Below are 128,628 nucleotides of genomic sequence, written 5' to 3'. Positions count from 1 at the left end.
TTGCAACTCAGGAGCGGGGTCTGGGTGGGTTCTGTCTGGGGGTATCTCTCTGGGGGTTCTATCAGGAGAACAGCATTTGGAGCCAGAACAGGGACAAGTTTGCAAATGCCCTTGGCATCTCAGCAAGGGCTGCCCCGTGGAGAGCTGCCAGCCACAACGGCTGGTGGCAGGCTCTAGAATGTGCAGATGGAGGGTGATGCTTGACCAGATATCAAGGCTTAAACTCACCTCTGGAAAAGTCAACTCTTGGGAAATTCCAGGAGCTCCTAACAGCATGGCTTACCCACCCTGAGGCCAAGAGATGTGGTGGGGATCCCTATCTCTGCTCCATCCACCATGCCTCTGTCTATCCATATGGGCACAAATGACTTAATTTAAAGCCAGGAGCAACATGAGCTAGCTGCTTGGTGTGAAATCCAAGATCCCAGGCAGCCACAACTGTGCACCAAATCTCCTCCCGACTGTTGTTACTTAGGTCCATTACTAAACCCTCTTGCTACCATCTCTAAAATCTTGCCAAGCTGGTTTGGAGCTATTCAAAATTCCCTTTGTCTTTTCAACTCCATTTCCCTGTAGCTGGGGCACACTTATTCAAAGCACGGCAACTTGCGCTAGGCTGCACATATGCCTGTCTAACTTTATTACACCTACTTTAAAATCTCTGCATTAGTTCCCTGTCAAAGTGAGGATTTAATTTCAAAGTGCTTTGACTTATATTCCAGCTCCTGACAGGCGGCAGCCCACCCTCACCTAGTCATTCATCTGGCTTTCACATCCTTGCTGATTACCCTGGGTGAAAGCGGGATGCTGGCTGCTTTGCTGGTGAATTGGAAGTTGTTGCTGTGAGCCCTGTCTGGGTAATTCAGTGCAACTGGAGCTGATTAATCTGGCTCATCATTTGAGACAAAGCTGAGGCCTTCTGGCTTCTAATTGCTCAGGGTGTTGAGTGAATTTGTCAGGAAGGCAAGAACTAATTGAGAGGCTAAGGGGTATGAGAGGGTAGAGGACTGTGGCTGGCTGGCTGGAGCCATGTGGGTCCATGGGAATATCATACTTTTGGGCCTCTCATGTTATTCCCGTCCAAGGAGAAACACCAGAGAGTTCAGCAGAAGCCAGAAGGGTGAGCATGGAACCTGGGGTCCTGTCTGGCACGGACATCTGCAGCCCAAGGAGCACTCCTGGCTGAAATGCTCCTGGTGCCAGGGCTGGCGGTGCTGCGGAGAGGCTCAGGGCACCCTGCGGCTTTTTGGGGTAGCTGTGGTGGCAGGATGGTGCAGTGGGTGCTTGACATGAGCTGGAAGACCTCTTGAGACTTCTCTTGGCCTGGGCGAGGAGTTGTAGATCCTGCCCATCTGCTTCTGCAGCAGCTTCAAGCCCTGTCTCTATTGTAGCAGGTAGAACAGAGGGGACCATCCTGACTTACTCAGCAGGAGGACATGAATGCCAGGCCATTGCAGCAGTCACAGCATGGGATCATTGGGACTAGAGTGTCCATGGAGTGATGAGTGGTATCCCCATGCCAGAGGGGAGGCAGATGCAGACACATCTGGAGTAAGTCACCCTGAAAGGAAGTGCAGTGTGAGCTGCCTGTGGAGATGATAAAAGTGCAGCAGGGCAGGAGGGGTGTTTATTTTACAGTCTCTGGGGTGGAGGAGGTGATGAGTGTAAACAGAGGACAGAATATGGAAATAGGCACTCACTGCAAGGGTGTGGGTCCCTTGGTCTTTTCAAAGATGCCCATGAAACACTGCTTGGTCATTACCTGCAGCTTTCTGGAAGCTGGGTTCTTTTGGCCTCTGATTCAGAAGGTGCCAGGGTGCTTTGAAAACCTAAAGCCCAGCTGATTTGGAAGAGAGGAAGGTCCAGATCCAGGGGAATGTTTAAGGGACACACCAGGCCTGTGCATTGCTGCAGAGCCTCCTGGCCAGCAGGGCCCCTCCTGTGTACCCCTCTCAGGACAGCAGCTGGTGATGAAGGCCCCTTGTGACCCCCAGTGTGGGTTGGAGCTCAGTGCCTGCTGACCACCCCAGGCCGCAACATCAAACTCTCATTAGATAAGGCGACTCCCTTTGATGTGTAAATATTTCAGTAGATGGGAAGAGGAATGAAATACACCCCAGGAGTGTTTCATAGGCTTGCCCAGGTGTGACTTTATTCAAAGAGAAATTACCATCACCATATCACAGGCAAGGTAAAGGGCCAGCAGTGGTAGCAGGAAGGGGTTTTCAGCTCTGAGACCAGTGTGAAAGCAACAAAGCATGCAAAGGTCCAGGCAAAGGTGTAGCCAGGCTCTGGACATAAGTGATGTAAATACAAATTGCACTCAAGAGTTTTCAGCTCTGAGACCAGTGTGAAAGCAACAAAGCATGTTGCCAGGCTCTGGACATAAGTGATGTAAATACAAATTGCACTCAAGAGTTAAGTGCAGGCAGGTAGCACTCCTGCTCAGTTTCTGGATCTGACCGGTGCTATCAGTCATGGAGTTTGTGAGAGATATTTTACAGGTATTCTTTTGTATTACAGATATTCTTTTCAGCTTTCTGATGCCCCATGGGCTTACCAAATGGGATTGAAAGTGGGGTACTCTATAATCTGGAGGATAGTCTCCACCATGTGATGGGGAGAAGAGCTACAAGAAAAAGGAAGGGAGAACTCATGGGTGAATCTGAGTCTGTGAGAGTTGGCTCTGAGTAGAAATAAATTCTATTTTGGATTTAATGGAAGATAAATATCGGACACTTTAGCAACAGTACATGTATTAATCCTGTCCTGGAGAAAGGAGAAGCTATTCTGGGAGCCTCCATGCCAGAAAATACAGGGCAATTGCACTCCTTTACAGAAACCTGTGTTTTTTCTGATGAAATTTATTTCAAACTACCCAAACATTTCCAAGCAGCACTGATGACTGGTCAGAGCAGGGACTGTATAGGACTGCAGTTCACAAACAGAAGCAGCTTTGCAAACATGAAAATTGCTCTGACAAAAGAACCATGTCCAGTCCATTACAATCGGGGAGTGAGCAGTTGCTGCAATCCATACTCACCTGGGCAGCTCAACACATCACAGTAGCCACTGGAACATTGTCAAACCACAACAAACATCAAGACTACCCTTTTTTTGGCTGCAGCAGGATACCTTTAGCCCCATATGTATTTCAGAGCTTGCTTGGGAATGTGCATTTATTTGTATGAGTCTTCAGAAGTAGGCATTCAGTTCTAACAAATCTTCAGTGGCGTCACCTGAAATCTGGCACTGAGGCTGGTAAGATTCACTCCTCCAATTTTATTGTCAGATAGGGCACTAAAAAAATACCGAGTGGCTTGGGATTTAGGGACTTTTCTTTTGGGTGTTGTCTCTGAACACACCATCAAAGTTTCTCTGGGAAAAATGAGTGTCTGTGGTGAACTTCTGGGTGCGGTCCATGAGGGAAGTTAAGAGCATTCCCAAATATTGTGAATGCCTTCAAACCATACCATTGCAGAAAGAACCAACTTTTCCACTGCTCAGATAGATCCTTTTTCACAGGTTGTGAGTGAATTGTCCCCTGGCTTGTACTATCTTCAGAGGAGACTGTTACTGCAGTTCCAGATTCTGGCGTTTAAAATATATCCCAACTGACTTCCCCACTCACCTGGGTGCCATCCACACCAAGCAGTCTGTAGCACTGCTGAAACAAGTCTTGATCCAGGTGCTGGACAAGTGGCCATACCCAGCAGTGCACGTGCAGACAGCCGGCACTGGAGTGACAGCTCATGACTGCAACCTTTGCCCTACTCATTCTGCCCAGGGAGAAAATGAGATTGCAGGCTGGTTGGATACATAACACCCTGATCTACTCCTTGCAGTGCTTATTATACCTCCAGGCATTTAGGAGCACTGAGACTTCATCCCCCACTGTGGGAGCTGGAAGAGCCACGCTCAGCTGAGCAGGATGGAAGGAGGGATGAGGCCACCAGGATTGCAGAGGGTCTTCTGGGCTGGTGATGGTCAGGAGAGGACTGGGCAGGGGTGAACTCAAACTATTCATGACTTTTGGTGGAGTTGTCTTCAGCTTATCTTCACATACAGCAGATGTTACAGATGATGGAATCCCAGACTGGTTTGGGTTGGAAAAGACATTAAAGACCATCTCATTCCACCCTGTGCCATGGGCAGGGACCTTCCACTAGACCAGGTTGCTCCAAGCCCCATCCAACCTGGCCTTGAACATTTCCAGGTATGATGCAGCCACAGCTTCTGTGGACAACCAATTCCAGGGCCTCACCACCCTCTTAGTAAAGAATTTCTTCCTAATATCTAATCTAGTCTCTTCTCTTTTAGTTTAAAACTGTTCCCCTTGTCATGTCACTATCTGCTTGTGTTAAAAAGTTGCTCTTCCTCTTTTTTTATAAGCCCGTGTAAGTACTGGAAGGTTGCAATGACGTTTCCCCAGAGAGATGAGACCTACAACCACCCCAGGTGGTGTTACCATTGCCAAGGTGTTCAGCCTAAGTGATGTCCACATCTCTCTTCCTGTGTGTGACCATTTTCCAAGGAGGTCATGGGGCTGTGTCTTGTTCTGCCTCTCTCCTTGCACCACTCAACCTGTTGGTGCTCTTGCTGGTATGGTTTTGGCCCAGCTAACATGTACCTTGCAGACAGTGGCTAGGCAAAGAGCAAGGGAGGTCTTATCCCAAGGCATAGGATAGATAAGGCCGGTTTGTTTTAGGCTTTGCTGTATGTTCCCTGACAACTCCATACCATTTCACCCTCAGTGCCACCATTCTCTGGCCTGCTTTGTTTTGTCATGCAGACATGGCCTTTTGGGGATACAAACCAGAGGTGTGAAGGAACAGAAGAAAATCAAGGAAAAGAGAGGTGCTGATTGGGATTGTTGGGTCTACTGGTAGTGAATAAAATACTGATGGAGAAAACCTTCTAAATCTCTGGAAGCAAGAAAAACTGTGCCTGGAAAGAACTGCCAAGCTTTGTCCCATGACAAGGGCTGACAGAGACAAATGAGCTTGTCCGGGCCAGTGGAGAAGTCCAGGACCAAAGTCTTCTACTGCTTCTCACCCAAGGTTTCTGCTTCTCTGTGTGTAAATTCATCCTCTTTCATTTGGCAAAGAGGATGCAGAGTTGCATTGGCCAAGCCCTTTGAAAGCCATGTGGAGTATCAATAAGGACAGTTTTTCCTGTCTTTGGCTATCAGGTAAATGACAAGACACTGGCCTTACAGCAGAAAATGTTCGGAGGACATTAAGCTGCATTTCCCTGCCCTGACTGGGGAATGTTTTAAACGGGGACAGCATTCTCCCTCCACACCCATCTTCAAGAGGTCCCAGTGTTTCTTTTGAACCATCTCTTCCATTGGCTCAGTCTGCATCCACCTGAGATATGAGCAGCATCTTCGGGAGATCTGTTCCTTTCCTGAAGATGCATGTGGAGCAAAGTGTTGGCTGTACAACTTTTTCATGCTGGTGTCAGATGAAGGTGTGTGGATAGGGAATTTTTTCCTGGCTTGGAGGAAGAAGCAGAGCTGGGCTTTGGGAGATACCCAAGGGACAGGTTGCTGCACTCATACCAAGTTTGATCCTGCTGCTTTGCTGAAATGCAATTGATAATTGAACCTGATTCCCGAACCAAGTCCTTATTTCTCCTGAAACACATCAGGAATGAAGTTCCTGCAGCAGCATTGGGCTGTCTGGGGCTCATCTATTTTATTTTCTCTTGTAGCAGGAAATCTCTTATTTTAAGTAATGCTCTTTTCAGAAGTGACTAATTAAACAACAGAACAGGAAATGTAAGAGACAGTGAAATCCCCTCAGCTGTCCAGTGCATTTCTACGTAAATATGGTGGCAAAATGATGAAAACAAAATCTTTTGGAGACAAAGGCAAATGAGAGACCTGGTGAGGCAGCATTGGAAAATCTATAGTTTGTTATAATAAAGTGAAACCACTGTGTTTATCCTGTGTCTTGGAGGATTTGGCATAATTATTCTTAGGAAGGGAGGGAAGCCACATGGAAATCAGAATAGCCCAGATTTTTGCTAAAATATTTGTACAAATATGGTTATTCAACTACAGAAAAGGACTTCTTTGGGGCTGTTGCTTCTGAAATTATCCTGCAAAACTGGAAGGACTGTAAATGTTTGGCTTTAATAGCTACATACAATGCAAACCTAATCAGTGAAGCTTGAAATGTCCATGGCAGGGAAGAAAGGCAGAGTTTTATGGCTCTATGGAGGTGTGCAGAAGACCAGACACAAAAGCTGCCTAACTCCCATGTAGGAAGGCAGCCTTTAGAAGTTGCTCTTTTGTCAGAGACAGTGGGGTGAATTTTCCATGCCAACATGATCTGCTTGTTTGCCTGGTTTGGTTGTGAAGGGTGGGAGAAGGTGTAGCACAGACTCCCCTTGCAACCAGCCTCCCGCAGGGTGTTCAGGCAGCCTCATTACCCCAACTCCCACCCAGGCTGCGTGGCTGTGGGGCAAGGACCTGGCAGAAACCATCCCAGCAATCTGGGGAGGAATTAGGGTTGTGCTGTCTAACTTTCAGTTTTTGCCTCCAGCAGAGGCTAAAAATGTTCCACATCGCTTAGAGGTGTCAGGTTCTGTAGCCGTAGGCTGGGAACAGCCCTCAGAACCTCTCAGTTACTTATTACCCTGAATATCTCAGCAAATTACTCACAGCTAATTGAAATAAAGGAAACGCAGTGGCTCAGTTTACCTGGCGGACTGTATATAGCAACGCAACCACTGCATTTTGCATTGATCATAAACCCAAGATTTATTATCCCACCTGGCAAATATTGACTTTTTTTTCCCCTCGGTCTGTGCTTCCTTCTCATGTCAATATAGCAGTGTTCATCCCAACTAAAGTCAATAGTTTCTTATTAACATTTCAGCTCTAGAAGTGCAAAGTTTCCAAATCATCTTAGAACATTCCCTAGAATCGCAAAACCTCTGGTCAGTGGTTTTCAACCTGCTTTGGTTAGCTGAGTCTGAAAAATTTTCCTGTGGCAATGCAGACCCTTCTAAAGCAACTTAACTGTACTGATAACAGACTCCAGGTTGATGAGTTACTTTCTGTGGACCCCGCAGAAGGGATTTGCAGATCAGAAGTTCAAAAGTGCAGATGGAAGAGATACGTGGGAGACAGGTAATCAGTCAGATGTGTGTCATTTCGCATGTTGAATTTAGCGGGGTTCTTAAGTTCCTAAGGCAGGTGTGCTCCAGAAAAACTCTTAACAGAAATCACCAGGAATGGGACTGTTGAAGCGAACGATGGTTGTGGGTAGTTGTATATGTTTTACTTATGATGATGCATATATATCTCAATAAACCTCTGTCTATATCTCAGTGTATGTATGTATGTATGTATGTAATGATCTGTGAATCCAGCTTGAACTTTAGGAAAACGCTGCATGGGAAATTAGTCCTGCATTGGCAGTGCTGAATCCATCACCTGTCCCCTGCTAATGGGAATGCTCCTGGAGACAACAGGGTTGCTGCAGCACAGGGACCTTTGCCGGCTGAGTTCTGCAGCATGGGGATTTCTCCAGAGCAGAACAAAGAGACAGGTCATAAATACCAGAGAGCCAGGGAACAAAATGGAGAGGGGCTCAGACACAGGGAATCTGGGGAGGAGATGGGATCAGAAAGGCACATGTTCACAGTCTCAGGTTAGTGAGAAAGAATGAAATTGCTGGAGGAAAGAGCAGGGAAGCTCCACATGTTTGGGGGACAAGCCATGGGCAGGTGGAAGTGGAGATTGAAAGTGACAGATTGTGTTGTCCATGTACCTGTGTTTCTTGCACTCAGTGACCAGATGATGGATGGTGATGGATGGTGATGGATGGTGATGGATGGTGATGGTGATGGATGGTGATGGATGGATGGACCTTGTCTCCTTGATGAGGGGAGCTGCACCTCCAGAGTAACTCCTCAGGTGCTTCTGGGCAAATGCCAGTGGAGGGCTGGCTGTTGAGGAGGAACTAGGCACTCTTTAGGCCTGCTAGACCCAATGTCCTCTCCCATGCAAGGGTAGTAGCACTTGGAATTTGTGCCCTGGACACATGATGAGCATTGTGGGTTACCAAGATGGCAAAATGTCCAAACCACAGGGTGGACCACTGAGTACTGAAATGCAGGAGCCCCGCCAGGATGGGATTGGCAAGCCGGAACACACTAGCAGAGATTTTCTGGAGTCACAGCTGATGAGGAAGAGATGCCAGGAGCACAAAGGCACAGCACAGAAATCCAGCAGTGGAGATGGAGGATGTGAGCTTCCCATCACCCCTGGATGTCTGGGTAAGCAGTGCCTCAGAGGGATGTTATGGACATAGGATCTCCCTAACACAGATATTTTCTGAGGCAGATGCTCAGCATCAAGGGAAATGTGCTGTGTCCTGACCCTCCAGGCAGTAAACAACCTAGAGACTGAAGTTGAGAGGTGGCCATGTTCCTTCTCCCAAGGTTTCTTCAGTGTCCTTTAACTTTGGATCCCAGTGGGTTCCTTCCCCAAATGGGTCCCTATTCCTTCTCCTGGAGAGGGAGAAATAGCAGAACACACAGAAGGAAGGCCTTGGGAATACTGAGTTCTCAGGTGGGAATGCCATGCTGAGATGTGCAACATGCCACAGTGGTCTCTGAAACACCTGATAGCCTGGAGGACATTGTTGGCCTGCTGGACCCTTTAGAGATGCTCAGATGGGTCCTTTGTTGTGATTTGAGGATGCATCATCCTGCAGAAGACAGATCCCCAGCACACTGTGGGAAGCTCATGCAGGGCAGCCCACCACAAAGGGTTTGACACATCTTCCTTAAGTGTAATTACCTGAAAAATGGATGTGAACTATAAGATAATCAGCCAGGGTCCCTTCTTAACCCATGGTGAAATGCTGGCCCCTTCATCTCCTCTTCCCCATGTGGTACTCTTGCAGAGGCTGTGGCAAGACTTGGCAAAGCTGTAGGGAAGCCTATGTAAGTTCCAAAGACTGCTTTTTTTCTTTTTTTAATGAGTGAGTTGAACCCGCCCCTGGCAGCCGTTATGAGGAGGACTCAAAACCAAGATTTGTGAACCACTTGCTGATCTGAGGCATTTTCCCCAGTTGTCTCTGAAGGGGAAGTTAGAGCAGCAAGACCTAGGCCCACAGAGCTGTTGTCACTGATGCCAGAATTTGTAAATGAAGTCGTGGGTGACTCGGAAGTCTCAAAGGACTCACAGTTGTAGATGTTGACATTGATGTATGGGTCATCTCCCATCCTAGAACAAAGTTACAGGCTTCATACAGCCCACAAATGTTGCATGACTCAGGAAATACCTTGGGGCGCATCTGGCATCGAGGGAAAACCATAGGGACGATGTTTAACCATCTCTCTGGCTTTCTACCAAGCTGAGATGAGCAGTACAGAGTGACCAGTGTGCATGGACCCAGGCTTGCAGAAATGAGTAGAAAAATGCTCAAAAGTTTTAATTTTTTTTTTTTTTCCTTTCACAAACTGCATTTTTTGGTAATTTCTTCATTTTTCAGATTACTGATTTCTGCCACTTGGGGAATTTCTATTTTTTAAAAAATTGAGAAATATTTGAATCACTGTTATCCAAGCAGTTCCTATCCAGAGGTGTGGGAGATGATAGCAAGAGCCTTATGGTGATTGTGAATAGGGCCTGCAGCACTCACAGCATCCTTTTCAGTGGACCCTCTGATGCTAAGTGTTTGAGGGTGCTTAGTTTGGGGCCCCCAATTTAGAAAGAAATTGAAACACATTTTTGTGAGTTTTTAAGAATCTGGCTATATTCTGGCATGCTCAGCAGACTCCCAGGGTGTCCCACCTTCTCTTGGGGCTGTGTTCACTTGCTTTAGCACCATTTCAAGACCAAGAGTGGGTCTGTCCTCCCACCAAAGGAAACACCATACTTATTCCACACAGTTCAGCTCTCTTGGGCAAACCAGGGCAGTTTTCATTTCTTACTCTGTGAGGATATATGGAAGCATGAAGCTGTGAAAAAATTAGAGTTGCTTAAGAGAATCAGCCAGCAAAACAATTACTAAATGTGTAGGAAAGCAGGGACAGTGATGTCCCACAGCACACACAACTAACAGGGAGCCAGACCTGCTGTGTTTTTCAGGACTAAATACAGTTGTCAGCCATAAATGCAGCAAGGAAACAAGTTTTGATCCTGCCCCTGTTGTGATACTGTGGATAGGGGAACATGAAACCAGAACTGCTGAGTACATCTATCCAAATTAACAGTGATAAAGAGTGCTACATCCTCGTTGTGGTGAGGAGGCATCTTGCTAGCTTTGCAGCCTGGAGAACCAGAACTCATCCCTCCATCTGCAGGCAGCACCTGCCAGAAGGGAATTCCATTTAATTGTCCCAGTCCTCCCAGAAAAAAAGGCCTTCAGAGAGTCAGGAGAGTGCTACAGACTGGGCTACCTATGGCTGGTATCTGTAACATTGTCCTGTTTTGTCAAGCCATCTTCCTAGTCCAGCTCTGGAGAGGTTTGGGGGACTGGGAACATCCTGCTCTCTTTCATGGACCAGTGTCTCCCAACAGGAACACCTTGCCCTGCCATAGCTGATGGAGGATGGCACTCGATACAGAGCAGCAGCAGCACGCCCTCTTGGAGGTCCTCTTTGTGCATGCTGCCACCAGCAAGGACTGGAGTCACGGTGGCACGAATTCATGGTGACCATGCCACAGGGAGCACGTCTGGCTTGCCACGCTGGCCGGGGCCGTGCTGGCTGGGACACGCCACTAGAGGGGGACACAGCCACATGTAACGGGACTTCGTCACGGCCACGAGCGTGGACCTGTGGGGCAGACTCGGTGGCCCAGTGACTGGGTGGGTCAGCATGTGCCATGACCAGCTCAGATCTTGTGGACCTCCATTGCCGGTGATGCTTCCAGCCAGCTCACACCCAACCACAGCAAGGAAACATGCACATCAAACTCTCTGACCCTTCTGATGGTGAAGCCAATGGCTGTGGTGTGGGATGTGTGGACCTTGCTAGTTGCTCTTCCCACTCATCATTGGCCTGACTCTGGAGGTTGGTTGGTATTTTCCAGATCTGAAAATCCTGGAAACTCTGCATTGGGCCTGCTCAGTGTGTGGAGTGGGTATAAGGCATGGTGGGATATGAGCTGTGAGGAAGGCCCAAATATTGCTCAAATGAGAGGAAGAGTTTCTAGAGTTTTGTCTTTATCTTTCCCTTTACTGTGTCATCTCTTTAAAAAGATGTCCCTAATTTGGGATAACCGGGCTGTATGCATGTCCAGTTTCATGACCTGCGGCCTCCTGCTTCTTTTTGTTTACAGACCTTTTCCCGAGGGCTCTCAGCTGCAGTATCTTCTAATGGTACAGCTGGTTTGATCCTGGGTGTACTCCTCTGTTGAGGCCTGAAGGTGGGGCAGGGTCTCAGAGGAATCTAAAGGAGGATGGAACAGGATTCCTACTAAATTGTAATGGGATCAGTGCTTAATTCTTCAGCCGACTTTGAAAGCTACAATGTTGAGGACCAAATTCCTCAAAAAAGGGAATCAAAATGATAATGAATTATGCTGATGATCATCTGTTTGTCTGGAAATGAGGGAACTTTTTGCATGTCTGCAAGGTCCATCAGCTGAGTGAAGGCAGAGGCGTGATCCCAGCTATAGACATGCAGTGGGGAGAAGACTAGGATGTTCAGAGAGGAATGTAGGCTGCAACCATGGAATTTGATGCACGGGGTGTCTTGCAGATGCTTGTTCAGCACAGATAAAGGTCTGAGGATGGGGAAAGAAATGTTCCTTTTGGCTGCTTGTGAGTGTCAGTGGGGCATCTGTGGCTTTGGTGCCTTCCTGTCAAACACACACAGCATGGACAAGGCAGGTGTGGGTGGGTGTGGGACTTGAAGAGCACGTGTTTGTGTGTGTGTTTGGATGGGATCCACTGACTCCATGGCATGTCTCTGGTGGAGGAATTTCACGTGGCATTTCTAGTCCTGTGCACCATTTATCTCATCCTCAGCAAACTACACAAAAGGCCTGATAAGGGTGACTGATATCAAGTTGAATTATTCTCTCGCATGTGAGGGGCAATGGTAGGGGATCCTGGCATCTGCAGGTGCATGCAAACATGCAGAAATGCAGCAAAGATGTCTAGGGAAGGCCAAAGTCTTTGGCATCAATATCTCCCCTGGTAATGTTTTCCTCTGGCCAAACCCAAGGCTGTTGCAAGAAGCAGTGGTCTGTGAAGTTTGACAAATCATGAAGATCATGATTTTGTCAAGAAACATGGGAACACCTGTATATTCCTTAGAAGTTTTTCAATCAGCCACACAAATTTTGTTTTGCATTTGAAAGGAAAAACAACTTAAAATTCAAACAAGAGTAAGCAAATTTAAATGGGTGGCTTGAATTCCCAGCAGAAAGTAAGGAATGAAATTACTTTGCATTGTTTTAGCAAATTTGCTGAACCTTACAGTAATTTCTCCTACTCAAATGGTAAGTATTTTATTTAGTATATTTATTGTTAGCTGAAACTGTCCATAGCAGTGAAATTACTTAGGATTTCTTTAGTAGAAATTACTATGAATTTCAGCAATTGATTGCACAATGAATACTCTTTTTATCGCTCCAGAGAAATGCAGGGCTGGGATTTCATGCCATTAATTTTTATGGGAGTTCAATGTCAGGGCTCCTTGGGGAGCTTTGAAAATCACAGCCCTTAATTTTTAATTTTCAGTCCTTATAAACAATGCTATTTATTTGGGTGTGCCTGTGAACTGTGGGCCAGTCAAACATTGGTTCTTCATAGTCCCTGCCAAAGGCTGGATCCTTCTGAGTTTATTGTTTTAATCTGTAGTTACAGGGGAAGAGCTGAGCCCTGATGCACAACCCGATCCTGTGCAACCCTCCCCCAGTCCCTCACCCGCTTGTCTCTGATGCATTGTTGCATTGGACCTATGTAAGGCCTTAGAGATGTGACCTGTAAGAGGCAGAAGGTGTTATTTAGAGGGGTTGGTGGGGTGGACTTTACTCCTGGTGGGCTGAGTCTGGACACCTATAGCAACTGCAGGGGCTTGGAGGAGTCAAACTGGGTTTTGGAGGAGTCTGTGGCCATGGTGGGCCCTGGGAGATTTCAAGCTCAGAAGTATACACTGCACTAGGATGAACCCCAGGACCTGGAAAAAAGTTAAAAAAATCAGTGTGGAATCATCTGTCTGGATGTGCCAGAGAGGGGTTAGGACGCAGGAGAAGTTTGGAAAAGCCTCTCCACAGCGTTTGGTCCTGTGGGTATCACGTGAGTTTAGCTTTGTTCTCTGTGACCAAGATTGGAGCTGGCACCCCATGCCTGAAAAGTACCTGAAGCTTTGGAAATGGCTGTCCATACTGTGATCTTCACCTTTCTCAAGAGAAATGGGATTAAATCCCATGTTTTGCCTCAGGGCACAGGCATCTGCCCAGAGTCTTGACTGGCTCCCACTGCAATGACCTTCTTGCCCTGACTCACATCTTCCTGGCCTGGCTTCTCCTCTCCCTCCCCTCTGTGGGCAGGGTAGTGGGGGCCCAATGGCTGCCAGTACCTTTCTCTGCAGTCTTGGGTGACAGGACCCATGACACAGCCTGGCACCACATTTGCTGTGCTGCTGTTCATCCTCTGAGGAGCAAATCTTCCCCATGCTGTCACTTGTGGCCAATTCAGCAGCTTTTGTCCTCTGCAGCAGCTCTGTGGCTCTGGGCTAACCCAGAGGTGTTTGTACCCCACTGAGTAGTGGATGTGGGTTAAATCCAATTTAAAAGATTGGGAAGGTCACAAATAAACAATGCTAGGTAAAAACCAGCATCGTCCCATGTCCATCAAAGGCAAAGCCCAGGGATGTGAGCTGTCTCCTCTCCCTCACCTGCAGTCTGTGGTTCCCTGCTCCATTTGCTGTGCCAGGAGTACAATTCACAGTGCCACTGGTTTGGGTGGGGAAGGGTTTAACGAAGTTCCTCATTCCACTCAGAGCCAGCCCTGGGTGATGGGTCAGGGGGAACTGGAGACTTGCAAGGAAGGGCTGGAATCTCCCAGCATCTGAAGCTGAGAAGCAGCGGGATGTGGGGACCCAGTCCTTGGGTTATCCTTCTGCCCTCTGGCTAGCGGCATGTTACTCTGGAATTTTGGATGGTGATGAAGAACGGCAACAACAGAGGACTCAGTGACTTTCTTGCAACAATGAGGAATTGGGTAGAGCTTGCAAATGAGTGGAGGCATTTGCCCTTGGAAAGGAAGCTCAGGACTTGGAGGCAGAATCTTCCTTGGTCCTGGTGGCCCATCAGTCAATGGTGGTCCATTAGCTCATACCTGGCTCTGGTGTGCAACACTGAGGTCTCTGAGGCTGGGCTGATGAGGTCCAGGACCCAGGGGAGGCTTTAAGGACAAGCGCTGAGCATCTCCCCTCACCACACACCCGTTCATGCACAGTGGTTTCATGTGGGAGACTTCTTGGTGACCTCTTACTGCCAGGTGAGCCCTTGTTTGTGCAGTTGCCCAGTGGATGAGATGTATTTATAGCTGTTGTTAAATCATAGTCGTGCAGCTGAGGGACTGGGCTGCTTCCAAGAACTGCTCACGACGATGTGGAGGGGAATGGAGGCAGGTTACATATTTACACATTAGTTTAAAATGTGTATTCTTTCCCCCTGGGGGCCCAGAATAGCTCATAGGCAGCTGCTCCAGCCATCAGCTCAGCTCATATTTATTTGTGTTTTTCAAACATTTAGTCAGTATTTACACAATAGACGCAATATTAGTAATATCTGCAATAATTTATATGATACCAAATGGGATTTCTCACGGCCAGTGGACTGCCTGGGGACTTGGCCCCTGATCCTTGTTAAAAACTTGAAAAAGTACAAATTAACAAGCTGTAAAATAATGTCTTCATAAAAGAAAAAGGGAAAAAAGGCCAGATCCTGGGAGGCGCTGAGTGACCGTGACAGGCCTGAAGGCTGCTGGGGATGGACGGTGCTCAACACCTGTGCAAATCAGGGCTCTGCTGTTTTGCAACGAGGAGGAAGGGTCCTATGTAGCTCTCCTGGCCTGGAGGTTGGCATTTCTCTGTGCCATTGTGGGAGCTGGAGAAGACCTACCACTGGATGCTAGTGGCAACTGCTGGAATCCCTTTGTCCCCCAAACAGTGGCTGGGGAGAACACACCATTGGGTTGGAAGCTTCTGGCTTCCCCATTTCCTTCTTCTGTAGGTGCTCACAGTGAGAGGAGTTGAGAGGAGGCAGCCAAGCTTTGGGGGAGGGGCAGACCAGGGGCCACATCCCAGAAGCAGTGCTTGGGAGGGAAACCCAAAGTGCACGTCCATCATCTCCGTGGCTGGACCCTGCTTCCACCCTGGTTGTCTGGGCACAGTGCTGCTACAGCGACCAGCAAAGTGACCACTGCATCTTGGGGACATGTTTTCCTGAGAGATGGACTACAGTGAGAATGTGTGTGGGACACCTAAATACAAACCAATGCTTTCCCATCTTTCTCCCAAAAAGCCAAGAAAGAGAAGCATTGCATTCCCACTGCCAGGATGCCCTTTCATCAAACATCCTTCCTCCCATTCACCAAGCATCCTTTCTTGCACATCCAGCAGCTGCCTGGCACCATGAGCCAAAGGGTTCTGTATAAGCAACTCTTGCAAACTCCCATGTCTTCCTGTAGCCTTGCAGAACCCTGGTGGGTCTCTTGCTTCACTAGAGCCCCTACAAGGTCCCTAACCTGTGCTAACTGCAGAGCAGCATGAGAATACAGGAGGAATAAGGGGATCTTCTGTTCATTGGTGCTGCCCCAGAGCCTTCCCTCAGCAACGTGCACCCATTGACATCAGACCAAAGGTGACTTTCCTCTGCTAAAATTCTCCTGGCATTGGCTCCACCTCCCCTTAAGCCAGCCTCAGCACCCTGGGAACAGATTGGCCCCAGTGCTTTCGGGCAGCCCCTGCAGTGATTACATGCCAGTGCTCATGGGCTGACAGGGGGCTCTGGGGAGGGTTAGAGAAATAAAACTTTTGGCATCCACTCTGCTTTCTTTTCCCTTTGTATCTCCCCTCCCACCCTTTCCCAATTCCAGGGAAGGTCGCCATTTCATCTGTGTTATCCACAGCCATCCTAGCCATAACAGCCCAACCGAGGGATGTTACTCCATACTGCTCTGAGGGGTTGTCCTCCTCCTCTCCATCTCCTGCTCCTGGTTTTTGGCCAGGGTTATGAACCTCTCAGCAGTGTCAGGGACATGGGTCAGGTTGGCAGTGGCCTGAGATGATGGCATGTGAAGATGGTGGAGAAAGTTTGGGGATGCAGGGTGGGGTCTTTCAGCATGATGTAACTGCAGGGCACATGGTTCAGGGGGGCTGGGAGCGTGAGGAGGCATGTGTTGTATTTCAAGCAGCTCCACACTGTCTCTGCCTCTGCAGCCGCTTGCCATATTCAAACCAGATGCAATATCCGCTTGTCAGCAGTGTAGCGTGCATGGGGGGATTTCATTCATATGTTTTGGACCTATCCCAAGCTAAATAAATGATGGAAAGGTGCAATTAACCCAATTTCAAATCGAATCCACTCTGAGTGCCTCTCAGTCCTGGGCCCTGCCTGTTCCACATGGTGGTGACTTGCCTCCAGATATGTGTGAGGAGGCATTGGATGCTTGGCCAACAAAGTAGAGTTGGTGATTAAGGACTGGTGCTGGTGTTGCTGCTGTGGTAGGGTGAGCCTGAAGAGAAGGTCACACACTTGTAAGGCCTTGCACCAGTGTGTGGATGGGGAGGTATGACACAAGGCTGAGATCATGAGTGGAAAGGGACCAGGTCACACACCCCACCATCTCCATGGCCACAGTAATGGCTGTGGAATACAAGAGTAGGGATGGTCTCATGTGGACTCCCCAGCCCTGTTCACCAGGTGTGTTTCCATGGCCAGTGCAAAGGAGGCCTGTTTCCATTCTGCTTTGTTCAGGGCTGGCTCCAGAGCCATCAGATGTCCCCGAGACTGAACTTTCCCTCTGAACACCTTCTTCCTGGTCACACCAGTTCCTCTTTTCATTTGCCTCTTGTTGAGAGCCATTTGGGTCTTCTTCCTCTGCCAAAACACTGCACGAGGACCCTTCTGAAAATGTCTTTTGGCAGATCTGTTGTCATTGCTTTCTCTTCAGCGTGCTGAGGGAAGAGGCTCTTGTGCACCTCTTCATGTGCAGGAGAGAGGAAAGGACATTGTGTAGCTTGTCCATGAGCCTACTGACAAGGGATATCTTCTAAAAGCAAACTCCCCTCCCAGTTTTCCAGCTTTCTATCTTTTTGTTTAGGATTATCTGAGAGGGCCTTGAGCTCTGAGTCTGAGTCCATCTGACTCTCACGAATAATCCTGGGGGATGCTCAGGGCTCTCTCAGGGCATCATTGTGAAGAGATGTTGCATGAAGAAGCTGGCTGTGGTTCTGGATGTGGGAAGCCCAGTGGAAAAATCCCTGGGGGGCACCACTAACTTTCACCCAGCCTCAGAGGTTCTTTCTCTATCTGGGGTGGACTTCAGCCCCTGGGGAGATGCTGTCTCTGCTCAGACTCCAGGAAAGTTGTCTGGATTTGGGAGTTGTAGGTGGCGAGAGGGGTTTGGCTCCTGTTGGGTTGCACTTGCTGTCTCAGAAATTGCTCAAATCTTGCAGCACAGAGCTTCCAAGCTGTTGCCAGCTCAGGGAACTTCCTGTCCTGGTGCATGCCTGACAGAGATCCTCCAGTCCCCTGGGTCATGGGATTTGCCCTTCTTATCCAGCCCTACTCATGACCAGAAACTACATTATGGTGGACATGAGATAGGAGGGATAATAGGGAAGCATCTCACTGGGAAATAGATCCAGGAAGATCACTGATCCATCACCCATCCTGACTCCATCTTCACCTACTGCTTTCTTCCTGCAGGGCCAGGTGTGCACCCATCCCACCTGCCTTGCCTACACCTGCAATGACAAATCTCCATTTTTTCCCACAGTCCATATTCAGCTGGCTCCATTCCACATGTCCATGTTCTCCTGCCTCCCTTGTCCAGCACAGGTTGCTCTTGCTCTTACTCCACCACTCAGGCTGCCATTGCCCTTCCTTGCACTCTGCCCAACTGCATGGGGCAATCCTGCTCTGTAGCCATGAGCTCCTCTCCTGTCCCAGCTTCTGGAATTCCAAAAGCTCCAAGGAAGACCAGGACAGACCCTTCAGCTGCTGTCAGCCTTGCTTTCTGCCAGGGCCTGCTGGTCAGCTCAGCAAGCCATTTGGGCTGGATTTATCTGTTTGGGTCTCTTTATAGCTCATTTCATCTGTCTGGATGCCTGGCAGACGAACACGTATCATGGACCAACTGTGTCAGCCAGCAACCTTCATGGAATCTCCAGCAGGTACTGGGTGATGAACTGAACTGTAGCCACGTAGCATCTTCTTGCCCAGGCCCTTAACACTTAGAGCTGCTCTCCAAGACCCTCTGTGGGTCCTGAAACCCCTGAGGTGAAGCCTCCACAGGAGTTTGTTCAGGTACATGTTGCCCAAACCTTCTCCTGGATCTGATATCCACCGTGAGGACCACTGCCAGAGCACCTTGCTGGGCTGACTGTGGATAGTTATGACAGAGTCACAGAGTGCTGGGGCGGGGAGATTATCCAGACCAGGCTCATTGGTGTGGGTCATAACTGGTATTTCATCCAAACTGGATAAGTCTTTCTGATTCTCCTGCTGATGCTGTGGGCCATAGGAGCAGGAGGATAGATGTAGGCAGACAGACAGACAGACAAATATGGCAGAGGAGAGTGGGGATGGAAAACAGCCCACACCTGGGAGTAGAAAGAGAAGTTGAGTGTTTTCAGAAAGTATTATCTCTGATATCAAAAGGCTACTCTGCATGACAGTGTGATCTCTCCTGATGTGGCTCCTCCTGGCATCTCCAGATATATGAATAGAAACCTGATTTCTGAATGTGTGAAGGGACTATTCCACCCTCACAAAAAGAAAAAAAAAATCCCATTGTGGCCTTTGCAGCCATGTACACTTTGGATAAAATCATACTTGTCCCCATCTGTGTTGCCCTATTTAAAGATGAATGTGCACTTCTGCCTGGCCACACCTAGCATGCAAAGAGTGCCAAAGTACTTAAATGCCAAAGTGGAGGAAATCACCAGCTCTCAGTAACCAGGTGAGCCCGGAGGAGGACTATCCTTGCTGCTCCATTCACATCCCAGCAGACAAGCCTGTGGATGCAGTATCTAGCTAGCACTGTGTTCCCCGTCTCCCTATTCTCCTTCCTCCTCATCTTCTCACCTAACCTCTGCTAGTCTGTTCCTGTAGCCTGCCTTCACAAGCTTGCGTGGAGAATGCCAGATGAGGTACATCCCAAATAAGACAGAATTCAGGATTCCTTGTGGACTTGCCTCCCTGCCACTTGCACTTCATTACACCTGTTCCTGGCCCTGTAGAGCAGCTCTTCAGGCTGTGCCCGGTGCCCACATGTGCCAGAACCCATAGGCAACTTAGACAGCGGACAGACACTTCCCTGTCCTGAGGCTGTCTTGCTGTGTGCTGAACAGCTTTGGAAGAGCATTTTGTAGCAGTGATCTGCTTATGAGCAAGGTAATCACCCATCATTTCTTCCCAGCCTCCAAATCCATGTGGAGCTCTACAAAGCTCTGCAGAGGGAATGCCATGGCATGGCAGCACACAGAGATCTGGGGGTCTGCTCGCTCAGGTGAGTGGTGCTCTGGCAAGGGAGAACCACGGCACATCTTCTCTCTGCTGAGGCCTATGTGGGGAGGGAGCCAAAGGCAGCAGTGAGTAAAGTGGTTCTAGCATGTGATTGCAATCTGTTCGTGGGTCAGGACCTGGCAAGTCTGGCTCTAAAAATTAGATGAAAGCAAAGAAACACTACATGCTCCGTAGATGCCATCTGCCAGGGGCATTCTGTAAAAAAGTCTCTGTGGATTTGATGCAGGGGAATAATTCAGTCTTCCTTTGGTAATCCCCTGATTCCAGGAGCTGGGTCTTGAAGGAAACAGCAAGTCTTCCAAAATGAGCACTGAGAGTTGGCCAGACTGCAGTGTCCTTGAATGCCTGGTTTCTTCCTGCACTGTTGGGCATTGCTTGGTCAATCCCAGCTGGGGGTTCTGGGTATGGTCGTGGCTGTTGGGTCCCTTCATGTACACAGGGCAGTAGTTGATGTAGGTACTTGCTTTTGTGTGTGAGCTGGTGGGAAGGTACTGGGTAGGATTTCCATGCTAGGAAATGTGTTGGGCACTGCAGGATCTGTCTGCCAAGAGCACATTGTGTGACAATTGCATATGTACATGAAGATGGGATGGCTTCCACTGTGGTGGGACTTGAAGTCCTTTGCCAGTGCTGGACCTCAGAAATGCCCTTCTGCCATTACAATCAGAGAACAACTCCAGTGGAGACCATCCCAGCAGCTGGACAGGGATGTGGGGCTGTCTCGCTGTCAAACTCCATCTAGTGGCATGTGTGGATCTCAGCATGGCTGGACCACCTCCATTCTGGCTGCTCCACAGCCTGGACGCTTGGAACAGCCAGCTGGCCACAGGAACTGAAACACCAGCAGATTGCTCCCTGCTCCTCTTCCCTGTCCTGAGGCTGTCTTGCTGTGTGCTGAACAGCTTTGGAAGAGCATTTTGTAGCAGTGATCTGCTTATGAGCAAGGTAAACAGCTGATGCAGCAGGGGTATTTGCAGGGAAGGCTTTGCTTCATCATCCAGTCAGGAGAGCCAACGAAAAAGCAAGTTGGGATTTGGCCATTTCGATGGAACAGTCCAGCTGGCAAGTTGTGCACATTTGTCCCTTCCAGAGGTTACAGATGTGTGCTGGACACTGTGGGAATGGGATTTTATAACAGTAATTAGTTTATTCCTGAGGTAAGCAGTATAAATAGGAGAAAAATTTGTTTCCTGTTCCAATGCAAATAACCAACTGGCAGCCAGTTGGAAAAGGGCCATTGAATATCAAAAGCCGAACAGGGGACTGTGTCAGCTCTATATCCCCTTCTGGCTTATTTGCATGCTGGTTGGTAGTGGAATGTTTCTCTTTAGGTTACTAAATTTACTAGCTTACTGTATTTTTTTAGCTTGGGGCTGGTTATTTGAGTGGCCACTGGCCAACTGGCTGCCTACTGTTTATTTGAATGGCTGGTAGCCAGCATTTGTCACTGGTCCTCTGAGCATCCCAAACCCAGTCGTGGTTATTGACCCAGGAGAATGGGCTTCTCTGCTTGGCTGACCTCGAGACAGCAGCAGAGTTCTGCATCATGTCCCGACAGGCTTCTTCTGCAGCAAGGGACTCTTGCTTCTCTGGCTCTTGGAACCACCATGTGTTTTCTTTCTGCCTTTCTTGCTAGCTTTTAGTTTTCCCCACACTGGCATAAGCCACAGCTCAAAAGAGTTCCTGCTGTTCTCTGCTGGGTGATGCTTTCTATTAACACTCTGGCCTGTCTCTGCACCTGGGCTGTGAGGTCCTTTCCTGCTCCAATAAATATTGCATCTGTGTTTTTCCCAAACTTTCTTCATGCCCAGTCCCAGACTTATACAGGATCTCCACCCTCTGTCCACTGTGCCTGTTTGGCTTTGATTGCCATCTCTCTTATCATGATGTTCAGATGGGACAAAACTTCACTCCCCCAGAGGAGGAGGAACAGCTGATTGTTGTCCCATCAACATCCAACCAGACCAGAGATCCCTTGTCTGGTTATTGGTGCTGGATTAGTAGAATGATGCTCCACTCCCTCCTAGTCATACCTGCAACAAAGACATTATTTTCCATCCTCTACTAGAACCCTGTGGCCTTTTCTGTGTGACTTTCTGGCCATCTTACAAGCCACTGCATTTTCCTCCTCCCACTGGTGTTTTCACATGAGAGGATGCAGCAAGATTTGGGGAGTTTGAACAATTCCTCGGACCCTCAGAATCTTCCTTCTTGTCTGCTGACCTACTTCCACCTACTATCTGGACAGCTTTCTTGATCAGCTTTGCAGGGACAGCAACTTTTTGTAGTGGGGTCAAACCAGCCTACCTTCATCTTCCTCCATCATCACAGTCGTGTTTTTGGGGTCTCAATCTTCTTCATTCCTCTATCTCTCTGCTAAATGTGTCTACCTAGAACTTATTTAATGGTAGCAACTCGGTGAACGTCCCTGGTTTTTCATCTCATTCGTGTGGCATCATCCTGCAGGACCAGCCCCCTTCTTCATGCAGACCCTTGGCCTCTGAGGTTAGTGCCATAGGTCATGTCCTTTCTGTGGCTAGTGACAAAGACATTTCATAGGAGCTTTCCCCTGGTCTGTGGCCAGGTCCATAAATCCCTCCTGTTTGCCTGGAGAAACTCCACCCATCACACAAAGGTCACTCAGTGTTTCCCACGATGAAAGACTCACCATTGAATGCTTTGCAACCCTGCCAACTCTCATAACTGAGGCTGGAGTTATCCCCAGGCTGGTGTTTGGGGTTTGTTTTCCTAGAGAAAGTGGGATATTGGGTGAAAATAATCTCTCAAAATAAGGCCAGGAGAAATGTACTGTGTGACCCAGGTTAAGAACAGGCTTGGTGCCTGTGACTGTGGAAAATTCGAAGAAGGAACATTCTGGTGTTGGGAAGCTCTTCTGCACCCTCCTCTTGAATATTTTCCATGCCTGGTATCTGTCTTGTCTTGGAGATGGATATAGTGTGTGAGACGTGACCTCAGCCCCCAGTCTGGACAGTGCTCCCTCAGGGACCTGCCAGGGGACAGGGCCACTGCGGTTCAGTGCTGTGGTTCTTCATTGCCCAGGGGCATGGAGGTTGATTGAGGACACTGCACAGACACCAACACTCCTTATTTACCAGGCTGAGTACCCTGGGATCTTGCGAGGACTTAATACCAATCCTCTTGCATGGGGACTTTCTTAAAATGTTCTTCAAACACCTGTGGAACAAGTGTGTATTCCTGAATATAACCTCCCTTTTCCTGCCTTGAAAGTGCACTGTGAATGGCAGATGCTTCCATGAGGGCTGATGGCACCAAAGATTCATGGGATGATCCTTGTGTCCCCAGAGTCCCTACAGACACAGCAGGGAATTGCTGTAGTGACACAAGATGCCAAAACCCAGACTCACGAGGGTATTTGGACATGCTGCAACATCTAAGCCCCTTATGAGGCTGAGCCCACACCTCCAGCTGCTCTGGAGTGAAGTGATATGTTCATGCTAAAATACTTCAGGAGAGGGTGTTTCAGTTGGACTTAGAGGGGTCTTTCCTTGCAAAATGGTAAATCCCAGACCTTTTGGGGCTATAGTATGAAGAGGGAGTAACTGTTGGGTCAAGCCCCATTCATGGCTCTGGCCAGTGCGGCTGCAGATCCCTGTCAGCACAGCCCATAGTATTGCACTTTGCTGTCTTGTTTCTACACACACCTCTGGTGCTGGGTGGCTCCACATGGATTTCAGCTCCAGCATCTGCCAACACATGCTGGGACTTGGCAGGGCTCTGGCTGCCAAGGAGGGGATCAGGGCAGGGCCCCTGTGCTCATCCCTTCCCCACCATCACCATGCAACTCCCATAACAGATGAGTCCCCTGTTCCTGCCCTCCCAACCCTCTCAGACACAGGCTGGCATAGCTCCTTTTTTCTGAGCTCAGTCTGGCTGGGTGCTGCTGGAGAGTCCCCATGGGACTGGGAGGAGATTTTGTAACTGCCCATCTGGGGTGGGAGGTGGAAACCCAGCCATGCGGTGCCTGCAGGGGCTGACAGCATGTCTGTCATTGTAGGCTGAGTGGCAGGAAGAGCCCAAGGCCTAGTTTGACTTCCCTAGGACACTCAGTCCATGCCAGGTCAGAGTAAGGATGGCTGAGGCAGGCTTACACCTGGACCTGCTATCAGGAGACAGGAGATGGTCATGGTCCCTGGGCCAATGCACAGATGTCCCTGCTGGGGATGGGTTTTGGAGTCCCTTGTTTCCAGTGCCAGAGGTGGTCTGGGCGCAGCATGGGCTGGTGGCTTCTCTTTGTGTCCGGTTGCTGCCACTAGCATGAACTCAATGAGACAACTCCTCACCATCCTCCCACTGAGGAGAGCCCCACTGGGCTGCCCTCTGAATGGGGACCTGCCATCCCAGTGGCTGCAAGACATGAGATTTCATCTCCTGGCCTCCATCTGCTCTGCCAAATCCAGCCCCCATCCCGCCTGCTGCTGGCTGGCTCTCCAGCGCATTCACAGCCTGCCACACAAGCCCGCTTGGGATTGTTTTAAATTTAAAATCCTATTAGTCTTAAATTAATTGCCTTTTCTTGTGGAGCAGTGGGTTGGAACTGGCGGGCCTGGCTTGTAATTATTAACTGGGGAAAGGCTTGCCCAGAGAAAAGCTGCTTCTCTCCTGCTGGGTTTTGCTCTATAGGCACGGCCCTTCAGTCCTGCTTTCTTCTTTGGCTTTTATTAACCAGCTCATCCCCTTTCACTGATCACCCTTTTATCTGGGAAGGGATGAAGAAGCTTTGAACCTTGGAATTAAATTCTCCTCAGAGCCATGACGAAGGGGCAAGTTTTGGTTCATTTCACACTTGGGGAAAGTGGGAAAAGACCTAATGGGAACTGAAATGTGTTGGCAGGAATGTCAAGGGGTTAATGCAGGGGGGACCACTGCAGCACCTGGGGAGATGATCCCACCTGTAATGCAGCCAGGGCTGGTATGCATCAGATTTGGCATCCCTACTTGCTTCGTGAGAGAGAGCTTCCCCAGGAGGAGGATCCTCTGCCTTTTTCTGGCATAAGGAACCTTGGATCAGGCACAAGCCAGAGGGAGCCTCAAGCTGTTGCTGCAAACAGCTCAGGCACAAATGGCAAGTAAAATTTACAGGGTTTTTTAAAGATGAAATTAGATTCAGGAAAATTCTGACACTATGGCCTGGCATCCATGCACCCATTGAATCCAGATAAAGAGGGTTTGCAGATCTGGGTCAGGGCTATGTGAAGGTGCAGGTCTCCAGACTTCCTGTGCTATGCTGGTGGGATGGTGGCCAGCCCCAGGACACAGGTCAGGATGATGGAGGCACATCTGCTGTGTTCCTGCTTGTGGTCTCAGATGTGTGAGGAGCAGGGGCTGGTCCAAAAGTGCCCAAGGGGGACAGGGACTGTGCTGGCTTCAGCAGGATCCTGGGTATGGAACAGCCTGTGCCAGGGGAGGACACCTGGAGTGGTGCTGGTCACATTAGCCAACTGCTCTGGCTTTTTTACCTCTTGAGTGGAGCTGAGGGCTGGCTGCTTCAGATCCCATCCTGGTGGTACTGCCTGCATGGAACTGGCTCCTGCCAGTCCCTCTCTGCCCAGAAACACTGGTGATGGCCAGTGCTGCTCTGCTGGTAATGGGGCTCCATGGATCCTCTTGTACTGGAGCCATCCCAGGTCATTCCCACCTCTGGTCCAGGAGAAAGCAGGGACTCCAGAGGGATTTTTCCATTTCTCCAAGGATGCCAGGGATATCTCAGGAAACTTCGTCAAACTTTAAGCCTCAGTGACCAGCTGGATTAGCATCGGTCAGCAGGGACCACAGCAACTGCTGCCCTCAGGCCCATCCCCAGGCAGACAGCATGATGGGGGGAGAGCAGTCCACTGAACATGGCAGTAGTGGTCCAGGCTTTTCCACAATTTTTTGATTCCCAATGACAAATCTCTCTTCAAGTCTGTGCATGACTGAAATTCATCTTGGCTTGTGGGAGCTCAGTGAGCCCAGCCAGGGAGGAAGGGTGGGGAGGCTGGGCAGCAAGCAGCCGCTCAGCTTGCCCAGCCTGCTTGCCGGATTAGGCAGAAAACAGCTCTCATGACGATGGCTCATGGGCAGGGTGAAACAGGAACTCCAGCTTCACAGACAAAATTATTTTGGTAGCTGTGCGCAAAGCCCCCACTGGAAAATGTGACATGCTTCTTTATCCCCTTGAATTTGCTCACAAAACACTAATTAAGGCATGTAATGAAGACAGCAGCATCCATTAATAAAGAATCATTATAGGGATGGATTAGTGAGCTTATCAGAAACAGGTGGAAGTGAGCTGGGAGTCTACTCCAGGCAGCATGTGTGAGCCAAGGCTTTCCCAGCCCTCCAGGACAGTGTGCTGAGAGCCTCTGTGGGATGCACTAGATGGATGGGATGGGCTGGGGGGTGTGCATTTAGGAAGCTCCCCTGCCTCACAGTTTGTTTTGGGAGCAAGCTCCTCAGCCTTCCTCAAACTGTTCCACTTCCTGGGATGCTGCCAGTGGCCTTGGGTCCCTCCCTGTGAGAAGACGCATCCATCTGGTGCAGCAGATAGGAGTTGCTGGGGAGAGCAAGACCCCCTCAGGAAGGAAGGAGGTAGGGAATGCTGGAGCATGGGAAATATTAACTCCTTGGAGCAATAATAACTTCTCAGGCCAGGGGAGCATGGTGTCTGTCGTGCCCTTGTTAGACCCTGACACCTGCCTGATTTCTGACTTGCTATTAATACAGAGCTGACTCATGGTCTCTACAGCCCCTCTGCTCAGGATTTAGGCTGTGAAGACACTCAGCCTGGTTATTTGAAAGTGTACTTCATCTATTTGTGGTCAGCTTGGCTAAGGCAGGTGATGCATACAAGAAGCTGGGCTCTCCCTGGCCTCGCGACCCTTGTTCAGGAGATATTTCCATGCAATCCTGTACTGCTGTCTGTGTGATTGGGAGCTGCCTGCCCTCCTGTGAACTGGGGACATGGCAGCCCTTCTTCCAGCCACAGACCCTGGTAGGACCCCCTCCCATCTCTCTCTGCTAACAGCTCCCATTGTGTTTGCACAGGCCACCAGCAAGCTCCATCCAGGGCCTCCCATGCTCCCTCTGACTGTCTCCTTTCAGCTCTCAGGTCCCGGTCCACCCACACAACTCTCCCTCTATCCCCAGTTTTCTGATCAGGTGCACCCACCCACCCCAGTATCTGACATCCTTCCACATTCTCTTTCCTTATGAATTTCCCATTTCCCACAGGGTTCAGGCCTACCTGGGGTGATTATGGCTGCATGATCTGATCTCCTGTCCCATGGATGGCTACACATGGGCTGGAGGTCAAGGAAGCCTTCAGGAAAAGGGCAAAAAGTCTGCATTTATGGACATGTTAGGGAAACCCCAACACGTCCATAAGTGAGCTTTGGGAAAGCCCGAAGCCCTGTCTTTCCACAGACAGGCAAAAAGTAACTGCTTCTGCCTTCACAAGTGTCCTCCCCATCCTGCTGCTCACAGTATCCTTGAGCGTGGATGCTGGAGCTTCCTAAGCACTGCCCAGGCTGCAGGGGCACATGAGGGGGTTGGGGCTGTGGTCCCTGGGGTTGTTTTGTGAAGGAAGCAAAGCAGCAGGTGTTTTTTTTTTCGCTCAGGGCATGATGCCCTGTGAAGAGCAGAAGAAGGTATGAGCCAGCAGTTTGGCCTCATGGAAATGGAAACCGGAGAGGGGAGATTTATCCACGGGCATTATGTGTGGTCTCTGCAGAAAGCTGGTAATGCAGAGAGGTCATGCATTTAACAGGAGGGATGTTTGGCTGGTAGCTCAGGAATACTTTGTATATTCTGGTGGTTGTTTTGTATACCTGTTTGCACAGCAGAGGAACTGAGTCTGAGCAGCCTTTCTGCAGACCTGGAGCTGGGTCCCAGAAGAGAATGACTTACTCGCATGCAAGCCACTCATTTTCCTGAGACGGTAAATGTTCTGGCTTCCTCTGGAGCACCTGGGACAGCATTTGGACAGAAGGGCAGTCCAGAGTCCAGCCTGCCAGAGCTCAAGGAACATTCGGACATTGCTGTCAGGCGCATGGTGGGATTCTTGGGGTTGTCCTGTGCAGGGCCTCAATGATTGGACTCAATGATTCTTACGTTCCCCTTCAAAGTCAGGGTATTCTATCATTCTATGATTCAAGGATCCCATAGTGGCATGTAGAGGGATAGGACTATGCATCCAATGGTAGGACCAGGCCCTGCCTGGCTTTCCAGGGTGAGAGGATGTTTTATTGTCAGTATTGAGCCCCCTGCTCTGGTGTCTGGGCTACAGCTGAATGCGTTACACCTGGACAGATACTTGGCCCTCAAGTGACAAAAGAGTCAGCAACTTCTCATGTTTTAACTTATCACCTTTTGTCTCAGGTGGGTCCCTAAAAAGCTAAGCCTAACTCTCCAGCGTGTCTGTGTTTTGGTAACATTGCCAGGTATTGGAGAAGGCAGAACTGTGACAGGCCTCACTGAGGTGTTGCTGTTGGGATAATGAAATGTTCTGGCAGTCTGAAGACCTCTGCACCATGGAAAGAGCTACAGGAACCCAAAGAGAAGTGGGGTGTTTAATGCCAGAGACTCCTTTCTTTTGGGAAGGACTTCTCCAAGAAGCAACCCCCAACATCCATCCTACAAGGACCTGCTGAAGCACACCCAGGTCATGGAGGGCTGGGGCAGAAGCACAATGTGTGAAGATATTACTTGTACTGCATTTACTTCCATGTCTCCAAAAGAAAAGCAAAATCTTCTTTTGTTTTGGTGGATGTTTACCCCTGACGGGAAAGCTGCGGCTGGTTGGCAGAACGTTCCCAGGAACTGATTTCATGGCAGATCTCATAGCAGTGGCTATCTCCCAGCTCAGCCTCTCCAGCTATGCATTCCCACTGGCCATGCAGTGGCTGGAATCTTCAAAGAAGTTTCTACTCCCACTGCATTCCTGTGCCTGCACTCATCTGTGAATTGGCTCCTGCAGACCAGCGCAGGGCTGGGCAGGAGGTGCTGGCAGGAAAGGAGGAAATGCCTGCAGTTTTTTTACTCCAGACCATCTGCACATCTTCAGTCCAATGCGCTCTGAAAAGTTTTCCCTGGATGACAATGGTGGTCTCCACTCAGTCTGGCTCATGGTATCCCTTTAGCTCCTTACTGTGTGAACTTGTGATTTGCAGGGGGAAATGATCCTTTCCACCAGTATGGCTATTTCCACAGTATTTCCAAGACCCTTGTTTTTTTGGAACTGGAGTGAGCTGCAGAGCCTATTGTGGGAGTGCAGAGCTTGGCCACCATCTCTGTTACCCTGGGTGCCCAACAGTAAATCTCCATGCACTTCTCCATCCACCTCAGCAGAGATGTCTGTCAGAGGCAGATTCTCGGTGGAGCTCCTGCCTGAGCTTCGTACTACCAGTTTCTGAGCTCCTCCTTGCAAAATTTGCAAGGTTGAAGTTTCTCAGGCAGAGAAGACAAGGAGAGGGTCAGGAGAAGAGCAGCAGCCCTTGTGATTTACTGACTTGCTTTTGTCTCTCCTGGTGGATTTTCCTTTCTCTGTTTTGCTTGTTGTTCCTCTCTTCTGTCTGCTTGTGGTCGGTGGTTTCCCCCCAGTGTAACTTGAGTAGACTATGTGTTTATCTGTGATTACACTACACATTTTGGCTGCCTCCTTGGTTTCTGAGGTTATTTGTGGAGCCTTAGCTCTGGCCAGCCTCAGGCTCTTTGGGGTTCCCCCCCCCCCCGCACAACAACAGTCTGGTATGGCATGAAAGAGTATCAGTGCCTCATGTTGTCCTGTCCTGAACATGTGTGGGAAGTGTCCTGTGGTTGCCAGACTGGTGGGGAAGAGCCCAGATTCCCCCTGCATTGTAATACATCCTCTGCTGCACGACGCCCGTTCTTCTTCCTTGCAAACCCCCCTCTTCCTCCAGCAGGCTCTGTCGTTCTCTGCTCAGCCACTCTCTTCCCAAAGATCCTTCCTGCTCAGTGCAAAACAGACTATTGTCCTCCTCCCACCCTCCACCCTTGATGTCCCTGCCAGAGGGCTGGCCAGCCCACCCCAGCAGGCAGCTGCCTGACAGCTCTCAGCTGTGGGCTGCCCGGCTGTGGGCCCCTGCCACCGGCTCGCTGCTGCCTGCACCCTGCTCACCCTGCTGCCCCCACCCCACTGCCTGTGCTCACATGCAGGGGCTGGGGCCTGCTGCTCCTGCCTGGGGATACTGGCATCTGGGCAGGAGTGGCGGGAACATTCTGAAGGCAATGACACGTTTTGGTAACATTGCCAGGTACCAGAGAAGGCAGAACTGTGACAGGTCTCACTGAGGTGTTGCTGTTGGGATAATGCAACATGTTGGCGGCCTGAAGACCTCTGCACCATGGAAGGAGCTAAGGAAACCCAAAGAGAAGTGGGGTTTTTAGTCTTTGCACCTTCTTTGCACCTTGTAGCTGTGTTCTTCTCCTGGCTGTGACTGTCTCTGGTTCCCAGGTCCTGTTGCCCTTGAAGACCCCCTTTATTTTTCCTCCATGAGGAGAGGACAGAAAAGGCTGTGCTGCACATCTTGAACTGTTTTTTTCCTATAGACACCAAAGGAGCTGCAGCCCAGCCTCTGCACAACCTCAGTTCCTCAGAGGTGAAGCCAAGCTGTAACCTGTCAAGAATAAAAATCATGGAATATCCTGTGCTGGAAGGCACCTACGAGGGTCAATCAGTCTGACTCCTGGCCCTGCACAGCACATCCCAAAAATACCACCCTGTGCCTGAGAGCATTGTCCAAATGCTCCTGGAGCTCTGGCAGCCTTGGACCATGACCATTCCCTGGGGAGTCTGTTCAGTGCCTGGCCACCATATGGGGCAAGAAGTGCATGAACCAGGTCTCTTGCTGAGGTCACCATAGTCTGAAGGATCTGCTTCTGCTCTCCTGATAAATGCTTCCCCTCAGCATCCTACCCTCCAACCTATGCCCCATGCGGTGGATGTTTATTTGCTTTGCAGCCTTTTAAGGACTTGTGGACTTCCCAGTTGGTGGGAAGTTTCATCCTGTGATTTGTGCTTATGGAGGGCAGGCTGGTCCCACTGCTCACTGAAACCATCCCATCCCTGTTCACCAAAGGCATGGCTGGGCAATGCACTGACCAGTGCTGTGCTTGCTCAAAATCACAGGCCTTTTTTATTTGGAAAAGTCTAGTTTTTGTTTTTTAGGAGGATAAAATGAAGATACGCTGTGTTGCTGTGATCTAAATGAGCGGAGAGAATGCAACCATAGAAAGTCTGAGGGTGACACCAAATTGAGGGAAGTGGTAAATACACTGAAGGTCAGAGCTGCTGTTCAGAGGAACATTGACATGCTCAGGAGGCTGGCAGAAAATTCATGAGGTTTGGGGCAAATGCAGATCCTGGGATGGAGTATCCTCATGCGACAGGAAGCTGGGAAGAACAAAGAGGATCCTGTTCCCCATTTTGGCTCTTCTACAGAAGAAAGGAGTCTGTAAACTGAGGTGGGTCCAGCTGAGGGCCACAGAGGTGGTTGGTGGTTGGAGGATGTGACGTCTGAGCGGAAGTGGAAGGACGCAGGTTTGCTGCATGTGGAGAAGAGGAGCTCGGTGGGGATTTAACTGCCTGTGCCACTACGAAAGACACCTGTACAGAAGAAAAAAGTGCCAGCTCAGATGCACAGAGAAACATGGGAACATGTTGCACTGAGAGAAAGTCTGATGGGACATAAGGGAAAATTTCTTCATCCTGGAAATGTCAAGCACTGGAAAGAGACCCTGAGAGGCTGTGACCAAAACCCCTCTCCATCCTGGGAGAGTTTCAGCACTCTAAACAAAGCCTAGTTCTGAGCAATCAGGTCTAAATTCAAGTTTAGTCATGTGTTGAGAAGGGGCTTGGACGAGAGACCTCCAGAGGGCCCATCTGACCTACATTTTTATATTCACTTCTATAATTAATCATGTAAAATAATTTGCACATTGCTTCTTCCTGGGTATCTTTACTTGTACACATGCTGCTTTGCAAATCACAAACTGCATCTAGAGGCATAACTTGCAGTTTGCCTAGAACATCTGTAATTACTCAGGTGTGCATTAACTGAGAGACAGGAGGAGAGGGAAAGTGGGCCAGAGCTAAGGTGTGCCCTATAGCTTAATTCAGCTCCTGAGTTTGCGCTCTGAGGGACTCTGCAGAAGTTTCTAGGTAATGATAGTTTTTACTCTACAGTTACTCTAAGTGCATTTCCACCACTTCACAAAAAGAGATCGGGATTTTTTTTTTTTTTTTTTTTTCACAGTAGGGATTGAAAAAAGTACTGTGGGAGCATCAGGAGGCAAAAATCTTCCTAGTCTGTCCAATACTGAAAGAAGGTTGTGCCTATGCAGTACTCTGCTCTCATGGGTGAGATTTCCCAGCAGCTGGGAACATGCACGGGAGGACAGGGAGTGGACCTATGCCATGTCTTTAAATAAAATGGAGATTTTATAGATTCTATAACCTTCCTGTGACAAATGCAGCAATGATGAATCTGGCCTGTTAACTGCCTTTGAGTTTATACCGTGACAGACTGCTCAAGTCATATTTGGCTTTTCAGGTGCATCAGCCATACTTCCACCCCTACAAATGTTGCTTTGTCATGTGGGAAAGTGTCTGGCTGATGATCCTGCCCTCCATAATTACTATTTTTTGCCTTCAGTCTCCAGCCAAACCCACCACCAAACCTGGCCAAGGTGCTGGGAGGAGTAGGTGGCAGGATGGATGTTGGATTGTTTATCTCAGCCTTAGAGGAAATGTGGAGACAATGTTTTGGAAGGATGAGAGTGAAATCCCTTGAAATCTGCCATGTCTTCTCCATCTCCTTCAACATCTGCCTGCTCTTGGCTCTCACTTACCTAGACAAATGGAAGGACTGGGTTGGGGGGTCTTCTCCAGCCTTAGGTACAAATGACCCATGTGCTCCCTGTGCTCCCTGTCATAACATGTGTATGATCACACTTGCAAATGCTTCCAAATCCTATTAGAGCCACTCACCTTTCGGCACTGTCCCCTCTGGGACATGGGGACAAGGGTCCAGGGTGCGGGACCACACAGTGGAGCCTGAGCAGAGACGAAAGAGGTTTACAACAAACAGCTCTAGGCTGGGGTAAAGAAAGTGATGTTTTCAGCCTGTTAAAGGGATGATTATTTGCACAGTTCTGTCTACCTGTTCCTTGCTCTCCTCTTGTTAAAAATTTCCTTGGTGCTTCCATGTAACCATCTCATGGGATGAGTGCAAACAGCACTGGGGGTGAAATCCCTACGTGAAGATGAGATTGCTTCTTGTGAGATATTTGGAGCATTTTCCTTTGCCCCTGCAGGGCTCCTGACCTCTCGGAGCTGACCTGAGAAGGGAGATGGACATGGAGTGGCTCCGTGGGCATTCCTAGATAGTGGGAGAACTCCCATCCTCGACCAAATTCGAGCAGAGATTGGGATCTGAGCAGAGCGAGGCTGCCCACTTGCACGGGGTGAGCACCCTTTGTCCGTCACAGGTAGTGGTGCATTCATTACTAAATGCTGCCAAGCAAGGAACATGGGAAACAGGGAGGAGGAGGAGGCAGTGTAAGGCTGGTTTGATACCATTTTCCCAAAGACCTGGCAGCAGTTGGTGCCTGCATCTCTACAGGGGTGGAGGAGCTACCACTGGAGTGGAGAAGGATGGAGGAGGATATGGAGAGAGCAGCACCTTCCCGGCCCTCAAGGGGCTCCATTACCCACTGGGCTTGCCTGGCTGATCCATGTCTCTGGAGCTTGAGGGGGTGCCAGGGTGTCCAAAGTTGTCTCCAAGCAGCCTGTAAGTGATGTTCAGTGTTGCGAACACAAAGCGTCAGGTCCTCAGAGTTGCAGAGGCTGGAGCCTCTGAGTTGTCCATTTGGGATTCCTGTCTTCAATCTCTGTCTTCTCACAAAATATGGGTGTGTTTTTTATGAAACCTGTCATTCCAAGTTGCTACAGGGGCTGGGTTTCTAAGAGCACCTACTGTACTTTAGATGTAACAGGCACCCAGGATAAATTTCTCTGTGTTAAACCACTCCTTGTGGTTGCTGTCAAACCTGTCCCAGGGCTGTAAAAAGCAATCACTGTATTGAAACCATCTTAAATTTTTCCCAGTGAAAGGTGCTGAGCTAATGCAATTAAAGACCTAGTGCAGATGGATTTAGGAGCTGGGGTGGAGAATGAAAGAAAGCAGAGAAACAGAGAGAGATCCCTGTGGAGGCAGGGAGTGGTGCTCCCTGTGCTCTAAGTCCATCACCTAATTGCTCTCTGCTTTGAATCAAAGGGACAAAGGCTGCCCCTTGCCTTCTGCCCCCAGCATGGCCTTTTCCAGGGTGGAGGTTTGGGGGTCCCCCCTCTGTGTGTGCAAGGAGAGAGCTGCTTAACTCCCCTTTGGTCTCAAAGGATTTCCCCTAATCCTGACCTCTCCCTGTGCTGCTCAGATGCCGCTGCGGAGAGCAGGGCGTTAGTGCCAGCTCTAATCCTATCCCACTGCTCTCCCCTCCTCAGGGGGCACTCACCCCCTTCTCAGTCCCTGTGTTTGGGATTGAAAGGCTTGCAAAAGCCTTTGGAGTTCAGTTCAAGAGCCACATTCCTCAGGACACAGACCACTCCCTGAGAACCAGATTGCAGTGGTGAGGATGGTGCTCTCCTAGAAACCCTGCTCAGACGCTGAGGTGACCAGGATCTACAACAAGCACCAGGGCTCACTGGTAGTGGATCTGGACCCCCTGTTTTCTTCTTGGAAAACTCTGATAAAGTGTTTCCAGCTCCTTCTGTGGATTTTGTCCCAGGAGCAGCAGACAGAGATCTTGCAGGATGGTTTCATCTGGCTAAGGATGCTCTGCCATCAGATTTATGTCTCATGCTGCTGAGGCTGCTATTGCCACACAGCTTCTCACACACAAAAGTGTTTTCTCCCCTGCAAAGCCTGGCAAAGAACATGCTTTGCTGAGGAGCAGGAAGCACAGACCAAAGTGACTGTCTGTCCATGGACTTTTCTGTCATTTTTCATGTGGTTAATTGCTGTCTATTAATGTGTGAAGCCCTGAGCAGAATTTGCCATGAGAGGACAGGCTGCCTGTGCTGTCAGGCAACTACTTAGGCTGATCCAAGGATACACAGAGGAAAAACTAGGGATGTATGTCACCATGTATATGATGGCTGGAAAGGCTGGAGAAATGTAGCATCAGGGCTGCAGGATGGTGGAAAACGGGATAAAGAGGATGTTTTCTCCATGGTTCCCTGGCAGTTCTTCCTGCCTACAATGTCTCAGGATGGAAAGCAGAGAGGCAAATTCATGGGCAAGCAGAGTCTTTAGCAGGGAAGCAACTGCAAGACTATGAATGGCCAGGTATGAGCTGGGCAGGGAATAGAGTAGCACTGTGGTCCTTATGGAGGTGACTGATGGCAGAAAGGACACATAGCATATTTGCAGGTTGGGATCAGAGGTGCAGTGCTACTGGTGTTAGTGACTGCAATGGGGAGCAGGGATGAAGTTACCCCATAAACCACAGCTACTCAGCTCCATCCTCCTGCCTGTGAGCTGCTGTTCTGGTCAGGCCCAAGACTGGACACAGGTGCTGCGTTAAGCATTTTTCATGCATATGCAATGGTGTCATTCACCTGGCAGAACTGCATCTGCTGGTCCCTAACAGGCACAGCTGGGTGACAGACAGCACCTCTGCTCATCTCTGCTGCTGTAACATGGGTGGCCGTGGAAGAGGGAGGTACTCAGAGGCTTGGAAGCTGCCTTTTGGGCAGCAGGGGAGCCTGTGGACAGGGTGTATATGCCAGCCTGAATACTCCCTAAGTCCTGCAGTGATGCCTGCAAACCCTAAGACTTTTTTCAGGAAACCAGCATTAGTAGCAAAGAGGAAAAAACACTGTACTCTGCACTGCAGTGGAGACTGCAGTGTCTTCTGCAATGGGTGTGGAGAGATATTCATTGTCTGGATTCACTTGGCTTGAGCTGTTTGCTCACTGCAGTCCCCTTTGCCTTCATCAAAGGACAAGCTTCCACCATCAGCCCACCCTGGAGGGCCTCATGACGTCCCAAGGCATCATCAGACCTACTAGGAAAAAGCAGGCGGCGATGTGAGGATTCCTCTTGATCTGAGAGACTCCTCCAGGGACAGGACAACTCAGGGACGTTTCAGGTGTGCTGCAATCTCTCAGTGATGCTGCAGAGCTGAGTCAACCCTAAATGAATCCATGCGGTCAGTGTCAGGTTGTGGCTGGATATAAGTTAGGGAGTCACACTTGGCACATCTGGTGGCTGAGAGTTCTTTGTCTCTTCTCATCTGGGCCATGGAAGGCTGCGGATATCAGATTTCTGAGGTGCTCTGGGCTGTTCAGTTGGGAGACCCATGTGTGAAGCTGCGGGGTAGTTTTTCTGCTGCCACCCGTGCTTCACTCAAAGACCTCAGATCGGGCTCTGAGGAGATGGGAGCATTTTGGACGTGGGCCATACCAGCACATTCAGCTGCAGATGGTTACAGGAACAGATAACTGGTCCTGCAGAAATTCCAGGAAGTCTGATCACCCTGGAACATAGATCCTATTCACATCGTCTGTAACCTGAGAGCAGCTCTTCGGAGCTGGGATTAGTAAAAGTATTTGGCTTCACCTGCCCTGCTTCTAGGGAGCTGGTGGGCCAGTGCTAAACCTCTGTCCATAGGGAAGGAGAAGAACGATATTTCTGCAGGCTAATGTTGGTTCTGGCATGGAAGAAACTCACTTTGCTCTGGTTATAGCCACGGAGAGGTGCGAGCAGGGGCTGCACCTGGATAATTCCCTGCCTGGATCACTGAGGGCTATCAAATCCATAGGTGATGGGTCACATGCACACCTTGCACACCCCGACTTGTCCGCAGGGTCAGCCATGTGCATAGGTGTGCTCTTGCCCTACCACCCTGAAATACCACAGGCAGCAGAGATGTGAAAAGCCGGGGGTTGCGTGGTGGGATGGGGTAAATGGTATATGAACAGACTGGCCTCTGGAGCAGGGGAAATGCTGAAATCTGCACCTCGAAATTGTCCTTTTCTTTGCTGAGGTGTATCTTGCTCCCCTAGATTAGGTAGAGACCTGTTCCTGCCCGGGGGATGGCACCTGGTCCCACAGCCAATCCAAGGAGATGATGGGGCTTGTTTCTTAACGGAGGGGTTTTAGGCATCCCAGCAGTGACGCTGCCTGGGCAGGGAGATGCCCTATGACCACCACTGGAAGAAGTGATCACAATTGTGTGGGAAACCCCTGCCTGTCTCTGGAGTTTGCAGCACTGCCTCCCAGGAGAACAGAGATGAGAAATTGCCTGGTGCCAAGGAGTTGAGTGGGAAAGTTTCAAAACAAGCTGATAAACTGTACAGAAGGTCACCAGGGAACACGGAACTCAGAATGGCTGGAACCAAATTAGGTGTTCAGTGGGCCCTGCTGTCTAAATTTCTGTCCCAGAAGGCAGGTAAATATGATACCAGGTTTTTGAAATAAAGACCTAGGAAACTAAAGGTCACTGAGCAAATTATCAATATTAAAATAGAAACTTGTATTAATAGACATGTGCATGTTCACCTGGAAGAAGGTTGTGATGACTACTTGCTGCAGAGGTGGTGCATCTCCAGGGCAGCAAGCTGAAGGAAGAAACATACGTAAATCAGGGAGAGTCACTTAGAAAAGTGTCCTTGGTTTTCCAAAAGCCCCTGACAAGCTCCATCACTAAAAGGTCTTATTTTGTCACAGCCTGAGCAAGAATGTAATTTTGTAAGTTAGAACAGGTGAAGAAGCTGATTTGCCAAGGGGAGATGTCAGCAGGTGCAAATCCAGCTAAAGGAAGGGTCTTTCTACTGTGTGTAACTGAACAGTAGTACTCACTGCCACGCAGGGTTGGTGAAAGCCAGGTGCAGTAAGGGCTCTGAAAAGCAAGCAGATGGGGGGACAAATTCATCCTACATCCACAGTCTGTCAGCTGGGAGGTATTCAGAACAAAGCTGGGACATGCATTTCAGTTTCTGTGATTTGTGCTGACACGTCATGTCCTGCTGGTTGTGAGGAGGACATGGGATGAGCGACCTCAATATTTCTTTGTGCCCCATAACTCCACCAGTCGTATTCTGAGGTTACTTGGGCTTTTCTTGGCATTAGTTTCTCAAAGACCCATTTTGCTTATGGCTGATCTTGAGGCTGGATGCAGAGGCATCCCGGTACAGACTGTGGGGCAGGGCAGGGCATGCACATGAGGAAGTGAAGGGAACTGGCTGCTGTGATACTCAGGGAGCCTCTGGAAGAGCTCAGGAATGACAGTCCAGTGGCTCAGGCCCTGAGGAGGTGGGGATCCCATGGGGGTGAGGAAGGATTCCCAGGAAGATGGATGCCCCTTGAGCACCCGCAGTGCTGCTGCCCCGGCAGTTTCTTCCCTAGCAAACCCTGATGGACAGCACTGGCCTCTGCAAAACCTGAGGCCACATCAGGTTGATAACAGCATTGGGGAGATGGCTGTAAGGTCAGAACACCAGCCCCAGACCCTGCCATACCAGGAGGGCTTCCAGACACTCAAAACCAGCCACCAGAGACACGCTCAGCTGAACGGCAGGCTCTGGCAAAGACATGCATTCAGGCCAGGCCAGGGGGCCACGTATTTGGGGAGGGACAAGCCTTTAGATCAGTTGCTAGACAAAGGTGGGCAGGTTTGAGTGCTTTGCTCCAGCAGACAAGCCTGTAGTGCAGTTGGTCTGGGGGCAGCAGCTGCATTAATCCTGACCCTCTTCTTTATCTAAGGCTCTGTCTGGGAAAAAAAAAATGCGTGCCTTGTACACCCTCCTGAGTTACTTGTTCCCTGCTCTGTGCAAGGTGGAGACTCTGGAACAGAGGGACAGCTCTGATGCATTGGTCTGTCCTGCTGCCAGGAACTTGCTGTAGGACTGTGGTGGTACATCCCCTGCCCCAAGCTCAGATCTATGGCCAAACCCAGGACAGGGCTTTGAAATTGGGATAGTCAGCTTTGAGCCCAGAGAAGCAGTGCGCCACCAGGTCCTCAAGTCACCTGTTCCCATATTTTATTGCTTTCCCTGCTGCAAAGCATGTGTATCTGCTGCATCTGTTCTCTGCAGAACCGAAACTCACTTGCTCTCAAACACCTCCTTGCAGGTGTGCAGCCGGGCCACAACTTGAGCATCTCTCTGGTAACCTAAAGCTGCTGCTGCCTCTTGCTTGGAGGCAGCTTTTCTAGACTTTGACTTGTGCTTGCGCCCCCTCCTTCGTTTCCTCCATGTTGTCAACAAATTCTTTGAAGTGCCAGCAATGGACCTGTGTCCATATGGCAGCGATGGACTTCCTCCTGCCATGCTCAGGGATAGGCTGCTTCCCCTCTATTCACTGTCCCTCTGCTAAAGCCTGTAACACTGTTTGCCAGCTAAGCTCTCTTTTGTCCTGGAAGCTTATGCTCAGCTCAAGTTGTTTCCACAATTGCCTGAGGCCCTTTCAGTGCTGCTGCTTTCCAAGAGAAAAGACCCGGTCTTGTACACATGACCCCCAGTCATGCTTCCTTGAGTTATTTGGCCATGTTCAATGCACAGCCCTTGTAAACCCAGCTTTCCATCGAGTCCAGAGCAGTGGGGAACATACCTGCTGGTGATACAGTTTGTAACTCCCTCACCTTTTGATACTGCACAGGACCCTTCATATAACATACCCTTACCATCTGGCCTGGCAAGCTCAGGAGGGATGAATTTGGGTTTGAATGACCAGGCTGATAACAATATGCAACAAACAGTGCAGTAAAGGGGATGTGTTCCAGCCCTGCAGAAAATCCACTGTTGTTGTGTGTGGTGTGGATTGTTCAACGTCAGAAAGGATGGAGGAGAACTAGGCTGGGAGAAAGGTACTGAGTATGATCAGAAATGTGCAGCATGAGGCTATGCTGGTCCAAGATCGGGATCCTGCTACCTTGGAGAACCGAGTATTTTGTTACTTCAGACCTTTATGTTTCTTCGTCACCACAAAGCAGTCACTAGGATGGAGTTACTCACAAGCACTCTGGGTCTGAGCCCCTGTCCATTTCACATGAGGAGTTTGCACCAATGATTAATTATGTTACCCTTCACATATGTGGAGAGTGTCATGTACACATGCTGATACTGAGCTAAGGACTGAATTAGCGGCTCAATGAGTTCTGGGTTTTGGCAGGTTGGGAGCTGCTGCTTGTCCATCTGCATTTGGGGAAGCCTCTGCCTCCAGGCAGGCTGTTCCCATGAGAACTGCCCATGCCAAGGAGAAGGCAAAGATTTTTATATATCACCCACTCTACCCAAGTGTGGGGAACACTTGTTTTGTGGCCTCAGTGTTCTCAGTTTGGACACCACCTCAGCCAGACTACAGGAAAGACAAATCTCTGTGACTGCTGGAAAGCAGGATCTTTGGTTTTAAGAGGGGAGATTTCATCAAAGCAGGCAGAGTCAGCTAGTGGGAAGGCTGATCTGTCTCTGTCCCCCTAGGTTATCACTCTGGATGGACTCTATGGACAGTGGCAGTCTGCACCAAGCCTTGGCTAACTTTTCCAGTCCCACTGTGCAGCACCATTTCATTTTGGGATAACCTGGGAAGCTGCCAAGGGATTGAAGGTCAGGGACCAGGGTCTCATCAATTGGGCACTCTGTCATTGTTTCATGAGGGCTTTCCCTGGCTACCAGAGCCGTCTCTGACTATAAACTCCTTGGAACTAGGCAGGGAGCTGCCATCCTCTCCACACAGCCGGTCTCAGGCTGTCCATACTGGGCTGATAATGAGTTTTCAGCTGCTTGATTGAGGCTTGGAGCAGAGATGGAACAGAAAGAAGCACAGACCTAGGAGCCAGGGGAATGGGTGATTGCAAGGCTGAATATCTTGGTTTGGAGGGATAAGGTCCAGCTTTGTTCAGAGTTCTTCATTCTAGCAGCACCAGCTGGTGACTGAGGCAGCCTATTTCCTTTAAGATCTTGAAAGCCTGCTCCTGGAGCAGGCTGGCAAGTGGGCGCCTGGGATGTTGCACTTTGATTTGGACAGTTTCAAAGTGCCTGTACTTAAGGGATTAAGGTTTTACTGTGGCAAGGAGCAATTCACCAGAGGATGAGGACCAGGTCTGGATCCTGGACCCTCTCCATTATACTCTTTCTTGCTCTTCATTTGGGTGTTAAGAGCTAATGGGCTGAATTAATGACTCCTCCAACCCTGGCACTAAAGGAAGGTTCCAGGTTTCCCAGCCCTCTTTGCCAGGTGCTAGGAATCATCCTGGTTTCCTTCCTTCCTGGTCTCTTCATGGCCCTGGGCTCAGTGCCATGAAGCTCTGCACCTTCCTGCTACCAAGGAGCTGCAAAGCATCCACATCTAAGCAAAATCCTCAGCACAGCTGGGACAGATGCTGGTCCGGTATCCCAAATTGCCTTTGGGTGAAAATGAATGAACTCTCCTTGTGAATGCTGGGCAGGTACTGCCCAGACAATTGACTGCAAATATTCAATTACACTTTGAAATGCATCTTAAGAGAGCCAACCTGCTCTCTTAAGAATGCACTTTCCTAGGCAAACACATGGAAAACCACATTGTAAGGAACTTGATCATTCTTAGGAGGGTTCCCATTATCTCTCACTGGTTTCTCCCCTTCTCTCCTGGAGAAGAGGATATTGTGTTTGCACATGACAGATGCTGTTGGTTAATAGCAACAGGCACAATAGTGAGATCTTCTATGGGTCTATTCTGAGTTAGCAGCAGGTCATTCCTCCTTGCCCATTCAGGGGCCACCTCTCACACCCCTGTGATTCATGTTTTAACAATATCCCATCACTTTTGTCTACTCCATACTTTTCTGCTTCCCTTATCCTAAGGGTAACTGTGCTCAGGACCCTCTGGGTCTTCACATCTTCCTGTCTGGATGATGAAGCACTGGATACAAAGCATGAATGGTGGTCAGGGGGCACTCAATCCAGCCATCCTCAACTCTCTGTTATCTGGGACCTCAGCAGCCATGGCCAGGCACTGGAGCCAGTAACTCAGTTGAGTGACCCAAAGTGTTCCCAGAGATGCCCAAGCCTTCTGGTTCACAGGGATGCCCTCTGCTCCCAGCTACCCCAAGGGTTCTAAAAGTTGTGACAAACTGCAACAGCACTCGTAGATCTGTTGGCAGGAGCAGATGGTTGCAGCTCACCCATTTCCATCAAAGGCTGCTTTGCACTGAGATGATACCAAGGCCAAATGGGTCCTTGCATTTGGTACCTGCTCAAGCTGTAACAAAACTCCTTTTCATTAAGGATTTGAACATCATATGTTGACTCTGGAGCACCACACTCATGGTGCAGTTGTCCCTGCGGACCAGCATGCCCAACACTCTCCACAAGGAGTCATGGAAGAATGGCCTAAGAGAAATGGCATGAGCCCACAGACTACAGCATGAGCAGGCTGGTCATGCAGAGCTGAGATAGAATTTGGTGCAGAGCATGTGAGGAGGCAAACTGTGAGCCCATGTGAGTTTATATGAGTGAGATGTGCATGCATGGGGAACAGATGCAGATATGCTCAAGCATCACAGGGTATTCATGTGCATGTGAGAGTGCATCAATGAGTTGTACATGAAGTGTGTTGGGCTATAGGGACAGATATGCAAGAAGTGTATGGCCCCATAGTAATTTGGGTGGGCTCTGTGTGGGGCATTGCATATGCCATAGGATACAGGGGGATGGGATGTGCACAGAGGGGCATGTGTCAAGGAGGAACAAGGATGGTGCAAGTTCATCAGGCAGGACATGAACACACACTAGTGAGTTGAGCATGGAAGCATACTTGAGAGGGCAAGGGTGAGAGGAAGAGGATGCCACACACAGATAACGCTCAGAGACAGTGTGGATTACTGCTGTTAATACCTCTGGTAAGAACAGAAGTCTGCTGGCTGGGAGCGGGAGCTGAAAGCTGAGCCCCTTGTTATATTTCCCTGTTCCCGCCTGCACTAATCCCTTTGAGCCCCAGGAAAAAACTGCAGAGAAATCAAACAGGTTGTTCATGCTGCCCCAGTGTCCCCAGGATTAATTAATTTGGGATTTGTGGGAGTCACAAGGTCACACTCCCCCCACTGGCAGAGCTGGCTCTGCAAGGCAAAGGCAGAGCTGGGCTCTGACTCCCCATCCAGGGAAATGCCCCATCAGCCATGACCTGGAGTAGGTCCCTCAGGCAGCCACCCTGGGAAGGTTTTGAGCACTGGGTGACGCAGGCTGACCGAGGGTGCCAGGGCATGGAAAGGCACCGGGCTGGGGGGACTGACAAGCAAGAAGTATGTCCATATCTCATAGATCAGCCTCCAGCTAGAGGCAGCCACTTGGATGGATCCTGCCTACATCTGGCCCTGTGCTCCTTGTCTCATCATCAGTACACATGGTCGCCTGTTAGGGCAAGAACAGAAGCAGAAACACATCAAAAAAGAACAGAGACTCCAAAGAAATGGTTTGTGTGTGACCCTTGCCATCCTATGGGACAAGAGGATGACGAGCAAGGGTTGAAGACCAGGTAAGATGAGCTGTTTGACCCACTTATCCATTCCAAGAAAGGAACTCTGCCTTTTGACGATTTTGTCTTAGGTGCCAGATCCCCAGTTCCCACCACTAGTGCTTACTTAAATGATTCAGAAATTCATTTTCAGTGAGCAGTTGAGCTTACAATGTGGTTTTCCATGTGTTTGCCTAGGAAAGTGCATTCTTAAGAGAGCAGGTTGGCTCTCTTAAGATGCATTTCAAAGTGTAATTGAATATTTGCAGTCAATTGTCTGGGCAGTACCTGCCCAGCATTCACAAGGAGAGTTCATTCATTTTCACCCAAAGGCAATTTGGGATACCGGACCAGCATCTGTCCCAGCTGTGCTGAGGATTTTGCTTAGATGTGGATGCTTTGCAGCTCCTTGGTAGCAGGAAGGTGCAGAGCTTCATGGCACTGAGCCCAGGGCCATGAAGAGACCAGGAAGGAAGGAAACCAGGATGATTCCTAGCACCTGGCAAAGAGGGCTGGGAAACCTGGAACCTTCCTTTAGTGCCAGGGTTGGAGGAGTCATTAATTCAGCCCATTAGCTCTTAACACCCAAATGAAGAGCAAGAAAGAGTATAATGGAGAGGGTCCAGGATCCAGACCTGGTCCTTATCTCCTAGTGAACACGCACTGTCTATCTAGAGATTCTGGGTGCTGGGCTGGAGTCCATGCCTGGACTGAAAGCATTGCACTGCCCACTTTAGTGCTGGTCATGAACATCATGTTGTGGTCCTTGTGCTGCAAACACATGAAATAACTAAAATTTCCCCCAGAAAGCTCCTGAACTGACCTTAAAGAATTTTTTTTCAGTGGATGAGCAGAGGGTTGCTCAGCTGCTTTCCTTTGGGCATTTCCAGAGGAGGGAGTTGGAGGGAAGGCTTGTTGTGACCAAGCATTGTTGAGGCCAGGGTGGGGAGTGACTGGGAGGTGATGGACACAGTGCAGATTGGAGAGAGTAAAAACTGCATCCTGAGAAGCAAATGTGGCATGTGGGGCCTACCCAGTGAGCTTGAGACTGATGAGAAGCTGCTGCAGAGGTGACACCACCAACTTCCTAAAGGAAAAAATCCCCCAACTAGAAAGTTTTATTTTAATGCTTTCCTTTCCAGGAAAAAAAAAAAAAAAAGGTAATTTTTCATGTCTCCAATACTCTGTGGAATTTACAGGATAAGGTGGAAAGTCCAGTTTCAAATTCAGCTTTTCGGGTTGCATTTCAAAGCCTGTCTTTTGAAACTGGAAACAGGAAGTTTTCTCTCTTTCATCTCAGTTTGCTGCTGAGGGCAGTGAGATGACTCATGTCCTGGAGTCTGGCTTTTCTGCCTTTCCTCCATTTTATTTCCCCTTTGTTTTCTCCAACTGTAGGAAAGTTATCAAGTAGGAATAGGAGCATTAAAACCATGACACCATGTCACCTGGTGACTTGTCCAGCACTGATGAAATTTTGAGGCATTTCAACTGGAAAAGAACCAAGAAAGAGGAGGGAGGAATGAAACGTGATTTATTAGAAATAAACTTCTCAGAGGCCAGCATTTGCATTTTCATTCATCTTGAACCAAAATAACTTTTCTGATTTGCTTCACATCGAAACTTGCTTCTTCACAGGGAACATTTTCTAATAGGAAATGATCTCACTTTAATATTTTGGCAGGATTTTCCTGTGCGTTTTTTTCTCCTTGGAACTGCACTAATGCAGCGCAGTAAAAGATGACAGACTGGTGAGTTGTGTGGGTGCTGAAAGGGCTGAAACTGCTGCTCTGTAGCTGCAAAACTCACTTGGACATGGAACCAGTGGAGCCTCCTCCAAGGTTTTGCCAGGCCAGGGCTATGAGAAAGTTGGGAGCACCTGGTGCTGCCTGCACTGCCTGATGCAAAACCTTCCCAAGGAGCTCTGTGGTGAGGCATTTTAAAACAGGACCCATTTCCCTAGCCAAGAGGGAGCCTAGGAGCAATAGCTCATGGAAAATGAGTGTACCCGTCACCCCCCAACCAGCGGAGACTGGAACAGCTGCAGTTTTCCTAGGAATTTTCATGGGTACTTAGTGCCGCAGGGCTGCAAGAAAGGGTTAAAGTGTTTTCAGTTACGCAGTGCACAACAAACAAAGGGGATGTGGTAATCCCTCCTGCCACAGAGTGAAAAGTTCACTTGATATGCTACTTTACACTGATTCTCACAGACTCTGGGATTAAACCGGACCCACTCTGACGTCCAGGTTTTCTAGCAAAGGGCTCCAGCTCAGCCTGCCACATTCACTTCATATTTGGGAACATATTCTCTGAAAATCCTGCTGACAGATGAAGAGCAGGAAGACAGCCAGTTTCCCATGGAACAATAGCTCCATGCAAACCACATCTCCTGGCGCCCAACCTGGCCTTGCTGTGGTGGCGGCTGGGGATGTCGGCTGTAGCAGCATCTCTGGGTCCCTGCCAGGTGCAGTCTGCCAGGACTGTCCTTCTGGTCCATGTCACAGAGTCTTTCTTTTATGCCCTGTCTCCCTGCCAGGCTTTGGGGCTGTGCCACACTAATGACTTAGCTGGCAGTTACTGAGCTTTGGCTGAGCTCAGGGGCAGAGGATGTAGGAGCCCAGCACTGGGATGGAAGGGGCAAGGCAAGATGCCTTATGCCATGGTTAGGCTGGGATGCTGAGTGAACTGTTCTCCCTGGATGCCCCTGGCCTTGCTTATTTTCATGCTTCTATGTCTTAAAAGGTTCTTGCAGAGTTGTCTCATGTATAGGGACAACTAACAGAACTCCCCTGGTTGCGAATCTCTGTCACTGCTGCCTGGTCCACAACAATTCAACAGCCAGTGGCACATCAGGAGATTTGTTTCTCGGGGATGTTTGAGCTATTTGGCAAAAATTGACAATCTGACTGTTGGGGAGGGCAGACTTCTTTCAGCTACACACAGACCTTGGCCCTTCAGGTGTTCTGGGTTTCACTCTTCATCTGCATGGCAGGGTCAACCCAGCTTTCCCTTTGCTGGGAGATGTGGCAGTGGTGTTTTTGAATTCATTGCTTTTTCTTTCTTTCAGATGAAACACTGAAAATTTTCTCTGAAAGCAAATGTTTTAATGAAAAGAACTCATTAGGTGAAAATCTGATTGTGTCTTCAAAACCTCCCTTTGGTGAATGATTTCTGACCAATTTTTCCATAGAAGCTATTCAAGGAACAAGGTACAAAACTTCCCTCTTGTTCAGTCCTTCAGCTATTTCCCTGCTTTGGGGCACCAGCATTAGCTCCTCTGCCAGATTCTGTCCCAGTAGGTGCGAGAGTAGGAGAGAAGCATGGTACACATGCCGAGGGGATGCCACACAAGGTCCCAACATAACCCTGCCCACTCTGCTGTTCCCAGCTGCTCCTTGGAGCAAATACTTTGGGTTTGAAAACAAGAACAACAAAGAGAAAGGTTTCATGGAGACATGTTTACCAAAGTCTGCAGTCTGAAGGGTTGTTGTGACCAGAACTGGTGGGAGGCTCTGCTTTGGCCCCAAACTGTGCTGTGGTCACGCAGAGGATGAGCCAGGGCAGCCATGTTTGCAAAATAAAAACAAACAAACAAACAAATAAAATAGTCACCTTTCCCCTTCAGAGATGTCCAGAAGGATTTTGCTCCAACATCTCTGGGGCTAAGATGAAGCTCAAAATTCAGTTCAAGTCACAGCAGTGGTCCCAATGTAACCCTGTGCCCTTTTACATTCACCTCTGGGTGTCAGGGGGAAGAGCACATCCTGTTCTGAACCCTCCAGCTCTGAATGGAGAGATCTTTAATCTGATCTCTCCTCTCTTTCTAGACCATTACAGTGTACAGCAGTTGGGGATGACTCCTGGGGGTACCCAGAATGTCACTCTGAACCAGGAAAGGACCTTGTCCTGGATGAGACACCAGAGTGCTGTGGGTATGTCCAGAAGGGTGGGACTGGATGGGGAGAAGCTCTCAGCCTGCAAGAACCACAGACCAGGGATCTCCTGGCCATGCACAAGACAGTCACCGTGATCTGCTGCTGGTATATGCACCCTCGCTTCCCACCCCCTCACCCCATGGCTTGGGTGATGCTGCAACCCAGCCTATCCAAAACAGTAGGACCTTGATCCAGCAGAGCCAAGGGAAAGCAGGGCTTGGGCCTGATCCTGCTCCATGCTCTGAGTTCCTGACCCACACTAGTGAAAAACTGAGTTGAGAGGGCTGGAGGCTTACAGACCTTGCCCCAGAACAAATGTGACAGGGGCACAGCCACACATGGGATGCTCCCAGGATTGATGGGGTGGGAGCAGTGCGGGGCAGTTGGGACTTCAGACAGCCAGGGCCCCCCAGCTGCCTCCCTACTGCTGTTCCCTGTCTGGGGGAGGAGGAAGCATTTGCTAACCTCCAGCTGTCTGTCCTGTCCAGGCCAGGGTGACTCTATTTAGGGGGTTAGTGGAACAGTGAATTATAAAATGCATCCTTCCCCTGCCCCTTACTCCTCCTCTCCTGCTCTGTCCATCCCCTGTGCCCTCCATCCCTTGCCTCTTCCCAGTGTAGCCCACCACACTCTACCTTCTCTCATGAAGCCTTTTCCCTCACCCTCACAGTGTCCTTGCTCCCCACCCCTCGCCATCACCACAGGGATGTGACATGAGGGAAGAAAGAGAGAAATAGGTTGATCTGGTGGGGAAGAAAAAATGACAGAGACCTGCAGCTCCTGTCTCTTCAGAAGCTGCAGGGGAACATCTGGCTACCAGGAATAATGAGAGATTTGGAAGGAATTGCCCACTAAAGGTATTTCCTTCCAGCTGAAAAACCTCCTGGAAGGACAGCACCCCATCCTAAAGATGGCCTGTGGAGACTCCCTCCACCAAGTCATTCCCAGCCCCGTGTCAGATGAGCTACGTGCGGGTACACACACGGCACTGTGAGAGCCGGCTGAGGGCTCTGAGCCCTCGGGTCATCATCCTGCAGCAGCACTGCGCCAGCCGGGCTTTCGGAGAGCGCCCTTCAGTGTCGGGAGAGGCAGCTGCAGCCGGTGTCAGGGGACGGGGTGGAGGGAGGAAGGGGAGCTGCGCAGTTCCCAGCTGGGGAAGGAGGCTTTAGGTTTTGGATGGACCTCAACAGCAGTTCTGCTGGCAGCACTGGTCTGGGAAATGCAGTGTGCCTCCTCCTCCAGCCAGATCCAGCCTGATCCAGGCCCCCCGCGCAGCTACTTTTGCTACTGTGCTGCCAACCCCGCACCAAGCGGCTGCAGCAGTAGGCTGATGCCACACACGCAGATGGGTCCCAGTGACCCATCTCCCTTTCCCTCCAAGTGGGAGGGGATGCCGAGCATGGACACTGTTCTTGCATCCTCACCCGGGGGGTCTGGAATGCTTTTGAGGTCATGATGGGGAACCGACTGGGCTGAGGGGCTGGTGGCTGTCCACCCCAGGACCTGAACAGGGCAGCAGTGTGGGAACAGCACGTGGGACAGGTTTCTACCATGTCCCCTGTTGCACTGCTGGGAGGCACTAAGATGCTTCAGGTGAAAGACTGGGAACAGACCTGACGAGGAAGCACATCTCCAGCTCTGAGTCCCAGTGTTTACTTGACAGAGCCCCACAATCTCCATGGCTGAGTGGCCTCATAATGCTCCAATGTTGCTGCTGAGCGAGTGCTGGCGGATGTGGTAACAGCTGCTGGACAATACTGGGCAGCTGTGCACTTTCACGCTGGGTAATACACCAGAACCACACTGCAGAGGGCTGCTGGCCTGCCTGTTCCTATGGAAACTCCTTTCAAAAGAGAAAGGCAGACAAACACCCACCCAGTGATGCTGGGTGCTGGCAGGAACCGGATGCTCTTGCAAGCCTGGGGCTGGCTGGGCTGGTTGCAGCAGCTGCTGTGACCCCAGCATGAGGCTGTGGGGAGCACAGCCAGCCAAGGGGGTGATTCCTATGGTGCTTGAGCTGCCTGGAAGGGTCTATCCCCACAATCTTGGGCAGCAATGAAAGTACTTAAATAAGGAAATGAGCTATTGAAGGAGAGGGGTCAGATCACAGCCCTCTCCCAGGACTAAGGATTAGAGCACTGTGGCAGTAGGAGGGATAATGTCTGGCCATCTACAGTTGTGCAGGCAGTCACAGGATACCAGAGAGAGCAAGCAAAGATTTGGAAGCAGGGTCTGATATGTCTCTTCCGAGTGCATGGCACTTTCCATCCCTGGAGGTGAAAGGATGCTCTGTGCCAGGGTGGTTATCCAGCACCTTGCAGGCAGAACTGTGCTGGGGTAGTGCATTGCTGCCACAGAGGCTTCACCCTGCATCTGCAGTCCAGGCAGAAGGATCCCTGCAAAGACTCTTGGGGTGGTTTGCAGCTGGCTCCATGAATGCAGGAAGGACCAGGTGGGATGAGAGGGGAGGCAAGGAGCAGGGCTCTGTCTGTCCGTATTTTCTTCAGGGACCAGACCATGGGAAACCCATTGAATTTTCGTAACAGGATGGTGGTTAAGTGTAGCAACCTTGGGTCTGCCTTAGTGAGCAGGAGAGGCAGATGGGCCCTTGGGGAAGAGCTGTCCTGCTGCCCCAGAAATTGCGGAGGTTTAGTTAAGTCCCTGACATTTCAATGCAAGTCTCCCCTGGCCCAGGCAGTGGCTACAGGGTGCTCAGAGCTTGGTACAGAGGACAGGGATGTTCAAGTGTCTCCCTTCCCCTCCCCTCCCTTGGACACTGCAAGCCAGCATGGGACAAGGCTGATTGCACCAGCCTCAACAACCCCAGTGCTCAGACTGCCTGGTTTGTCTTCCCAAGGTGAGGGCAGGTGATAAACATCTGATGTGCCCAATGTGAGCTTAAGCAGAAGTGCCTTGGGCCAGCAAGTAGCTGCTGGAATTCGAGAGCCTCCCATGCCACTCTGGGGACAGGGCACTGTCTCAGGGACACTGTGACCTATCATAGTAGGACTTTCCTGGCCCAAGTGGGGACTGCAGCTGTGTGGGATGGGTGGCAAAGCTACTGAGGCCTTATTGGAATGGGAGTGTGGAGGCACCTGCTTGGGCTGAAGCTAAACACAAGTGATGTAAGGCCATGTGTTAATGCCTGGGCTGTCAAACAGCTTCACAGGTGGGCCTTTGCCTTATTGAACCCATTTCTCTGGGCAGAGAGGGCTGGAAGTGATGTGGGTAAAGCCATCTCCTGGTCACATTTAATTAGGTTTCTGTGTTGGTTGGCACTCTGCTTCTGAGGCGATGCTGCTCCATCAGTCTCCATCACCATATGAGCATGGTATGCTCAGCAGACAGGGACTGCTCTCCTGTTTCATCACAATCAAATTCTGGAGCAACCAGATATCCATATCTTGGATATGGAAGGTGGTGAGCAAGTCTCTCACTAAATTAGTTTTAGCAAGAGGGAGATCAGTTGCTTCCAAGAAGATTGATATCTGCTAAAAGCTGAAGTGCTATTAACTGTTGATGAGTGAGGCTTCAGGAGCTTCAAACTGTCCGAGCATACATTTGGGTTCTGCATTGGAATAACTCTCATATGGTTCCTGGTAAGCCCTCAGACACCTGGGCAGATAAGCATGTGCACAGGTGACAATGATGCATGATCTACAGATGCCCAAATCAGAGGATCCTTGATGGACTCCGCAAATTATTTTGAGACATGATGTCCTGTTGTCTCTTGAGAACCTTGCAGGTATGCTGACAACGTCATACATCTGCCGTGAGTTTAATTGTGCCAAGATTATTGAAAATACCCCAAGTCAATTGCACAGACTTGGGCAGACCTCACCTACAAGCTCATCCATTTAATCTTGAGTTTAGTTCTTTTACCCTTGAAAGAGACTGGTTGTGACAAAACCTGGCAGCAATCACTTTTTATTGCACAAATGTCTACCCATCTTGTACTGCAACTGCCCATGAAACATTTGAGGGGTGCACAGAGACACCTTTATGGGCGAGGCTTTCTGCTGGAAAAGATTGGGCTGCAGAAGAAGATGGCTCAGCTCCTGTTGCCACGTCTTGTATCATGGGGATGTATTCTTACCTGCAACCACGTTACTTTGGGCAGGTTTAAATCTTGTCTTTGCTTAATCCAATCACATCCAGCTTTGGATGAAAATTGTCCTGAGACACCAGGACTAACTAAGAAATATTTCTGATGGACAAGATTCTTTGAGTTCCTTTTGCAAGCTCAAGGGACTTCCATTCCAACAAATATTAAGTCAGGCAAAAATGCCAAGAAGTCTGCACGGATGAATAAAGAGATCCTAGCAAAACTAAAACAAGAGAAAGAAGCATACAGGGTAGAAGTAAGGTTGGATAACTGGAACAAATACAGAAGCATTGTCAAAGCACACAGGATTGACGTTAGAAAAGCCAAAGCCCAAGTGAAATTGAATCTGGCTGGGAATTCAAAAACAACAGGATGGACTTTTGTAAGTATGTAGGCAACAGAAGGAAGAGCATATAATGTGGTCAACATTGTTCAACATTGGGGAACCTATTTGCAAAGGACATATGTCTTGGGGGATGGTTTTTTATCCCATACCTTTTTTTTTTTTTGTGAGTCCAGGGTAGTCACTGCTCTGCACCCCCCCACCCCCCCATCCCTGCCAAGCCCAGCTCTGGAAGTATTGTGATGGGTGAGAGCCAGCCCGAGATCTTCTGTGAGAGGTGGGGGGGGCGAGGGGCAGTTGCTTCCTTCTGCTGAGGCAAGTCAACTCCACGCCCATGCGGTGTGATCTCTCTGAGGAGAGAGACTTGTTGCCGTGTGGGTTTTGCCTGTTTTTTTGTTGAGCACCCAGTTCACTGCCGGGGACCGCTCCCACTGCGCAGCCCAACCCCAGTATCAGCCATCCCCGGTGAGCTACCCAGGGGAGCGATTCCCTGCCCAGCCCCGCTGTTCTCTGCCGGTGTGTTTCAGGGCTTCTTGCTACATTTTAACCCAACATTCTGCCACCCCACAGCTTCTGGCACGCCCGGAGTTTTCTGCTACACTGTGTTTGTCATCCCGGCTGTGCCCGCCTCTGCTGTTCCAGCCTGCTGCCTCCGAGGTTTCCTGCTGCAATCCATTCAGTGTCCCGAGGGGCACTGAGACCAGCTACTTCCCGCAAGTTTGCAAAGGAAAGGCCCTTTTCTCTTTCTCTCGCTGGCTGAGCCGCCATTGCCACGTGGAGACAGAGACAGCCAATCTCGCGCCACAGCGCCCCCTGCAGGCGCGGGGGAATCACCGCACCTGCCCTGCCCGGCCGGGAGCCAGCAGCGCCCCTGCCGGCCGTGAGTGGAACTGCACCGAGGGGAAAGCGCCTGCGGCCGATAGAGGCCGGCACTGGGTCTCTGGTTCTGTTTGTTGTTGCTGCTTTTGCTGTTGCTTCCTTGCCTTGTTATACATGCTAGTAAAGAACTGTTATTCCTTTTCCCATATCTTTGCCTGAAAGCTCCTTAATTTCAAAGTTACAATGATTCAGAGGGAAGGGGGTAATATTTTCCATTCCAAGGGAGGCTCCCACCTTCCTTGGCAGACACCTGTCTTTCAAAAGTTGAAATCTTATTGGGAGGGACTTGAGGAAAAGCTCCATCATGCAAAGAGTGCTTCCTTTCCATGAGACAATTTGGTGACAGTTCGGGCGTTCACCACAGACTTCTGTAAGTCAGCAGTGAGGAATATAGCCCTCCACAGGATGATACAGCTCATCCCAAGCCAGATACTGAAAAGAGGTCACCACTGTCTATAAAGGGAGCTGAGGGATGTACTTAGATATGGACTTTTAACTTTTGGGTATATGTGGCTGAGTGAAATGGAAATGGTGCATTTATGGGCAAATACTCATAATTTCCAAGCCTGTGATAAATCCAGTTAATGCATGGTTACAAGTAGCTGATGGTTGCCAGCTGCTTCTCTCCAGCTAATTGCTGTCAGACTATTGGTCAGTGGCTTAGGGTGGACGGTGGGTGCGTAGAGTGGAGCAGACCCTCTAGAGTGAAGGGAAGAGTTAATTTTAGCTCCTTTGCATAACATATCCCTCACTAATTTTCAGCTGCCTGCTAAGACTTGATTTTAAACTGCTTTTCCAGAGTGGGTATGATTTTCTGACAAGCTGTGAAGAAGCAGACAAGTGTGAGCAAGAGGCAGTGAGAAGGGGAGAATTGCCAAATATTGTCTTCAAACACAGCACAGAGAACTTGAGAACACCCCTCACAAAAGCAGCCTGGAGTGGTTTGGGTAGGGAGCGTCTGCCCTGATTGACCTACCCAACCTGTTAAAAGATCCAGTCCTAACTGTGTCCAGGACTGGGCTCTTAGAGTAGGCTCAGCTGAGCTAGTGACCTTGCTTGATGCTGTCCTGTGTGTTATCCAGCCTCTTGTAAGGGTCATCACCTTCCCTGTCCCACCTGTGGGATGCTTTCATCCAGTTTGTAATAAGCACTGATCTGGCTCTTCCCAGAGGAGTTTCTGGAAAGCTACGGCTTGTGAAAACTGCTGCTGGTGTGTCCCCATTAGTGTCTGTTTTTCTATCTCACCAGGGCACATGGTGGAGCAAGGAGGAAAGAGCTAACAGAAGTGTGGGATAAGGCCAGGCAGCCTGAGTCATCCATGTAGGGTCCAGCAGGGACTGCTGAGCACCTGCTGTCTCCTGGCCTTTCAGCATGTGCTGGGCAAAGCCCATTTCCTCAAGCTGATCCCTTGGATCCTCCCCTTACAGGCTCTGCTTTCAAGTTAGCCCTACTGTGACCTGAGATCCAAGTGGATTTTTCCCTTCATTGGGGTCCAAATCAAAGCCACACCAGGGCTGCTTAACATGGTGTCTCCTTAAGTGGGATGTTGAAGATATCCATATCCAGAACATGGTACTGTGTCTTCTGTCCAGGTGAGCCACTTGCATCAGGGCTGAGAGCAGAACCTGGAGAAGACACATGGGTCTCATGGGGATGGAAAAACATCCTCAGAGTCCTGTGCTGTGGCATCAGAAGGGCTGCTTGATGGCATGAGCCTGTGGGTGGCAGGGCGGCTCCTCCCCCCCGACCGCGGACCTCCTATCCCAGAGACAGGAATGAGAGCCGGCGGCAAGGGAGGAAGTGGGAAGGGAGAGGACAGGAGCTCTGAAAGGGAGCGGGAAGGGAGGGGGCAGGAACCTTGCGAGGGAGATTCGGCAGGTTTTGGAAAGCACTGCGTTTGCACAATTCAAGTGGCCTGAAAGGAGCAGTAAAAGAAGGGGGCAGGGCTGGGCAGCAGCTGCCGGGCAGTGAATGTCCCCAGCTCCTTTTCCCTTAGTCTGCTCTGTCACCTGCCCACAATTAGCCACGATTTATCACCCCAGAAGTCTGCAATAAGTCAATCTGCCTGAGATTGTCTAGCCCTTCTGTTTCCAGAGAGCAAGTCTCCTCTTTCCCATGGATAGGTGATTAGGAGGCCATCTACCCTTTTGTGTGGGATGAGGGTGGAGGAGGCTGCTACTTCCCTGCCATCCTGGGCTCTCAGGCTAGGCGAGACCAGCTGTCCTCACTGCCCTGATTGTCCTGCTGGGCAGTTGCACTGCTTGTCACTGCCCTGCTGGGCACCAAACCCTGGTTGGCAGTGAGGCCTTTGTAATCCTTGGGGTAGAAGCAGACAATTTGGGGATGTATGGTTCATTGTACCTTGCAGGAGAAGGTCCAGTCAGGCTCCATGTCAGGCAGGGTGCAAAGCTCCCTCTGCTCCTCTCTCCACCCTTTTACCCAACTTGTTTCATGCTTCTGTACTCAAGACAAGGGTCTTGGACAAATATCTGTCTTCCCCTTGTACAGAGAGAGATCATCTGGCTGAGCCTCATGATGAAGCCATGACTCATGTGAGGACAGCTAGGCTCAATGAGGATGCTGGTGCAAAATGAGGCTGTGATGAGATGCCCTCTAAGTCCAGCCTTGTGTGTCACTGAGACTCAGTTTCCACATTTTGTTGATGTTCCCTGCTATAGAAAAGCTGAGCATAAAGACTGATGAAACAGGTCCTGACAGGACCAGTTTAGGGTAACTGCACTGGCAAAGGCTGCCCTGTCCATTCAGCAGGGCTCCAGGAGCCAGGCTTTTTGCATACCTCTGTTTGTGCATCTCTGTTGCAGGCCTTGTCCTGTACTGTGTATGCCCTTTCAACAGCTTGTCCAAGGTATGTATGATGAAGGTAGGATGGTTTGCTCAGGTAGTAGAGAGCATGGGGAGGGAGGCTTAGACTTGCTGTTCTGCTCTCCACCCCTCCCCATCCCCCTGCCCAGACTTTTACATAGTGCTGCTTAGAACAGCAGAACTTTACACCTTGCGCAGCTGCAGACTCCTGCCTGTTGCAGCTTGGATGAGAGGGTAAATGTTGCCCAGGCTGCTACAGACCCTCCAGCCCTTGTAATATGCTCTTCCTGCCTCTGAGGGGGACCAGGCTGGGGGAAAGCCCTGCCTGTCTGTATCTCTCCTCTCCACACAGAAACCCTGTCCATGGGGATGCTTCTTATGGGCCCTGAAGGGACTAGGCTGGGTTTTGGAGGGCTCTGCATACCACACGAGTCTTCCTGTTCAGGCTCCTGAGGCAGGAGCTGAGTCATCTCAGCAGGAATGGGATGAGCAGCAGATGTCTCTCTGTACTTCATGTCAGTCATCTGGCATGTGTCATCTGGCATGGCCTGTCTCTGTGCCTCACCCCTAAAGAGGTGATGGGCATATCCAAGGACACACAGGGTGTTGTCTGGTCCAACTCAGGGCATGGATAAGCAGCGCGCTCCAAAATTCCATGCTTTCTCTGCCATACCTCTAGCCCAACCCTCCTCCTCCCCAAAGCCTGCTCCTCTGCAGCTACTAAATTACCTCTTGCCTGCAGGAAGGAGAAGCCTTGAGCTGCCTCTGTTATCACCACAAACACCATGGCAGCAGGAGAGGATGGGTGGTAACCCTGACAATGCCAGTAAGCAACTTGTGCTGTGCAATGTGACCAGCAGCCAACTCATCCCACCAGGTAGACCCTGGGGCAGTGACTCACAGGGGTGTCACAGCCAGCGTGGTCCAAACTGGTGTGTGGGAATTGCTCATGGTGCTTGGGGAAGCATTGCTGATTGATGGGATGAGTGCTCTTCTGCTGATTTTATTTATGGCAGCCTCCAGGGAACATGTCCAAAGCTCTGGTTTTTCTGGCTTGTTGGTTCCCTGCCTCTTCCCTGCTGTCATATTGCAGACACAATCTGTGGTTAGTGTCCTGACCAAGAACTTGGAGCACCTCCTTCCTGCTTCTTCCTCCATGAACTGGTCATGAGGTGGGTGGCCTTCTGTTTTCATGAAGCTGTGTGTATCCTGACCTGTCCCGTCCCATCCCGTCCCGTCCCATCCATCTGCCCATAGCTGTGGTTGCTACTGGTGGCTATTAGCTGTGACAGTGACATTTAGTAAATCCTATAATGGGGAGGCCTGAATGGGAAGCAGAGAAGACCCTGAGGTACTCTCACTATTGCCTCTGAAAAGGCAAATTGCAATAGTGGTAGGAAAGGACACCTGGAAGAAGGTGCAAACACCAGCCTAGCATGACTGGTAGTGTCCTGTCTGCCAAGCTTTCCCTCCCCAGTGCAATCATGAGCTTCTGCCCTTGATTGGTGGCTCCTGGAGCACCCTGAGGGTGGGGGGCTGCCTTCCCACTGCGTGTCGTTCAGGTGGATGAGCTCCAAATCCTACCCCCCAGGCCCTGGGTTCCTGCACCAACACTTCTCCATTCCAGGGCTTCTCTTGTTCAAACGTTCAACTTGGTGCCTGAAGATGAGCACCTGAAGATGAGCACCTGATGGGTGGGGGGGGTCCCAGCCTGGAGCTGGGCAAGATGCAGCAGAACAAGATGAATGTCTCACCCCTGAAAATTCCCAACCCATTTCCTGGCCATGTCCTAGTTCAGAGATCTCTTCCTGTGTCAGAGAGAGGTGGTTTCCTATGAATCCACAGAGAGCTGGGCTGTCCCTCCCAGGGTTCTGTGGCAGTAGTTGGAGGCCATCTTCCCTTGTCCCAAGGAGGGAGGTGGTTAGTGAAGCCTGTACTGGGAGGTCCTGGGTGGGTTTTCAGCATGTGCTTTTGACACAGGGCACAGAAGAGAGAAGTAGCCACATTGTTTCTAGTGCCATTTGATCCAAAGAGCCCAGGCAGGGACAAAGCCCGCCAGAGCTGCTACACAGCCGCACAGGGTCTCTGGTTACCAGCACTGCCTGCCTTGAAACAATCCCAGTGGGGTGAAATGCATTCACCAGGGTGTGAAACCAGGCAAGTGTGAGTGGTTCCTCTCTCTTCCCCAAAATAATGTCCCCAAAGGGGAAACAACATCAAGGTAAAGTAAATCACTCCATCCCAGCCTGCTGGCTGGATGCATATCCTTGCTGGTGCTTGGCCCTGGACAAGGCACCCAGGACCTGAATTCCCTGTTGGGCAGGCTGAGCCAGCGCATGCAGGCAGTCATCCTTCCCCATCACTGTGGACATTGGTATTTGATTTATTGCCTCTTCAGGAGGAACTCTTAGACTTCCCTTTGGAGCTGGAGGCAGATCTGAGCAGCTGTGTTTGGCATGGCAGGGTCTAGTGGTTAGAGCCAGAGACGAAACGGCAGGACTCCTGAGCTCATTACTGTAATGAAGCTCAGGGAATTGGTTGTTGCTTATGGAGCTTTCCATTTAAGGAGGCCAGACTAGATGATGGTCCCTTCTGGCCTTAAAACATATGAAGCTACAAATAACTCAGCCAATAATTAGAAATTTGAGTCTCATTCCTGTGAATATTACAGGCTTGCTGGACTAGAAGCTACAAAGGCTGCACCGAGCTTTCCTTGTGTTTTAAGAGAAGTCATTTCCTGGTGGTGGTCCCCTGAGCAAATCCCAAGACTGATGTCATCCGCGTTGGTATGTAAGCACATGCAGGTAAACGACATCACTGTGAACTTGTGTCATGTCCAGCGTCATCTAGATGTGGCAAATAAGGATAATAAAGAGGGAAAAGTCAGATTTCTCATGATCATATCTCCTCTGGAGTGTGAACTGACTTTGACATCCCTATCCCATCCCGCAGAGCATGGGCAGAGCCTCCAAAAAGCAAAAGTGATGCTTGGTAAGAAAACTTGGAGGAGAAAATGCTATGTTGTCAAACATGCATCTTCACCTGCTGGTCAGGGCATATCTCTGGGGGTGTTTTATATCCCTAACATGTTCTATCATTGTTCTTGGCTCTGTTTCCCATCCTCTTCATTTTATTACTGCTTTTTACTTGGACAAGTTTTACTGATTTCAGGTCAAGTCTGTGTGCAGGGTAACCCTGATGTTGGGCATATTTGGCAGCATGGGTGAGGAAGTCAAGAGGAAGGTGGAGGACTCCTGTTTTTCTCAGCAACAGGTTTGTGGCCACCTGAGCCTAAATGGAACTGTGGGGAGAGGTTTCATGGCAAACTTTGGGAATTTATCACCAAATACGATTAGGAAGTGCTGTTATCCCAGTTTTTTTATACAGCCCCACTCAGTGTTGCCTGTATCATCTCTCTTTTTCTCCTTACCTTTGCTGTATGTTGCTTGGTTTCACATAAGACATTTCAGACTTTCTTCTTTGTTTTTTTTTAACCCCTATCCTTGCACATATCAGTATTTCTTCTTTCCCTACCTGGCTGCAGCAACAGTTCCAGCGCTGCCAGGAGGACACTGCATCCCTAGCGCTAAATCCCAGACCTACCACTGCCTCCTCTGCCTTACAGACTGGGCTGAGCTGGTGGAGGCAAGCTCAGAGTCAGGATATAAATCTGTACTCAGCAGAGCTTGGCTGATCATAACCAATATCTTTGAAAAATATAGGGAAAGGCTGCAGTGAATCAGAAGACCGAGTTGCTCTCTTCTTCCACCAGCATGTACATATGCAGCCTCCAAATGGGAAACAGCCATGGAAAAGCATATCCCTTGGGACCAGAGTAACAAGTCCCAGGCAGAGAAAATGCACAAAGGGAGGAAAAGGGGGTGGCCATGTTACCAAGGGGGTTCACTCCACAACAAACAAAAAGGTGTGACGAAACGCTGGGTTGCACACATGTAAACAGCAACCAGGGGTATTTCCTTGAGCAGGACCTGAATGCTGGGGCTGAGAACTCAACAACTCAGCATTGCACCACAATGGATGGGTTGGAGTCTAGTCTGTTCTTGTTTTCTCAGTTAAATGCCATTTTTGAAATGTATTGTTTGTATTGTTTAATCTCTGCCATAAACTATGTGGGACACGTCATGAATTAGTGCTGCAGCAGACGCCTTGGCTTGGGAAATTTTCATTTCTTGAATAAAACTCCTTCCCCTTATAATTTTGTAGCTTTAGCACACACATCCCTCTTTTGGATCTAGATAGCAAGGGTAAAAACAGGGGTCACAACAACCACTGAGAATCTTTCATTCATATCTAAAAAGACCTGAAAAAGACCTTCCTATTCATGTCAAGAAGTCTTCCTGAGAAATCCTTTCTGCATTGTTTTTTGCTGACATCTGTACTGCCCCAGGTATGATTAATTCTCCTGCTCACAATAAAATGCTTCTCCTTTACCTCTGAAGCAGTCTGCCATTTCACAATTAGTTGGTAAAACACACCATGCATTCACCTTAAGCAGCAATGAGAACCTGGCCAGCTTTGCTCCTGACAGCACAAGGGAGATTTGCCCTCGAGGGAAAACAGCTTGGCACTTTTAGCTTTCTGATGAACGATGTTCCTGACAGAGTTCAGAGGTGTTGGAGAAAGTGGTTTAGGTTTCTCAAAGGGCTGGTTGTTCTTGGGAGGCTCTTCCTAGGGTCTGTGAGGCTTCGGGTGGGCTTGGAAGGGTGCTTTTCGGAAATCACTGTGGGCCCTGGATCCGACTGATCCAAGTGCAGCCCCCGCCCATCACTGTTTCAGAACATATCTCTCATTCCTGCTGCCTCAATTACTGCAGCAGATCCCTTCCCTGCCAGAGCCCCAAGACACAAACTGACACCTGCTGATCAGGCTTGGGCTCCTCTGGATCCCTGGGGTGCTGTGGGAGCAAATGGACTTCTGCCAACATTTCCACCCACACTAAGGTCTGCCCCACAGTTCCCCCAGGGATCTGGGGATCCTTCCAAAATGAAAGCCAGGCATGGATACTTTTGTAAGAGGAGAGAAGGTGTTGGGTAGCTTGGGAATGCTGGGGTTCTACAGGGTGTTTGCTAGCATGTGCAGGATTAACTGATGATAGTGGAGAGCAATGCTGGTGCCAGGGTTAGGACAGGCTGGGCTGAGACCAGGGTCCCTGGAAGCCTCGTAACTCCTTGTGTCCAGGACAGGTCTGTGGTTCTTGTGCTGGGGTCTTGAACTGGAAAGCCACCCTATAAATGCTGCTGCAGGGAGCTCTCGGTCCTCACACATGATGATAAAAGCTGCTTGTTTGGAGCAGGGCTGTATTCCCTCCACCAGCTCCTTGGGGTGATCAATGTGCGGGGGGAGTTAGGCAGGGTTAGTGCCTGGAGGCTGAAGCGTGGGGCTGGGCTGGGTGGGTGCAGCCTGGCTGGCAGTTTATGGCTTTTGTTAGTGGCAGAGAGCAGGACCTGATTATCCAGCATGTGTGCAGCCAGGGTAAACTATGAGCACTGGCTGACCAGCAGAGAGTGTAAAGCTCTCCTTATGGAGCCCAGCGCTCTTGTTAAACTTTAAGGCTCGACTTCTCATCAGCTGGTGCAGCTGAGTGTGCAGCCTGCTTGCAGGAGAGGCGCGGAGGGACAGAGCAGCAGCTATGTCCCACCACAGAGCCCCTGGGATGGTGCTAATCCTGGTGTCTGGGCCTCCCCTGGGAGAGATTGTCAGAGGGATACATAAATGAGTAGCCCCATCCCATGTGGTGACTGAACTGGGATCCCAAATCTACCTTTAGTCCAGAAGAATTTGGGAAACCACCAGTGAACAGAAAACCAAAGCTTTCTGAAGCCATGGAGGGCTTAGACTCACTGATCCTTGTGGATCCCTTCCAACTCAGCTTATTCTGTGATTCTGTTTTTCCAGTGATATTGGGGGCTCTCTCTAAGGTGCATCTCTCTCTGTGCCATTGTAACCTGCCTTTATCACCAGTAAAGCCCAGAGTGGCTGCCTGCAAGGGTGCGTGTCTTGGCTGTGTATTTCCTGCCCAAGTTTGTCTGGTCAATTCCTAAACACCAGCTCTCCAAAGGAGTGATTTTTTTCTCTAGATAAGGCACGCAAGTTCCTATTTTAGAAGCACAGAGAAGCTCATACAGACTGACAATGCAACAGGGTTCGGGTAGGGTGGTATGGCACCACTGATGGGATGTGGAGAAAGAAACCTGGAAGCAGAAAGAGCTGGAACACAAAAGATTGAAGACAGATAATAAACCTGCAATGTGGTCTGGCAACAGGATAGGAGACAATGGTATATGCATGGATGCAGATGGAAAACTCATGGCCCACTGTGCTGAAAAATCTCAGGAGGGACCAGTGTGTTGGCTTCTGGATACCTCATTGCCAGGGTGAGACTGGAAAAGAAGGACTGAGGAGGACCCAGCCTGGAGGGGTAGGTGAAGGGCCTTCTGGAGACAACCTGCAAAGGGAACAAAACAGCCTTGGCTTCCATCTCACCCTGGTCTATTATTGCAGGAGCAGTTGGTCTGAGAGCTGTTGCTCCACTCCGTTTTCTTGGGCTGTTTTTCCCCAACAACTGGATGTTTGCATTCACATCTCAGTCCTTGTTTAGGCTGGGAGACTGGATGATGACAAGGGAAGTAAAACACTGACACTGCTGAGCAGAAGGGGATGAAATCTAAGGTAGTCATAAAGAACTGGACTCTTCCAGACTCCTTTATCTGAGGTTTCTGTGAACTGCAGTGACATAATTAATATTTTGACTAAAGGGAGCCTTGAAAGACAGATGCTCCCTCCTTGTCACAGAGCTGTGAAGACACAACATGCAGCATCCTCTTGTTCCTCTTTAAATCCCTGAGGGAGCTTGACTTATCCATGTGGCCCCATTTCTACTGTCCTTACATTTCTAGTGGGAAAATTGATCAAAATGCTTTCTTCATGAATTGCAAGTTCCTGCCACTCTTTTTCCAAGTATCAGAAAGGAGGGGGAAGCATAAGCATATGGCATAAATCCCTTGTGAGTCCCCTACCTGTCCCACTTTTAATTAAATGTTGTTAAATTATCCTGTGCTTCAGCAACTTGGTGGCAGAAGCTGGTGTCTGGAACAGCAGAGAAGATCCTCAGGCAGGGTTCAAGGGGAACATGGGGTTTTTTTGTAGTGTAGACCTCAGTTTAATATCCTGAGTTTTCTAAGTTCTTGTTTTGTCAGGAAATATAAGCAAGAGGAAAAAATAAAGGTGAAAGGCCAGCTTTTCTGCATAGCTGGTATATAGTGAGCAGTCAGGAATGTCTCTCACTGTGCTTGTGGTCTCTGATGTGGAGCTCTGCAATGCTGCTTGCTCTGCTGTCCCACCCCAGGTTTGCAAACCCATTGGAAATGGCTGGAAAATGGGTTGCAGTAGCACCCTGAAGGCAGGAGTGGGTGGTTGGGGTCTCACTTCTTGTCTTCACCTCCCTGGAGATCTCCAGCATGGCCACCATGGCCTGAAACACATGCTACCCTGGCCATCAGAACCCTGTATCAGTGTAAGTGGCCCCGTATCATAGCGTATTGAGCCCACCATCCAGCTGGCTCCTTGTCATCCCCGTGCCCATCCCTGCAGCCGCCCCAGGGCAGCTGCTTCCTCCCAGGACTATTTGGGGTGTTGCCGTGGGAGGCTTAGCAAATTCCCCGGGGCTGTGGCTCTCCAGGAAGCCAGATACCAAATCCTCTTCTCTTCCCAGACCCTCCCAGAGCCAGAGCCTTGCTTCAGCATCTGTTTATAACTCCTGAAGCTGGCCAGGCTGTTTGGTTTGGGATAAAGCACAGTCTCGCAGGACTCCTCCCTGCCACCACAGTGGCACACAGCCGCTTATCTTCCATGACAGAACCTTTCCAAGAGCCCTGGGAGCTGGGCTGCCCACACTGGCCCCAGGAGGCGTGTGCCTGGGATGGGTGTGGGAGGAAGACAGCAACACCAGCTGGGTTTAATCATCCAGGATGTGCTGGGGAGCTGGGTGGGATGGCTGTGGTGGCAGGTGCTGGTGCTGGAAGCAGGGAGATAGCCCGGGAATGGATGTGATGTGGGAATGCATGTGGGGAGAGGTGTGGAGGAGAGCAGATTCTGGCCTTGCTGGGCATGGTGGCCACAGGAAAGTCTGGGTGTCAGATTCCAAGCAGAAGGAAATTCCTTTGGAACCAGCTGAGTTTGGGGAGGGGCACTAGGCCTGTACCCCAGCACTCCAAGATGGCCCAGGAGGGTCCCAAACATTTTGTGGGTGACTGGTCAAGCAAGGCACTGGCCTGGCTGCTCACCCACCAGCTTGAGGACCTTGTGCTGGGGTGCTGGGGCCATGAGGGGAGCATATGCACATGGGGACATGGGCTGCTCTGCCCCTTCCCCTGTTCTGCCCCATGGAGAGCTCTTCCATGCGCAACAGCAGCACCACCAGGGGTGCTCCTCCAACAGGGAATGCTGATGTCCAGGGCACAGTGTCAGCAGGATGGACACAGGATTCCACCAGCACAGGGCTTGAGCTTCATGCCTGGCCTCTGTTCTGGCCAGCTGACCTTTGAACCAGGCTGGGGCTGGTCTCCTCCCTGGGAAAGCATACGGTGCTTTCCATGTGGGGATGGACAAACCAGGATAAGCCGAAGGGCACACCTCTGCTCATTGGTGTCACTGACACAAGTAGCCTCCTCTGCTCTCCAGATGTGGCTGTAGCAAGAGCATGGTGGCCCTACTGCCTGCACAGAGGATGCTGTCAAAGCCATGCAGCCCTGGGTAGCTCCAGCCTGTATCTGCCATGCTCTGTGCACTATTGCTGCACTCTCAGACCAGCAGCACAGGGCACAGCCTCCGAGCACAACGTCCACAGGCAGCAGGCTATGAAATTCCCTCTTTTCCCAGGCTGGTAAAGGAACGGTGACTGCCTCCTATCACACACTATTAGCATGGTGTGATAAAGGCAGCTTCCTGACACTGGAGCACTTGCTTTCATCTCTCTCATGAGTTTATAGACAATATTAGCATGAAATCTATTTTAACCCTAGACGTTCTGCTGTAAAGCTCCAGCCCTCATCCAGGCATGACACTGGGCCAGTACCTGCATGATGTAACGTGTTTATGGGGAAAGCAGAGCCCGAGGTCAGCTTGGACCTCCTGGAGGAGGGTGAGAGTCAACAAGCATTCACTTGCAGGTAAGTCACAAAACCTGCCAACACCTTTGCTGACTCATCAAAATTGAAAAGTTTTTGAGGAGAGAGTTCAGTTTTCTGCATTTCTGATGGGAAGCAGCCAGAGGGCCAAAGGAGATGTGCCTGAACTCTTCCAGCCGCCCACCTTGCTGAAGGCTGCATGCCAGAGCCTGGCTCCATCATGGGGAACTTGGAGATTTCTAGGTCTGGGTCCAAATCATGGTGAAACCAATACTGGCACATCCCAGTGCCCCAGGGAGGGGATCTGCTGCCTCTGCAGAGCTCTCCTCGCTCCCACACAGCTGTTAGTAGGCAGCTGAGATGGCTCCCAGAGGGCAGAAGGTGAAGTACCCGTTTCTCCTGAGCTGGACAATGTTCATGCAGTATCACTGGGGTGGGTTCAGCCCTGCTCCTGGCAATTCTCTTCTCTACCAGGCCTTGTAGCTTGTCTTGCTCTCCAAAGTCATTGCCTTACTTGATCCACGTGATTCTGTGCTTCCACAGAGCCTCCAGATTACACCCTGCTGGAGTCCACTTCACGTTGGAAGCACTCTGGATAAGCTCCTCTCCTTGGATAATGTTTCTTTGCAAACCTGGGAGACTTCTTTCTGACAGAGCACGTCTGAAACCTCCAAAAACTCCTGGGCTTGTTTTGCAAACCTAAGATCTGAGTTTGCTAAGATATGCCAAGGCTGGGGGCTCTGCTTGTTGGACACTGAGGTTCCTGGAAGACTTGGCTGAAGACATACTTCTAGGACCAGATAGGAGATATTTGTCTTTCTAAATCTGCCACCATCTGCACTCACACTGTTCCCACTGGCTGAGTCATTTATGTCTTATTTGTAATTATTTCACCATGTTTGCAGACTGGGGGCAAAACTGTTCTGTTCATGCCAAACACAGCATATAAGGGGCCAGTGACACGTCCCCTCTCACTGCACAGCTGCTCTCAGCTGGAGGGAACAGCTGGGCTGTAAACCCCAATGCAAACCAGGGCAAGGGATGCTTGGACAGCCAAGGCCTCGGGGGGAGAATGAGGTATGGAAGGTGAAGGTGAGGTTTGCTGGGACTGGTCTCTGTGGCCCTAAAAACCTTGAGCTGAAGATTATTGGTGCGAGACTGGAGCTTGTTATGGAACAGGTCATACAGACAAGGGACTGGAAAAAATGCGATGACTGGGAAACTGTGCAGGAGGGTGAGAGGGGAAAAAACCACAAAGAAAATCCCATTCTGGCAAAGTGGGCAGAGGGGAGACTGAGGTCTGCTGGTGACAGAGGCAAAGCCTTCCTACAAACACCATAAAGAAGAGATTTCATTGCATCCTGTACACGAAATCTCCTGGCAGGGCAAGCTGAGCCCTGCATTTGTCATTCCTTTAAAATTCTATTCTTTGTCCTTCTTTCCATGGTCTTCTTTTTCTTTCTCCAGCACTGAAACACGAAGACAGAAAGACATAGCTGAAATCTTGCTGCCTTGTAGGGGTTGGGGAGCAGAGTGTGAGAGGACAAGGATGGTGACCCTCTGGACTGTTTCTTCTCCAAAGTTTGGTAGCAAAAAAGGGGCAGAAAATGAAACAACCCCCAACATATCTTTTTGCCCCACAAAACAGTGCTTTAAAATCAGCCAGTCTGTGGAGGAAGTGTCCACAAGCTGCACCCCTTCTGTAGAGACCTGCAACTGTTTGGTAACCACAATCTATCGCCTCCACTGGTGACTCATCTGCACAAATGTCAGTCTCTCCCATGGAGGTGTTCATACAGTTCCTTGCATGACAAAGTGCTGGTCTGGATGGCCTCCAGATGCAGCCATCCATTACATGTCAAAAAATAATCCTGCTGCTGAATAACCTCCACCACAAACCCAGAGGAAGATTGATGCCTACTTGCAAATAAAGGCAGTGATAGCATAGCCCATGTTGAAGACCCAGCAAGAACAACCAGGTTGTGCCAGGGTTGCAGCAAGAAGGTCACAGCAGAAGGACCACAGCCAAAGAACACAAGGAGCTAACTGGTATGGGAACTGATATGATGCTGAGAGAGGTCTGAAAAGGGTCATAAGGTATTTCTGCAGGGTAAATCCTCCCTTCTTTTCCCTGACAGGCATTTCCCAAATCCAGCTCGATGAGAGGCTCAAAGTGGCAACAGCCCCAAATCTGACAGAGCCCAAGGAGTGTGTGGACAACACTCTTAGGCACAGGGTGGGATTGTTGGGGTGTCCTGTGCAGGGCCAGGAGCTGGACTCAATGAACCTTGTGGGTCCCTTCCAACTCAGCATATTTCATCATTCTGTGATCCTCCAAGCAGCTCAAGTGGTAGAAAAATGGATCAGAGCATCAGATATATGGGACATCTCCAGTTGTGTCAAGCAAGTCATGCCAAGCAGGCTGGGAGCAAGGTCCTGTGGGGTCAGTAAGCAGGAGCATCAGGTTTGAAGCAGGCAGAAGCGGCCAAATCCTCATGGGGAAGGGGGTCTGAGTTCATATGGGAGAACTGGGAAGATGAGACCACAACTGTAGAAAATTCAAGGAGCTCAGGGCGGCGTGTTTGTGGAGAGAAAAAAAGAAATTCCTGAACCATCAGGAGTAACTGAAGCCATGTCCTGAGCCACCTGCAGTTGGGCACTTGGAGATCAAAAAACAGCTGTGAAGTTCAGTGGCTTTGTCCCCAGACTCAGTTGACTGCAGGGACAGGATTCACTGAGCATGGGTGCTGGGACACTGCACTGTGACAATGCCAAGCAGCTATTGCACTGATTCTGAACAACAAATTGAGGTACTTTCTGCCTTGGGCCACAAGCTGCTGGGCTGGACTGTGCTGTGCATCAGTTCTGTTGGACCAGGAGGTGGAAAGCACCTTGGGAGCACAGTGAAAAGCTCATGGGGGTTTTTCACAGAGCTCACGTACCAAAGGTCAGTGCTCCATTTTGGGCCTTGACCAAAAGGTTCAGATGACACTCAGATGCTCTTTCTCCTACATCTTTGCTCAGACATGAATCAAGTGTAAAACGTTGGAGAAATAAGCCTGATGGTGTTCCAGGGCTGTTATTTCAGTAGCTTCAGAAAGCACAAGGCCAGCAGTACTGTGCAAAGATGGGGCCATGTGCTAACCAGACCTCTCCTGTCAAGCCAGGCCTTCTCCAGGTTGAATCACAAGGTGTTTTTAGGACATAAATTGGAAGAGTTAGAGAAAGAAAATGCATAATATTAAGCTAAAGATGATAAAATCCAAAAAAATTAGGACTGTAGGCCTGTCTCTCCTCACCCTCTCTGCTGTTCTTTTAGCACTCAGTCACCTTGTGATAATCCCTCTCTGTGCCCCTAAGAAATCTTGCTCTGCTGTCACCTCTGAGGCCAGGCCATCAGTCTATTCCCTGCTTCTCTCAGCATATTCACAGCCTTTCCTCAGCCACAGTCTCCTTTCCTGGAGATATTTTTGTCCCAATCATGTTTCTCTCCACCCTTCAACTCTGTCTTACTCTCTTTGCATCAGTGTCCTGTGTTCTCCCAGGGAAGGACAAATCTGCTCTTGTCTTTCCCTTTTTCAAGTGACATGAGGGCAAAGAAGCACAACAGATCCCCTCCATCACAGATGAGCACCTACAGGTTGGCGCTCTGGAGATGATTAAAGCTGGGACAGGAGGAGGGAGCTTTCAAGACCTGCTGCCTTTGGTGTGGACACAGTGATCTAAAGAGATCTAAGTGCAGTGGGACATGCTGCCTGCACCAGCTGGAGTGGGTGCCAGAGCCTCCAGCAGGCTGGGGGGAGGTGGGGCTCTCTTGAGTATGGAAGGGCATCTCAGATACCTTAGAGCTGGTACAGGACCCTGCAAGGAGCAGGAAAGTGGCTCCAGCAGCCAACATCATCCCAATGTCTCTGTGAGCTTGTAGGGATGCTGAAGGGCAGTGGAGGGGAGCTCTTCCCATGAAACCTCTGAGCACTCCCAGCATGGAGGGCACAGTGCATATGTACACGGGGGCCGGCTAAAGAAGACAGCCATGGTCACCATGACTCTCTTTTTGTGGCTTCCTGCATCCCCGGCCTCCAGTATTTGTACATCAGGGCATTAATTCAAACCCAAACATTTCTGCCCTTCCCAGATTTCTGCAGCCCATTCAGCACCTTCCACCACTCCTGCACCACATGTGCGATCATCAGCTTTCACCTTATTACTCACCACCCAGCTGAAGGAGATCTGGACACCAAGCCCTTAGAACTTTATGCCTTTATGAACTTCCTACTTCATAAACCTCTCCGAGTCATTCTGTGCCTGCCCGACATGTCCAGAGTGTCACTTTATTTCAGAGCTGTGCTGGAAGCACCCATACCTGGGCAGGGGTCCTACTCCTCACCAGCAGATGCAGACACTACTGCTCGTGGTTTTTTTAAGGAAGGGCTCTTTCTAATTCTCACTTTTTATTTTGAAACTGCTTACAGCTGTTCCCGTATTTTAAAACATTTATAGACCTGTGCTTAAAATACTTGCAGGGACTCTCAGGAGCTGCCAGTGCAGCGCAGAAGAGGTTCAGGTTTGCAAGCCCTTAACTCACCATGAACAACGCTACTTGTTCTTTTAAGTTCGGTGCTGGAATGCTTCAAGGTGTTTAAGCAAGGCCAAGGCCAGGGCATGGGAATGCTGGTCTTTACCAGGCTTTGCCTTTAATTGCCTCCATGCCTGCACTCCCCTGCCCCCGCAAAGCGGAGAGGTGGGAGCTGCACAGATGGCCGAGGTGAAGGGGAGGAACTGAGCTCCAGCCCTGGGAAAAGCAAGACAAAGTGTAGGGGGCTTTGCAAACACTTGGCACATGATAAGATGTGGCACCGATGCACAGAAGCAGTCCCTGGTTATCCTCATAGGCAAACCCATCAGAGAAGAGCTGGAAGAGGGGTTTACAGAGCCTGAAGAGGACCAGGCATTGTTTGGCTGAGATGCTGAGCTCCTACCGGTAGCACTCTACTCTCAGAAGCTGCTGCCTCCCTGGGCTGAGGTCATTAAAGATGTCAAAGAGCTGTTTTTAACAGGAGGGGTTGTTCGGCTCGATGCCTGGCTCTGCTCCAAAGGGAATAAAATCACAAACTCCCTGTGTGCTCCACATGCAGCTGCAGTGTCCAGCACTGGGGGCTGGGGGTACGACAGTGCTGGCAGAGGTGTTTTGGGGGGACAGAACAGTCCCTGAATTTTTGCAGTCCCCCAGGGTCCCCATGGACCCAAGGTCATGCTGCAAGGTGGAAGGTGGCTGGAGCCAGGTTTGGAGCAGCTTTTGGCTGCAGCTCAGAGGGTATGGAACCTGGGGAGTGCTGGGTGGTGCTCAAATGCAGCAGAAGGGCCCTGGGGAGGCTGAGGGAGATGGGGGGTTACTGGGTGGCCTCTGGAGAAGGCTGGTCTGCAGACCCTGGGGAGATGGTGGAGAGCAGAGGGGAAGGCAGATGGGAGAGGACCACGGGAGGGGTAAGGGTAATTCCTCCTGCCCCGTGGATCCCAGTGGGAGGACATTAGGATGCTGGTGGTGATCCTTGGTGGCCAAAGCCACCCAAGCTTTTGACCATGGACTCTGTGGGGTGACCTGTCTGTGCTGGCAGTTTTGCAAGATGGACTTGGTGTGATGAACACAAATCCTGGATGAGGAGAGAGAAACCATCTGGGGAGGGAAGAAGGATGCAGGGGTAAAGAAGCAGGGGCCCTGGCAGGATGGGGCAGCCCTGGGACACCCCAAACTGCTTCTTGCAGGGTGGCTGGTGTGTGAAGGGGAGAGGGTACAGTGGAGGGGACAGGGACAGGCCGGGGGGCAGGGGGGAATGCTGCCCTGCACCTGCAATAACAAGCTCTGGGCACAGGGCCTGACAGCAGGATGGAGGCTGAGCTGGAGTTACAGCCCCCATGGGAGCCCCTGGTGGCTTGGTGCCCAGGAAACACCTTGGAGTCAGCTCCCTCTCCCCCCCAGGAGCACCAGGGCATGGAGGGAGGTCCACCAGCCCCACACCTGCCTGGCTGGGAGCTTGTGTCCCCTGCTTGGCTGCCCCTGTGCACCCACTCTTGCACAGCCCTCAGGATCCCCTCTCCCATGAGGAACACCTGCTTCTAAAATTCCTGTTTCCCCCTGTACTTCAGGGACTTTATGTGTGACTTTGACCCCGGACACCTTTATGCCCTATCTATTCCCCCCCCAAATCTCTCTGTTACATGTAATGAACTCTGTCCACAGCTTTTCCCTGCCTGCCCCAAACCTTTTTCTGCTAGCCACCCCCAGCATGAGTTTTGCCCCCCAGTCCAGCCTCCTTGCAGGGCTTAATCCCTCCTGCTGCCCTCCCTGCCCCAAATCCTGACCCTGTTTGCTCCTGCTCTAGCTCAGCAGGCATTGCTCCCATCATGGCCATGTTGAAACCAACTCATTCCACACCTTTCTCCCAATGACTCCCTCTCTTCCGTCTCCCTCTGTGCTCCCTGGTTTATCCACCACCAAATGTGACCTTCTGAGAGCGTGGGGGTTCATGTTACTTCAAAAATTCCCCCATAAGTGTATGTTCCAGGCAAGTTCCAGGGACTGTTTGCACCAATTCCCTAAAAGCGTTTACACTCGCATACCCCAACAGTCTGGCTATTGCTTCTCCTGCAACTAACTGGTAAGATGCAGGTTAGGTGGAAAGAGCAGGAAGTTAATGGGATTTAGGAGTTAGATCTCACCAATGGGACTTGGGAGCCTAGTCCAGAATATTTACTTTAAGTAAGGATGGTCACAAAGTGCAGATTGTCCCAAGCAGCAGGGGCTCTCCAGGTCCTAAAACCAAGAAAGTCCAAGTCAGGAGCCACCTGTGCTGCCTAGAAGTGGGGAGATGGAGCTGGGCAAAGCTTTTGCTTTCCCCTTCATGAGGACAAGCAAGAGGAGCAGGGGAATGTGAGAACTGATTTGTGCAGCAAGTCCATGCCAAAAATGAGATGTGTCCCTTCCCTCCCTGTGGCAGCTTGTCTTTGCCATAGGAGATGCTGGAGATATGATGAAGCTGGGGAAGGTCAATCTGCTCAGGCCAGGGGTACCCCAGATGTGGAATTAATGGGGGATGCTACTCAGTGTCCCCCCAGCATCTCTTCTTTTCTTTTTTCTCTTTTCTCCTTTTCTTTTCTTTTCTTTTCTTTTCTTTTCTTTTCTTTTCTTTTCTTTTCTTTTCTTTTCTTTTCTTTTCTTTTTTCTCTTTTCTCCTTTTCTTTTCTTTTCTTTTCTTTTCTTTTCTTTTCTTTTCTTTTCTTTTCTTTTCTTTTCTTTTCTTTTCTTTTTTCTCTTTTCTCCTTTTCTTTTCTTTTCTTTTCTTTTCTTTTCTTTTCTTTTCTTTTCTTTTTTCTCTTTTCTTTTCTTTCTTTTTTCTCTTTCTCTTTCTTTTCTTTTCTTTTCTTTTCTTTTCTTTTTTTCTCTTTTCTCCTTTTTTCTTCTTTTCTTTTTCTCTTTTCTCCTTTTCTTTTCTTTTCTTTCTTTTCTTTTTTTTCTTTTCTTTTTCTCTTTTCTTTTCTTTTCTTTTTCTCTTTCTCCTTTTCTTTTCTTTTCTTTTCTTTCTTTTCTTTTTCTTTTTCTTTTTCTCTTTTCTCCTTTCTTTTCTTTTCTTTTCTTCTTTCTCTTTTCTTTTCTTTTCTTTTCTTTTCTTTTCTTTTCTTTTCTTTCTTTCTTTCTTCTTTTCTTTTTCTCTTTTCTTTTCTTTCTTTTCTTCTTTTCTTTTTTTTTTTCTCTTTTCTCCTTTTTTCTTTTCTTTTTTCTCTTTTCTCCTTTTCTTTTTCTTTTCTTTTCTTTTCTTTTCTTTTCTTTTCTTTTCTTTTCTTTTCTTTTCTTTTCTTTTCTTTTCTTTTCTTTTCTTTTCTTTTCTTTTCTTTTTTCTCTTTTCTCCTTTTCTTTTCTTTTCTTTTCTTTTCTTTCTTTTCTTCTTTTCTTTTCTTTTCTTTTCTTTTTTCTCTTTTCTCCTTTTCTTTTCTTTTCTTTTTTCTCTTTTCTCCTTTTCTTTTCTTTTCTTTTCTTTTCTTTTCTTTTCTTTTCTTTTCTTTTCTTTTCTTTTCTTTTCTTTTCTTTTCTTTCTTTTCTTTTCTTTTCTTTTCTTTTCTTTTCTTTTCTTTTCTTTTCTTTTCTTTTTTCTCTTTTCTCCTTTTCTTTTCTTTTCTTTTTTTCTTTTCTTTTCTTTTTTCTTTTTCTTTTCTTTTCTTTTCTTTTTTTTTCTCTTTTTCCTTTTCTTTTTCTCTTTTTCCTTTCTTTCTTTTCTTTTCTTTCTTTTCTTTTTTCTCTTTTCTCCTTTTCTTTTCTTTTCTTTTCTTCCTCTCTTTGTCTTTGGGCTCCTGCTCTGTGGCTTGAGGCCACATCACAGCCCCTTGAATTGCTGACACACAGACTGGGCCTGCTGCCACTTCTGCTCCTGACCCAGCCTTGTGGGCAGGAGACCTCACTCAGAAAGGCTGAACATAGTTTGTCTGCCCAGTAACCTGGCAACTGCACTAATGCATGTGTGCACATAAAACATCCTCCTGAACCAGAGCCAGCACCCACCAAGGGCCATATCCCCTTACATCAGAGACATGCTACACTCTCTGCATTGCTGCTTCACCATGGGCCATGCTGAAGGGCAAAACCTGCCCTGTGTTTCTGTCTTCTTCCATACATGTCTTCTCCTCACCCATCTGTATACTGCACCCCATATTGCAGTGGGATGCTCAGAGGTGAAGGAGGCTCTGAACTTAGAGGGGAAGGGGCTCAGCTTGGCCTTGTTACCTCCGAGAGGCACATTCACTATTGGGAATGCCCCAAATCAACCCACCTGAGAAATGCATCTCGGTGTTAAAACCCAGGGCTGGCTCACTGCCACCTGCCTGGCCATCAGGAGAAGAGGAGGCTGCCCCATGCCAGGGAGCAGCTCCTGAAGTGCTGTGGAGTACATGCATGTGGGGTAAGATGTGTTCCTAATGACCCGGTCTGTGTGCTCAGGGCTGAGCTCTGCTGGGCTCAAAGCCTCCTAACCTTGTGTTCAGCCTCTCAGATTTTTAGAAAAATGTTCCAGTGGTAGACAGTGAATCTGAATATTCTAAGGCTGATTTGACTTTTCTGGAAGGGTCTAAATCTGGCATGTCAGATAAAATCTGCAGTGCTGGAGAGAATGTTCATGCTTCCCACCCAGCACCTCTGTGAGCTGGGTGGCATTTCGAGGAAGGCTTGGGGGCTGCACTAGGGCAAGTCCCTTGAGGAGGAGACAGGAGGAGTCATCTTGCTGTTTGAATTTGTGTCTTGCTGCTCCAGAGGTTTCCTAAGACTGGAGGGCACAGGGAGGGAGGTGAAAAGAGAGAGGTGGTTGATTTATAGCTTACCATCTTCTCTGATCTTGATCGCCCTTTTTCTTGGGAGTCTCTCTTATCCAGACATGGAGATGGGAGGAGGGGATCTGTTTCAGAGATTGCTGAACTCTGGGTGTTTGCTGTTTCCTGGAGATCTTTTGATGTTCCCTTTGCTTTAAAACATTTTCAGTGGTAAGTTTCTCAGCCTCCCGCTGCACCTCGACTCTCGACATCGGGACACGATCCATCACAACTTACCCAAACAATCTCCAGCAAGGCGAGACCTCCCCATCTCTGGGGCAGAGAGGCAATCTGTCCCTGCAGGACTCAGCCTGATTTCTGGGGCAACTCAGCCCAAGACCCTGGGCTGCCACAGGCTGTCCATTGCTTGTTCCCTTCCAGTGTGGAGAGGAATGGCAGGTGGCAGGGCAATGCTGAGGGAAGGCTGCACTGCAAGCAAAGAATGAGCCTGGCGTGAGCTTTGATTGAATGGAGCCCAGCACAATGGCATCAAACAGGATGAAAACCACCTCTCTGGGTAATAGGCTTGTACCATTAACTGAGTCCTATGACTAATGCTAAATGTTTGATTTAGGACTCGCTGGAGGAAGAAGCACAAAAAAACCCCTTTCTGGCCAGACTGTGAAAGGACTCCAGCTCAGATGATCTCTCTTGTCCAGCATGTGCACCTTGTCAGCCCTAGTAATGGGCATCAGGTCTGTTATTAAAAGCCCATCAAACAATCCTTTTCCATAAATCTTTTCATAGCACTGTCAGTTAATAAAATTGATTTTGTTTAACTGGTGCCATTTTCCAGAAGAGACAGGCCGAAGAACAACATTGCCTGTAAAACAATCTGTTTTGTTCTGTGAAAGTAATTAGTTTTTCTTGGACTTAATGTGCTTGGGGGTTAATTATCCCAAAACTGCTCATGAACTCTCATGATGTGGGGATATTTTTGTGGAGCTGCTGAAGGTGCCAGTTCTTGCAGCAAGGCTCTTTGTGACTCTTGATAATGTTCATTATTTTCCTTAAATTATCAGCTTAGTGGCATTGTGTGCTTGCATGAAACTTTTCTTTCACAGCCTGCCCCCAAAAATTTCTCTCCTTTGTGGTTCAGACCTACAGCCTGAGAGCACCTGGGACCACAGGCAAATAAGATTTACTTGTCTATTACTGGTTTAATCATGATTTTCATGCCAAAGTCATAATTTTGCAGTGGGATGAGTTGTGACTTATCATGGCTCAGGCTGTCAGTGATAGCCTGTCCTTACAGCAGTCCCAGACAGCTTTTTTGCAGCGAAAGAGGCCACAGAGGGAGATGCTCCCAGGCTTTGTTAGTAGCAATATTCTTTTCAAGCAGATGGTCTGTAAAGGTGAGATCATGTTAAAGATGCTGGAGGTTGAGCTTCAGCTTAAGAGGAACTTTTGGGCAGAAAAAAGTGAAAACTCCTGAACTTTCACCACATGTTCGCGTAGGAAAAAAAACATTCAACCAAAATATCTCATAAACCGGTTTTCATGCTTTGTTTTTTTTAAAGAAATGGCTATCCATGGCCATTTTACTTGTAACCCAGCCAAGAATAATTTGCAACAGGAAAGTTTGAGCATTTGTAAAAATAAAATTAAAATTAAAAAAAAAAATTGAAAGCATGTTAGAGTGTTTTAGTGTGAACCCAAACAGAGAGGCGGGTGTTCAGAAGGCAAAATAGCCCTGATAGCACAACACGCTGCATTTCTGGCCATGTGTTGAAACTGAGATCTTTTTTCACGTGTTTGTTTTATTAATCACACTACAGAACTCAGCGCAGCACTTGCTGATTTTTGACTTGTTAACATTTTTCTGTCCCATTGCCATTTGGTCTCCATTTGAGCTCTACACCTGCTTCCAACGTGAGAAGTTGGAACCTCATGCAGAGTAGTAGCAGAAAACTGCCTCTTACCCTGTCCCAGCATATTTACTTGTTGCCTTCCTATTGGAGGGGGGCTTTTGACCCCAGGGCTGCGCTGACTGCAAGGGGCTTGGGCTGCAGTCCTGATTCACATGGGATGGGTTTTCTTCATGGAAGCGCTTTCCATGGACACCAGTGGATTCTGCCACAAGCAGATGCAAACAGTGGAGTGTCTCACCAGGGTGACTTGGGAAGGGAATCAACATCCTACTACACTTTTTCCAGCTCACCATAAAGATTTTTGCAATAAAGAGCCAGGCCAAAATTTCGTGGCGTCAAGTAGGGAACAGGGCAGAGGAGAGCTGCAGTGCCTGTGGGATAACCCAGGAACGTGGCGAGAAGAACAGGTGGTGGCCGGGGATGATAAACAGAAGTGTCTCTGCACAGAGCAATTTGCCACAGGATGTTGCTGAAGCCAAAGAGTGAAGCGAGATTCCAGCGTAGGGTTGGACATTTGCATGGCTAACAAGAATATCCAGAATTATAATAGTTAATACTGACACCCTGCTCGGAAGAGATACCAGATCTGCGGCCCCAGGGCAAACGCCGACTGTAACAGATTAAGGAGAGGCCTCCAGCAGGGGATGGATTTGGGGGGGATTGGATTAGCTGACACCTGCCTGCTGTGGGGACTTGCACCTTTCCTGAGTGCTGGACATTAACCCCTGCATTGGGCAACCCATCTCCCACCTAAGACTGCTGATTCATCAGGATGGAAATATTCCCCGGAGATCCGTCACTGCAGATGAAATCCTGATGGAAAAGTGCCCAGTTTCCTGCCAGCATACCCTTGGCAGCCTGCCTGACCAGCTGGTAGCAAGAGGAGAACATGGGAGTCCGGCTCCTGAGATGTTAAACTCTCCCAACTCCTGTGCAGACAGATGATTGAGGGATGGTGGGCTCCCAGCTGGGGGACCATGGTGTGGTGGTGTCTTCTAGCCTCCTGGCTTGAGTCCACCAGCTGGGGAAAAAGGGGAGAGAGGGCCAGACTGCTCTGCCTTTTGTAAAGACTGCTTTTGGGTTCTCATCTCAAACTGACCCACAAATAAATCTCAAGACAGTAAAAGGCAGTGGTAGGTTTCATGTTCCTCTTCTCTCCTGCCTGACCCTGCTCATCCACTCCTCCATTCATATCTAATGCCCTTCACCCCTCCCCCACCTTTTTCTGATCTTTGCCCATTGCCTGGGTAACCAAATGTCTTTCAGGGTTGCAGAAGATCCCAGAGGGTTCCTTGCTGAACCTCCACCAGGCAGAGATGCTGTGTGTCCAGATTTGCTCCTTGACAGAGGAAGCTGAGACTGGTCTCTCAGAATCTGGCAGGCGCAAATCCAGGTCCCTCTCTTCTGCACCAGCACTGGCATAACAGCATGGGGACACCCTGTCCCAGTGCTCCATTGTGTTGATCTTCCTCCTGGAGTGTGGAAAAACAGGACATGAACATGAGGATCTCCATAGGTGTGATGCTGTAAGTCCACTCTAGCTCTGACTCCTCAAGGTCTGTCTCTGCTGTTCACAGTTGTATGGAAATGGCATTTTTTTCCTTCTTCAAACACATACTTGCCTTTGTTAAAATAACCTGAAACAGAAAATTCTGCCAGTTTCCTCCCTGAGAAGTTTGCCTGTGCTCTGGCCGTGACAAAACTCCCAACAGCCCACACCATCTCTCAGATAAGCCGTCTTTCAGAGGAGAGCTTCAACAGCAACTGAAAACACTGGGTTTATTAAATTCCTGGGCATGGGAGCTGTGGTGGGATGTGCCACTCCTGGAAGAGTACACAGTGCCATCTAGCCGTGCTGGTCCGAAGTACAGAGCTCATCGGGTAGCTTCCCGACCCCAAACCCCATCCCCAGAAGCCTAGTCACCCCTTTTCCATCACCTCCAGAGCACCTACTGGCTGACTAACATCGCCAGCATCAGGGGCAGGGGAGTGCTGATTTCAGACCTTTGCTTTTAGCTCATGGTGAGGCTTGTACCTGAGCAACCCAGCTTGGCTGAAACAGTGACATTTTGGAGAAAACTAGGGCTTGAACTAGTTGGTCCCATTTTTTCACTGTCTCCTCCAGGGTGGTGGCTTTGTCTCCTGGTGTCTCCCTTCCATTTGGTGCTGGTGTGCTGGGTTTCCAGTCCCCCTCTGCTACTGTTCCCTTTTCTGCACTTGATGGATGTGAGAAGCTTGTTGTAGTTTTAGCCATTTTCACAAGTAATTTCTTCTGGTCCTGGCCATTATTTCCCTTCTCCACCTGGTAGATCTCTGCCAGCCCTGACATCCAAATCTGGAGAAAGATCAGAAGCTGAAGAGCTTGGGGTGGCTTTAGACTCCATCCAGCAACATGCTGAGCTCCTTTATTCCAGCACAGACATGCTCATTAACATCTACATCAAGTGTCAGAGGCTGTGCCCTCCACCTGGCTTCAGTCAGGGCTCCCTTTCATGCTGTGGCATTTCACTTGTGAGGAAACTGTGCGTCTTGCTGGTGCTGAGTGTTGGTCCTTGGTGCTCATGAAGGGCAAGTCCTGTCTTTCGGAAATTTCACAGCTGGAGTTAACAAGGCTTAGACTGTGCTGTTCTCTATCCACTTCTCCTTTCTTCCCCTCTACCATTTTTCCTTCCCTCTCCAGAGGATGAGATGGAGAGAGAAATGTGCACTTACCCTCTCATCTGGCGTGGAGGGACATTTAAGACGTGATCTGGCTGGACTAGGATTTCACTAGGACTTCAGTCCTCTGTCAGGCCCTGGTACAGCTATAGATGCCTGACAGCCATGTTCAACTAAATCTTGATTCCAGCTGCCAGCAGGAACATCCACAGGACACCTTGCCTTTCTGAAGTCCCCTTTGCCTCCTGCCTTTTGCTACTTAACCTGCCATTGTGGCCCTTCCCAAATCCCAGTGCTGACAGCATGGTCCTGTATCACCATGTTGTGTCACCTACATTAATTTGACTCCCACCTCACATTGCTTTTTTTATCCTGGTCCATTTCTTTCAGCTTCTTTTCCTTCCTAGTGTTCCATTGCTGGACTATGTGGAGCAAATAGAGTGTTTGCATAAATCTGGGATGAGTTCTTCTAGAGTATTGTGTCTCTTACCCTTGGGGGCATACTGCCAGTGGTTGAAATGCTCTAAGATGCCCTTCACTAGCTAAAATCCCATCTCCATGAACTGTACAACAAGAATGGAGAGGAAAGATTCTTAGAAAGACTGGATCCTTGGGTGTCCTCTAGTTATGTGTGAACACGAGTTTTTATGATGCTCATAACTTGGCAGAAGTCATGGTAACCTTGAGATACAGGCACTCACATACACACAGACAAATTCTTTAAGCAAAGACCAAGTGCCGTTTCTCCTTGCGCCAACTCTTCTGACCTAGATTTCCCTTCTGACAATCCAGCCCAAACTGGGGGTGGGATGTATTGGATCATCAAAAGACACCAGGTGTCTATGGGAGAGACAATTGTGTAGACACCTTCTACAGTATCAGTTAATGCCAAGAAACTGTCCTACCTGAACTGCTTGCCTCAGGACGATGTGATTTTTTTCCCTAGAAACCCCCTTTTCCCTCTAGTGGCTATAAAGGCAGGCAGAGGCTGGCTGAGGTGGAAAATTGCCCAGTGGTTAAAGTCTGGTGAAATGTAAGTAACTGAAAACAGTGTTTTATAGGAGGAAACACTGCCTTAACACCAGCGCTTGCTGTGAGACCCACCTGTGGCAGTGCAGGAATGGGGGAGGCAGAGCCAGGTCTCAGTTACATCCTGACTCCAGGGCGTTTCTGTGCCAGACTGGGTGTTCAGCTGCAGTTTTACAGTCATCTCCCAAATGCGCTGGTAATGACAATGTGATTTTGGAGAACGGAAAAGCAAGATGTGTCCTGGGCCACACTGAGATGTCCTTTGGGGACATCTGAGGGGTCCTATCCCCCAAGAGTGCCTGGGTGAGTGCAGAATTCTGTTGGACAACTGCATCCCATTGCGTAGTGTGGGAAAATGGGAAAAAATTACCAGAATGGGAGAAAATAGGAGAAATTGAGAAGAATGGGAGAAAATTATCTTTGTCCAGAGATATTTTGCATTAACATTAAGGACAAGCATCAACAACAGCAGATATGACAAAACTGGAAAATTTTCATCCAAAGATGAAATTTTCTGGAGGCTGTGAAAAGTGTTAAAACCCAAGAATGAAGCTGTGACTGCCTTTCTGGCTCTATATGGTGTAACATTGCCAACCTGGGTGATAGTATTGCAAGTGTCTCTAAAATTAGTATTTTTCTTAAAGCTTTGTCTGCTGCAGCCAAATAAAAAGCACCTATTAAAGAATCATGATTATTAAGCCTGTCTCATGATTTCTGGAGCCTGATGTTTTAGATGGTTGAATTGTTTCCCCTCTTTGGCAATCCTGTAGGTGCCAGAATACAGCTGGGACCTCACAAAAACCCCCAAGCATGAGCACATGTGAATGTTGGGTGTGCTGAGGTGCTGCCAATGGACATTATTGCAGCCAGGAGTTGTTTGCCCCATAACCTGAGATGCTGGAGTTTTGTGAATACCTACAACTCTGTGCTTTTGTTTCAAATAAAAATCCTTTTCTAATCCTCCCAGTTGCAGAGGAAAAGGGTTGACAGACTGTTTTGAAAGCAATTTAAGCACCCCAAAAGCAGAAGGCCTATAAACCAGCTTAACAAATGTAATATTTAAACAAGATTGCAAGTATTTTGAAGTCTAACCCTGCTCTGTGTCTAACTTGACTGTGGCTGGGGTGAAGGTAATGTGAGTGAAGGAAAATTTGCTCTGCGGCTTAACTCTGCTTCTGCATCGTGTTCATTAAAAAAAACACCTTTGGGGCACCTTTCTGAAGGGCTTTACAGGATTGAGGGCCAAGTGCGCTCTTGGAAAGGGCAGGGAAATTTTAGTTTGGGTACATAGTGAAATGCACAAGGTAAAAGGTGTGGATATAGAGGTTACCTGGTGTAATGCAAACTCTAAAGGAACAAAAGTGACCAAGCATTTGCCAAGATCTGGGGAAAGCCCTGAAGCACAAGTCTGGTGAGGAGCAGCTAAGGGAGCTGAAGAAAAGGAGGCTCAGGGGGAACCTTCTCACTCTTCACAACTCCCTGACAGAAGAGTGCACCCAGGAGGTGGGGGTCAGGCTCTGCTCCCAGGGAACAAACAGGACAAGAGGAAATGGCTTTAAGTTGCACCAGGGGAGGTTTAGATCAGATATTAAAAAAAATAAATTCTTCACTGAAAGGTGGTCAGGCACCACCACAGGCAATGGCAGAGTCACCATCCCTGGAAGCATTCAAAAAATGGGTGGTTGTGATGCTTAGGGACATGGTTTAAAGGTGAACATGGTGATGGTTCTGGGTTAATGGTTGGACTCAATGATCTTTGAGAGCTTTTCTAGCCGTAAGGATTCGACGATACTAAGCAGGTCCTCTGGCTTCTCTGAGGTTCTGCATTCACATCCTGCCCCTCCTGCTCTGTGTCTTCTTGGCCTGACACCAGGGCAGGGATGTTCAGTGGCTCTGAAGGGCAGTGCAGGTTATAATAGGTGTATGGAAACACTTTGGAGTGCCTTACTGGAACCCCAATGCTGCTTTGGGGAGGCTTTTGGCTCTAAGGCTCCAGTTGGACTTGCAGACATTAGGGTCGAGAGGAAGTCAGGTTAAAAATACAGGATCCACACACACAGCCCACACAGGCTCCATCTGACATTCGGGAGGACTTGGCTGCACACAGACACTTGACCTTGCTCGGATACATGGTGGGTACACTTGCGGGCCACTGCTGCTGGTGGTGCCATGCTGTGAGTCTGACTGCTCAGTTTGGCCCCAAGGAGATCTCTTAACACTCCCAGACCAGGTATTTGCATCCGTTGCCCCACCAGTTCCCCCACAGACACTTTTACATGAAGCCCCAGTGGAAACTCAGTGAGGAAGAGAGGGAGGTGAAGGGCTCAGTGATGCCATGATGATTTTTTGCCTTTTCTTTTATACCCCTTTTATATATCTTTTTAATAGCTTTTGTATTCTTAATGTTTTTTAGCCTACATTCTTAGACATGTTTTGTCAAGCTGCGACTAAACATCTTAGAAGCCTCATAATTAAGGATCAAAAAGCCCCAGACACCAAGGTCCTCTCCAGAACAGATTTTATAAACTAAGATAGAACCATCCAAAGGGAAGGTTCCTCGGAGGAGGGGGCTCAGTCGAGCCTCTCACCGGGAAATCTTTGATAGATGTGCTAATTAGTAAGACCTATAATATTATACCCAATCTATCAGGTGTGTGCATTGCGGGGTGCATTTCAGTGCATTCCACCTGGACATGGTGCACCTAAAAATTCTTAAAATAAATACAGAGGTAAAATCCCTTTTCCCCTTCTAACTGTGTTTGATTCTCGATTTTAAGACCAAGAAAAGGCGTCATCAGCAGGAAGAACAGCCGTTCTGGGAGCTGCCGTGTGGACAGCACAGGAAGGTCTTTGATGCTGAGGTGATGAGGAGCTGAAGTAGGACATCTAGGACAGACAAACCCTGGGAAGAAGTTGGCATAGCACCCTGCTGGGTACTTTGGACTGGAGAGACTGAGTGAAGAGTGGATGAGGACTGAGTTCAATGTCCCCATCTTATACCTCTCTGCCCCTTTTTTAGGTGATCATCCTTGACATTTAGTATTTACTCAGAGCTCAGACTCTGAAGAAGGGCTTAAGCCAGTGGAAACTAATTCCAACAGAAGGTCAAGAGCTTGTAAAAATGCACATGACAAGAGGGACCCTTAGAGAAAGTGGGACTTCGTGTGTGACTGCCTGCCTGCCCACATTCCAATTTGGAGAGGATTGGAGTAGGGAGCTATAAAAGCCATTTGAAAGTGCAAGTTCCAGATCCTTCAGGAGACAAATGCACATTTATTTAAGGGCTAAGACAAGGAAAGAGAAAAAAACCTCATGGAAGTCCATGCACATCTCCGTGGCATCTCTGACTCTTGCATCAATTGTAGAGCCCTCCAATGGTTTCCAAAGCCAAATTTTCGTTCCCTGACTGACAGCAGTGCTGGTTTAACTGAAAATGCTCTTCAGCTACTCAGTGTATGCAGGCATCCAGCCTGGGAAAGTGCAGCTAAGACAGTGAATGTCTGTCAGAGGCCAGGACAGCTTTAACTACAGGCTTCCCTAACTCTATTGCCTCTGGATTTTGCTGCTTCTTGCAAAATCAGGACATGAAAGTCCTTAAGTGTCTCCTGGCAGGATGATTGCTGTGAAGTGTCTTTGGGCTGCTGTGAAGGGCAAAAATCAATGTGACTCAGAGGCTGCAGGACCTTGCCCTGCAAATAATGCTGCTGGGAGCAGGAGAGGAAGGTTCAGACTGAGGCACTGGTGGATCCTGGAGTGATGCACTTCAGTTTGGGAATGAGGAATTCAGAGGTTGGTGGTGGCAAAGATCAATGAATACATCATCAAACAGGAGCTGATTCATAAAACAAACTGATACCACTCAGCAGAGAGGTTGTGCTGGGACCTCCCAAAGACACAGTGAAGAATGGAGCAGACATCTGACCGGTGTGTGCTATGAATGACCAGTACCTTGACCCTCTTGCTTTTGGCCAAAGGGTGCTGGTGTATCAGAGAACCCTCTGATGGCCATAATGGAGCTGCATTGGTTTATACTGGTTAAGATCCACAGTTCCCAGCAGGAGTGAAAAGAGAAGCTGGTCTCAGCTCTAGCTGGCTGGAAAAAACTTCTAAAAACTGTTTCAAATCAGCTATGATCAATAAAATAAACAGAACAGGAGAATGAAGGAGAGGAGTGGGATGTGGGAGAGAAGACCTTCTGAAGTCTCTTGTATAAGCCCAGCCACATGGGAATGAGGACTTGCAGGAGAAGGGTGCCTGATGGCTGAGGTATCCATCACAGACTGTTGTGATTCAGCTGCGATGAAGTTTTGCACAGGTGCATGAAGGAGTTTGAAGGAGGCCCATGTAGTGACACAGGACTGCAGATTTTCTGAACCCTTTTCATGCCCAGTCCTGAAGGGTACAGAGGAAAGGGTTAACGCCTCCCAGAACTCAGTTGTGTTGGGAATGAAATAGAAAATCTGAAAGCAGGTCAGTACCTCAGCTGCTTATGAATTCTCATTAATTTGCATTCCCTTCTCATTTATTAATGGGCTGACTCACACTGTATTTGCTTTCCCTTTGCTGCAATTTGCAAAATTCCTTCTTATTCCCAGTAGCCCTCTTGGCAGTGTTATTTTTCTCTGTTTTTCCCTGGCCTTTATCAGTTCCTTGCAGGTCTTAGCTGAGTTTGCATATTCTTGTTCAGTTCCCCCGACTATTTCTTTTCAGCCTTTTTATCTTCAGCCCTCTTAAAACATCCCTTGGGGCTATCTCAGTGTCTCTGGGAGCAGCTGGGATTATCCTGCCACCCATTGTGCCCATGAAGGGGATTTTAATAGCTCCCTTGGCCCTCCATTCCCTTTTTCCTTCCAGTTCCATGAAGGGACTCAGATGGCCTCCCAAAGGCTTGGAAGCTCCCAGGGCTTGGAGAAACCTGAGTTTTTCAGATGGGAACCACAGTCCTGAGTAGCCAGTGGATCCTGTGGAGATGCTGCTCTGTTCTTCGTTGCTGTCTGCTCCCAAATGCTCTGTGGGTTGGTTATTGCAGTGGATAGGCTCGTGTTTTCTCCTGTGCTCTGGCCAACACTGGCCATCTGAAGGGTCTGTTGAAGGGGTTCACAGCTTCCTCCCAAGGCAGTGAAGGGGCAAGCACCAATCTCTGCTCTCTGGTGCCCAGTGACAGGAAATTGTATGAATTTATGTCAGGGGAGATTTAGGCTGGATTTCAGGAAAAGGTTCTTTCCCCAGAGGATGGTCAGGCACTGCCCAGGCTCCCCAGGGAATGGTCATGGCCCTGAGGCTGCCAGAGCTCCAGGAGTGTTTGAACACTGCTCTCAGGCACAGGTTGGGGTGTCCTGTGCAGGGCCAGGAGTTGGACTTGATGCTCCTTGTGGGTCCCTTCCAGCTCAGGATATTCTGATTCTTTGATCTTGCTCTGCCTGTGGAGGATCCAAATCTTCCCCAACCCAAGAGTCAGGCAGCCTGTTACAGATGACCCAAAACTGTGGTTCTGGCACCATTGCATGTCCTTTTGTCCCCTCATTTACCTCAGAACCAGTCTCTGCAGTCACCCAGAGAGCAGAATCTGGCTGTGTGAGCTCATCGGGAAGGCTCTCTTTGGCTGTATGAGCCCACCATGAAGGTCTGTGGCAGGATGAGCTTTTGGGGGCTCTACAGGTTTGTTGTCCCAGAAGCTGGAGAGTGTTTGGTGTTCCCAAACTTGGTGGGTGTTCCCCGTTTGGTGAGGTGAGAGGGGTGTTTTTGTAAGTGCCAGCCTTGCCAGGGCTTCCTGGGTGCTCCCCCTCATACTTCCCCAAATTCACCCACAAGAGGGAGGCAGTGGCTTGTGGTGGCAGCTCCCAGTAGCATGGGGGTCACGGGGGGTCGTGGGGGCCCAGACACAAATCCTGGGCTATGTGGGGGCCTGTGGGCTGCGTGGGGGCCATGTGCACCCTGCACCACACACCTACATCACTGGAACCCCGGCACTGGGATGGGATGGGATGGGATGGGATGGGATGGGATGGGATGGCTGAAGTACATTCCTGGCACACCTTGTCCTGCAAGGAAAGAGCCAAGGGACAGCATGGTCTTGCCTTGATGGCTTTTATTTGTGTCAAAAAGTGGAAAGATGTTGGTGAAAGATATTTTTGACCTGATTGAGATTTCTGTCCTCTGCTAGGGCTGGGAGAGACTTATCATGGTGCTGTGCCTGTTAGCAGAAGACTGCCCCTTCCTTTGACACAGGTGGTCCTGTTGCCAGCAGAAGGTGGGAGCTGGAAGGTACTGTCCTTGACAACCCTTTTCCCTTTCCCTTTGTCCAGAAAGGGTGTGGAGTCTCTCTCACTGGGGATATTCCAGAACCATCTGGACACAATCCTCTGCCATGTGCTCTAGGATGACACTGCTGAGGCAGGGAGGTGAGACCCCATAATCCCACTGTGGTCCCTTTCAACCTGATCCAACCTGTAATTATCTCTCCAAACCTCCACATCTTTCCAAACAATCTGCTTATTGTGGAGCAAAGGGGCCCAAAGGGAAAGGCTGAGGGACTCCTTGGTATATGTACCAAGCTGATCCTTACAACTGATGCCTTTCCATGGACCTATGGAAGGTAGAAGAGTCCTTAGGTGCAGAAACTCTGCTCCACAGTCATGGGTCCAAGACAATGGCTCTGTTTCCAAATACTCCTTGGACCCAGCTCCAGGCAGACAGGCTCCAAAGACAGCTTTGCCCCCATGAAACTTGCCAAGACCTCTCCCACACTGAGGGCCTGTTGAGGTAGTGTGGTTATCTCTATTCAACCCAGGTGGATCATCCTTTGTTCTGATATCAAAATAACAGGTTAATCACACATCATTTACTCAAATGCTACCTGGAAAACTTCAAATGTAAGCAAGTCCCTTTGGGAAGTTCAAGAGAAGTTCATAGCAGCCAGGGATTTTTGTCCCAGACCCTGAATCTTTCCATTGCTCAGAAGACCCCCTGCTCTTCGGGCTGGACTCACACAGCTGTGGTGCTTTCCCGGCTACCACGGACAGAGTCAAAGCTTGAAGCTGCTGTCAGATGGACCATCCCAGATTGTGCCTCACAGCAGGCAGTGGGCTCTGGGGTCACCCATCCCAAATAAGCAGTTCATTCTTCTGCACAAAGTGGCCTCACTCCAGCAAAGGCATGGAGACTGCTTGCCATGGAGAGCTGTAACTCCAACAAAGGATTCCTTTCTCTGAACTGCCACACAATTGTTGGAGTTAAATAAATCTCTCAAGCACAAAGCAAACTGTGTTAAACAGCGTCCTCTCCCACTCCAGCAGGATAAAAGCCGGGCATTTTGGAAAGTGTTTAAAAACCATCTTTCATTCACTTGTGTTCACTTTTCCCTCCTGTTGCATCCTCATTGCACTCATTCAGGGGCTTGCACAGGGACCTGAATTTCTAACAGGAACAAAAAAGCATAAGGGGAATAAACCCAGTGTTAAAATTCATTCAGAGCTTCTATTATTTGGGACCGAAAGGGGAAGGTCCCTTGCAGGTCACTTTTAAATGTGTCTGTCTAGAGGCAAAGAGATTCAAAGTACATTTATCATCCTTCTTATTCACCCCCTTTGTCATCCACAGCAACCCAGGGATTTTTTCTTGCTTTGTGTTGTGGTGACTAGTGCAAACATGGCTGGGCTCAACCACTGTGTGAGGAAGGAGGGCTCTCCTCAGCCTCACACATCAGAATACGGCTGAAGAGCTGCATACTGCTGTCACAGCATTGGTGGTGACATGCAAGGTGGAAGGGGCCTGGGATGAGCTGTCCCAAAACTCACCTGGACTGCAGGGTAGTGAAACCTGGGCAGGAGTGGCAGCAGCCAGCTGGACCTTTTATGTGTAGTAATTCACTAAAAAATGGGATTTCAATGGGACCAAAAGGAGCTCCAAGTTCAGGTTTCAGTCACTTGGATGTATGTGAAAGTGTCAGCATAGTCCTGCTAGATGTTTCCAAGGTAAAATGTCTAATTTCTGAAGTGCTGGAGTATTTCATTAGACAGCCTTGAAACAACACTCTTTTCCTATTTTCACAGGGCGTTTTTATTTAAAGCCTGACCCAAAGCAGGAGAACATGAGGCTAAGCAAAAACATCGAGTGTCCCAAAGGAAAGGGTTCCTTTTGGGTCAAGGGGACAAATTACTCCAGGGAAACCTCTTGTGATGGTTGCGATCCCTGGGCTTGGTCCCCAGCCCCAGGGAGCCTGATCCAGATTTAGGCTGAACTTGGGGAGAAGCAACTGATGCAGAAGATCAGCAGAGTCATGGCAAACTTCAGGACTGGACAGCTGGAGAGAAGAGGGAGCCATGGGAGAGAGCATGGATGGGGGAGAGGAAAAAGGAGGGCAGCATGTAGGTGATGGCAGGGGACAAGAAGAAGAAGTGGAAGAGGCAGAGCTTCTGCTTAGCTTCCAGTGGTGCAAGGGAGGACATGGTGGGAGAGCAAAAGGCAAAGCCCAGAGTAAGGCAAACTGAGGTATGGGTTGGAAGGAGAGCTGGATGCTTTGGGGTTCCCTCTCTATTACCACTGGGGATTTTGCTGTGAAAAGGACCCCATGGCCTATCCAGGGTTGAGGTCCATGAGACTGGTTCAGCTTCACTGGGGTTCAGGACAGTGTTGGGCAAACTGTGGAGGGAGCAGCCAGACTGTATGAGCCAGTGGCTGTGTCCCTGGTGAGTTGTTGAGACAGGCAGGATCTGTCTGTCCACTGGGACAGAGAAGGAGTCATGGGGTGGTCTCTTCCTATGATTCAATGTTTCCAAGTCTTCATACCCTTGTACACTCCAGGACACTGATGTAGGAGGGGGTCTCTCTCCTCTTTGGCACATCTGGCCAGTGGCTGCTTGGCCTTCTCTTCTCCTCTTCTCTTCTCTCTTCTCTCTTCTCTTCTCTTCTCTTCTCTTCTCTTCTCTTCTCTTCTCTTCTCTTCTCTTCTCTTCTCTTCTCTTCTCTTCTCTTCTCTTCTCTCACCCCACTAAATACAGTTTGGATCATGTCTTACTCCCATGGTATCCCTTACACCCCTGGTGTCCCTTCCCCTTTTCCCAGAGAAACTCCCCACCCCATCCCCCAAATTTCCAGGGCTTTTTACACAGCAAAACCAGTCCTGATCTTGAGATAATGCCTCTGTCCCAATATGTGCAGCAAGGCCAACACTGTCATCTGTCAGTCAACAGTGTTCCCTGAGCTCCAGATCCCGCCTGATGCCTTTTAAGTCCCCCCATCTCTTTCCAAACAGGTGGCTTTGAATTAATGAGGTCTAGGGATAGTTAGAGAGTTATAAATATCTTCTGAGATGATGAATTTTAATCAGGAGTCCCTAATGAGCACAAGATGAAATCAGGAATGAGAATGATGGTCCTCCAATGGATCTTCATTAACAATTCAAATGACTGAGGTCTTAATTAAAGGGCTTGGGATTTAGCTGAGGGATTACAGATTGCCCAGGGGGAGAAATCAAAGACTTCAAACCCCTTTTTTTATAGAAGGTAACGAGCTTTTAAATTAGATTTTTTTAAAAAAAAAAAAAAGAGAACAAGGCCTTGCTGTTTTATCTGGCTGCTTCACTAATTTAAATGATGCTCAGATCTTGAAGTATGCAACCTTGGCCTGACAGCCCCCCATCACCTGCAAGTCCCCACATTGCTCGTGTCACTGCCTCACCTCCATGTCCCACTAAACACTGACCCTTGGACATGGACAGCATGAGGGGTATCTATGTTCCTCTTGGGGAACACTCCAGGGTTCCCTGATCCCAGGGAAATGTCAGTAGGAAGACAGTGAGATGAGCCCAATCTCCCATCAGCTTTATGACTCTCCCTCTTTGCTTAGTCGTTCTGAAATGTGTTTTCCTAGAGAAAAATACTGCAAATACTCAGATTGTGTTTGTGGAAAGTTTTTTACACTTGTAATATGTTTTCATGGTCAATCTCAGGCCCGTTGCCTTTGGCACACACAGCTCCAGGCAGCAGGTTTCCCTCCTAGGGAAGTGTTGATGTCTGCAACACCTAACCCAGCAGCTATCCCTTCCTAGGACAAAATGACCGTCTTGTCTTTGTTCCTACTGTTCATACTTGCCACCATTTAGTGGTTTGAAGCGGGAGGAATTAACTCCACACAAATTGTTGGGGTCCCTCCCCTGCCATGGAGCCCTGGTAGAGGGGCCCTGAGGGCACAGACACGGGGCTTCCCTGCCCCTGCTCAGCCTCGTTCCCATTGGTTGGTTTGTGTTCCCTGCGCGGGCAGAAGGACCCTTGGTCCCGTGACTGGAACAGTTCCTGAGCAGAGCCCCGGCCATGCGGCTGGAGAAATAAACATCTCTGAAACAGCTAGCAAGAATCTGTCTGTCCATATATATTTCCTTTCCACGGGACTCCTGGTTTGATATATGCGTGTTGCAGTATCCCCACTGCAACAACAAATATCTTGTGACAGATTCCAAGTCAGAACTACAGTTTAATAGGAGAATTAAAATAAAGGCCATAGTACAGAAACACTGGCTTAAACTGACAGAGTCAGGATACGACCTGACACCCTGTTGGTCAGGATGGTAGGAGCAGTCCAATGAAATGGTGGCTGCAGTCCTGTTGGAGTGATGAATGTGGTCTTGTCGAGGCAGTGATCTTGTAGAAAGGTCTGGTCCTTCCCTGGAGGACGAGTAGTGGTTATCAGCTCTTGTCCTCTGGGAATTCAGTGGTAGTGCCCCTGTGCTGTTCCAAACCTCAGATTATATACAGGTAGGAATATTCGGTTCCTCCCTCAGGGCAGGGCATCTCACAATGGAATGATGTAATTCTGAGTCACTCTGTAAGACCTTGATGGCCCATTAGCGGACAAAGCCCTCCCCCCCAGAGTGGCTGCTGCTTCTCAGAGGGAGTTATCAGGGCTGAGTCATGGAGAAGATAAGAACATTGCTCCACCCATTTTAACAGCTCATGTAGGGTGGGAGTAGAATACATATTTTGGTTACACCTTACATTGTAACCCAAGAGACACCAACACAACACTTCATCTAGGCAGCAGCTCTTCTGAGGCTGGATCACCTGGGTGTTAGGGTGACACCCGAAAGCAGGGGATGTCAATCCCCCAGAGTGACCCCTGTTAATGCCAGGGTCTGCTTGTGGCTGATGTCTCTGTCACGTCTTGTGGACACAAGCAGGGAGGGGATGCTCAGAGGTGGTTGCATGAAAGAGCCTCCCAGGACAGAGGAGAGGTTTTAGACCATGGGGCAAAGATGAATGCTCAGACCTCCTGATCCAGTGCTTCTTTCCAAGAAGGGGTGGGAGAGACTGTCTTGGTTTGAAAGACACGTGTCTGCCAAGGAAGGCAGGAGCCTCCCTTGGAATGGAAAATGTAACCCCCTTCCCTCTGAATATTATAATTTTGAAATTAAGGGGCTTTCAGGCAAAGATATGAGAAACAGGAATAACAGTTCTTTACTAGTATATGTAACAAGGCAATAATACAGAAACACTGGCTTAACCTGACAAGAGTCAGGGATATGGCCTGACACCCTGTTGGTCAGGGTGGTGGTAGCAGTCTGATTAAGTGGTGGCTGCAGTCCTCTTTGAAGTGATAGATACAGTTCTGTTGAGGTGGTGATCCTGTAGAAGGGTCTGGTCTTCCTCTGAAGGTCCAGTGATTGCTATGTAGCTCCTGTCCTCTGGGAATCCAGTAGGTAAGGGCTGAGTGTGGTGTTCCAAACCTCAGATTATATCCAGGTAGGAGTGCTTGGTTCCTCCCCCTGGGCAAAGCATCTCACAATGGGATGTGATGAGTCATGCAGTGAGGCTGGATGGCCCATTAGCAGAAGGGGCACATAACTCCCAGAGGGAGTTATCAGGGATGTGTCACGGAAGAGAAAAGAACATTGCCCCACCTGATTTTAACAGATGGTGATAGAATACATACTTTTGGTTACATCTTACATTGTAACCTAAGACATAGACAGAGAGGGAGAGAGACAGGGGATGCTGCAGAGGGGTGGGTGGAAAGAGATGTCCAGTTACAGTGGAAGTGGTTCCAAAATCTGGGGCTGGGGTTGACTCCTGGCTCTAAAGAGGCTCACGAGCAGGTCTCACATGGAGAGGACAGTCCCATGCCGTACTTCAGAGAAGCTGTATATCCATTCCTGGCAGCTCCTGAATCTCTGCTGCTCCCACAGCAAGAAGCTGAAGCAGGGCTCTCTGCAGGGGTAGTCTGAGAAATCTGGGTGAAGAACCATTCATTTAGGAAGAGCAGAAAGACTAGAGATGGAACTGCTGGTGATTTGTGCCTGGAGGAACAGCCTCTGTGGGCATCCTTTGTTGTTTAAGATCTGAACTTTCCCATGCAGCCTACAAGGCATGTGTGAAGCCGGATCCTCTGCCCTCCTCCCAAAAATATCTCAGGACCGTCAACCCAGGAACTGCACTAGATGTTTGGAGATGAAGCTGGACAAGCTTTCAGAAGGCTGAGCGAGATACACAGAGGCACAGAGTGCTATCCCATAATCTCTGCTGCATTAAGAAAATGGATGGATCCACTTGGAAAGTGAAGCAGGAGCGCTTTCCAAAGAGGCTGGCCTGGCTGAATGCAGTCTGCTTTGGACCTATGAAAAAAGCACTATAAAATCTGCAAAAGCCCCTGAACTGACTTGCTGAGTCCCACCCTGTACTCCAGGTCAGAGAGATGGTGGCTCCAGGGGGCAGATGAAACTGCGACTGAGAACAGCCACAGCACAGGGCATGCTTACCTCAGAGGGGGCCTCTTGGGAGCCCAGCATGCCTCCATGAACATGGTGGCTCCAGGCTCAGCCACCTTGCACAGGACCCAGGTGTGACACCAGACAAATGCCAGGTCCTGCATGGCTCCAGATATGATGACAGAGGATTTGGCCCTGTGTGAGAGGCATAGGGATGCAGAAAAACTGCTGTGGAGTCCTGCCTCTTCTTCATACCCTCATAACAGAGCTCAGCATGTGTCCATGTGTTTCTACCTGTGCTCTCTATCCCAAAGACATCTCTATCCCAAATGTACCACAGCCCCAGTATCTTGGCTTGCCCAGCTTCAGAGATGCTGGAGGGAGAAGCTGACTTTTCTGTGGAGCTAAAGGACCATGAGTGACCCTCAAATTGTGTCCTTTGGGAGGGAGAATCAGGCTATGGGAAGAACAGGTAAAAACCTGGTATGCTGAGCCTTGTCTCCAGACAGATGCTGGAGTTTCTGTGGAGCTGGGGGCAGCAGCTGGATCATTACGTGTCTCAGATAACAATGGCAGGAGGGTCCTCACTCATCCCCTCATTGGAGACCACTGAGGCTCTGGGGGATTCAGACACCTCCCCTGCAGCAGAACAGGTGTGAAGGGCACACAGCAGTTTTGGTTCTGCAAGAGAGGCTTGTCTCCCATCTCTCCCCATGTGCATACTGGAACAGAGGCGTTATCTCAAGATCAGGACTGGTTTTGCTGTGTAAAAAGCCCTGGAAATTTGGGGGATGGGGTGGGGAGTTTCTCTGGGACAGAGCAGAAAAGAGGTGAATGGGGCTGATGAAAGGATAGATGGGAAGCATTGTCCCCTCCCAGCTGCAGAAGGTTGATAATTTTATCACCCTCAGTGTGGCAGGTATTTTCCAAAGTCAAGGAGACTGGCCTTGTCCCAAAAAACCTGCAGATGAGGACAAGAGGATGGTGAGGGCTGAGATCTGCCATTAGTCAATAATAATGGAGATGTTAATGACTTTTAAGGGAATTGCCTCTGTCTTTTTCTTCCTCTTGATCATCTGTTCAAGGTTTGGTGACCATGTGCCCTTGTGAGATCTTTGAAAGGGGCAGCAATCTCCTGCATGAAGGGGAAAGCTGTCTATGTGGGGTTTGTGGACATGGTCCTTGTGGGCACCCTTGATGGGCAACAGGAAATGTTTGCAAACAGGGTATGAGTCCTGGAAGATGATACCAGAGAAGGTGACCCAGCTTGGGACCTGGAAAGGGGATGCTGGGATCAACCCTGACCCATTTCCAACTTTTTCTGTAAATGAGCCCTGTGCTCATCAGAGCTCCTCTAAAAACTGTCCCATCCATTCAGTGTGATGTTTCCTCCAGTGCATCCCCCAGCCAGCCCCCAGCTGCTTGTCCTGTTGCAGAAACACATTCAGGGTGGTGCCAGTGGTGCGCCCACCGCCACCCTTACTGACCCCACTGCCATCCCCACAACCTGAGGTGTGAGGGTGACTTCACTGGCGGCCCGGAGCTGGCTCAGGAGAGGCAGCAGCTGCGAGTCTGGCTGGGACTTACACCTATCACTCTGTAACTTCTGATGGAGGCTGGATTTGCCGAAACGTTCACTGGATTTTTTCAGCCTGCTGGGGCCCATAAATCTGGCTGTGCAGGAGCTGCTTCTGCTCTTTTCCTTTGGTGAGCAGGGCCGGTATTTTTCTTGGAGGGTGAGACTGACTGCTACCCTCCTTCCAGCACCTGGTGCTCCACCTCGAGCCACATTCCTGAGCAGCGGTGGAGAATGGATCTGTCTCTGCCAATCGGGGACACTGTGGTCTCTGAGCTGGCCCTGCTCCCCCCCACCGTTCTGCAGCACGGCAGGGAGGGGGTGCTGGTGCTTGCCCTGCTCCCACAGAAGCCCATTCTGTCCAGTCATCAATCTCTGTCAGAGCTGGAGAGCCTGGCTGAGCCCCTGTCATGGTCAGGACTCTGAAGACCATCCATCACTCTTCCTTCTTGGACAGATGGGCCAGAAACAACTTGTGGATACTGAATGTCCTGTTCAGCATCGGTTCCTGGGGAACTTCCCTGGCTCAAGTGGGAGTATGATGTGGAGCATGGCTCAGGCCATTCCATGGGACTCTCCTTCCTCTTTTGGCATGGGTGTCTCTGTGCCTCTCATCTAGGGCTTAGGAGATCTTGCTGCCATAGGGAGTTCCCAGATCCCAAGAAACAATCTGTGATTCCTGACCTGGAGGATGTCTCCCCCTGCTCTGCATGGGCCACCTTGATCTGCAGGTGGGCAGAGCACCAGCTGCATCCAAAGGATCAGCTGGTAAGAAGTAGGCAGGTGATTGGGCTGGGGCAGCCTGGCTGAGACAGCTCTGCATGCCCATCATTTAACATTTCTCTCACAGACTGGCGTCTGCAACACCCCACGTGCCTTCCATCCATTCGTCCTTAACCAGTACCTCAACCACACTCCAGAGCTCACCTTTGAATGAGGAGCTCTGCTCTGGCCCTCGTTGTGATGCACCAGAGAATTGTGGTGCTGGTGAGAGATGCTTCAGTACTGAGTGAATGTCTTGCTCGCTCCTTCTTGGTCATCTCTCACCACAGTCCTCTTGCCCCATCACCTGGGCAGTTTTCCCTGTTATCAGCATTTTCCAGAACCCCCATGGTCTCACTGTCAAGTATGTGTGCGTCCCAAGAGATGGTGAGTGCAGGGATGCTGGGCGAGTCTCAGGCTCTTCCTAGGCCACCTGGGATGTGCAAAGGGAAGTATGTGCATGTAAAAGAGGGCACTGAGATGCACCCTTGGGCAGTGTGTGGAAAGCCAGCCCTGGAGAGCTCTTCCTTTGCTGGGATCATGTTACATGCCTGTAATTAGCCTCTGCCTTTCCTCACAGAATGAGCAATTGTTTCAGTGATTTGCTAGAGCAGAGTTGTAGGCATGTCAGGCTGGCACAGGGCAGCTGTAAAACCAGATCTGCCTGAACTGCAGCCATCGTTTGTCAGAAGGAAACCACCTGGCCAGAGAAAAAGGGATTTATTTGCCTCTTCCTTCATCCCATTCTCACAGGCAGAATGTTGATTCTGTTACAACCTGCCCCAGAAGAAGAAGGTAACCCAGATTAATAGATGCTTTGGGGTGGATTAGAGTGAAATAACACTGAATGATCAGTGCTTATAAATACATATATATGTAGGGCTTATTTTAGAACAGTTTGGTTTCAATAGAAAATGGCTATGTAGCTGATTTGGTTATTATCTATAGTAATACAAAAGCATAAAAAGAACATTTAAGAAGATGTATAAGGGAAAAGAAAGAGAAAGAAAGGATAAGAACAGAATAGTTATATAGTTACCACCCACCAGTGGGTCCAGGGACAAAACCTGGTTGTTGCAATTTTGATGTAAATTGGTCAAAGTGATATTCACAGTCTTGATCCATCAGGGATCCATGGAGGAAGCCCGCAAAATGCAACATTCAATGAGTTAATATATGCTCAGGCTTGGTGGGAACACCCAGGTACCCAAGTACCTCCCCTGGGGCAGAGAATTCTATGCTGTATGACTTAACAGGTGGATCAGGGGAACTTCGGGGGTCTTTGATGGTTTATGACACTTTTTAAGACATGACAGCTGCTTCTCTTGTCATCTTAGCAGAGCCAATTATGGCTCATCAGAAAGGAATTAATAATTTCAGGTTTATATGTGGTGTGTGAAACTTCCCTGGAAGGGAATTTTCACACCTGAGCCAATTATGTAAGGGAGGACATGATAAAAAGAAATATCCTGCCTCACAGGATCTGCTTCTTATTGGCCTCTTCCCTGATCTGTCTCAGAGCCCAGTTTGTCCTCTCGGTGTGTGTGGGGGTGTGTGTGTGTGCAACCCCTCTGCCCCTGGGCGGTTACTTTGGGCATAGTCAGCAAAGCACCTGCGCTTTTGCAAATGGCCAATTGTTTTGAGTCATTAACCATTAGCATTCCAGTCTCTCGAAGGCTCTTCGGGAGCCTCCGTCTCTGCTGCTGCCAAAAGCAGAATTTCACACCCTGTTTAGCTCTATTCCCCGATGCTCCTAACCCAGCATCATGCTCCCACAGGTATCCTAAAAACCTGCACGTTTTGGCCACAGAACATGCTGCATTTGTCTGCTATTGCACAGGGACAAATCAGGAGAGTTTTCTGCTGGTGTCACACGTCTCCATTCTCCAGGCCTGCTCCACATGGAGATGGTCTGCCTCTGAAATGGTTTGACTGGGTAAATACCCCACAGTTTATCCAAAATTTCCTGTTCTGTTTGTTTCCAGGGATGTGTCATTGGAGGTGCCTGATATACAGCTGCAGCCATGGATCATCTCCAGCAGTGTGACTTTTGTGGCTTTCCGACCAGCCTTCACCCATTAAAGACTGTGTGCCAGGAAAAGGTCATGTAACAGCTCCATAGGGAACACACCTTGTTCTCCAGCTCCTTCTGTAAAATGTCAGGTATCCTACAAGTGAATCAAGGATTTGGAATGCAACTCCATTCAAATTTAAAAGTGCATTCCCTTGAGCTGCTGAATTTGACCTGAAAAATTCAGCCAAATTTCTGGTCATGGTGCACTGCAGAGACCTGATGAGACCTTTCAGCTCCTGCCACTTTCTGCCCACATCTGTCCCGCTGTATCTGACCCTATTGATGCTGGTGCACTGGGCCACCACTGTGTGCCAGTTTGGATGCCCAGTGCATGACAATATCTGGTCTTTTTGTAGGTGACTCATTTGGGCCTTAATCCCATTTCTAATCTAGCTATGTTATTATTTCCCAGTTTTGATGGATGGGCTTGTTAGCTTTATGTTACTCATGAAACGTCTTTCTTTTGTAGTTTCTGATTAAAAACATCTCTCTGTTTCATCTTTATGGGAAATACAGCACTTATTGCTGGGCTGCAGCTTCATTTAAGCTCTTTGGCCTAAGCTAGCCAAAAATAACTAAGCATGGTTGGTTTTCAAAAACAGAGATACCTGCCAACCATCTTTCCTGCACGTGGAGTGACACTCTGCTCAAGTGTTGGTTGTCTGTCCCTCAAGATCCCACTTGTCTAGGGACTGCCAGCACACTGGGGTCCTCTTTGCCTCTGGGAACATTTTGTGGTCTGGTAGTCATGAGAGTTGGATTCAACAAAAGGCTGATTTGGTTGATGTGTGATTGTGGTGTCCCCATCTGCTCTGTTGGGTGCCCAGCACCTGAACATCTGCACTTGAGTGTCTCACCACAGGTCAGCTTGGCCAAAGCTTGGACAGAAACTCTGTCTTACCCACCACTGAGCGGTGGTGACACTGCTCAGTTTGAGCATGAGAGGTGACTGGTTGGAGCCATTGGCCTGTCACCAGAAGATGGGCTTTCCAGGCTGCTGGCACCAGAAGAAATGCTTTGGAAGGGCCTCCCATACAGCTTACACAGCTCTCTGGGAAGCTTCCTTGTTGAAGACAAGCAAAAACTGATGGAGGCTGATGAAGGATAGATGGATGAATGTAGATGAAGGGTAGATGATGAAGCTGATGGAGGGCAGATTTAGATTGGATATTAGAAAGAAATTCTTCCCTGTGAGAGTGATGACATCCTGGCACAGGGTGCCCAGGGAAGCTGTGGCTGCCCCCATCCCTGGGAGTGTTCAAGGCCAGATTGGACGGGGCTTGGAGCACCCTGGGAGAGTGGAAGGTGTCCCTGCCCATGTCAGGGGTTGGGATGGGATGGGCTTTAAGGCCCCTTCCAACCTGAACCATTCTAAGATTCTCTGATTCTATGAAAAATGAGGACTCTTGCCTAAGGAGGTCAAGCAACTTGACTGACCCCTAACTGACAACCTGTGTGCTAGAGAGGTGCCCCAAAGGGATGAAGCCCTTCCTGACCAGAATAGAAAGGATGGGTCCCTGTGCCTCAGCTCTGATCAGTCTCCTCATGGTTTGGCTGATAATTCTGGGACCAGCTGAGAAACAGCTCCAGCACTGTCCTGCCTTTGGTGTTTCCAACTGTGCCCCAGCACCGCATGCTACCAACCACATAGTTGTGAGTGAGTCCAGTCCCACATACCATGCACAGGATATACAGGGGCCTAAGTCTGCTCCTGGAGCTGAGACCTCCCCTTGGGTTCTGCCTTGTGGATCAGAGAGAGGTAGTAAGTTTTCCAGGAGAACAGCTTCATCCCATGCTCAGCTCCAGCTGGATGACTAAGGCAGGGGAGCTGCAGGTGAGTGTGTACAGGATACTGAGGCTGGAGGGTTTGAGGGGGCTGGATTACAGTGTACACCCAGACTTTCAGAGTGGCTGGAAGTGCTGTCTTGTGTTTGCTTCCTTTCTTTCATCACTTTCAGATCCAAAGAAACAGCTGAAACCTCTGGAAACAGCAAACTTAAAAGGAGGAAAAAAAACCCCAACCCTAAAAATAAAGATCAAGGGATCTTGAAGGGCTTTATCTTCCAAGAATCTGGGTTTATTTTTAGGAAGGCAGATGGGGCAGAGAAGCAAAAGACAGCAGATAGCCCCTGCTTCTGGTCCCATTGGGCTGTGGGTGCCGTAAGGCCAGCCCACGTCTTAGATCCAGCTGGGCAGATCCCAGGCTGTGGAGAGCCAAGACTCAGATTTATTTCTGCAGTTTCCCATTATCCGAATGTCCTGCTGGAACAGCACCAGAACATGGTGCTGGGAATTTTGTAACCCTATTTTCTACAGCAGTGCATGGAGCCTGCACATCCCACACCTGCCCCGGCTTCCTGCCTCAGCCAAAGTGTGAGATGAGGCCAAAGGGGTATTGCCTGTCCTGCAGCACTCCAGATATTCATGTCCAAGATAAATGGAAGCTCCCTCCCAGTGTCACGGAGAGGTGAGAGGTAGTGGGATGCTGGCCCTGGAAGAGGGGATGTGTCCCAGCTTCATTCCTTTTTCCTAGGGTGAATGTTTGGATCGGGCAGCGTGATTTGACCCTGGCTGCATCTCTTCTCTTCAGCTCCCTGTTCCTTGCCTCCCAAAGTTCTTCCTTGCCTCTCCAGAAAAATTTCTCCAGCAGGGAGCCAGGATCTAGTCACAAACTATGAAATAAGGCAAATTGTCACCCATTTACCCCAAAATTAAAGCTTCTACAATGAGAGACATTAGAAACATCTCACCTTGGGGCAAATCGAGTCAGAGTGGCTAGCAAAGGGTCAACTCCCACCTGCATCTGAGCTAAAGGAAGAGGTGTGATGTGTTCCCCTAATGCTGTGGTTCTCCTTCAAAATACAGCATCACTTAGTGCAGGATCCCTTTCCACTGGGGGCACACAGGGTTGCTCTGCAAAGCACCGCTGGCCTGAATGGGTGTTAAAAAAAAATCACCTGTCTAGCCAGGAAAATCCCATGTAGGTTTTCCTGCAACATTTGCAGGTAGAAGAGCTAGACAGCAACTGCCATCTAAGGAGAGGATTTCTGCACATCTGCAAAATAACACTGTCTGCAGTTGAGAGGTTTGTCTGTAAAGGGCTTCTGAGGTGTCAAAAAGTGGGTTTTTTGAGTCGGTTTCTTTCTCTGTGTGTTTCTGCATGTGACACATTACTCTTTAAGAGTATGACACTGGCTTAGAGAAATAACTGGTTGGAAGCTGTCACCCCTCCCTCTGAACTCCAAGACATTTCAGCAAAGCCTTATGAGGCAGAGGCACCTTCAGTCTATCTGGTCCCAGCAGGTCCCAGGTGACTCACCCTTGCCCCAGAAGGAGTGTGCTGGCTGCTCCGGAGAGGCTGCTTTGCTGCACAAGGACGCCTGTGTCTGGAACACAGGTTGCACAATCCTGCTTGGCAGCTCTGGCTGTGGGGTTGCAAAATGCAAAGCCATCCCTGGCAGTCACGCTCCAGCGACTCACCCAAGAGCTGTCCTCATCTGCCAGGGCTGCCAGGCTTTCCAAAAGCTGGTAACAAGGGTCTTAATAAGTGGTAAATTGAGAAAGTCCTTATTTCCTACTGAAACTGGGCAAAACCTGCAGCTGCTGCTATGCCCTGATATTGCAGATGTCAAGGCACATGTGAAGTGCTGGATGCTGGCACAGAGAGGAAGGGATGGGGAGAGAAGGGATAAGTTTTCATTTTTCAATACACTTTTCATAAATAAAGCACCTGTGTGAGTGCACATCAGGCCCTGCTGTGGTGGGGACTGGGAGCTGTGCCATGCTGGGTGGCTGTGCCAGCTCCTATCCCTAGGCAGGGCTGTTCTGGTTTAATGTGGCTAGGAGCAATCCCACACAATTATTATGAACAAGTGCTGTTTTCCTTGGAAATAAAGGGCCTTCTTTCAAAATATCCCATTTTTATGAAATATTGTTTTTTCTGTGGCCAAGTTTGATTAGGATTTTTTCCAAAAAATTACGACTTTTTAAAGGTTGGGTTTTTTTTTTGTTTGTTTTTTTTCTTTAGTCTGAAACTCTCCCAGAAAACTCCATCAGAGAGAATGGAAAGAGCATGGAAAGAGCAATGCGTCTTCTGCTATAGTGCACCCAGGTTTGGTGTGATGAGCAACCTTGGTTCATTAATCTGAGGCCCTGGCACAGGGTGCCCAGAGCAGCTGTGGCTGCCCCATCCCTAGGAGTGTTCAAGGCCCGGTTGGACGGGGCTTGGAGCACCCTGGGATAGTGGAAGGTGTCCCTGCCCATGGCAGGGGGTGGAAGGAGATGAGCTTTAAGGTTCCTTCCAGCCCAAACCATTCCATGATTCTATATAGCCAGTAATGCTGTAATAGAGCAGGGAAAAACCACATGAAAAACCAAAATCCATCAGAGCCAAAGCATCAGCACCCACCACAGCATGTCCTGCACTCTAGCCTAATGTACAGAAACTGGATTAGGAATATATCCCAGGAAAGGAAAGTAAGAAAACCTCTTTCTCCTTGGGCTTGATTCTCCCACAGAAGGAAGAGGGATTCTTTAACTGGTGTGGGATTGCTTTCCCAACCACATGACAATGGCCAGGGTCTCTGTGGCATTAAATCTGACAGCCTCTGCTTTACATGGTATAGTTTGCAGGCTGAACTTCAGAGCTATTTGACTGGGCATTACGACGTTTCCTAGAAAATTTTAGCATGTGAGCTTGGCGTTGGCACCTCATAGCAATAAACAAGCTCAGTGCTGGTGCTTTCCATCCCCAACACTGCAAGTGAGAACATCAGGGGTTTCTCTTTCCTGTGAAAAGCCCATAAACCAGCCAGGTAATTAATTTTCTGCTTTTGAGGAGAGCTTAGTCTGGCAAAGAGTTCAAGGCTGGAGCATTAGCAGAGCTCAGCTTCCGCTCAGCCCTAGGAGAGATGGATGTACCTTCTCCTCGGGGCCCGCTCAGCTGGGAGGCAGCAGTAAAAGCAAAACAGGCTTCCTAACAGGAATTGCATCCTGAGTCATTACTTTCAGATACTTGAGTGTCAGCCAAGGACATACAGTTAGTGTGTCCCAGTGTGAGCCCTGTTGATTTTATTGTCCTGTTATTCCACTGTGCACGAGGTTGCTGCCTGGGGGGTGTGGGGGAGAGGCTGGGGGTTGTTTCTGCCCCTCTCATTGTTGTAGTAGTCATCCTGAGGGAGCGGGGTTACAGCTTTCTCCACGTGCTAGGATCACTGACCTGCAGTTCTGTGTGAGGTGATTTGATGAAAGAAAACCACACATTTTGCCAAGTCTTTTTGTGCTGTTTGCTCTTGATTGACAACTGCTGCCTGTGCCCCAATCAGCTCCTTGTACAGGTGGGTTTTAGCTGGTGGTCACCATGGAGGGGCTGCTGCATGCTGAGTTGTGGCTTTTGTGCAAACCCAGGCACTGCTCCCAGGTCGGCTGGGCTAAATGGGCCACTTAGGGCAGCAGGCAAAGCCACACCTGCCCAGCACACTCTCCTGTGGGTCCCTCACTCAGGGCCATGCCACCTCTTGGCCCCAGGAGTGTGAGCACCAGCCACCTGGCAGACCTTGCATGGGCTGGGGGCCTCATGCACGATCCAGGATGGGTCCCTTGTTCAGGCCTGGCCTTTCACTTCTGCTGCTGCAGTAGGAGCACAAGTCAGGGGTTTATTATGACCCAACACAACAACGTCGCACATCACCTTGGGGACAAATGCATGTCTGTGAGGAGTGACATTTTTCTTCCATGCTGCTTGTCCCCTCTATCCTTTCCTTTGCCCCATCCTGCTGAGCCAGGAGTGCAGCAAATGCCTCCGCAGCAGCTTGGTGCATTTTTTCAGGGGCTGGTGGATGACTCCCCCTGCACTGCCCGCTGTGTGTAAGTGTTTTATTGTTTGCCTGTTGAGGTGTGAATGAAGTAATGGGCTTTCTCAGTCACTTCATCCGTCTCCGGCTGACAGCTTTGCTTAGACACATTGTGCTGTGCTGTATAAACCCTGTCACCTTGCCATCTCCAAACAGACAGCTTCCTCTGGGAAACTGTAATCAAGCCCTCCTGAGCACTCAGCTAGCACTGTCCACGGCTCATAAATCACAGCAACTTTCCTGGAAAATTGTGAGAGGAGACAGACAGACCGACATGCACGCACCCAGCCACAGGGTCCCACAGCTCCTGGGCAGGCACCTGGGCAGCAGGGCTTTCTGGGAAGGAGCAAAGCTTTGGCCGCTGAGGTGAGCATGCCTGGATGGGGCATGAGGACCTCAGCAAGGTGAGGAAATGTCTCTGTTGACCCCAGCACTGCACAAGACCCTGCATCAATTGGCACTGTCATAGCATCTCTGATGTGCCTGAGGTTGGAAGTGCCCCTTTTGGGAGCCAGGGCTGATCCACTGGTCCTGAGGATGCTTGGCAGGGTCACTGCGTAAACCTCTTAGCACCAGGTGAACAACACATGGGGCTTTTCTCTATCCACCTAGGTTTAAACAGTGTGCCAGGAGGACAGATGGCTGCTTCTGTTTGCAACCCGTGCCTCTCCCTCAGTTATTTTGGGAACAATGCTCAGCCAGATTCAGCTCGGAGCTGGTGGGGAGTGACTTGGTCACTGTGATGAATTGCCACCACCAATCCTGGAGCGGCGTAGGCACGGATGTACCCTGTGGGACTGGCTGTCCTGACTGGCTGGGGCTGCGGAGAGGTGCTTCAGGGTTTTGCCCTGCCAAGTGCTCACTTGTCCAGGGACACTTCAGCTGGAAAAAAGCATCATGCTCTTCTCTCTCATTTTTATCCACTGGCTTGGGAATTTCATGCACATGGAAACAGAAGCAGGATGGGAATGACTGTTTAAGCATGGCTGGAGAAGGTCTGTCATTCTACTGAAGGGACCAAACTCCCACTTCCCCACTGACCTCCGTTGCCCTCAGTTTTGGACAACAACAAGGCTCTATGGACCAGTCCTCATTTCATGCTCCCCTTTTCCCTGAACACCATCACCGCTTTCAAGTCATCCTTTGCCTGAGTCCAAACTTCTGGCAAAGGTTCTGAGAGCCACAAAAGAGACCAGCAAGCTGCCTAATTTGTAGAAGATGAAGGCAAGTTGCTGATCCAGCACAGGTGTTGGGGAGGCATTGATCTGGCCTGGGATGATGGAGCATTAAATACCAGCGAACAGGGAAGGAGACAGGCCCAAGAAGAGTTGGGGCTCTCTATGAAATACAAGAGGACTTTCTGTCTCTTCAGAGCCTGCAGCAGCAGGCTGAGGTTGAGCTGGAGCACAGTGCATTAACCTGGGATTAACAGAAGGCTAATGATCACCCATCAGTGCTGTCATCCCTCAGTGTGACAGATGCTCACAGATTTTGCTGGCATGGTCCTGGAAGATGGACCAGTGTGGCCGATGTGTGTGTGGGGAGAAGCAGTGAGCCCCGAATTCCCAGCCCAATTCAGGAAACCATCAGCATCATATGCAGCCCTAATTAGGCAAATAAACTTAGCAAAGAATTCAAACATAAATTTGCTCTTGCTGATTTCGGGCTTCGCACACGTTTACCGAGCGGATGGGCTCCCCCAGGACCCCAAATTGAGATCTGCACTGTCTCTGATTTATAAGGTCCTCTTGGACATGCTAAATATAGTATTAAGTGTAATAAATGCAGATCGCTTTCTTAAATATTCTGTGATTTATGCCCAGGCTCCTTCCCCTGAGAGCTGGGCTCATAAATCCTCTGTGCAGATCTGTAGTGGGGGCACTTTCCTCAGGTGGGTTGGAGAGTTAGTAAGCAGGAAGGGACCAGCAGGCATAAAAGGGAGCAGGGGAGAAAAGCGAAGATGGGGAGGGTCAGAGAGAAAGAGGAGGGAGCCGTGGCGAAAGAGGGCGGGTTCCCATTGCTCTTTTTTTGGTGTATGTGGCACCCTCTGTTGGGCAGCAGGACGCTGGGATGCTTCTGCTGGGAAAGGGGCTGTGGATGGCTCCTCCATGCCAGGCAATACGGCTCTAAAGGAGTCTGTGGAACAGCCCTGAAGGGCTGGACACTTTACTGTGGATAGGATAATGTGGCTCTGGTTTGTAGGTTTGCTTGGCTGAGCATCCTCCTTTGCTGGCTTAAAATAGTCGTATCCTACCGGCATGGGCTGCTCTTTGCCCCCCTTCTCCATGCAGCACCCACCATGAAGATTAAACAGGGGAAATGGTGTCATGAAGGCTAGAGGATGTGCTGGGAGACACTGGAGCCCAGCTGGAGCGAATGGGAAGTGGCTTACTTACATCCTGGGAATGGATGCACAGCCTGGGAATGGACGTCTCTGGGGACACCCAGGGCAGGTCTCCACCCTTCCCCTGGGGACCACAATGAGACCTGCATACCACCATGTCCTCTGCTAGATGGAGCAGCTCTCAGAGCCTTGCAGTGGCGTTAACCCCACCACAGCCTGGAGACTAGGGCTGCTGCTGGAAAGGGCTGAGGAGCGTGGAACGACAAGGGAAGATGCTTTCCCTGCAGGGCTGTGGCAGGGGCTTTTCTCAGCTGAGCTGTCTTCTTCTTCAAACTTGTGTCTGCTGATGCAGTCCTTCTTCACTGTTCTCTCCCCTTCTGACCCTAGCCACCTCTTTTCTTTTTTCATCTCAGGCGTGATTCCCTCCCTTTTGTTCCTCATACTTTTCTGGCAAGGTCCAGACGCCTGCACACCACCCCATCACAGACCTTCACTCTCCTCCCTACCAACCACTGACCTTCTCTTCCCACCCCTTCTCCAGTGCCCATTCTCCAACCTCATCACTAAACACACTAGCTCATCACCCTGCCCTCTTCTTCCCATGGGACCACCCTCTCCAAAGCTGTTGCTGCAGCTCAAGCACTGTCTTGGCAGTGGGGGGACCAGCAGCTAAAATCGTGTCTCCCACACATGCTCCCCAGGCCCCCCTTGCAGTTATTTCTCACTCCACCCCATGAGGAAGCAGTCCAGGATGAGGTGTGGTATCTGACGGGAAAGCAACAGTGCAGGATGGGAAGGCTTGCAAGTTCAGAAAAGAAACCTCTGGGCCAAAGGGGAAGGGGACCTGTTTGAAAGAGCCTCTCAAAGGGAGGAGAAAAGGGAAAAAAAAAATGGAAGAAGTGAAAAAATAAAGCTGTGGATTGACATCAGTGTGCCCTGTGGAGAAAGGTTCATTTGTGATCGTGGACCGTGCTTCCCGAGGAGGACAAGAGGGTGATTTATCTGCAGAAACAAGGGATGGGTCAGGCAGGCAGAGATGTGAAACACAGATTTGGTCAGAGAAAATGGTCCAGCCAGCCCTGGACACAACAAGGGAGGCTGTTGTGGAAGAGAGGAGTCTAGCAGTCCCTTTTTTGGGGATGATTGTCCCAGTTTGTCTCCTTGGCATGCAGAAGGATAATCCCAGGGCGCAGTTTTGTCACTGCTCATCCACGGCTGAGGCAGGAGGGCTTGAGTGGGGCATGAGGCTAGTTCTGTAATGACCCTGCTCTGTGCTGAGGATTTCCAGTAAAAATCCATCATGATTAACACATTGAATTTGTCACAGCCTAGACTTTCATGACAAAAACCATGACTTTTTGGTTTTTTTCACAACAAGTCATGTTCTTTGTAATCTAATAAGCACTGCTCCCCCACAGTCCTTTATAAACTCAGCTCTGTTTGGTTCCTGGGTCGTCACAGATGGGAAAATGACCAGAGCTGTGAAACACTTTAATGCAATTTGTCAAGTTTTATTAAATGGCTTGGAATATTTTTATTACCAAACAAGGGTTTCTCAGTGGGGCTTGGGACCCTGCGTGGGCCCTACTCCATCTCCAGAGCTTTTGTGTGTTTTTCGTGACTCTTTTCCCCTACTTTGCCCCTACAAGCAGGCAGCTTAAATGAGAATCTGAGATTTCTCAGCAGCCTTTTGTCAAGCAGAGGAAACCTAGAGGAGCAGTTGTATTCAGTTGCTTGAGGTATTTCAGTGCAAAAATGTGGACTGAAAATGGCAGCAAAGAGGCAGTGAGGTACAAAACCTGTTAAACCATTTTTCTTTTACTGGAAGGAAAGAAAAACACCGCACGAAAATTTGTCCCCATTGGTATCTGCTGCAAGAAGCTCCCACAGGTGAGGATGGGACATGCAGGTCACATCACAAGCATGACACCTCTGCTCTCCATCCCCGGCCATCCCTTCCCTGTGCCATGTAAATTCATGCCACACCACGCCATGCCATCCTGCCTTATCTTATCCCATCACCTGTTTCTCAGTGTTGGCCTCCTCATTCCCTGCTTGCAATTCATTTCTAAGGTCAGTGCAGGGACTCTTGCATGGAGAATGCATCCCGTCCAGTCAAAAAGTCTCTTGGTCTAAATTTTTACAATGAAAATTGAGAAAGAGGTTATAAAAAAGAGGGAGAGGGACTTTTTACTTGAGCAGAAAGGGATAGGACAAGGGTGAACAGTTTTAAACCAATAGAGGAGAGATTTAGATTAGGTGTGAATGAAGAAGTGAACGAAGTAATTCTTCCCTGTGCCCTGGCACAGGCTGCCCAGAGAAGTTGTGGCTGCCCCATCCCTGGAAGTGTCCAAGGCCAGGATGGACGGGGCTTGGAGAACCCTGGTCTAGTGGAAGGTGTCCCTGCCCATGGCAGAGGGTGGGAATGGTTTAAGGTCCCTTCAACACAAACGACTCTGTGACTCTCTGAAGAATGTGAAATCCTGGCAGCTGATGTGAACTGTACAGTAACAAGCTGGTCTTAGTACATCATCTCTGCAGCCAGAGGGTATTTGTGACCCATGCCACAGAAAGCCTGTCTACAGTTTAGGTATTTATTGAAGAAATTTCAGGGATTTGGCAAAGAATGATAAGGATACAGGTTTGGAAAATCTTCCCGCCATGGGGCTTTGTCATGAGAGTTGGGGACTCCCCACTATAGGAAACTGTTGGAGGAGGGTTTCCTGGGAGACAAAAATGTCTTGATTGTTTTGACCAGGCTTTAATTATCTGGCAGGAAGATGGGGCTTAACCTGGGGCAGACTATCCACTCATGTTAGGCCAGGTGAGGTACAGCCAGACCCCCAGATGACCTGGATGTCTGGACGACTCTGCAGCACCTTTGTGTTTCTGTGTCCTAGGCAGTGATGATCTGGGCAGAATTTAATGCTAAAAGTTCATTTTTCTATCTCAGGGGAATGTTCTTCCTGTGATGACAGCAAGGCTGGACTGGTACCAGTCCAGGCAGACTGTGGGGATGAAGGTGTAACCTGCACTGGAGCACAGACAAGGGACCACCAGAGGGTCTGAGGGCAGTCCTGAAGAGACGCCCCTGCACATGTGGTATCAAACAGACAGCCCTGCTCAGTGCCTAAGCCTTAGGGCAGTGCTTTGCCCTGATACATTTTGTCATGCTGAGTTCTACAGTACCTTGAAGGCTGAGGACTCTGTAAGATTAACTCTAAAATCCATAGCCAGTAACCCTGGTCCAATAATCCAGGGTCCGCACCGTGATGTCTCCTGAGTCTCAAGGGCCAAGATTGTGCTTTGGATGAAACAATGGTGTGCATTGCACTGATGAAAATGAGCTGGCTGCTGGAACTCTGTTCATTGGATGCTGAACATGTGCTGTGAGTTATGTGATGCGATTATTTATCCAGAAAAAACATTTTCTTCTGTGCAAGCCTCACAATCATCACTGTGCAGTGTGCACTCCCCTGCTCAGCAAAGAGCAACACATCCTCCAGCCTAACCCGTGAATAAGGATGAAATACTTGAATTTTATGTAAGTCTCTGTAGGTTGGGAGACAGTTTGTGGGACCAGATTCAGTATGATATTGGGGTCTGCAGGCTAGTTTGCTCAGGAAGAGAAACCAGCAAGGGAAGTCTAGCTAATCTCCTAGTGCAATCCAGTTTTTCATCTTACAGATGTCACTCTCCCATCACAGGCATATAGGAAGGATCCTGGCAAACCTAGGGAATGGGCTTCTTCCAGGAACGGTTGCAGGTAGATGGATGGGGAAAGAAATTACTAAATCCTATTTTAGGGGTTTTGTCCAGAGTTTTTGCTTGTTCCCCAGGTTGAGGCTGATGCTGGGAACATGACCCAGCTGTGGAGTTCAGGGAGTCACAGACCTGGGACACCAAATCCCCTTGGAGCCATGTCCAGTCTCCCTTCCTGCTGCCTGCAGCAGTGATGGATCTCCAAGAGGTCAGTGAATTGTACTGAGTCCAAGCACCTTCTAGTTACTTCTCTGCCTTAGATACTGCATTTTCCTGAGCTGATGATTGCCTAGTTCTGCCCCAACAAACCTCCTCTGTAGAGGCTTGCTGCGTGTTTTCATTTCACAAATTAGTATTATTTCTTCCTGTCCTTAGTACTGAGCACATTCAGCTATTTGAAACTTCCCCTGTACCATTTGGTGTTGGCAGTGTGTCTGGTTCTCTTCATCTTATCAGGATAGTAACTTTTCTTTGCTATGATATGATATGTCCATACATAGATATCAGTGTGTTCAACTTGCCTGTTTCCCTTCTCACCAATTTAATTTGCTTCTAACCTTATGGGTTCTTTCAGGGCTGTTGCTCAAACCACGTGGGCCCTTCTGTTGTTTTTTATGGTAGAACCCATGTCCACCTTTCCCGAACAGAAGCCTGAGGATATTGGACGTGCTTCATTACCACGGTAGTACTGATGATCTTTCAAGAGCTGCTCCGTTGTTCCCCTTCAATTGGAAAGTGATCCTGAAATGTACAGTTACACCAAGCATTGTTCTGACTCACTCCATGCATGTCTGAGAGCTGTTCAGGTTCTCAGGAGCCTGACACTGATTTGGTGCGTCCAGCACCATCCATGCCCTGCTGCCATAGCACACACTGTCACATACCCTGTCGCCATGTAAGTTCTTGGGTTTTTAACTTTTTTCTTTTTATAAACTCCTGTTTCACATTTAGTAGTAGCAGGAAAACACAGATATTTCTGTAGGATGAGAACATTGCCATCTGGTCTGGAAAGGCAGGTTTATCTTCTTGGGAAGGATGCTGATAGCATCTTTAGACCAAAGGGGCTGCATGCAAGAGAGAGCAGAAACATCCTGGGCTGGTACAGCAATGCCTGGGGGAAATGTTCTACTGTAAATCCAGGATCTCAACAGGCTAGTGGAAGGGGACTCAGGGTCTCCAGACCAGCCTCCCACCAGCAGCAGGACTGTCTCCAGCACTGCCTTGGCGGGGCCATGGCTTTGCCTAGATGAGCCCTGGAAAATCCCATCCTGCCCCTCTCTGGGAACCTGCCCCAGAGTTTCCCAATGCCCTGCCTGGACCTACTGGAGCCACTGCCCCAGTATGGAGCCACTGCCCTGATACCATCAGTTTGGCTCTGTGCTCCGGCTCCAGGAGTGGCTGCTGCATGTCATGGCAGGGCGAGGTGGCTGTGTCCAGACTGCCACCCAGTGCCTGCGCTGGGCAGAGCTCAGAGGATACCCCAGAGCCAAGACAACCGGGCACCAGCCCTCGTATATCCCTGTGGCAGGCTCCCCACAGCTGCCACTTGTGCAAGCAGAAGAGATTTATGCTGACTTTTCATTCTGTTGTTTAGTAAATCAGGAACTTGGAAATCAGCATGGTTTCTTGTGCGAGCCTCACTAACGGCCGAGGTTATCACAACAGCTATAAATCCCCCTCGATTCTGGATGGGAAATCTCATTATTTCTCCTCTCTCCTCCCCTCCCTGGGCCATGAGACCTGGCAGAGCCATGGGAGAGAGGAGTTGATTCAATCCAGCTTTGGCTAAAAGTGATCAACCATGAATCATCATCTGCTGGAGACCCTCTCCTTCACCGAGCCTTGACTCCCAGGGAAGCTGTGCTGACTGGTCCATGAGCAGGAACTGCCTTCAAGGCCAGAGCATAGAGTGAGGTAAGACACCTCCTGTCCTGACAAGGCTGGTCGCCATGTAAGACAGTGGTAGGAATTATGCTCATTTACTTGTTTTGTCCCCTGCTGCTTCTCTCTGGGGACACAAAATGACCAAGACAGAGTGTGGACAAGGATGCTGGGATACCACCATGAACAAGTCTTCTAGGACTGTAAAAGGCTGTAAAAGGCCTTCAGTCAGTTCAGACATGAGTAAAAACACTCATCAAAAAAGACAGACCCAAAGGGAATTCCTCTCCTCTCTCCTACTGCCTTCCCATCTTTCTCTGCCCCCTGGGAGGGAAGTGTTTCCTCAGCACCCTGCCCCATAGGTCCCACTCCCCTGCTGCCTGCACCCCTCCTCCTGCACCCCCTGAGCAGGGGTGTTGTCTTAAAGAGATGTTCCAGGGCCTTGCAGTTGGCATGTGAGGAGGACAACTTCCTCCTTGTCAGCAGCCCAGAGAAGTCAGATGGCTTGTCACCTTCCCTTGCACTTGGAACACTGGACAAGCTGTGGGTGTCTGTGTGAGGCCACCTGAGCTGGTACATATTGTACAAATCGCTGCTAAGATAAGAACTGCTGCACTGCTGCACATCAGTGAGTCCCACAGCATCTTGCGTGAATTACTCCCTGACACCTCACTTTTGGGTAACAGAAGAGGGTGAGGTGTAGGATACTGAGTTGTGTGGGTATCCCTATCCCAACATCTCCTCCTTGCCTGCTCGCTCCACCAAACTACTCTCCTTCCTGGTGTCCCTGGTGCACTCCACTGCTGTTGCCCCCCAGCCTTTCCGCCCCTCTGCTCCCCATATCCCATGGGGTGGGGCAGCACAGGACCGCAGGAGAGGGAGCAGCTTGGGAGGAGGGCACCCTGCTGGCTCTGTGATGGCTTTATAATGTATTCCAGATTCCACCCATTCCCATCCCTGCTGCGTCCTATCATTTGCCTGGTTATTTTTGATTGCTGCTGAGCACAGATCTTCGTGTGCATATTTCTGTCAGTAGTTCAGTCATTTCATTCTTATGTTCCTACACAAGTCTTGGATGCCTCATTGGCACTCAGTGACTTATTGCTCTTTGGCATGTCAATTTATTCCAGCATCTTCTTTTGATACCCCCCATTGCTCATTTTAAAACCTGAAATGAGCTGATTCAGAGTAGCTGTCTACCCCCACCCTCTGTGGGCCTGAACAATCCAAAGAAACCCCTCAGCTTCCCATTCCTACTTTTTGCCATCACCCTCTGTTTCCCTCCCAGGATTCCACCTACTTGCAAACATTAGATTTTATGGATTGTTATGTCTTTTCACTGCTTATTTTTGTACCTTTTCATTTTATAACATTTTTTGCCATTTGCTCTGATGAAATCCCATCCTAATTCCCTTGTTAGGTAATCCCTGGCATGCTTTATATTGCCTCTATTGCCTGTACTAAGGCTGGATTTCCTTTTTCTGAAGTGCCCCATCCAGCTCAAATACGCAATGAAACCCTGTCATTTCAGCAAATGTTGTTGATTTTCTTTCCCACATGGGCCTTTCTGCTTTTCCTCTTAAGCTGCGCAGCCTTCAGAGCATCATAGATGGGCACATCCACAGCTTCCATATCAAAGCTATGGCCTGAAATGAATTTGCCTTTAGGGCCCTTTAAATGAACTCTCCTCATTTATTTATTTTGAAGTAAGTTCCCACTTTCTAACACTGAGCAGCCTCCAGCAGTTTTGGAGGCAGCATTTCCCCCAGTGACTCTGGCTAATTGCATGGTGATCACTGGAAATTAATGGCTCATCACTGGCAGCTTCTTGAGGTAAAACCTCCATGCGACTTTGGGCCAGAAATGGCAAAATATCTGTTATAAAAACCCAAATAAACAACCCAGGCAGTAGCCATAACTGTGTGTGCTGCTGTCTGGTTCATATCAGTCATCTCTGCCTGAACTAGAACCCAAATCCTTTGTACAGCAGTGGCAGTTATTGTGGGGGAAATGTCAATTTTGATAACAGACATTACAGTCAGTTTTGAGGTGCACAGAAGCTTAATTCAGAAATCAAAGCTGTTTTGTCAGATGGGTTATGGATTCTTCGCCTCCAAAGTAGACAGGAAAATGAGGCTTGAAGTAGCAGACATTCCCTCCAAATACTGCAGATTCCCCAGCTTTTCAAACCAGAGTAAACTTGAAAGCACAGTTATACTCCTGGGCTGAAATGTGAGTCTTAAAAGCATCCCTTGCAAAAGTATCCTGTGTGTGCTGTGGTGAGAAAGGATTCCCTAAAGCATGTCTCTCTGGGCTGTCCCCTCAGGCTGCCTGGATGCTGCAGGCCTTCTGCTGAGGACTTGCAGGCACACTGCACCTCTGACACATCCCCAGCTAGGGTGTAGCCTGGGCTGGCATGTTCGGAGTGCTGCATCCTGGCTGAGATGCACCAGCCAGGATGTGCCTCCTGAAACAGCAAGGCAACTTCTCCCCCTTGAGGGTTCTGCACACCCGCTCACTTATAAATAACTTCATCCCTGTGTCCCTGCCGAGGGGACACCGCTCCTGCTGCCCTCAGCCCACAAACAGCCCCCGGTCAGGGTGGGCAGGCTGTGGGCTTCATCGCAGACCTGCCAAGCCCAGCGCAGGCAGCTCCCTGCCAGCTCCAGCCGGGAGCCAGCATTCCTCAGCCGGCAAGCCTCTCACCTGATGAAAAGCCCCAATTCAGCTCCTGCACGGCGAGTACCTGACACCTTCCCCAGCACAAAGAGGGCTTTCTGCCTCGTGCCCCGGCCGCGGCTGGGGAAGCGGTGGCACAGCAGCTGCCTCTCGCCCAGAGGGGTCACTGAGCCACATCCTGCACACACCCCAAACAAAACCCACTTGTCTTGGGGAGTGGAGGAGAGCATAGCTCCGGGCAGGTGGCTGCCAGCCGGGCTTGTGGCTCCAGGTCTGCCAAACTTCTGGATGGGATGGTTCTCCCTAGTCTGCAAGCCTTGCTCTGGTCAGTGGGATGGTGAGGCTTGAACTGTGAAGGTTTTAGGACCAGCTCCACATCTGGGCTTCTGTCTCTGAGCTGCTGACCTGGCCAGGCCCACTGGGGTGACTGGTGTTCCCCTACCTCTATGCTCCTCCACAGCAAGCCCTGAGCTGGGATGGAGTGGGTGGTCACACGAAGACTGACTTGTGTATCAGACAGGTTTGGGCTGGGAGGTGAGTGGTAATCTCAGCATTGAAACAGGGTTTGTGAGGGATGGAGAATAACTCATTTTGGGAGGTATCCACTGAGGAAGCACTGGAGAGGCTATTAGTCTTTATACTATCTTTGCTCTTTCCTTCCCCAGGAGAGACCAAGTTGGAAGCAGTCCACAAAAGTTCCCTCACCCAGCAGTGCCTGAATGCAGGCTACAGTGTATGCCACAGACCCCACAGGATGCAAATTACTCAGCTCAGAGACCCTACAACATCTCTGCTTTTCAGCCGAGGACTGTCAAATGTGATGTGCACAATCCACCCAGGAGGAGAGGACACATATCAGGGCTTCCATGCCTCAGCTGAGTGCCAAAGTGTCCAGACCGCAGCCAGGGCCTCCCTCCCCAGTCCCTGTCTGTGCCTCAGAAACTCTGCCTTGCTCATCAATGGTCTCTGGTCCAATGCTCCCACTGTGGGATATTGGGAAGCTGCCCTGGCCCCTTCCCCAGCTTCCCTGTCCACCACAGGGGTATTCCAGCCTCACAAATCCATCTCTTGATCCAGACACCTAAACCCAGACTGTGCAGTGCAGAGCATTGCAGCAAACCCCCTCCTTGTCTCTCTGATCCTGTGAAACCCAGTGTGCATGTTGGCTTCAGCTGGCTTCACAGAATCATGGAATCATTCAAGCTGGAAAAACCCTGCAAGATCACAAATTCCAGCCATTAACCCAGCACTGCCAGGTCCACTGCTAAACCATGTCCCCAGATGTCACATCCACATATTTTTTGTGCACTTCCAGGGGTAACTCTACAGCTGCCCTGGGCAGCCTCTTCCAACTCCTGACAACCCTTTCTGAGAGACTCAGGCCTCTCAGTCATCCTGATGCAAAAGCACAAGGACAAGTCATCCTCCCCATATCTGGTGTCCCACAAGCCCCTGGTGGTGCCCAAAGAGGCTCAGCCCATTACAGGAGACCAAGTTGATGCTGGATGCATTTGCATTCCTTCTGAATGCAAGCCAGATGTGACGTGAAACATCACATGTCAGGCAGATTGGCCCAAAAACAAAACCAAGATTATTCTCAGCAAGATGTGCAAACCCTTCCCTGTCTCCCTTAATCATCATTCTGCCTTTTATTGCTCTCATAAACTCTCTTGTGGAGAAAACACATGGCTTAAAGAAACCCAGATTCATTCTAGGTTGAGGGGAAGTGAGAAATCACTGTGAGTGTCTAATGAAGGGATAAAGGGCTGAAGTCCCCACTAGGTACCATGGGAGATCTTTCCCAGAGATGTGCAGATGTTGCACTGGTGTGTCTGCAGGTACCCTGGCACAGTTCACACAGCTCATGGCCACGTGGACCCCCAACAGCAGTGTGCAGACTGCTGAGTGGGTGCAGTCCTTTCCAAACAGAACGGAAGAGCCTTGCTCCATCTGGACACAACAGCTGGGAAGAGCAAAATAAATCAGGCTCCAAAGACTTCCCTGCTTGTCTGCTGAATGTGCTAGAGCCCCAGCCTCCAAGCTCTAAGCAGGGGCTTCACAGGGGCTGCAGGAACTTCTGATGCTCAGGGAAAGCTGCTGAGTAGTGCAGGAATGGCTCTGGGAATGGACAGCACTGCAGCAGCCACAGCCTAGGGCAGGTCCCTCAACCACCAATGCAGCCCAGTTGGTCTGGAGACCTCATCCAGACATTCCCTGGATGCACTTGGGACGATTGGAGGATATACTTGGCTATATTGAAGCCTGAAGAAATTCTTCCCTGTGAGGGTGATGAAACCCTGGCACAGGCTGCCCAGAGAGGTTGTGGATTCCCCATCCCTGGAAATGTCCAAGGCCAGGTTGGACGGGGCTTGGAGCAACCTGGGATAGTGGAAGGTGTCCCTGCCCATGGCAGGGAGTGGGATGGGATGGGCATTACGGTTCCTTCCCACCCAAACCTTTCTGATTCTGAGATTGTCTGTTGCTGTTGCTCTCAGTGGAATGTGCTTGGAGGTGGCAGCAAACATTTCTCCACCTCCTTCTTTCAGCATCTCCCCCTCAACCCCTTCTCTCTCCTGTTTGGAGCTCCCCCATAAGCAGCCTTGGCAGAGATGCTATAAACAGGATATGGGCTCTCTGGAAATCTGCAAGCAGGAGCGGCTGAAGGTATTTAAGAGTATCTCTGCAGTAAACAGAGATAAAGGGGGATCAGCTGTATGGAGCAGGGAGTAAGTATCAGATGGAATTGCTCTGCCATGGCGACTATTTACTGAAACAGGAGACAAATATTTTTTTGGCTTTTGCCAAAGAAAGATTTCTTGAAAAATGTGTTAATATTAGAAGTAAAAATGCATCTTTTAGACATGTTAAGTGGCCACATTCACTGGAGTTTTATTTACTATATAAAGGTTAACATTGGTCTGTTTATCCTACAGACGAGATTTCCAGAAAATTACAAGAAGGGTCATGTAACAGTCAGCTCCTGCTTGCCTTAGCTTATTTGCCAGAGCCAAATCCCTGGAGCCTGAGGAGCTGGAGCAGATATTCAGAAGGACTCTGAGAACAGGAGAAAAGAAATAACTGAGCTTTAAGTTTTTCGAGTTCATTCACTGGGAAGGTGGGGGCTGGGCTCACCCTTGTGCTGGTGGGGGGGGTGAAAGACAGAGAGGCTACATCGGTTTTCCCCAAGCTGTGAGAGGGAGCGGCCAGTTGGAGGGAGGCTGAGGAAAACCCATCGATGGTGCAAGCAAGCTGCTTTCCTGCTAACCCCAAAGAACCATTTTAAAGCCTGGATCAGGAGATTTGATCCCCTGCCCAATACTTCTTATGTAATTTTACTATGATTACTCTGCTCAACAAATGGCGGTGCTCCAGAGAAACATCCAGCCCCTGTCCTTCATCCAGTAAAGACATCCTGGGACTTTTGCTGAGGGAACATGGTCATTTAAATTTCTCTCACAGCTACGCTGTCTCTTTTTTGAGGGGTGAAACTGCCTCCCACCTTGCCCTGTCCCCCTGTGATCTGGCAGTCCCCTGTCCTGGATGGGCTTGACAAGGTTGTCCCATCTCCTCCTTCTGCCAGTTTTGGGACTTGTTTCTGCCTGCAGCTTCCCACACTGCTCCAAGGGAAGCTCATTGTCAAAAGAGTTGTGAAAGTTCTGGAAAATCATTCTGTATTAAAAAATACATCAAAAAATGGGTTCATTATTAATGGCCCTGCTGTCAGCACCATGAAATCCCGACAGAGCAGTGAGGCAAGGATTTTCTTCAATGAAGCAGTGCTGGTGCAATCCAGTAGTGTTGCTATCTGGAAGAGAAGCTTGTGCCAAATTATTAGCTCTAATATAGAAAAATCAAAGCAAATATCAAAGGCCTGAGATACCCAGGAGGTTGGATTAGGCAATTTACTATTTTTCTCATGATTTGCACAGTCTTATTAGCTGGAATCAGCATGGCCTTACGAAGGTCCTGACAGAGTCTGGCCACAGTCCGGAGGTCTTGGCTTTCAGCTATGAGATGGCAGCTCTGGGATCCAGTCCAGATAACTGTCTGTTTAACACCTGGGGACACCTCGGTCACTGGCTGGCATGGACATTCCTCAGTGTTTGGCACCAAAAGGTGCAATGTGACCTGTTGCCCATTCATGGCATGAAGAGGCACCCTGGGCTCAAGTCGCTGGGTCCTGGCAGCACTTCAACTGCACAGATGTAAAACCTGGCATCGCCAGGGTGGGTGGGGATGGCCACAGCCTGGAGGGGAGGGATGGCCAAAGCAAGCCTGTCCAGATATGGGCCAGGCTTTGCATCTGCCACCATGTGTGGTACTGTCTGGCTTCAGGCTTCACCATGGGCTCTAGTGGAGGGGGGCAGTTAATTTCTCCCTGCTGTATTTCACAATCTACCCATGCCAGTGAGGTGTAGGAGCTGGTAGACATTAAAATATCACAAACACACTTTCAGCTCCAAATCTGAAGGCCGGAGGCAGCCAAGAGCCACTCCACAAGGATGCACAGCAGAACTTCTCGGCAGTGTTAGCCGTAGCCGCTGCCAGAGGCATTGGCTGTTGCAAGAGGGAAAATCTGAATCAGATATAATGAACCAATTGAAGATACCTGGGCACAGTAAGACTGGAGACTGCTGTTCCCTGAATACTGCGAGCATCCCAGCCATCAGCCTGAAAGGGATTGTCCCTCTCAGATGAACCTTTCCAGGACCAGTCCTCCTCAGGAGTCCACCTTCTTGCCTTCATTGCCTGGTGAATAATGAGAGATGTCCTCAGGACCTTGCTTTGTCAGAGAGGTATGAATGGCTTTCCATGACCCTCATAGATCTCTGTGTCCCATGCTGAACGAGCAGGAAAGCTGAGCTGTGTCCTGTCGCAGAGAGACACTGTAAGTAAAGAGGCCATGAATGAATTCTCCAGTATGCCAGATTTCTTTTCTACCTTGTAGTGGAGGGACAGCCTGCACTGTAAAGTAGGGGGAGCAAAAAATCTACTCAGTTACATCCCAAAACATCAGGTTAAGTACCTTCTTTGCGGGATCAGCCAAAAATGCCATTAAAAAGGATGGGTTTTCGCCCTCTTGAGAATAGCAAGCTGGGACTTGCCCCCACTACATGCAAATGTTTCCACAGATCTCCTCACGTATTTTCCCACATTCCCACAAATTTTCCCGTATCTGTGAGAGAGGAAGGTGAAGGAAAAGGTGATTTAATTTCAAACAAAACTGTTTTCAGACACCCAGTGTCTCACACCCATCTGGACCAATGTCCAGCATTCAGACTAGAGAGGAGAAGGGATGTCAGCTGGCGAGTCCTCACATCTCCTCAGTTACTGGGGTTCTCAGTTACTGCCCACGCACTGGCTTTGGAGACATTTAGGAGCTGAACTGTGTTTTCATGTAGGTCTCATGGGCATCACTTTTGCCTCATTTTTTTAAAGATTCCTTTAGACTCCTTTCCCCTGGGTATGGTCTGTCCTTAATTTTATGCTGTTCCTTGTTTTGAGCTGCTCTTTATTTTCCCAGTGTGTGGGTCTTGAGAAGCTACTCACAGATGTGCTGCAATCTGAATGGCCTTGGTGCCATCAATGCCTGATATTCTTCTATCATATTTTGACACTTTTTCCTGGGTTTTGATCCCTCATGTAGACTTTATGTTTCTACTACTCCTCTCCATAGATGGTCTCAGACAGGTCTTTTGAAGGAGCTGGCATGGCCTTTGCCCTCTTAGGAACAGTCTTTTCTTCCTTCCTTCAGGGAAGTCTTGATCCATATTCCTTTGACTGCTGGGCAAGGTGAAGCAGCCATGGCAAAGTGAGGAGTCATTGGGCTTTCAACCACTACCCCACTCCTGTCCAGCTGGCACAACTCCAGTGGCGTGTCCCCTCTTGCTGGCCATTGCTATCTTCACACCATTGCTGGAAATAGAGGATTAATAAACTGCAGCTCAGAAATGTCGATGAACATGTGGGTTGGCTGTGTTGGACAGAAGATAATTTGTGGTGAAATCCACAAAACGTCTGGGATTTGTAAACGTTTCATGATGACTTGGCTCTTCTCCAAACACTCCCATCTACTGACAAACATGAGCCATGAATCACTGCACACAGGAAAAACTTCCAAGCCCTTGACTTACGCCTCACCCAGTTCTGCTACACTGACAGCTGAGAGCATTCACTGCCCAGTGGGGAACAGGGGCTTCAGGGTCAAGGTGAAGGAGATATTTGGCAGCCCCATGGATGCTCTGTATGGGCCTCGGGGCAGAGGAGGTGGGGACATGGCACACTGGCTTTTCTGGGTGGCAGAAGCCCACAGGACTGAGCTGGGACTGTCCCAGCTGATGCCAAGATGTCAAGGGCAGACTCCCTGACACAGCCCAGAGATTATCTCTTTTCCCAGAGAATGGATTCACTTTCCACTGCTGAAGGCAAGGCACAGGAGGTTGCCTTTCTGCAGCCTGGACTATTTCTGGTACTGCAGAGCTCCTTGCAGGCTGCCTGCAGCATTTCCCACTAGTTCTGAGTTTTGGACTCTGGAGGAAGGCTTGAGCAAGCTGGCTTTGCATGAAAAGCCCTCAAGAGCTGTTGCCTCAAGGCATCTTTGCCATTTGTCACCCTGCAACCAGCAGGACCCACAGGCAGGGAGGTGACTCACCCCAGCCAGGCAGTCCAGCTGCAGGGGACTGATCACCTCAGCCCAAATCATCAAATGCTGAACTGCTGATTCATAAACACAGTGTCTGGCAGCAGAACACTGGCTACCAGTGCTTGGCTTGTGGGTCAAGGACAGACTCAGAAAAATAGCTGGCGATGTTGGAGCAGGATGTCTTAGCCTTCCGTCTGTGAGCCCATGTGTTCCTGCTCCTGCCTCTATCCCCTAGTGAGGCCAGAGGAATACAAAGAGGTGATTTCCCAGGACCTTCTGGTCTCTGGTGGACCAGTCCACTTTTTGGACTCTCCAAATGGAAAGAATTAAGCCTCTGATGTGGGCTCTTAGAGCAGCCACACTTTCCCTGGAGCCCTGGAGCACCTGAAAAGCAGCACATCCCTGCGGGGTGGACATCCTTGGTGGCTTTTGTGGCGTGTTGTACAGCCATTCAAGCAGGACCACAGGCAACAGTTTGTGCACAATAATTGCTCCTGGCGTGGCAACAGCTAGCAGGGGCCCTCCCCTCCCCCTCCCCTCCCCTCCCCTCCCCTCCCCTCCCCTCCCCTCCCCTCCCCTCCCCTCCTCTCCCCTCCTCTCCCCTCCCCTCCCCTCCTTCTGCTCCAATGAGCTCCAGTGCCATAATCTTCTAAGAAGATACAAAGTTGTACCAAGGAAGGACTCCTCTGGCCTGAGGAATGCAGGTCTTTATGTCAATATAGCCTCTAGTCATGGCATGGAGCACTACAGTTCTTCTTCAGGTGGATGTGAAATGTGGTATGTACCTTAGCTGTAAACATGATGGAGGCCAAGGATCTGAGTCTACAGCAATTCCTGGAAAGACACTTCATGTTTCTTCTGAAGTCACCTTCACTTTTGTCATCAGACACAGGGTTTCCCTGTGGGTGTGCTGTGCTCAGCGTTGGTGAAGCCCCTTGGATCTTAGGGCTCATTTGAACATGGCCAGATGCCAGCGTACTGTTTCCGTCTGATCCAAGAAATTCTTTTGCTATTTTGCTGCCTTGGATCCCCAGAGACTTGAACACATTCTCAATACCTGCAGATTTCTCCTCTGTTTTTCCAGCATCTCTTTTCCTTGGGTCACAGGAGATTTTCCCTCTCCCTCTCACTCTCTCTACTGACATTTTCTTGTAATGTGTCCCGCAAAATGGATCAATAAGCTGATCAAACTCTGTCTGGCATAAGGGGATAGTTGATCTGAAAGCAAGATTTCCAAGCACATGGATCACCTAGCTGGTCCTGGTGTCTCCTCAGAAGTAGGAGCTGCTGTGCCATCTCCTGGATGAAAGGGGAGGGCTAAGATGATGTGGGGCAGAAGGAAAGGAAACTTCAGACATGAACTCCAGACAAACCCATCCTCTCTGTTTGCTCCTTGCAATCTTCAGTACTGGATTTGCAGCTTGGCCTCTCTGGTAACCTTGTACAGATACTTCAAAGATGGACCAAGCACTTTTGAATAGCAAGTAGAGGACAGAAACTGTTGCAGTGACCCAGCCCACTGTTGGGCTGGGGGAGTTGAATGCCAACAATTCAGGGCTCTCCCTTGGGTGGATTTCCCCACCCAGGACAGTGATTCGGAGGGTGGGTCGACGGGCGGCACAGAAGCCTAAGCCGCATCCCCCTGGGCAGTACCAGGCTCCACACCGCCTCCCCCTGTTCGAGAAAGTTCTCTGGTATTCGGTTGTTCATTGGCTCCCTGTTGTAACTCCCGCCTCTCGGTTTCCCCCAGTGGTTCTTGTTAAATTGTATCCTCTCCCTGGCTTGTATCTCATTGGTTGCCTTCCCTTTCCCTGCCATTTTCAAACCCCCTATAAAACTGAAAGCGAAAGCCCCTCGAAGGCCTTTTTCTGGTTCTTGGACCCTCTGACAATAAACCTGTTGGAACCCAGACCCGCGGCCCCTCTCTTTTCCTTTGCCTCCGGATTAACGCGAGCCCAGACCACTGGCCCCTGACGTGCCTCCTCCATGGAGGAACCAACACATGTGCCCAGCCAGCGCCTTTCTGCTGCCGAAGTCGGTTCTGAAGGACGTTGCAGAAGTAACACTGCGTCCCCTCTGACTGAGGGCACGCCAGAGCTCGTGCCAGCGAGCCAGGGACAGCATTAAGAAATAGCTCTCCCAGCTCTAGCAGACCAGTCCAAGGTTGGGATTAGAAAAGGGTTCCTCTCAATTTCTATGGAAAAACACTGCCATTGTGGGAAAGGCTTGGGAATTTTGTTTTGCTGCTTCCTACCTCTCTGTTAGTGATAGAATGTCAGACTGCACCTGTCTTCATCTCCTGCAGCAGATGTGCCAGGAGGAGAAAAGGAGAACAGAGCAATGTTTTGGTGGTCAGACGTGTGGCTCCAAAGCCTTGCCAACATCTTGAGAAGAGAATTTGTGGACTCCCCATTCCTGGAAGTGTTCTAGGCCAGGCTGGACAGGGCTTGGAGCATTCTGGTCTAGTGGAAGGTGTCCCTGCCCATGGCAGGGGGATAGAATGACATGAGCTTTAAAGTACCTTCCAGCCAAAACCATTCTGTGATTGTTGGCACTGGCAGTATTTTGCCATCACATGGCACAAGTGCCTCCCCTGGAAAGTTAGGAAAATGCCTTTGTCTGAGCTGGACTGACACAAACTTCATGAAAACTTTCAAAGAAGGAAAGCTACTGAGATGTTTTGTTTTGGAAACACCTGCAGTCCAAACACTTTGCTATTTCTGAAAGCTATTCACAACTTCCTGCAGACCTGAAAGCTGCTGCTTCCTGCCAGCTGCTCTGGAAGTGGCTGAGGAGCACGGGAGGTCTGCAACTTACGGTTGCCCCAGAATCACAGAATGAGCTAGATTGGAAAAGACCTTTGAGATCAAGTCCAACCTATGACCTAACACCTCCTCATCAACTAAAACATGGGACTGAGTGCCACGTCCAGTCTTTTTTTAAACATGTCCAGGGACGGTGATTCCACCACCTCCCTGGGCAGATGATTCCAGTGCCCAATCACTCTTTCAGTGAAGAATTTTTTTCTGATGTCTAACCTAAACTTCCCCTGGTGCAGCTTAAGACTGTGTCCTCTCATTCTGTCAGTGGTTGCCTGAGAGAAGAGAACTAACCCCCACCTGGCTACAATCTCCTTTCAGGGAGTTGTAGAGAGTGATGAGGTCTTCCCTGAGCCTCCTTTTTTCCAGGCTCAACAACCCCAGCTCCCTCAGCCGCTCCTCACAGGGCTTGTGCTCCAAACCCTCCACGAGCTTTGTCTTCCTCCTCTGGACACGTTTGAGCATCTCAACGTCCTTCCTAAACTGAGGGGCCCAGAACTGGACACAGCACTCGAGGTGCGGCCTCACCAGTGCTGAGTACAGGGGAAGAATGACTTCCCTAGTCCTGCTGGCCACACTATTCCCGATACAGGCCGTGTGCCATTGGCCTTCTGGGCCACCTAGGCACACTGCTGGCAACTAGGTGGGCAGATGAGCCAGCAGAAGTAGGAGAGCTCAGAGGTACCAGCTTACACTCAGTCAAATGTGCATGATACATTTCAGTGATATTGTGTGCTACCAAAAACCATCCACCAGTGAGCTCTTGGCTTGTCCCAGTCCCACTTCCTGGGGAGATTCATGTCATTTAGCAGACTGCAGCAGAGAGGAGTAGTAGCCAGGATGGGTAAGCAGTGGGCAGTTAGTGCAAAGGCTCAGCATGTGGCTCCCACACCACAGGACCAGGAATACTGTTCCTATGCACACCTGGGATCCATGCTTTCGGGGCAATGCCACACAACCCGAGCAGGGGTACCTTTATATGGGAGGTGATAGTGGCTGTGATGGGATGATAGTCGGTGGTATCTGTCTTCCCACAAGGAAGGTTAGTGGTATATGTGCTCCTCTGACTATAAGTGTCAAGACATTCCCAGTGCTCTCACACAGGTTCTCCTGCAGGGTACCTGCTGAGGGGTGCTCTTGAAGAAGGCCAGGATAAGGGTGGGATTGGAGAACAAACAAGCAAGGAACAATGAAATATTGCAAACACAGAGGCATAGAATGTGTCTGCTGGGAGTGGCTTTGTCCAATGCCTCTTGGGTGAGTGTCACCATTTACAGGTAGATCTTTTTCTTTCTTTTTCTCCTTGGGATTTTTGTGTTTGGTGAACAGATCCTGCTCCCAGGACATGATTCCTGGTGTGGCAAAGGGGAGGATCCTTGCTCCTGCCAGAACTGCAGGGACTCACACCACGAGCCATACCTGTCTATATCCTTGTGGTTCAGAGTTCAGTTAAACCAACAGGGCTCATTGTAACAACGATGCTGTTGGGCTGCTGGAAGCAAGCAATATGTGGTCCCTTCCAAAAAATATCTTTGTTCACACTGCATATGGCCACAGTATCTCTGCAGGTCTTCCCAAGAGATCGTCTCTCTCCATGCCCAAGAGTGGGTTTCAGATGAGATTTCACCAATGGCACCAGGCTTCTAGAGAGCTCTTGCTGCACTACAGAGGCCAGTTGGTAATTTGGAGAGGTTGGTGTGTGAGGTCTCATACTAACAATAACCCTTGATAGAAAGAAGGTGCTTGTGTGGCATTTCCAAGCAGAAGGAGGTCACTAGAAGAGATGGTTTGGGAAACTCCATAGGGAGCTTGTGGTCTGTGGACAGCAAGTCTCCCTAAAACACGTGCAGCATGTCTGTGGGGAGTGAGTCTATTTTCTGGGGATTTGCAGTGAAGTTTTAATTCAGCATTGGAATTAAAATTCATTTTATTAAGGGGTCTTTAAATATTTCCAGAGCCTGACCTTTTCTGGAGGCTGTTGACTAATTAATGTCTGGTCTGGTGTTCTTCAAACTTTCCACACAGTTAAACTTGTTGCCAGCTGCTTTCAAACACATTTTTCAAGAAATTAGGTTGTAATTAAGTACAGTTATTAATGACTGTTTTTCCTGCCTTTCCCATTGGGTTTGCAACTTACTTTTCTCCATGTGGCAGAAAATGGCCAATATTTCACAGGGTGAGTGAAGGAATGTCTAATATGATCTTTAACATGTTGATTTTATTCAGTTCCAACTTTGCAACACAGTGGTGATCACCCAACCGCGTAGGAGAGACCTGGGTAAAAAACAGAGTCACAGTCAGGTCCTTGTGGGCAATCAGAGAGAGGGGGCAGGGAGCTCCTTCACCCTTGGAGAGCCAGTGCATGGGGAAAGCAGTTCATGCAGATAGGTTGGAGGATAGAGAGGAAGAAGGTTGGAGAAGAGAAGGTACAGGCCTGCTGGACTGAGGGGAATCACTCTTGTGCTTAAAATTCAGGGCATGAAACTGGGAGCTCTGCAAATAACGTGAAGCCCATTCGTGTGAACACTCATCTCCTGCCCGGTCGTCTCTCCGCCCAAGAGGGACTATGAGGGAGACCCATGTGTGGAGAGAGCAGATGGAGCTGAGAGCAGCCAAAAAAGGACGCAGCACTCCTCCACAGAGCCCAGAAAGGTTTTATATACTCTCTGCTCTCTGGTGTCGCTGAGGTCACTCCTCTTTGTCAGGCACATGGCAGCAAATCCCCCTCTAAGTCCCAGATCTCAGAGGCATTATAATAATAAAAGCCTGTGCTGAAGCGTCTAAGCAAACACATCAGCTGAGCAAAGTGTTTTTCCCCAGCCCCGGGACCCAGTTATTCTGGGAACTGGCAGTGCTGAAACATCAAGGCGGCAACATCCTCCTGCAAAATCAGCTGCCAGAGGGTCTGCAAGGGTGCGGGGGGTGACAGGCAGGTGAGGGAGCCCACCCATGAGGGGGGGACAAGGCGGGGACATAGCACCTATTTCATTTCCTGACTGGCCTTCAGCTGCGTCCTGGCGGCTCTGGGCAGCCAAGGCACAGGGGTGGAGGCAGAGAGATGCTGACAAGTAACACACATGTGCACAGCCATGGGGTGCACAGATAAACAGTCCCTCATCGGTATCGGATGGGATTTCTCCAGGCCCTTTTTTTCCAGGCTCTCACCCTTCTCTTTTTGCTTTCTCTTAGTGGTCCAAATGCTGTGTGTTCCCAGTGGGGCAGAGGAGCCCTGTGGACTGGCACCACTTTGGCCACAGGGATGAGTGTGGATGCATGCACTGACTCATCCCCACCACTTCTGGCACGTGTCCTCACACTGCACAGCAGGTCTGCAGGCACAGCATGTCCCACAGCCAGGGACACGCTCACAAGCACCGGGTAATGGACCAACATGGACACTGGTGCTGGAGGCATCCCAATGGCACAAAACCCCATCTGTGCTCTGCTCCCAGTCACAACAGCTCTGCCCAGGAGGGAATAATGAAAACGAGCTGAGTAGCCACCTGCCTGGAGAAGGGCGGAGGGGCAGATCAACCCCCAGAGCACCCCTCCTCCTCATGCAGCTCCAGCCACAGCTGGACCTGTGCCCATTGTGTTTTTTCAGCAGATGCCCACACATCTCAGTCAGGCTGCTGCAGTTTATCAGCATCTACTGCTGTCCTTCAGCAGCTGGGGCCTGTTTGGACTCTTCTTTATGGGGTCAGTACCTAATACCAGCCCTGGAAGCAGCAGGAGAAAGGAATTAGGAAAGAGGTGGGGAAAGAGGAGATGGGGAGATGAGCCACCAATGGAGGTGAATCCAGAAAGGAAGGACTTGGCCTTGATCAGGATCCAGGGCAGCCTGTGTCCATTCCTAGAATCAGAGCAAGGCTGGTGTCTCTAAAAGGATGAACAACAGGCCTGCTTCATCAGCTCAGCCGCTAGAAAGGAGGAGCAGAGCCAAAAATCCAGGAGAAAAATGTTATGCAAAATTGTTCATCTGTTACTGATTGGGAGGCTGAGAGCTCAATGCAAACCACCCAATAAAACTGGCTTGGACAAGAATTTCCTGAATCCCAGATTAAGTGAATAAAGATGTTTTAGAAGTTCAGGGCCACAGTTGGGTGGTTTGCACACAATTTGCTGTTGGTTTCACCCTTTGTTGCTTAATGAAGAACAGAAGGAGGATCTCCCATGTCATTCGACCAAGGGAAAAAATTATTTCTTCTAAATTTAAATTAATTTCCTGTTGCAGGCACAGCTCTGCTTATCTGTCCTACACAGAGGCTCCATCTTGGATTGTGGCTCATTCTGCTCCCTGCAAGACACTGTTCCCCTCAGGGATGGCGGCCTTCCAGGCTGGTGGCATCGAGGCAGGATGGCAGGATTTTGCATGGCAAGGTTTTTTGTCAGAAGCTAATGGTAAGAAGTGTTTTGAAAGCCAGGTCCAATTCTGAGGAAAAACCTGTGATATGACACACCCTGTGTGTGTCTCTGACTCATTCAGGCCTTCCTCTCCATACTCTTCACTGCTGCCAGGATGCTCCCGGTTGTGTCCTTGGAGGAAGTCACAAGGAGCAGAGGGTGCTCCGCTCACCTGTAAGGGCTAAGCAGCACCAGGTGGGCAAGGAGCACATGCCACACTGAGCTTGCCAGGGACTGAGGGGATTCCCCACTCTCTCAGCATCTGATGTTGGAGAACTGCTCTACCACAGGGCTTGCACAACCCTGAAAACCACTTATTTTAATAAGCCTCTTATTCACAGTGAGGGAAAGGACCCAGGCTGTGTGCACTGAAACCCTTAGAAAATTTCACGGCTACATGTCTTGCTCCTAAAGGCATCAACCTATAGATTTACCTATCTTCCTTTTATTCCATCTTCTATCTTTCAAGGAAATGCCAGAGTCTCTTTATAAACTGAATACCGTTAAGTCACCTGGCACCTGGAGCATTCCTCCAAGTGGCATCATGTGCCTTGTTGGGGCTTCAAGCTCTAATCAAGTGTGGAAATGGGATGGAGATCCCTGAAGAAATCAGAGAATAAATTTTAAAGCAGGAAAACTAGATCAGAACAAAAGATAAAGAATTATCATGAGAAACTTGACTCAATGGTCCATCTCTCTAGGCCGCATCCTTAATTTTGTACAAAAAACTCTTCAGAATATTTCCCTTTGCAGAATATCTGGGGAATCTAGCTTCTTAGGAGGAGTCCAAAGGCTCCAAGGACAAAGAAAGCTATTTGCAGGCTTGGGTCTGGAGTCATTACCACCAAACAAAAATGCAGCAAACCACCACAAAATGCAGCTTGTCTAGATGGCAACCCAGGGAAAATCTGACTGTAACTGTCAGCAGGAGGGTGATGGGCATGGACACCAAGGAGAGATGTGCTTCCAGAGGGAGGATCAGCAAGAGTAATTGGATGAATGTGAGCAACAGCATATTTAGGCAGGATATCGCGAAACGTTTCCATCTCAGCGATTAGTTTTATTAGGAGAAGTCTCCCGTGGGAAACTGGAAGCTGCATCACTTGACTCACTCCAAGCTCAGCACTAGATAACATGAAGCAGAGAACAGGCGTGTGTTGGCGGGGGTAGATGGCCCAGATGACCTAATGGTCTTTTCCATCACTCCAGTTACAATCCAGCCTGGATAGAGGCTCTTCACTTGTCTCTGTCTGACTCAGGGTAACGACAGGCTGGAGAATAACATCTGAATTTGTTCCAGTGTTATTTTCCAGTGTCTTCATTTGAGGTCTCTTGGGTAGAAGATGGGCTGCAGAGTGACCTCAGCTGAAGTGACAATATTTCCCAGTCTTCTTGCCAGGTTCTCCTCCTCGCAGGGCTTGTGTGCGTTGGTGTGGGGGCTGCAGGGTTGCCTGGGCCCCAAAGGCCAGGTCCTGGGTCAGGAGCTGGCACTTAGCAAAGGAGTGAAAGAAATACAGGTACAAAAGCCATCCAGAAGAGCTAGAAGAGCCTCTTACCAGCTTTTGCCATCTGAGACACAACTGCTCCAGAGCTGGTTATTTCCTTTGCTTGGCAGTTTCTGGGTTCTTGTGGATGGATGGTGGGAGCAGTGAGAGGTGCAGGATGTTTTGGTGCAGTCAAACAAGCAGCAGGAGCTGAGTGCATCTTCCTGGTGCTGGGGAAAGCACAG

At 49.4% G+C, this 128,628-nt stretch overlaps 1 long non-coding RNA gene across 1 annotated transcript; it reads left to right on the top strand.

Annotated features, from left to right (window-relative positions):
- Window positions 1-55,668: 55,668 nt before the first annotated feature.
- LOC109146371 lies at window positions 55,669-97,019 on the top strand. The gene is made up of 5 exons (XR_002048340.3): window positions 55,669-56,523; window positions 58,023-58,624; window positions 82,184-83,876; window positions 85,570-85,670; window positions 96,427-97,019. It is a non-coding gene; the product is annotated as an uncharacterized LOC109146371 (long non-coding RNA).
- The last annotated feature ends 31,609 nt before the right edge of the window (window positions 97,020-128,628 follow it).

Source organism: Corvus cornix, chromosome 21 (assembly GCF_000738735.6).
Source record: "Corvus cornix cornix isolate S_Up_H32 chromosome 21, ASM73873v5, whole genome shotgun sequence".
Taxonomy (NCBI): Eukaryota; Metazoa; Chordata; class Aves; order Passeriformes; family Corvidae; genus Corvus; species Corvus cornix.
Note: the sequence above shows the minus strand (reverse complement) of the source record. Positions and strands in the feature narration are given on the sequence as shown.